The 114,692-nt window shown below is 43.3% G+C and overlaps 1 protein-coding gene across 2 annotated transcripts; it reads right to left on the bottom strand.

The window, feature by feature from the left end:
- Positions 1-7,030: 7,030 nt before the first annotated feature.
- On the bottom strand, positions 7,031-95,716 carry EGFLAM (EGF like, fibronectin type III and laminin G domains). 2 transcript variants are annotated; one of them, XM_080372115.1, is made up of 24 exons: positions 84,881-95,716; positions 66,591-66,700; positions 64,497-64,580; positions 62,727-62,753; positions 58,231-58,348; positions 57,831-57,966; positions 51,508-51,674; positions 42,972-43,087; positions 42,374-42,710; positions 39,804-39,904; positions 38,432-38,532; positions 37,247-37,391; positions 34,578-34,767; positions 31,097-31,222; positions 30,119-30,362; positions 25,488-25,599; positions 23,825-23,941; positions 20,388-20,568; positions 17,729-17,752; positions 15,475-15,553; positions 14,484-14,627; positions 9,721-9,804; positions 8,558-8,661; positions 7,031-8,003 (listed from the first exon to the last, which is right to left on the bottom strand). In XM_080372115.1, exons 1-24 carry the CDS (start codon positions 84,990-84,992, stop codon positions 7,849-7,851), a joined length of 3,114 nt encoding a protein of 1,037 aa, XP_080228241.1. In that variant the 5' UTR covers positions 84,993-95,716; the 3' UTR covers positions 7,031-7,848. The 2 variants fall into 2 exon arrangements, with proteins under 2 accessions (XP_080228241.1, XP_080228242.1); XM_080372116.1 differs by lacking the exon at positions 17,729-17,752 and having other exon boundaries at positions 84,881-86,996.
- Positions 95,717-114,692: the final 18,976 nt, after the last annotated feature.

The raw sequence follows: 114,692 nt of genomic DNA, 5'->3' as shown, positions 1-114,692 counted from the left end.
CAGAGCAAATGTGCAAGAGCAGCTGAGAGCTGTGGCCCTGGGAGGTCTGACCCCTCCATGGACACCACCATCCCCACCCTGGCAGAAGATGCTGAGCTGCGGTGTGCAGTGTGCCTTGCCCACAGGCAGGGTGTACCTGTGGGGTGCATGGGCATGTGGCCCCATGCCTGTCCTGATTCACCCCTGGCGCAAAGCAGGGGGGTTCTAGTCATGAAACCAGCACAGAAATCAGTTCCTGGTAATATCCTGCCGTGTCACATTTACAATGCATGACACAGGTGAAATACCCCAAACCGGCTGTGACCTGGAGCTTTTAATTTTGGGAGCAGTTATGAGGTACCTGGGGACTACAAATACAGGCACTTCTACAAAGAAATGAAAACCAGTCTGAGTTTCACATAGCATCGCAGCCATTCAAAGAGAATAATTTGTGCTACAGAATCAGCAACTGATTTCAAGGCTGGGTAAAGATGGAGTGCATCGACTGCCCCATTTTTCACCGTCAGGACAAGGGTGGGGAAAGGGACTTGAACCGTCTTTGTTTCCTGGCCCTGTTCCAGCACACATCCTTATCTTCTGCTTGACTCTCCCTGTGCTGTCAGCGCTGCCTGCTCCTAACATGCCACTGGCTGTAGCATTAGCCTCCAGTATTCCCCAAATTTGCAGCCGCAAAAAGTTACTCTCAACGTATAAATAAAGGTTAGAGTCCCCATGTACCAGACAATTGTTAGTTCTTAAAAAAAAAAAAATTAAAAATCTGTGTTTTGGTAAGCATCAGTTCAAATGAAAACTGCCTAAATATGATCTAAACCAGTGATGCCATTTTTCAATTCTGCTTTGCTGACACCAACCTTAAAAGGAAAAAAAAATGGAAGCAAGAGAAAATATAAATAACATATTAAATATTGCCCCTCCAGTGTCTTCAAAAGACAGGAAAATTGAGTTAAAATCCACCATGTTCACAAAATGCAACCAGAGGCACTGCTGCACTGTAGTGCAGAGACACTACAAAACATTTAAGGGTCTGCAAAATGAAAAAAAGGGTTGGAAAGCTGCTGGTTTTGAGCCTGAACATGGGGTGTCAGTGCTCAGCAGCTCCTTTTCTTCCATGGTGTCCCCATACATCACAGTAAAGTACAGTGCTGGCAAACACTGTAGGAGCTGTGAGGACAGGACCAGCACCATTGTTTTCCTAGAAAGGAAGGCTGAGGGAAACTTAAGAAAGAAATAGGGGCTGGAGAAGAACAATGTTGTCTTTGTCCTGTGCACAATAAACAAAGAAAAATGCTCTGACAGTGAGCGGATATTTGAAAGGAATAAGGGCAGTCGGTCGCAGCACTGCCAGGCAGTCTCCATTGCAGGGAGTCTGGGAAGAGGGCACTTGCAGGCGAGTCGGGTCCTGTCTGTAGGAGCGGAAAGCCAGGACCTCGCAGAGCTACACAAACTGCATCTGCCAGTGCCAGGCTGTTACTCATGTGTGAGATGCCCAAGCACAGGGAAAGGAACATTGCCAGATGAGGGGACTGGGAGTGCCCGTGGTGGCTCAAACCAATGGAAAAGTGGAGTGGGAGAGAGGGATGCACTTGCTAAAGCAGGCAGTGCCCCGACTTGGACATCAGGAGTAGCTTTGGAGAAGGGAAAACCAAACAATGCATGCACACACACACACAGAGAAATACAATGTCAATAAAAAGACTTATCTGGTTGATGGGATGTGGCTGCTGCTCTCCATGAGTAAGCCACAGCTGCATTTTATCTAGTCCTTTACAGTGAGGAGATCTGCCCCTTGAGGAGTGATGCTGCCATGGAGGGAGCTGCATATGCAGAGCTGGAATGATGCATATCCCACCTGGCTGATACTGCTTTATGAAAGGCATGAAATTCACCTTTTTAAAAGCAAATCCTGGCTGACAAAACAGTAACATTAACAGGCAACTGTGACAGGCTAATGCCTGTTGGTCATGGGCAGCTTTCAAACCCTGGCAGCCCCTTCTCTTCTTGGCCTCTGCTTGCTGGGCCAGGCTGGGAGAACTGGGATGGAAAAGAGCTCCTGGCCCCTCACCTTTGACCACCCAGGACACACCAGTGCAGCAAGAATTTGCCTACCATTAGGACCACTGCTAAGCCTCGTTTGGCTTTAGTTCCCCTTGACATCTCCTTTGCTTGCCTTATTTATTTTTTTCTCCTTCCTTATTTTGCTTTAGGATGGCCTGAGTAAACCTAAATTCTGATTCCCAAAAGGCTGATCCCCAGAGAGATGGAGAAGTGGTGAAGAGCAACAAGATGTGCTATACCTTAGGCAGGGCAAGGTGCAGGCAGGGAGCAGCTCTGCCCAACATGCAGTGCCCAGCGCAAAGCCTGACTCAGCCCACCCAAAGCTGGTACCAAGGCAGGTGTTGAGCCTTAGAAAGTGGAGGGGAATGTCTTTTGGGATTAATGTCAAATATTACAAAGAAAGCTAAGAACTGCAATTTTAGGAGGGGGATTTAACTGCAAAGAGGGACACAAACACCTGGGACTGCTGGTTTCATTGCTGGTTTGCACCGGTACCTGTGAGAAAAAGGACATGGCTTTGTCAAAGGACAAGAGCTCATCCTGTAGTAGCACAGTGTCACACTGAGCATCTGATATGGCCCAAGCAATAAATAACGTGATTAATAAACAGCCTTGGAGACAGTGAGCAGCTTATCCAGCCCAGTTCCTAGGAAAATGACTAAGCACTCTGCCATGCACTGTATACCTTTCTTCTCTCCTTCCCTGGCCCAGCATCAGAGGGTGAGGAGGTGGCTGACCCTCCACATCTGGTCAGATGTTCCTGAGTTTCTGGCCTCTATCTCCTGCTCAGCCCCTTGAGTGAAATCCCATGCCTTTCACCCAGCCTCAAGCTTCAGCAGAGAGACTGAAGACATGGATGTGGGATCCTTCCCTCTTCGGAAGTTTCTCAGACTATCTTTAAAAGGATGCAGAAAGGACCTTCTTTTTCTCTTTTCTTTAGAAGATTCAAGCCCCACAGCATCTTTGCTATTCCCCTTTGCCTGGCTGGCACCACACAGCTGTGCTGCTTGTGTTTAGTCTACACTGCAGCAGGGTGATGCCACCAGCTCCAAATTCCTGTGCGGTGATACACACAGTTGGAAACGGGCATCTGGGAAGCTGCCATTTGTTGCTCTTTTTTTCCACAACAATGAAGGTATTTCCTACCCGCTCTCCCCCTACCCTGCATTTCAAAAAGCAGCTTTTGTTCTGGAGAAGTGTTGCCTTCTACCAAAATGCCTGTTACTCTGCAGTAAATTATCTTAAAATAGAGACCTCTCCTGCCAGATGTTTGTCTTGGAATCACTCTCCAAACCCTGTGACAGAAATGAAAGGATGGGAAAGGCAAGGCACATGTAACAGCAGAGGATGATGCCATTTCTGGACCAGTGTTGTCCCCCATCACCAGCAGCACAGCACCCCCAGGACCAGGGGTACAGCCTGTCAGATCTCTGCACCAGGTCAGGACAGTTCACTACCATCTTGGAAGCCCCTGAAGCTCATTAAACATGAGTCTTCCCTCTCCAGCAGCCACCACCACAGGGCTGCTGCAGTGAGCCAGAGGTTTCAGTTCTTACTCCTTTTCAAACTCAGCGCAATTCCTCTCCACATCCCATGGCATCAAATTCCACTTGTTTTCATTCTAAAGCCACATCTTGATGATACATACTTTTATCTTGGGTTTTTTTTTTTGTTTGTTTCCCCAGTTGTGCACAGGTTTCTCTCTCCCCATGGGGCTCCCCAAGCCAAATGAAAGTTTTGCTTCTCCTGGGAGGACAGCACTGAGTGTCTCCAGCTTCACTGCAAGCTGTCCATGTCTTCTATGGTCAGTTTTTCTGAAGTGTGATTAGAACAGGGGGCAGAGCACAGGTGCACACTACATGCTGGCACCACCATGTATTTTTCTTTCTATTTCTAGCAAGTGTCTGTAGCTGGTTTTAACCACTGCTGCTATATCCACAAGGTGCACAAGATCTTTCACCTAAGTGACCAGGGTGTCCCTTTCAGCATGCACAAGAGGAGCTGGGGTCTCCTTGGCAGTTGCATGTGCCATTACCTTATGTTTTTCCACTCGAGCTTGCAGCTGCTCACAGTCAGCTGTAGGTGGGACAAGTCTCGGGAACATGTTTTAGCTCCCAAGGAGCCCGGAGTACTCCGGGCACAGTAAACATGCAGCAGAAACCTCCATCTCCATTGCTTTTGCCACATCAGGTTCTTTTAACTCACAGAATCACAGAATCATGGAATGGTTGGGGTTGGAAGGAACCCCATCTATCCTATCTCCTATCACTAGGAGATCATCTAGTCCACTTCCTGCTAAAGCAGGTTAACCTACAGTAAGTTGCACAGAAACATGTCTGGGCGGGTTTTGCATGTCTCTGGAGAAGGAGACTCCACACCCTTTCAGGGCAGCCTGCTCCAGGGCTCTGTCACCCTCAAGGTAAAGAAGTTCCTCCTCAGATTCAGATGGAACTTTTTGTGCTGCGGTTTGTGCTGTTGCCCCTTGTCCTGCTGCTGGGCACCACTGAAAAGAGCCTGGTCCCCTCCTCTTGACACTCGCCCTTAAGATAGTTGCATGCATTGATCAGATCCCCTCTCAGTCTTCTCCAGGCTACACAGGCCCAGCTCTCCCAGCCTTTCCTCAGAAGGGAGATGCTCCAGTCCTCTAATTGTCTTCATAGCCCTCCACTGGACCCTCTCCAGTAGTTCCCTGCCTCTCTTGACCGGGGGAGCCCAGACCTGGACACAACACTCCAGATGCGGCCTCACCAGGGCAGAGCAGAGGGGCAGGATCACCTCCCTCCACATGCTGTCCACACTCCTCCTAATGCCCCCCAGGATCCCGCTGGCCTTCTTGGCCACCAGGGCACACTGCTGGCCCATGGCAACTTGCTGCCTACCAGCAGTCCCAGGTCCCTTCCTGCAGAGCTGCCCCCCAGCAGGTCAGCCCCAGCCTGTGCTGGTGCGTGGGGTTGTTCCTCACCAGGGGCAGGACCCCACTCTTGCACCATTGAACTTCATGAGGTTCCTCTCCACCCAACTCTCCAGCCTGCCCAGGTCTCGCTGAACGGCAGCGCAGCCTTCGGGTGTGTCAGTCGCTCCTCCCAGTTCTGCAACATCTTGTTCAGCAAACTTGCTGAGGGTGCGCTCAGTCCTTCACCCAGGTGATTCATGAGTTGAACAGGACTGGACCCAGCACTGACCACTGGGGAACACTGTGAGCTACAGGCCTCCAGCTGGACTGTGCTGCTGATCACAGCCCTCTGAGCTCTGCCTTTCAGCCGGTTCTCACGCCCTGTCACCATCCACTCATCCAACCCACACTGCCTGAGCTTACCTATGAGGATGTTGTGGGAGACAGTGTCAAGAGCCTTGCTGAGGTCAAGGTAGACAACATCCACCACTCTCCCCTCATCTAATGAGCCACTCATTCCTTCACAGAAGGCTACTGGCTTGGTCAGGCATGATTTCCCCTTGATGAATCCCTGTTGACTACTCCTGGTAACCTTCTTTTCCTCCACATGCTTACAGATGACCTCTAGGATGAGCTGTTCCATCACCTTTCCAGGGATGGAGGGCAGGATGACCCGAGGCCTGTAGTTTCCTGGGTCCACCTTCTTGTCCTTTTTGGAGACTGGAGTGACACTGGCTTTCCTGCACCTCTCCTGTTCTCCATGGACGTTTCAGAGGAGACAGGGAGTGGCTTGGCAATAACAATTGCCAGCTCCCTCAGCACTCGGGGGTGCATCCCATAAAGGCCTATGGATTTGTGGGTGTCAGGTTTGCCTAAATGACCTCTAACCTGATGCTCCTCAACGAAGGGAAAGCTCTCCTTTCTCCAGACTTTCTTGCCTCCAGGGTCTGGGATTCCTGAGGGCTGGCCTTGGCAGTAAAGACTGAAGCAAAGAAGGCATTCAGTAATGTTGCCTTCTCCATGTGCTTTGTCACCAGGGCACCCACCTCATTCAGCAGGGGGCACACATTTTCCCTAGTCATCCTTTTCCTACTGATACACTAGAAAAAGCCAGTCTTGTTGTCCTTGACGTTCCTCACCAGATTTAATTCCAAATGAACCTTAGCCTTCCTCACTGCATCCCTGCATATTCTGACAGCATTCCTATATTCCTCCCAAGTGACCTGTCCATTTTTCCACATTTTGTAAACTTCTTTCTTCTGTTTGAGGTTTGCCAGAAGCTCCTTGCTCATCCATGCAGGTCTCCTGCCCCCTTTGTTTGATTTCTTACTCATAGGGATGCACTCACCTTGAGCTTGGAGAACATGATGCTTGAATATTAGCCAGCTGTCTTGGACCCCCTTACCTTCCAAAGCCCTAGCCCATGGGATTCCTCCAAGCAGGTCCTTGAAGAGGACAAAAGTTAGGTCTCCTGAAGTCCAGGGTTGCAATCCTACTTACTGCCCTTCTTCCATGCAGGATCCTGAATTCCACCATCTCATGGTCACAGGCATTCAGATGACCCTGCACCACTGGGGAGGTTTGTGCTTCTCCCACTGCCAGCACGGGGCAAGCCATGGGGCATCCTGCTGCATGGCAGGTTTGTCTTCTCCCCCCATGATGGCTCACTGATCTACTTCGAACGAAGAGTTAAGAAAAATCTCCGAACTATGACATTCTGGACTATTTCCTTAGTGTCTTGACAACACTCTTTGTCTGCTTAAATTACAGTTTGGCAATCAAGGTTGCATAAGTGTTGGTCCAGGGCCTAGAAAACATATTATTTTAAGATGACTGTGACCCACAAAGGTCTCTTGCACATCTCTTTTCTTGTTTTTCAGAAGAAAAAAAAAAGTGATTTATAATACCACAGTAGCAAGCATTTTATAGTTTTTTCCTTATCTTTTAATCTGTTTAAGCCAGGAAAGCTTCATAATGTACAATTTTAAACTGTCAAAATTTACAAAACAAGAAGATTTAAAATGAGTCGTAACTCACAAATATCCCCACCAAAACTGTAAAATACAGACATTAAGCCTCCTATGTAACAAATTTAAACCACAGTTTACTACAGGATTTAGGAAAGTGTGCAAAGAGCTAGTTGTGTAGTACACCTAAATGTTAAAAGTTATACCACATAAGCACGTCTGCTGCTGCTATAAAAAATATACAAGTATAAAATTACTTCTACAAAATTGGTTCACTGATTTTGTTGCTTGTAATAAAAAAGTAGACTTTAAGAACTTTCCTCCTCAACAAACAAAAATATCTTGAAACCAGTCACTGTAGCTGTTATTTACACAGGATGAAATACAATTCAGCTAAACCAGAGAGTGGTAAGGAGAATCGCTTGTTCTGGGACGTGTATCTGAATGCATAGATACACTGCCTGATGGTGTACTTGTTGAACAGCACAGTCATTGTACTACTGCAGGGTGGGATGAATGCATGTGTTTCAAGGCTTCTTTCTCTGATACTACAAAAGATAACCTAAGGATCAAAACACACTCATTGAGCTATTTGTAACATCACACATTTCTTTGCTGTTGCACCGATGCACAACCTTCAGAGTTTGCTAAACACTTAACAACTTAACAGGTAGAGGGGATAGTTCATACACAAAATATTTGGTTTGGTTTGTTCAGAAAAGGAGAAGAAAGGAGAGGGGAAAATGTTTTGGGTTTTTGTTTGGGGTTTTTTTTTTTGGGGGGGGGACGTGGGGGGGGGCGTGGGTCCCTTTGGCTCTGTCACCTTCCCAGATGGTGAATGTGGGCTGGCTGTAAAGGGCTCTGGCAGCCAGCTCACGTTCAGCCACACACACAAGCACACGATAGGTCCTCAGCACCAGGATTCCTCTCTTGTCACTTGGTCCCACACGTGTTGATGTTCTTCCCATCAGTGGCATCCTCCACCAGCGAGATGTGGTAATCAGTTGAAAGCGTGAGGTGGGAGATGCAGCCCACCAGGCCCCGCATGTACTGCCTGTTCGTGTGCAGGGCTATTTCCTTCATGCCACCTGGGGGAAAGGTAGTGATGAGAAACTCTTCACCGACATAGGTGTCTGCTCCTGCTTAGCAGACTGCACACCAAGCAATGCCATTAGCCTTCCTAGCAGACCTCAGAAGTTAATTTTCATTTACAGGTTGCTATGTGGATTTTTTAAGTACAGTTTTAAGCACTTGAAAGTACAGAAGAGATAAGCAGGAGCTAATAAACTAGGATGCTAATTATTTATTGCAGAAATTGTAGCATCAGTTGGGAGCTGAATAAGCTTGTGCCCGGATTCCCAATGAGGTGCAGGCTTTGCAGCTGTCACTCACTGATTCTCTATATATCTGCTGGAGGTACTGCACCCTATGGCGCTGGTCCCTTCTCATACCAGTCATACCAGTCCACCCGCTACAACCCAGAGAGGCCTCTCTACAAAAAACAGGCTGTGGGGGACCAGGGGCTGCTGTGTGAAGCCTTCACTTTGAGACGGATGAAGTGGGGATGCTCTGCCTTGCAGCCAACCAAACACAACAGACACAAAAATGCATCTGGGTCCTGGTGTGAACAGCAAACACTTACCTACATAGAGATCCCCATTGATATTTAACTGCCTCATCTTCCCAGGGGATTTACCAGTCCTGGCACCGTAATCATCCACGGTTACTTTGCCAGATTGTCCATCCCTGAAATGAACAACAAACTCTAATACATCCAGCCAAAAGCCAGGTGGAAGGAGGAGCAGCAGCATCTCCCTCTTGCCAGGTGACCTGGGCGACTAAGTGCTCATCAGGGCACTTCATGGTGAAGGCTTGGGACTGACGCTGGGGAGCCCCATGGACAGCAGTGTGCTACAGCAACCTAGACCCATTGGGGTGTTTCTTCTCCCCAGAGACTCAGATGTCAGAGAACTACAAAGGCTGTGGGACACATTTACAGGGCAGAAAAAACTGGGAAAGAAGTAAATTGCACAGCTGGGGGAGAAGTGAACATGGACAGAGTCGGACATGTCAAAAATAAGATGTAATATAAAAAGCAAACAGCAAAAGCTTCAACATTAGGGAAGGAATAGGCAAACTAAATATGAACAGTTTTGTTTCTCACTAAAGCTTTTACACTGCTTCCATTTTATAAACGGTCAATAACCATGCTGACAGAAGAGCCGTTTGATGGGTTCCTATTCTCACTGAATTTGGTAACAAGTTGTGCTAATGTCAGCCTGCAATTTCCAGGGAACCAACATCTCATGGAGAGATGTGTGCTTTCTATGCTGGGCACTCTTGCCTCCCATGAGGTAATGAGTTATAAATATGAGCTATATATATACTGCAAAATGTCTGCACCTCCTCCAAATCGAGAAAGTAGCCATACACTGTCCGTGCTCCAGTGCTTGTGCCAGCCAGCAAAAATGCTCACTAGGGAATTTAAAAATGCAGACACTAAAAAAAATACTCTTAACCCAAATGGTATGGGTTTAATAGAATGTCTGTCACAGCCCCAGAATAGCCCTGTGTGACTTTGGCAGCCTGCCTTGAGCTGCACTGAGTTGGCACTGTAACCTCTAACACAATAATCTTGTGTACATTGTCCTGGAACAGCCAAGTTGCTAACAGTTTAACTCCTAAGTGATGTGAGAGCGTGAAGCCACAGTGATTCACACCTGACCAGCATCCAGACACACCAGCTAGCACCTTTAACAGCAGGGCAGCTCCAAAATGCCTTCCAGATGAAGCATGGCCACTTACCGAACAGCCTTGACTCTGTGCCACCGGCCATCGCTGAAAGAGCCATTCACTGTGATGGATGCAATGCCGCTGCCCAAATTGTAGCTACAATTAAAAAAAAAATATTAAAATGTCACTACCTCCCTTGCAAAGGCTGGCTGGCTGCCAAATGGCTCAGACATCCATACTCTGTGCCCTAACTGCTCAGCTCCCAGAGCTCCCCTTACAGCTCCGGCTCTGGGGGGACCAGTGGAATCCTTTGGAAGCCCAGCAGCAACACACTTACTTTGCAAAGTCAGGGTCATGGGGCAATAGGTAAAACCCCTCCTGCCTACATCAGAGTAGGTACCACCACCACCACCATCCCATGGGAGCAAGTAGGGTGCCTCTGCATGGAAGTTTCTCCCCAAAACAGGAGGTTATGAAGGTCAGTGACCTACAGGCCTTTGGCCAAATGGGAGACAGCAGCGGGAGGCTGCAAACAGGGTTAATAAATAAATAATTACAAGACCAAAAAAGCACATGACCTATAACAGATCTGTAAATCATCTGAATTACAGGGAAGGTTGAGACCTGTAATGTTAGAAAGGATGAAGCCTAATAAATAAAAACAGAGATAATCATAGAGTTCCCTGCTTCAGTTGTAGAGGATTATTACTTTGTGTTTGCTGCTACTAAAATTACTCAGCAGACATAACATTCCCATCACGTTTACACTCCAGGCATCTTAATTTTTGGGTCCCAGCAATGTGGGCCAACCTTCCTGAAGGGGAAGTAGATGCTACAACACAGTGAGCTTCTGGCTGCTCAACTGCCTACATAAGCAGGATGAATTAGCCTGAGCCAGCCTGCTGTCAGCCTTCAGCCTGCACCACGCTAGAGAGATTAAAGCAAATGCCATCATCTATTACAAAAAAGCTGAACCTGGAATGAAGTTGATGGCCAGGATAAGGTACTTGAGAACAGCACATTAAGTCGTGAGCTGCCCAGAGCAAAATTTTTATCCTAAATATGACTCTTCCCCAGAGGTTCAGTGAGTCTCAAACAAGCACCTCCTTTTACCCAGGATGAAGATACCTGTCTAGAATCATGGAATCACTTAGGTTGGAAAAGACCTCTGAGATCATCAAGTCCAACCGCTAATCCAGCACTGACAAGTCCATCACTAAAACATGTCACTAAGTAACATATCTACACGTATTTTAAATACCTCTGGGGATGCCAATTCCACCACCTCCCTGGGCAGTCTGTCCCAATGCTTTAACAACCTTTCAGTGAAGAACTTTTTCCTAATATCCTAATATACAATCTAAACCTCCTCTGGCGCAGCTTCAGGTCATCTCCTCTTGCCCTGTCACTTGTCACCTGGGAGAAGAGACCGACCCCCCTGCCTACACCCTCCTGTCAGGCAGCTGCAGGGAGCCACAAGGTGCCCCCGAGCCTCCTCCTCTCCAGGCTGACCCCCCCAGTTCCCCCAGCCGCTCCCCACCAGCCTTGTGCCCCAGCCCCGGCACCAGCCCCCTGCCCGTCTCTGGACACGCTGCAGCCCCTCTGCGTCCCCCTGGCAGTGAGGGGCCCAACCTGAACACAGGAGTCGAGGGGCGGCCTCGCCAGTGCCCAGTGCAGGGGGACAGCACTGCCCTGGCCCTGCTGGCCACGCTGTTCCCGGCACCAGCCAGGGTGCTGCTGGCCTCCTTGGCCACCTGGGCACACGGGGGGCTCATGCCCAGCCGGCTGCCGACCAGCCCCCCCAGGCCCTTTCCCCCCAGGCAGTTCCCAGCCCCCTGCCCCCAGCCCGCAGCGCTGCGGGGGCTGGTGTGACCCACGGGCAGGACCCGGCACTGAGCCTGGTTGAACCTCACACAACTGGCCTGGGCCCATCGCTCCAGCCTGCCCAGACCCCCCTGCAGAGCCTCCTGCCCTCCCGCAGATCAACGCTCCCCACAGCTGGGGGTCACCTGTGAACTCACTGAGGGGACACTCCATCCCCTCTTCCAGATCTTGATAAAGATATTAAGGAGAACCAGCCCCAGTACTGAGCCCTGGGGAACACCACTGGTGACCAGTTGCCAGCTGGATGTAACTCCATTCCCCACCACGCTCTGGACTCAGCCGGCCCTTAACCCAGCACAGAGCACACCCACCCAAGCCACGAGCAGCCAGTGTCTCCAGGAGAATGCTGTGGGAGATGGCGTCAAAGGCTTTACTAACATCCAGGTAGACAACATCCACAGCCTTTCCCTCACCCACTTGGTGGGTCATCATCTTGTAGAAGGAGATCAGGCCCATCTGCCTTTCATAACCCCATGCTGGCTGGGCCTGATCCTCCGGTTGTCCTGCACGTGCCACGGGATGGCACCCAGGATGATCTGCTCCATAACCGTCCCTGGCACCGAGGTCAGGCTGGCAGGCCTGTAGCTGCCTGGATCCTCCTTCCTGCCCTTCTTGTACCTACAAGACTGGTGTCATGTTGGCTGACCTCCAGTCTTCTGAGACCTCCTCACTTAGCCAGGACTGTTGATATATGATGGAGAGTGGCTTGGCCCCACCAGCTCCCTCAGTGCCCTCGGGTGGATCCCATCCAGCCCCACAGACTGTGCGTGTCTCCGTGGAGCAGCAGGTCACTGACCGTTTCCCCCTGGACTGTGGGGACTTCATTCTGCTCCTCCTCACCCTGTCTTCCAGCTCAGGGGGCTCAGTACCCAGAGGGAAGCTGGGCTTGCTGTTAAGGACTGAGGCAAGAAAGCATTAAGCACCTCAGCCTTCTCCTCATCCTGTGTGGCAGTGCTCCCCCCCGCATCCAATGAAGGATGCAGATTATCCTTGGCCCTCCTTCTGTTTCTAACATGATAGTAAAAGCGTTTTTTGTCATCTTTTACAGCAGTGGCCAGCCTGAGTTCTAGCTGGGCTTTCTCCTCTCCACCTTCCCCCTGCGTAACCTCACGACACCGCTATAGCCCTCCAGGGTTGCCTGCCCCTTCTCCCAAAGGTGGAAAACTCTGCTTTCCCCCTGAGTTCCAGCCAGAGCTCTGCTCAGCCAGGCTGGTCTTCCCTGCCAGCCCGTCTTTTGGCACGGGGGGGACAGGCTGCTCCTGAGTCTTTAAGGTCAAGAGCTACAGAAAGGTTTGGGTGCTCAGGATTGTATCTAATTGTTAGACCTCTTCCTACAAATATGAGATCCATATCCTTAATGAATGGGGATCCCCTACAACAGTGATATAAGCTTCTACAGAAGCAGGGAACAACAGAAAGGATTTACAGCAGCATTTACACTGTACAGGGAATCTAATAGGAAAATGGGAGAAAAAAAGGTATGTTTCAAATTTCAAACTGGACCAGAACACAGATATCTAATTTTGGGCTGCAGGAAAATACTTCTGACCAATTCGAAGCCCTGACACTCTTCCGATGTCACCTCTCAAAAGGTGGGAAAGTCGCATGAGTATCACTCTTCCAGAAAAAAGAGGGTTTTTTTCCTGCATTTGCCCTTTCCCCATCTTGTTCAGTGCTGCCTTTCAGTATGCTAGGAGTTTTCATTTGGGATTGCAGTTTTTCACCTTCTAAATGCATTGGAAGGTGCAGCTATTTCAATAAAACTCAGCTGTTTTGATCTAAAACCGTGGTGTATCTTCATCTCTGGGGGATAGCAACAACCCTAATAAATATGCACTGTGCCTAGAAAATAGACAGAATAGATCAGCCACTTAGTACCATGCATCTTGGATAAGATAGGGCCTCCCAAAGTTATCTAAGAAATGCACCATTTCTGCAGAGTCAATTCCTTGTTTATAAAACAATGAGGCATCTAAGAGGTTTTGCAAAACCAACCGCAGAAAATGACATGGAAAAGAAGCTTAAAATAAATTAATTTTAATAGAAAAGTGCGATTTGTCTATGCATCCATGGTAGCAAACAACAACCAGGTAAGTAAAGTAAAAGGTAGCTTCAAATTAGCTTAAATGATGAACAAAATCTTTGTCATTTAATCAACAGTGTCTCACAACAATCCATAATAATGATGGCATTTGTAGTTGACGGTTTCTTGCCTTATACAGCCTAAAAGGGGATCATGAAGAAAACAGGGCTTTCAAAATGCAGGAGTCCCAGAAAAGCACCATGCAAAAAGCTGTACAGTCTAAGTGTCTGAAAGGGTGAAAGCGATTCTGGAGACAGAACATGAGTTCAGCCCAACATCTCCCAACACTCCCACTTTCAGCTTTTTGAGAGTAGTAATTGTTTCTTAAATAAGCGGTTCTGTGGTTGGAGGCAGGAACAAAGCCTGGCGACACCTGGGTTTGTGTCACAGGGTGGGATATTTGGGGGTTTGGCAAGGTGTGAGCCTTGCTGCCATGTGCACTCTGCAGCAAAGAGTGAGCCTGCAGTGAGCACAGGCATCAGCAGGGCTTTTCCTTGACCCCTGCTCTCTTTGCACACCCGACACCTGCTTTCCTTAACTGAGATGGCAAGTGCTTCAAGAGGCATTGGAGGAGTTTCTGACAGTACTCATACCCTCATAAGGTGACTTTTAGAAAATCACATTAAAAGTGGATGTTTTAAAAATTGGGAGGGAGGGAAGAAGGGAGTGGGAATGATGCAGACTTGCTCCACATCACCTCTTCAACTCACATCCTGTCCCAGACAAATGTGACCCATCGCTGAACAAAACCTTACGATGTAATTGTCTCACACTACACCAAAAGGACAAGCGCACTGGATGCATTGTGGCAATTTCTCTGACGCCTGAGTGTACCGCATGCAATGCAAATAAGGCAGAGAGAGTTTACCTGAATATTAATGCTCCTTCTTGCAGGCCCAGAGAAATAAAGTCACTGTTAGGTCGCATGGGACCATCTCCCCTCCACATCAAAAGACCTTCCTTCATTGTGGTTTTAAACCTCATGAACACGTTTGTTCTTGATCCTGATACCCTGTTTAATGTAGAAGGAAATAATAGTAAAATATTGAGCTGGGACAGTCTTCAAAAACATGTAACAGATGATGCTGTATTTCTTCTCTGCTGGTCTTGCAGGCTATTGTCTTGCAACTCGCCTACATGCCGATTTGTGAGACTCTGGTTCACATCTCCATTCCCAGCATTTCAGAGTGGGGGAATTTAACTTGTCCCTGCAGAATCCCAAACACTTGGTTACTCCACAAAAATAAATGTTTTCTCGCCAAGCTCTGTGTGAAATTGAGTTGAACAACACATTTTGAAAATGTCCAGGAGATCTGGTGCCCTCAGAAGGCAGTGGAAGAAGCGTAAGAAGGGCAAATCAGAAAGTCCTGGTAGGTGAGTGGTACTGAGCTGCAGGTGAGGACATCTGTGAAGCCTCATCTAGCTAGTGGCTGAAATACAGGCAGATGGAGGAATTCATTAAAATAACCCACAATTTACTGGAATTTGGGCATCTTCCAGGATATAGAGCAGCCAAAAAGAAGTCTGAAGATCTAAATTTTAGGCTACAGCAAGAGTTAAAATCCTTAGTCTCTTTACAGATACAGCCTCTGTATGCCTCTCTACTTTCAGAGAGCACATACCAGTCCTTCTCCATGCCAGATATATGCTGTGCATGCCAGTACTCTACAGGCTGCAGGATGTTCGGATATTATAACCAACTGAGCCATAAGCATAGAAAATGTATTATTTTCCCTGAAATTTAGAAATATGCCAAATACAGCTTAAAACACTTAAATATGCAACACCCTGCCACATGAGGCTCCTAGAATTATATTGGTTAACAAAGAGAATAGTTATGTTCACAGGAGATGCATTACCTTTTCAGGATATCTGGATTATCATATGTGAGGTAACTGCGACCAATAAATTGCGGGATTTCAATTGCTTCTGTAATGGCTGAAAAGTAAATAAAAAACTGAAGATGAATGCCAGCTGACACTGAAATGGAAGGCAAAAGAAGAGACAAGACTGGTTTACTCCTGCATTGGCAGGTACCTGCTGGTGGCACAGAACTGAGTTGAACCCACGCTGGTTTGCAAAAAGGCATAGCTAGTTCATACCTAAATGTAGCAGCAGTAGTTGAGGTAGTTTATAAACTGGTGACAGTCCCTATACCTACAGCCTTCATGTCATGGCCCTAATGTATTGCTCCACCATAAATGTTAGCACAGTAAAATATGAAGTACCAGGAAAACATTGAAAATTCTGTTTTTACCCCCACTTCCACATTCCTTGATTCTCTGTGTGGTTCAAGCCACCCTCCTGCCAAATCTTGTCCATTAACCACCTTCTGTTCTTAGTCTAAGAAACTCCTCCTCGGCTCGTTATGGAGCACCAGCTACAGAACACATGCTGGGACCGCTCACCCCTGCAAACTGAGGTCAGGAGACAGCACAGGTGACCTGTCAGCTGTCCATTTTCTCCTTTTGTGTATGTGACTTTGCACAGAGTGGCTGCTGCTTGCTGAGGGTTCAACCCTGGGGTGCAGTGCTGGGGGGAGGCTGTTTCCAGGGAGGACATACAGGATGACCCTAATCCCTTTAAGGTCTATTGAAAGCAACTGAGACTACACTAAAGGCTGTATGACAGAGGCTGCAAAGCCTCTTGGCGGATATATTTGATATGCTGCAGTGCTGCCTTGGAGGATGTTTTGCTCAGAGCTCACCAGTGTCTCACACGCAGCATCTCCCATTTCTCTAGGGACACCCCCTGATACTGCTGTGGTGTACAGCTGCTGGGACAGCAGCACACATTGCAACCAGACCTGGTGCTGGTGTATGGCTGCCCATGGAGAAAACTTTGGTAAAATAACTCTGACGTGTGATATAAATCACTGAGCATCCCTGATACACAGCCTTTGGTAGGCTATAAGCACTGGCCTGAACAGAGCTTTTGGGTGAACATCCGACAGCTTGCTGCTGATCGCTCACAACTGACTGCTGCATTAATATAAACCAATTTTATAAATTCCTTAAAAGAGCTGCCTTCATCCTATTTTCCTCCTGAGAACTAATCCCTTCAACCCACAGCTAATCCCATCTATAGAGATTTCAAGCTTTTCAGGGCATGGATGCTTGCTTTCGTTACGCAACGCAGAGGCCGACTGGGCTTTAAGAGCTCACTGTAATACAGATATGCAACAATTGGTGTAGTCTGGTAGCCAACAACAGCAATATGAAATTTAGCTCTAAGTGCCAAGACTGAGAATTTTAGATGGTGACAAACGCCTGTTTTATCCATAGCAAAATCAGGAAAGCTGTCTAATGTGTCTAAAGAAACAACCACAGGTGGCCCACAGCCTGCAGCCTGCCAGCATCGCTGGAAGATTGCAAAATATGTTACACTGGGCCAGACATTCCTCACCAGGTCTGATGCTTTCTGCACTGGACAGTCTCTGACCATGGCAGATGGCAGCAGAGCACGAAAGGAGCCCTTCCTCTGCCACGTCCCACACCAGCACTAGACCCCTGCTTCTCTTCCCTTCAGCAGTGGAAGGTGCCTGTGCCATGCAGCAGCCCTTGCCCTTGCTCTAGCACTCTGATTTTGTCTATGGAGTTTGACGGCCATTTATCTCAGCTTGCTCTTCTGTATGCTCTTCATTTGTTGCACTGAATTTGGCTGCAAAAAACCAAGTAAATTTTAGCAGTACCTTTGACGCATGCAGGATCTTTGCAACTGGAAGGGAACAGGCCAGTAAGGAGATCTAGGACCAAACACCTTCACTCTCTGCTCGTCACAATTCAGCAAAGAGGCACTCATGACAAGTGGGAGTGAGCTCTGAACTGCAGGGTAGCTTGAAGTAGCACCTACCCCTACAAAGCCCTCAGACAGCTGGCCCCACTGCTTTGCAGATGCATGGACCAGCTTCACAGACACTGGTCTGCTCTTAGCAGGTGTTCTGGATGCAATTTAAAATATCAGCAGGATGATGTTTAAGGAAGTACTATACAACCCCAGAAAGTATTCTGGCTTATTGACAGAAGCTTGCCAGGCTTAATGGAAATCCAGCGTGCTAGAGCAGATACAGATGCACAATGACTGAGCAGTTTTCACATCATTCGCAGTACTTACCATTTAGGCAGTAACTTCCACACTCTGCAGTGAGTCAGCACAAAACAAAACAAGAACATTTTCATTTTATTTTTCTATAGCATAAGAATCTCCCTTCATCCAATTTCACGCCCACCTTTCTGCAAATGTGTGATCCCTGCTTCCCATTTTCATAAGCAACTATAATCATCCATAAAGGTAGCACTTTTCTATTATTGTTTTGCTCCAAGTATTTATATTTGCCTGCTCAAAACACACAAAGGTGCAGACAGGTAGGACCAGCACCAAACTCGTCTGCTAGTCCTAGTTTTCAGATCCCAGTGACTCACCATGCTTTACCCAGGGATCAGCTCTAACCAGGGGAATGCAGTAATTCACTGTTCTACTCCATCTCACAATTAAGTATAAAAATACCTGTAATGCTTCCCACAACTTGGACAGAAGATACAAAACGCAGCAAGGCCAGCAGAAACTCTAATATTAGAGTCCTCAGCCAACCATCCATTATGATATGAATCAATATCTCATATACCTCATACCAGCATCATTTAAGCTGAGTTTTATAAGTGGCCTGTATAATTTTGAAGAATGAGTCACAGTCCTTCACAAGCACTTTTATTTTTCAGGGCAGTGTTACAGCTGCCTACCACCAAGCAGGATGGAGACTGCACCTGCAGCCATTCACATACCAGCTGAGTGCACTAACCAAAATCCCATCCTGAAACAGAAGTGGACACGCACATGCACCCTGCCTTAGCCATGTCTACATCCTACCGAAGAGACACAGGTAAGAATTATTTTGAGAAATCTGTTCCACTTCATCAAGGTTGCTGTGGACTGTGGTTCAGGAGGGACCTCCGTACTCTCTGCACATCTCTCAGCAAAAACTTGGATTTTCAGTGGCAGCTGAGGCTGCACGTGTGTGTGGGGGCGGGGGGAGAGGCACCTGAACAGCAGCAACAGGCAGCAGGAACTGGCTGAGCATCAGTCAGCAGGTGGTGAGCAACTTGGGGTTTTTTTCTCCCTTGGGTTTATTTCTTTCTCTCTCTCTCTTTATTACAATTATTATTGTTATTATTGTTGTTATTACTGGTTTTTATCTTTTAATTATTTTTATTTATTTATTTATTTCAGTTATTAACCTGTTCTTATCTCAGCTCATGGGTTTTACCTTTTTCCAATTCCTGCCCATCGCACCAGCGGTGGGGCGTGAGCAAGCAGCTCCGTGGTACTCAGCTGCTGGCTGGGGTTAAACCACAAAAACAGGTGACTCATGCTTTTGTACATTTTTGAAAATGATTGGATGCACATAGGAAGCAACCCCCAGGATCTAGCCTCAGCCAAAGGCACAAGGCCCGTCAGACTGACCGTGAAAGCCTGGACACCCACACATCTTACAAGAGGGAGGAGAGCAGTGGCATGCCAGCTGAGCAGCAGCACAGCAGTGCCACAAGGCAGGTGCAGTGGCAGGCAGCTCGGCACACTGCTTTTGGGGCTTAGCACAGGTTGGAAGCAGGCAAGTGGCGAGGGGCTGTGGCCCGAGCAATGCACAGGAGCTCACTGAACAGGCAGGCAGCCACACACACAAGCTGCAAAGCATTCACTTGCCTTGACTCCCCCTGGAGACCTCGCTGCTGCTGCAGATACTATCTTGAAGGCTGGAGCTTAGCACCCTGCATATACCTAGCAAGCCAATATCACAATTCTCCCTCCTCCCTACAAAGAAGCCAGGATAAATGACGTTGCTCCAGCTATTAGCTAGACCACAACAACGTAAGCAAAGGGGTTTCTTGCATTGTATTTTAGTAAATTGGTTTTGTTCTAAGATATTGTCTTTTTGCTCAATCTATTCATCATGATTTAACCAAAACCACTACTTTCAACTCTGAAGTTTGTGCCTGTGAGAAATGAAGGAGTGAGTGAGGACAATAATATCAGTCAGCTATTTTGAACTGAGCTCACTGTTACATTACAAAATCCTCCCTCAGAAATTTTTCAAGCTCAAGTCTCATACAAGGGAAACATCTCCATCTAGTGGAATAACCCAAAGGACATTTTTTTTTGACACCACACAGTCTGAGCACTTTCCTGAATCTAAGGTTTGTACTATTACAGTGGCTCTGGGGAAAGAAGAATAATGTGCATCTGGGCAGGTTTCCCTCCTTGGTGGTCTCCATTGCCGCACTACAGCAAGATCTGTGCAGATGGTGAAATTACCATCAGAGTAGTCAGTGTCTAAAAAAGGACTAGACCTTTCTGTATATGAGAACAGCATTTGTTGTGAGCCCTAGGGAAGATAAAATTACCAGGGTTATCGATGCTCATGCTTTATGATGTAACATAATCACTGGCTGGGGGATGTTGGCAGGAATTCCCCCTTTGTATAGCACTGCATAATTAGAAATGTGTATGAAGTGTTCAGTGTTGGCCACCACAAGCAACCAGATACCAGGCTGCTATCTATGGATCATAGCTCTGTGCTGGAATAACAGTTACCATGTTCCTAAGTAACAGAAGGAATTCATCCCTGGGTAAATGGAATGTGCACGGATGCAAAGGGAGCTCTGGCCTCCAGTGTTTCTATTTTAAGGGATGTGTAAAACCACAGCTGTAGGTGCTAAATCTCACTTATTTTTATGATCAACTCCAGATCTCTGGATTGAAATGCAGCCATCATTACCTTTTTGGCAATGTTGCCCATCAAAGCCCAGGGGACAGTCACATTCATAGCTGTCCTTCTTGGGAACGCAGGTGCCCCCATTTGCACATGGTGAGCTCACACAGGGGTGGGCAGCATTTGCTAGGTTGATTCCAAAAGTGAAATCCTGTTTCACATCGATTGTCCAGTCATTCAAGATAATCTATGTGTTAAAAAAAAACAGGGGGAGGGGAGGAAAACATATGCTAAAAACTTTCAAATTCCCAGTGTTGTACTGCTTGTCAGAAGACCCATCTAAAAGACTTCAGAGAAACAACCCTCAAAACTTGGCTAAAAAACTGTTTATTGTAATGTGTGTTTTCCAGTCTCAGAGGTCCAACTCATTCTGTTGCTCACCCTGACCCACTGGAGATTAATTTCTTTTGTGTTTTGTTAAACAGCCTTAGGCAACCCCCATGTGGGGTGAAGCTGTGTGGGATTCACCAGTTCTGTATCTGAATGCTGGTGCAATGCTTTGTAGCTGAGCTGTGAGCTAGAACAGTAAAATTAGATGAACACTGCTGAGAAAGAGTGTTCCTGAGATCAGGAAACCCCCCAGAAGACATGTTGGCAACAGAAATACTAAGTAGAACAGCTTGTTTTTCACATTGTCTATTGCTTTCTAGTACCTCATCTTGCCGGAAAGAAGCTACAGTTAAGATGGATGAAAAACATAATTAATTACCTCACAAAACCATGTGCATATAAACTGAAGAGATCTGTTAAACGTTGGGATTTTTCCAATGTGTCAGCAGCCTAAGTTCTCCAATATAACCTGACATTTTTATAACCTCAGCTGATAACTTGGCAGAGGGGTTACATGTGGGTACAGCTTCTGATGCCAGTGACCTTGAAACAAGAAGTCCATTTTCACAAACAGATTTTAGGGCCTGAAGTGAGAATGGTAATAGTTACTCTGGCTCCTACATAACTCAATTGATGCATCTTAGGGAGTCCTACTGGGGGAAGGGTGTGCATTGTGCATACTCTGTTTGAAACAGCTCTAAACAACAGCAGGAAAACATCCAGTCCTGTTATAAAAATGGGTCAGTGAAGCCTCCACTGCCTTTTCAGCTTCCTTCTAACTTCTGGCTAACCAGAGGTTAACAAGACGCTACTCTTAAACATATGTCTCATTCCTGGGATTAAACTTATATTCAGCTTCTCATTGTGCCCTTTTCTGCATCATTTCAGACTCAGGTACTCCAAGAAATCTCACCCTCACGTAGGAACTAGCAGACTACAGTAGTCACTTCTTACCCTTATCTGTGTAACTACACGGATTGAGGTCTTAGGTCTTTCTATACACAACATGTTTTCCAGTACCTGGTGATGTTTGTAGCTTTATTTCTATACAATTCTCCAAAATCCTACTATGTGTATACACAGCAGTCAATTAATAGCTTCCCAGTGCCCGAAAGGCAGGCAACACTCTTCCTTGACAGCCCAGTCAGGCCTCTGGGAAGGCAAATCCACCCTCCTTCCTTCCTAACTACAGCACAGAAGGGTGGGCCCACACCCAGCATTTCCCAGTCCTTACCAGTGCCTCTGTACTCTAGGGTACAGCTACTCACCTTGTAAGTGTGAGCTATGTCAATTGCTTCTAGGGTCCCTATCTTGCCCTCCCAAAATGAACTGTATTTAGTCAAGACCACCTTTCCGATGATGCCCGTGTGACTGACCTGTTCCCATCACTATTACAAACTCCCAGAATTATCTTGAACTTCGTGTTTTCTGCTAGACAGCTAACAAAGAGTGAAAAATGCTGGACCAAGTGATGAGACCACTTACACTGAACTGCAATTACCTTCCTGCCCTTGATCAATTGTTATGAGATGCACTGTTAGAGCTTTTTATTTAAGTAAATATGATGCAATAATTCTATAATTTAAAACTCTGAGGATTCAGGACCAACCTTGCAGTTTTATCCAAGTATGCCTAGGGATGTAAGTCCAGTTTGAACTTTTGATTAGTTTTTAGGACTTACTATGGATTTACAGATTTCTTACCCAGAAGAGAGCTGCATCCATGAACAGCTGACCGCACTGGAACATCATCCCTAATGTCTGCCAACAAAGGAAAAGACCTCCTCCATTCATGTGCCCCATGTAAAAACGTAAGAGGGGAAGGCAGTGAGGTGTGCAGCTGCTGTGTGGTACAAGAATACACTAGCTGAACTGGAATCCACTTTAACTTGTGAACCTCATGAAGTTCAACAAGGCCAAGTGCAACGTCCTGCACATGGGTCAGGGCAATCCCAAGCACAAATACAGGCTGGGCAGAGGACAGATTGAGAGCAGCCCACAGTAGAAGGACTTGGGGTTGTTGACGGATGAAAAGCTGGATATGAACCAGCAATGCCCACTCGCAGCCCAGAAAGCCGACCGTACCCTGGGCTGCACCAAAAGCAGCGTGGCCAGCAGGGCGAGGGAGGTGACTGTGCCCCTCTGCTCCGCGCTGGTGAGACCCCACCTGGAGCACTGCATTCAGCTCTGGGCCCCCAACATAAGAAGGACATGGACCTGTTGGAGCAGATCCAGAGGAGGGCCATGAAGTTCATCAACGTCTGGTTGGAGTACCTGTCCTATGAAGACAGGCTGAAAGAGTTGGGGTTGTTCAGCCTGGAGAAGAGAAGGCTCTGGGCAGACCTTATTGCAGCCTTCTGGTACCTAAAGGCGGCCCTACAGGAAAGATGGAGAGGGTCTTTTTGCAAGGGTATGTAGCAGTAGGACAAGGGAGAATGGCTTTAAACAGAAAGAGGGTAGGTTTAGATTAGATATTAGGAAGAAATGCTTTACCGTGAGGGTGGTGAGGCACTGGAACAGGTTGCCCAGAGAAGTTGTGGATGCCCCATCCCTGGCAGTGTCCAAGGCCAGGCTGGATGGAGGTTGGATGGGGCTTTGAGCAACCTGGTCTAGTAGAAGGTGTCCCTGCCCATGGAAGGGGGTTGGAACTATAGGATCTTTAAGGTACCTTCCAACCCAAACCATTCTGTGAGTCTAGGAATCTATGATTCTTTTTTGCTCATAACTGTATTTGTTAAATCAGACATTTAGCTGCCCCAGTCTGCATACATTTAAGTATTGAAGCATTTCTTCTGTTCATTTATTTATATACGATGCCACAGGGCACTCTGAGGACTCTAATCTTGCACCATCCTGAACTCAATCCCATATGGCTTCTGCTCACTTATTCGTACAGGAGGGAAATCAATAGGGAGACTGGCAGTAGTAATACTTACTGCCTATTAAAGTTAGAATGACTTCTCACTGTGAAATATGTGTTTAAGCCCTTTGTGGTGGGCTCCTGAGGTGAAATCTTGGGAGTATTTTGAATACTTCCATTGCAAGTGCTATAAGGGTATGTTTCCACCTAAAGTGTACTCTGGATGCCTCCCATGTGTTTCTCTGGGCAAATACCTTCTGGATGCTCCCACTGAAGGGTTTGAGGATCCCAGAGTTCTTCTTCACAGCATCATAACTAGGGACTCCGCCAATAAATATTTCCGAGCTGCACTTAATTTGTGTGAAAGCCCCCTGCAATAAACGTAAGAATAACATTTTATTAGAGTAGCTAGAACCATGCCTGTAACTTCAGATTAGCCAACATTAGATGCTACAGCTTACTTTAATGCCTCTTTACTTCCGTTAATTGCATTTCTTTGTACAATCCTCTTCAGAAAGCCACTCTAGGACACTTTCTAGTGACCATGCTTTATCGTAATCGAAATTAGCTGAAAAATCTGAAGTATTTCAAAACTGGAATACTGAAGGAAGAAAGGAGACTGACTCATTGTCATTTCTGACTGCATATCTAGCTCTATTTGCAATGACTTGAGGTATAATGAAGTAAATCTAGAACAAGAATTAGGTTCATAAAGTTAAAATCAGAGCAAAGTCCATGCAACAGAGACTCATTTAATGTTACCAACATGTAAAAAGATAATCCATAGCAAGTTACGGGGCTAAATGAAGGAAACATTAAGTTTGCATTAGTTACCAGAAGCAGTTGCTCAGGATACATGATGGGACTAGTCAGGGTCTTGGAGTGAACTGAAAGATGTTTAACAGCTAAGGACAGGATAACTGTAATTCCAGTCCTGTAGAAGCACCTGTGATTTCTTTGCTGGCAGCTCCTTCTGCAGCTGCACTGTAGCACTTAGAGAAAAAAAAAAAAGGAGTCTTCATCTTGACCCATCTATCTAAAATCTTGACTGCTGTGTTTGAATGTTTCCCTGCTCAATTTGTTCCTTGACAGACAACTGGAATTGCAATTTGTTTATATTTTTAAACGGAAGTCTAAGCTTTAAATAGTTTCCCAGTTTACAGAAAAAACTGCAGATTCATCTGCTAACAGGATCTGGAGTCTGGTTTTCTGGCCACATTCCCCACTAGTAAAGAGTAAGATATTTTCTAACCAGTTCTAGCCTCAGATTCTTGGGGTAAGAAAGTATCTCTGTGTATGCATTTGAGTGTTTAGAGTGAATACACTGCTCAGTACAAGCAAAATTTCACCTTATTACAAATTTGATTCACTATGACCTTTTGGTGAAGGAAGAAAAAAATGCAAGTCATCAACTGCCTGAGTATTCCAGCCCTTACTCTGTCCTGATAACAACTTTTGCAAGGAGAAGACAAAGAAACAATTGTCTTTTGGCTCACCTTTCCAGCACAATATTCAGAGAGAGGTAAAAACAGGACTTTGTGCACGTAATTTTCAGTATCCTCCTTCTCCAGATGATGCATTTCATAGTGCACACATTGTTCAACAGACCTAACCACAACGACTAAGTACCAAGAAAAGAACCGCAAGAGCATGTATGAACCAAACACAAAAAAGTGAGTCGTTACATGGCAAGAGCGGATAAGGCTGAGATTTCATCTGCCTTTACAAGGATCCCTGTCCTCAGAGGGAAGACTTCGTGTGCAAACTTCCAGTTTTGGGCTTAAGAAAATGTTGCCCTAACATGTATACTTTTTTGAGCCTATAAGAACTTTTTTTGCCAGAAGCCTGTGTAGTTTACTATGCAATCATTTTATAGTCCAACAACCGTATTCATGACAAGCCATGTCATATGCTCACCTCTGCCATCCCTTCCACTGGCTTTTGTTTGTCCACTTGCAGGATGCCATTCTTCGCTGTGCGAGACACTCGCAGTTCATGCCACTGACCCAGACTGACAGGTTCTTCACTCCTGTTTTAAGGGGAAGAAAACTTTCAAGTATTTTACACTTTTGCTTTTCTAGTATTTTCAAATATTAATGTCATGTTAAAAAGTGAGGTCCTCTGGGATGATTATTTAAATAAAAAATAAAAACAAATCACTGTGTTTCTTTCTTTATAAGGAAGCAACATAACTTCTGAGCCCTGTCAGCAAAGGAAAATAAGACCATGTTCCTACAGCAAATAACAAGCACTCTACTTTTATTTATAAGTGAAACATTCCTATAATCAGCATGCATTTAATACACCTATGAACTAATTATTCTGCTCAGTCATTTATAATGCATAAAGACAATTTTTTTTCTTAGCTGTATATGATGTAAGCCTGGAGATAAAGCTTCCCACTTAATGGTCAGTCTAGACCCACATTCTTCATCCTTTTTTAAAACAGAACTACCTTGTGTTGGCTTATCAGCTCTGTTTATGCAGCCTGTTACAGTGACTTCTACACACACGGACACAGGCGCACAGCCTGGCAGGTGTACGTTAAGGAGAAGTAACTAAAATATGATCCTAATGATATGATGAGATATTAGGTCGGAACAATAATCCTCAGTTACGCAAAGTATTCACCAGTCTCAAAGGAAGCATTTCAAAACTGTTCTTATAATCTTTATTAGTTCAGGACTAATATGAATAGCAGCCAGTATAAAGGTCAAAACCACATTCCCCTTTGCATGTTCTACAGAACTTTGTATCTTGTTTTCAAATTTACTACATTGTTTTTAGATCTAGATTTTACATCTAAATGTTATCTTGCAGTCTTTCCTCCAGGAGCAACAAAAACTTGTGTTTGATTCACTGGTCAAGCTGGAAAAATCAGAAACCATGTTATCTAGGACACTTGAAGATGTTCTGTCTTTCAATGAAAAAATACAAAGTAGTTTTGGGGGAAATAATGTTTTGTATTTTCAGGCTACTTACATTTAAAAATGCAAAAAAGAAACATTTCAGATTGAAAGAACTGAAAAAAATGTGATTTGAAATAGTGAGTCAATAGTGATTCAAATGTTAATTAAAAAAGGTATATCATCTTGAAGATGTGAAAATAACAATTTCTTTTTTTTTCTTTTTTTCTGAGCAATCAACCTGAGCTTTGAAATCTTTTTGTTGTATCTATTTTGCTCCTCCAAATTTTCTCAAAGCCCATTTTCATCTGTTTGGACAATGTTGGCAATACTACTTCAATCCTTTTTTCCAGAAAATTTCCATTAAAAATATCATCGAGTGACGCCATTCACTTGTCCTTTTTCATATGCAGTAGCATTTAGGGTTTAACTATCTTGGGTAAATCAACAGGCAACAGAATTTTATCACCTTAAGAAGTCAATATATACATATAACAGAACCAGATAGGCTTGGCTACCTAGTAAGTGGCAATGCATTCATTTTATCTCCTCTGCTGATTAGGTCATCATCATACTCTGCTAGATTTAATTACAGTTAGGGATGATTAAGCTTTGCAGTCATCACTCCAGAGTTGCAAACTACTTCTTGGATTCACAGGCTTTTTGAAACCAGCATGAGTTTGGTAACACTTTCTGCAGCCTCTTGAACACTTCTGGCCTTTCATGTGCTGTGACATTAAGGATTACCTCTCTGCATAAACTGAACCTTAAAAACTACACTAAATCATGATGATCTTGATCCTGCAAATGCCTGGTCAATGGAAATCCCAGTGGAAAACAAATTCTCCTCTGAGACAACTTGCTAAATAGCTCAGGTTCTGCATCAGTCCATTGGCTTGGCACCCCTGCTCCCTCCTGAGCCCCCTGCACACACCACACTGCTTCCACCCCAGGTCACTTCAGGCAAAACCCATGCTTCACCAGCGTCGGCTTTCCTACTGCTGCTGCTGCCATGCACAAATGAGCTTGCCTTATCCTTAGTTATAAAGACATTATAATTGTGTTCTGATAATATTATAATATTTAACAGCCTGTCCTATGGAAGAGATAGTCAGGATGACCAGAGTTATATCCCTTTTTAGGACAAAGGGTAGATGTGAAGCGGTATGGTGAAGATCAAGGCAGACTTTTCAGTGGATATTGCCCAAGCAGGCACAAAACCCTGGAAATTTATTTATCTGATTTAATCACTGACAGAGCTGATGACAGGGTGTGAGATGCCCAGATTATCTAGCAAAAGGGCCTGAACAGGACATCCTGACAACCTTCAGGGAAACCTGCCAGTGTCATGAGTCTCCCCTGTTACCCAGCTATCCCACCTCACTTTTTTTTTTCCCCACTGCACATGACCCAGGTGCTAGCTGGCGTCCTGCTCGCTATTCTGCTTTCCAGTTGAAAGGGGCAGTTTCCACTCCCAGCCACGTGCTTTTACATTTTACAAGCCTACATCTTGGTTAAACTTTAGTCCAAGGTGTTTTGAAAAGCTACAATATTCTTTGGGGGAAAAATTTTATGTCTACTTTCATACCTTACACTTGCCGGTAATAATAGGAATTAGATGGCTGTAAGCAGAAAAAGTCTGAAGGCTGTTGTAAGAAGGGCCATTTGGGGTTGGAGCAAAGGTCTCTGACATTAGCTATTTCTGCTGCTTTTCAGCAAGAGAAAAGAACAGGGCAAGTATGAAGTGATTCTTCCCTTGACATATCCTCCCAGCTTCTGGCAACCTGTCACTTAGCCATTTCCTGAGTCAGAGACTGCATCCGTACAACCGTGTTTGATCTCCTGCAGCAGAGCTTTCTTCAAATTTGTCTAATGGTTGTTGGGTATTTTTTAGCCTATTTATAGTTCTGGCATCTGTAACATGCTGTGACAATTAATTTCCACAACTTATTTATGTGCTGTCTGAAAAAAAAAGAAGTCTTATTTTCTTTGTTAGTTACTTTTTTTGGTTTACAGTTTAACTGGGATCCTTCTAATTTTAATTTTAATTTTAATTTTAATTCTAATTCTAATTCTAATTCTAATTCTAATTCATTCTAATTTTAATTAATTCTAATTCTAACTCTAACTCTAATTCTAATTCTAACGCATTCTGATTCTAATTCATTCTAATTCTAATTTTTTAATTGAAAAAATACAGAATAAAAATACCTTATTTATCTCCATGCTATTCACAATTTAATCACAATCATGGCTGCACCAAACTCTTTCTTTTCCAGGTTGAAGGGTCCTGCTGTATTTGTGGAAACTGTTTCTTTCCCTCCCCCGGATATCGACACCACTATTTTATATTTTTTTTTTTAATTTTGCTAATCTCTTTGGAAATGAAGTGACCAGAATGGCAGCAGTTTTTCAAGATGAAGTGCATTGCGGGTTTTTGCAGAGGCATTGTTGCTTATTCCACTCCTAATAATTCTCCACATTGTGTTTACATTTCTATATTTGTCTCTAAGCAGTTAGCTATTGCTTTCACAGAACCATCCATGGTGACTCCAGGATCTTTCTCTATCTGACAACAGTAACTGTATTGCCACAGCTGTGCATTGTTAGGATTGTGCATTATTTTGCATTTGCTCCCTTGAAATTTCATCTCTCACTTTGTCGTCTGAATGGATTTGTTTGCTTGAGTCCAAATTCAGTGGAAAATCAGTACATTTCTCCTAATCGCAGTAAAGCCAAAATCCCTCATGTCCATCCACAGGAAACATACAGTATACAAGACCTGCAGGCAGTGTGCACATTTTGCATAAGCTTTATAGAAATTATTTCTAAATACTAGGTCAGCCTGGTCAAACTGGCAGCCTCTTGGATGACATCCAAGTACTGAGTGCCTATCTTCGTCCCATCGCCTTTTCAGAAGAGTCCAGAGACTGGGCACTCAGTTACACTGAGAGAATGCGCATTTTTTAAGGCACTTTGTTGCTCCTATCCTAGACATTAATTTTAGGAAGTGATGAATAATTCTCAGAAGTCTGTCTTTGCCTGGAAGCCTGGCTGACTTCCATGTCATGATAAATAAACCATGTATTTATCTTTTAGACTGCTTAAGTTACATAAATTGGGTATGAGCCTCAGACGCCCCCCAGAACAGCACTATGTGGAAAGGGGGGAAGTGGAGGTGTATCTTCTTGTGACACCCGCAGCCCCATACTTCACTGCCTGGCACTGGAGACCAGGGAGGAGGATGCTCACAGAAGTGCCAATATTGTGCAACCCCGTGGCTAGAAAGTATATGCGTAAAGTATGTATAGATCCCTTAACTAGCTAGGGTACAATGTCATGGAGGCAAGAAGGGAATTTCTGCGATAACATACAGAAACAAAAGTAACACTGCAGCAAGATGGTGTCACAACATGGTAATGTTGATAATAAAGTTTTGAAACATATACTTATGTAGGAAGAAAATCCTGTCCCCTTGAACAGAGCTCTAGTGTTTCTGTGCTTCCTTAGAAGAAGTAGGCGCTAGAGGCTGACAGGCTGCCATACCTCATTATAGGCTATATATTACTCTTTCCAGCACATTCCTCCCCTGGATCAGTACTGCGGCACTGTTGGGAAAGAAACACCAGCAACGCCATTTACCTGATAACAGCCGTTCCTGAGCCACAGTCAAACCTGAACTCCACGTAACCAGCCACCAAGTTAATGGAGAGGAAATCCTTGCTGTCTGTGTCGTAGCTGTACAAAAGGACACCAGTCTCTAAATCTGGACGAAACGTCATCTCAAACTCCATGAAGGAAAGGTAATTCTGTGGTTCCAAGGGCCAGGGTGTGCTAGCAAATGACCTTAAGGACTCGTTGAACTGAGGTATGGCCAAGGTGAGTGCTGGAAATCCAGAATACACAAGCAGGTCATTTGAGGCTCAAAGGTAAGGGATTGACTCCTACCAACCAGTGTCAGTTCCCTTTGTAAAGTAGTCAGAGCTAATGCTAAGAAAAACAACCTAAAAATTTAATTTTCCAAATATTTTTTTTCCTAGCCAGCACTGTTTCACTCCTCAATCCCTTCCTTTTCCAGGGATGTACTTGTATTATAAAGCCTTGTGCTCCTTTTCTTCAGTGATTCAGCACAGTGTTTTCCAAAGTAGCAAGCACGCACACAGTGGGAGGTGGCATGAAAAGTTCTGCAGCACAGAATATGATGCTGCATGAATATGACTATTTGTTTGTATCTGCAATTTCAGCAAGAAATTGGTATTGAGTCCTTTACCTTTCAGAATATACAACTGACACTGGTTTTAGGAGAAAGTGGGGATTTTTTTAGAGTTAATGTGCACCTGTGGAGTGGTACATTATTTTAACTCCTGAAAAGTAAGCTTGAGATGCTTAATTATCGTTAGTTTTAATAAGCAAAGAGGCTTGAGAATCACTGGCTGTGTAGGAGCTGGATGTAGCCCCAAAGTGAATGGTGGGGGAGGGTTTCACTATGTAATTTTAAAAAAGATGAACTAACAAGTACTCTCTTCTGTCCATGTCATAGCATAAGACCTCACTGTGGAAAAGACATGGATCACTCAATAACACATACAAAGAAATATAAGCAGACCAGCATCCTCTCACCTTCTTCACAATGATGTCCTTTAAATCCAAGAGGGCAAAGGCAAATGTATGAATCTGCTTTGCTTGCAGTACAGGTACCACTGTTGATGCAGGATGCCTCATCACAGATGCCACTGCTACACTCACCTAAACAGAGAGCCAGAACACTGATTTAGCAGAGAAATTTGCCAAACAAGATTTATTTGGCTGTTGATCATTCCTACTAACCAATACAATTTGCTCTCCTGCCTAGATTCTTTCCCAGTTTGTTACATGGTGTGCAATTCAAACAAGGTAACTTGATTTTTAGCACTTGTTTTTAGCACCAGACCAGCAAGAGGCCTTAAAAATAGTAAAAATTAGCCCTTACTTACAAAGCATGACAGTTGTACCTCTCAATCACTCCCTTGATTACTGTTCTTCTGCTCTTGTTCGTATCTGTATTTTCCCATAAAACAGAAATATCTGTAGATTGTTTACAAGCACTGTGACTTACTCAATTTCAATTACCTTAAGTGCTTCTTTGTAAATACATGTCATAGTAAGCATGGAAAGTATTAATCACCTTCAACTAATCTTATTAACTAAAATGAGGTTGTCAGTCCTCTTGTCTACACTAAAAGGGATCTACATCATCTGCATATGGCCTTTTTAAGAAGCATTTCTACCACACTGGCACATCAACTAAAATAACAAGGAGATGATTTCTTCTTTTTTGAATTAAGCTGAAATTGTTTGAACAAATAATTTACTTACTTCGTTTTTAAAACTGCTATCTATATAGATGATTATGCAATGGTCATGTGTACATATACTGGAAGTTCCTGTTGATTCTGTTTAATTTCTCCTTTGTTTTGGTTTCTGATTAAATAATTCTCCCCTCGTTGATAGAAACAAACTGATCTTATACATTCAGAAAGGCCAAATTAAACATGTGTGCTATAGAAGTGCAAGCACATCCTTTGCAGGGGCTAAATGTTTATAATAAACAATTACACATTTATTTTGAGGCACATTGAAATACTCCCTCTGGGATGGCACAAGTCTTGTGAGGTAGCTCTGACAGTAAACACTGGAGTTTTGTTATCTGAGATAACTGAGAGAGGTCTTGCAGAACTACTGCAGGAAGGGAGTATGTCCTTCTTGTTTTGTTTATATACAGCACTTTGACTGAAAAGAAGGTTTCCAGACCAGGACTCTGCAAATCTTCAGTAAGGTACTTGTGTTAGTACAGCACCAGCTTTACAGTCTGAATTCCCATCCCATTGCCAGAAAGAAAAGCACAGAGAAGTATGCAGATGTAAATGCTTGATGTGCTGATTCACCCTGATCACTCTGCTGTCCACGGTGGAAAATAACCTTTCTCACTGACTCGAGACAAAAGCAGTACTCTTGGGTCACCTGGTACTCCCTGCCAGACCAGACTGGTTACATCTACAAATTTCCTACTAGGAGACTTCTACATCTACAATTTATCATTGTAGAGAGGGAAGGTCTGAGTACGGCAGCCACAACACACAGCTCCAGGGCTAACACAAGGAGCATAAACAAAATGTACAAGCCTCCTGGAAGGGAACAAATTCTCCTTCCACTTGGAAGCGGACAATTAGCCATCCAGACAGCTGCCCCATGCCCCACCATGGGAGCAGGGGTGCTCACAGTGCCCATTGAGCCACCTTTTCCCCTTCTGGGCTGCACTGTAATGGCCAGGCTGCTCTCACAGTGTCAGTGACTGCCTTTGGGCCAGCACAGGTGACTACACCAAAAAGGCAAACCACAGGCCTGACAGCTGCATCTGCTTGGCTGCAGTGGTAGATGAAGAAGGGTAGATGAAGACCAGCGGGAGTCCAAGGTCCTGTCATGACTGCTCCAAACCACGAGCACTGTCTCCCCTGTCAGCCCCTTATCTCACAGTTTGGTGAGCTAAGATATAGCCAGCAGAGATGGCGTAGGGGTGGGATGGAGCCCTCTCCTCCCCACCCTCAATTCTGTGGTCCATGTACCACAGCGCTCCTGATTTATACACTATGCCAATAGAAAAGAAACAGAAGACTGGCTAGCAAACACCAGCCCTAAGCCCTAGTAAAGTTCACTTGCAATTTATTTATTTTAAGCTTAACTTATACGGCATATTGTTTGCAAGTCTCCCCTTGCAGAGTTTCATATAAGTGTGTGCAGTCACGTAAGGACAGTAAGGCTCTATCAGTTGTGAGTCACACATAGCAGAACGCAGCCTTTATTTTCATTGATGTTGATTGCTAATGCAGTAGTATGTGGAGCATTCACGGATGGGAATGCAGGTAGCTGCAACCCAAAAGGCAATAGAGATTAGAACTCAAGAGAACTTCAGCAGGGCTTTCATCTGTCTATCTAAATTCCATAGATTCTCACTCTATCGTGAAATTACTTTCTGCTTCCAAAGTCTTTTTCTTTTCAACATCTGCTTCTTGGGCCACTCTGTTCTCCCCCTATATTGCACAGAAGTGTGGTCATGGTTTCTAGAGAATATAGAGCAATTGTTAAGACGTTTCTAATTAATCACTTCCTTCTTGGGTTGCCAAATGCACAGCTACAGAAGAGAAGAAAGATGACTTTGTGGCTGAAGCATGGCATGCAGAGTTCAGTGATATGAGATCTATTTCCTGCCCTTTACCACTTGCTTTGTGACTTGGGTTTACTCTTACTCTTAGACTGTTTAGACTTGGGGGGTCATTAAAGCAAGGATTTTGTTGCCCTGTCTATTTTTCCAAGTGCCCATTATGTGGGTGAAATATTGATGAATAAGTAAGACAGAATCAGTTTATTAACTTCCCTACTTCTCCATCTTTTAATCTGTGAAGGGGAGATAATATAATACCACTTCATAAAGCTATTGAAAGAATTTATTCCATGGTGTTTTTTAAAACATACTGTGACTCTGGAAATGAAAACGATGATGGTAACCAGGAAAGCCTATTTGCCTCAGCAGTAATGGGGTTTAATGGGGAGAAGTCCTTTGTAATGGCCACAGCACTGCTGTAGGTTTGAAATATCCCTGCATTGCTTTGGACAAGTGCAATGATGCCTTCAGGCAAAACTCGTTTTGTTGGGTTTTAAATACAAACACAGTGTACATACTATTGATTTCCTGACGATGTGACTGTCAGTCAGGAGCATGAAGAGGCATCCTGTGCTGGTAGAAATACTGGTGCAGATGTAACTAAATCTCCAATACTGAGTTTCCTGTTTGCCCATAGGTACTGATTTTACTATGCATTGTGCAGGATAACCATGTCCATAGGGGGTTTTGGTATACTAAACAGTGACGTCTACTTGCACACCTACTATAAACCCTCCTACTATAGACCCAGCAAAACCAATGTGCAAAGGCATAGAGAAATACCATGCCAAAAATAGAGACAGCACCCTCCACCGCTCAGACCTGGACTACTGCTCAATTTTTTTCAACAACCAGTAACCCCTGGTTTACCGCTGATTAAAGACCCCATACCATTACACTTACCGACATCAGCGCCGCTGAGAGCTTTCCCTAATGGCCAGGGCCTCATATCAATTATCTTCCCGTTGATGCTGAGTGACTGAACGCAGCCCTGAAAACCACGGTTGGTGCCTGTGGCTCTGACCAGCCAGTACACGCTGGGGGCACCACCAACGTAGAAAGGAGTCTGGAACGTGATTTTACTATACTGGCCCTGAAGGGAAAACAGAGCATGACATCATGTAGAACAGACATAACACAGGATAACTAACTAAGCCACACTGGGTACTTACCGATTTTTTTCTCTACAAAGAATTGTATCAGAGGATATGGAAGTTGTTCATTGGTAACTCCTTTCCATTACTCATTCCTTCAATCACTCTTTAAATGTTACTTTTTGCACCCGCATCCATCGCGATAATATAGACTATTAAAAGCACAATCAAAAACTTAAAAATCACTATGTCCCAAGAAGGGACTATGATCGATCTTTTGCTGCAATACTTTCATTTACTTTGTCAAAATTGTTTGTCTCCTAAACTCTAAGTGCTGAGGGACACAGACCAATGTGATAGTGCCCTCTGGACAGAACCCAGCAAGTGCTTAGTGTTAACAATAATGAAATGACAAAAAAACCCAACACAACCAAAAACCAGCAAAAACAAAGACAACGCAAAAATCCAATAAAATTACAACTTCAGTATGGTTCAGCTCACTTTTCCAGCACTAAATTTACTCCCCATCTTTTTTTTCTTTTTCTTTTTTTTTTTTTTGGTGTTAACCTGCCTATAGTATTATACACGTACAAGTTTACTAGCACTGCTACAGTGCACAGGCAGGATCGAGAAAAAAAACAAAACAGACCATTTTTGGACCACTGAATCAAACTTAATGCTATTGTGGGCAATGAAGTCATAATCCCTTCCATCGATCTATCAGAATATATGTCTTTTGCCTTGTGCTCAGAGGCTGTTTTAAAACATTGCTGCCCTTTAGAAGAAAACACTCAAAATTCCTACACTTTTTCATGGCCAGTTTTTACCAATGTGTCCTTCTGACAGCACTGACCTTTAGCCTAAAATCTTTCTGGATTTTTCACTCCTTCCCTGCCTCCATAGTGTTTATAATAATAAATTATATCCCTACAGCCTATATTTTGCCAGGCTAAATAAGCCAAGTTTATTGAGTCTACAGGTGTTTGCTGCACAGTGCACTGTAGAAACATGTCAAACAGATACCAAGTTCAGCTGGGAAAAATAATTCAGGTAGAGCCTGTAGCTAAAAAGAGTTCAGATTTCCACAGGGTTTCATGATGGGCACATGCCAGGGCTGTGGGCATACAGCTCTCCAGCCTGCCTCCAACCCGCTGCCATCTCCTGTCGCCTTTGATGCTCCTGCCCGGCTCTGTCTGTCAAGGTTCTCTTCTCTGTGTCAAGTCAAAATGAACGAGGTCAGAAAATACTGCCACTCTGCTGACAATAATTCAGGTCATTCTACCTTGGAACGGCTGGGTAGGACACTGGAGCAACAATACTAGAGAAGCAGCAAGTTCTGGTGGAGAGCACCACCTAGAGCAATTAACCTTTTTCTGCTGCAGCTACAGCTAGAAAAGCATGTGTCCACCATTAAACTCTTCTTGTAATAGACTCTGTGAACCATAACCCTCCTACTAGCCCTTTGTTGCACCTTTTCTTCTTCGACTTCATCTTTCTCGGCTCTGGGTGACCATAGCCCTGCATAGCCTGATGCCATCTTACCGAAGTGCTGTACAATGGCGTTAGTCTCTACTGGACATACCCTTCCTGATTCACATTTGCCCTTTTGCACACCCTTATAGCATTGGTAACATGTATCAACATCTGACAGATATTGAAACCCTTTCCTCTGTCATTTCCAGCTGAGGAGAACTCAATGCACAGCATTTTTTTCAGTGTGTCTGCAAATGAAAGTGTAAAGTAACAAGATGTTGAAGCCACTTTTTTTGCTGGGCTAGGGATAGCAGGCTAATAATGGCTATCAAAGGGAAAAGGAAAAACATCTGAAATAATTTCCAACTGCCTTCTTGTTTCAGTGACTTCACTTCTGTTTTCTGGCCTGGCAACTGATGACCAAGTCCAGACATCTTCCTCTGTTATATTTTTTCTTGGCGGCCTCATACAAAATTGTTGGTGTTAACATAAGTGAAGACACAATGTCTGTCTCCATTACTGTACTTAAATCTATGTCCATGGCATACATGTCATTACAATTCTGTATACAAACATTGTGTGGCTATATGCACATTACATTTAAACATATATACATGCATACCTAATTTTTCTGGCTGAGGAAGCAGAGCAGCTCTCTGAGGCTTGAAAAACAAAGCAATCAGGGACAGCAGCTGTAAAACCTGGCAAACTGTTAACAGCAGCCTGTACCTGAGACTAGTGAAGTGTAGCAGAAGGGCAGCACAGCAAGTATGGAGGACGACAGGGAAACTGATGGGATTCAGCGCTGGGATATTTATCTCTGTGATTTCTAGAATACATATGTGGAAGAGTAATCTGTACACTGATCTTGGTTCACTTAAATGTCCCAACACTGATAAATAAAAATGTACTTTTAAAATCTGATCAGACTTCTTCTGGCAAGAAACAATGTTATCATAACCTCGAGAGAGCCCAAGGTCGAGCTGCAGGTGCAGGATTACCTACCTGAGACCTTCCTGTCACTGGAGCATCGTTGTCCATCCTGAGCCAGCCATTCACCCCGTCTCTGAACAGTGTGATGCTGTGCCAGTTCCCCAGCTTGATTTTGTTTTCACTCGTTATGACTGCAACTCCAGTGCCACAGTTGAACCTGGGAGCATGAGACAGACAGGGCAAGGTGACAATCTTACATTAACCAAATAACTGAAAGTAATTTTTAGATTCAAAATACTCCCTTCACTCCTGGGAACCTCTCTGTTTCACATTGCATATTAGCAGACCACAGGAAAATTAGACAGCAGGTCCACATATGATCTGTTCTAAGTCTCAAACTTCATTATCTGTCTTTCTCCCATGGAGAAGATTTTGCATTCTCTGGCCATACCAAGTGCATTGCAAAGCTTGCCGACAGCTGAAACTGTTTCAGGATGGAGGGTATTACAATCTGAGTTCCTGCTATCACAGTAATTTCTCTTGGGAATTTCTCTAGCTCCCTGGTGAAAGGCAGCACTGTATCAATAACTCTGTGATTCTATATGAAGCTCAGTACTGATTAAGAAAGAGACCTCCAGGAGCACCTCTGTGGAGCTGGATGTGGAGCATTTTCTGACTGCTGTTCAGTGCAGGTGAACAGAAACACAACTAGGGCACAACACCCACTTTGTTAGTCCCCACTTTCAGAGGACTCACCCTCCCAAGTAAGGAGATCCTTGAGATACTCTTTCATATGCTTCATATCTATGGGACTGCAAGAAACTCCCTCCGTCTTCATTTAAAATACCTGCAAATCTTACGTAAGCAAGGGATACAGGATGAAGTTCCAGGCCCTTTGCTGGAATTAAAGTTATGATTTTGCTACATTATTTGCAGGCCCTTTTGCTGTGAAGAAAAAAAGCATTGACTATGTACAGCTCAATACAGCATAATCTTAACAAATACCGTGGCTCACTGGCGTTCCTGATAACATAGCAATGAACCCCAGACTAATGCCTTGAAGAAAACTGAATTCAGCAGGGCACATGTCCACACACTAAAGAAGGCTAAGAGAAAAAAATGTTGAAGAATACGCTCATTTTCGTGCACTGCATGGGGAAGGAGTCGAAGACACAGCAGATATTTATCAAATATAGCAGTCCCAGGAGGCAGCAATCGCCCCTTCTCTTTACACCTGGTGTAGGGTGGAGATTTTACCTGAACTGGAGGCTACGCCGGATGATTGCCAGAGATATAAAATCACCACGGCCGTGTTCATTTTCTCCACAGTATAGCAGCAAACCATCTTCTGATTCTGCCTGCAATCATTGCATCAACATAAAAAATCAAAGTCCAAGCCTCAGAGTAACAGATAAAAGCAAGCAGCATTGGGGGATTTTTCTCCAGAAAAGGGACAGCATTTTTCACATGGGGTTTTTAACTTGCAGGATCAGAAATTGCTGGTCAGTTTTGAATATTGCATTTGAAGAATCCAGAAAAACATTGCCTTAATGTTTAAGAGGTTTAAGAACATCTATTTACAGCATGATACTACCATACTTAAAAACAAGCCTGAAAGCATTACAGACTGTCAGATGTGTCCCATATGGGACCTCTGAGCACAAAGTCTAACAAGGATGTCCTAGGAAGCCTGTTTAGTGTAGACACATAACTTACTGCACATGAATACACACACCCTGCTTCACACCTTCAGTGATCCTGACACTTTTCAAGCCGAACAACCTGCGCAGGCAGGATTCCTCCATATGTGCATGGCAGCTGACACAGTGGCTTTTCGCAGCCATCCTGCATTTTACACTGACAAATCGCCAGAGAAGTGTTAGTTCACTGCGTGAGGCCACAGACTGCTGCTGCTCTGGTGACAGTCTCACTCCTAGGCTGTGAGGCTGGCAAGTCTGCCTCTCGTGGGAGCAGGGGTGCATCCGAGAGCTCGGCCACCCTCCCTATAGGCATCCCTACCAGTTCTGTCCATAATACACAGACTGCATTAACACAAGTCACTGTGGGATGCACCCCATAACTTCAGACGTATAGTTTAAGTAGTCCAGTATCTTGCATGTACTGGTAGCTAGTGCCCCAAACTTCAGGGGTGGAAAATAAATCTTGCAGGGTTGGAAAGTAACTCTGAATACAGGGCAGTACCTTAGTCAGTACAAGATCACAGTTCCTTATATGCAGAGATACTTCAAGCCACCTCCAAACTGTAATTCACAAAAAATTCCAGGTATACTTCAGCCTGTAGCTTATTCACAGAGCTCTAACTTTGCCAACATATGTTGTTACTGGTCTGCAACATCAGTACCGCTAGTTCCAGGGATCCTGTCATGCGTTGCCTACCAACAATGGGTGTAAATACTTAAGCTCAGTTTACCAACTTCATCTGCATTCACTGAAGGTGAAGCCAGATCTTTAGAGATGAAGATTATGCATAGGCTCAATTTATAAGTATAGCTTATAAATTGAATTATAAGCTATACTGAAGCTAAGTTTTTGTTCCACTGTACAAAGCATCAAAATAAGCAAATAAGATTTAAAGCTCCTATGTGAGCTTGGAATTGCTTAAACTTACCCTGAATTCAACGGTAATTTGAAATGTCTGATAGGAGTTTTTAAGTGGTTCAAATGTGATGTATGAGTAGCCAGAGAACTGAGGATACTGGATAATAATATCTGAAAAACAAAGACAGAAGCAAGTTTTCTTTCATATAAAAATGGATATACACATTTAGCACTAGATAACACCAGGCAGAGCTCCTCCAGAGACAACCATTAGGCAGCAGCAGCCAACAATCAGTTAACTATGTCCTCCCACCACCTTTCATAACTAATTCCTTTATTCCCAAGGACCTGGTGAACTTGGAAAGAAACAGGATACTTGGGGCCAAATACTGCTCAACAGTTTAATCACTGACTTCAGTGGAACCCTCTCCAGATTTTCGTCCTTGTTACAGAAGACAGAAACCATCAACTTTATATTTATCTTCTTCTGAGAATTCATTGAACACAAAGACAACTAAGTAATCTTCTGTTTTGTGGGACTATAAAAACATATGCTGGCAATGCAGCCAGACTCTACACCGCATTAGTCACGGCTGCTCCATAGCTGCTGCATCCAGCATCTGGAAAATCCTTGGATGGCTGATAAGAGCCCAGCTTCTTCCAACACTTCCCTCAGGCCAGCTCAAGGCAGAAGCTAAACGGACTGATGGGGAGAAAAGAGTCCCTGCAAAGCATCTCTCCATCACTGGCTGCAATGGTGGTCCTTCACATTGCTCTTGTCAGCCGGCATTATCAGTCCTCACCCCCTGTAGTCTTATGCACCCTGGCTTCAGCACAGGAAAAGAAAACCAGAGGGATGTCTTACTGCTACCTTTGCAGCTCATTTTCCTAAGAAGCTCTGAGGACAGACACAATTTCAGGCCTGAACTCTTATTTTTGCAGTGGATCTAAGTCTAATCAGGAAGGAAGGATTTTTGCTATTTAAATACTGACTAGGTTTTTCTTGCATATTTGGATCTGGATACAGATCTCAGCTTTTTTGTTTGCAAGACATACATTTTAGGCTGTGGTGAAGAGAACGGATGCTATAAACCTGAATGCAACCACAGCAGACGGCAGTTAACTCATGCCCTGATCACAAACAGAGCTGACTGGACCAGAGCTCCATGCAGCTGCTGATGGCAAAGAAAAGACTGTTTTCATTCAGATTAATATACTGTTTAATAATATTGGCTGCTGTGAAGAAATTCAGAACAAGGGAATATTGGTACATGATGCTACTGCTTACCAAGGAATAGCGCGCTGCCTTGTTAAAAATAGTGGGTTTGGCCTGATGTTTGCGAACCTGCTCTACAAGTTGTATACAGCTGTCAGTTCAAATAAATCTTTGACTCTTCACACTTGATCAAGGCCAAAAATCACATCTGCAGCTGTTCCATGTGACTGAGTCACAACAGACTGTTTTCAGAATGAGCTTTCTTTACTCCAGCACCCGGAGGGGAAGATCAAACACCCTTGGTGTCTGTATCCCCAGTGCACAACACTGCATCATGAGTGTCTAACACTAGCCTTCAGAAGAAATGTGTGTCCCTGATGCTCTGCTGTGCGGCAGGGCCTTGGCAGGTCAGATCAGCATGCAGAGTGACGGATCAGCTCGCTCTTAGCTGGTGGGACAGCACCACTACAAGCAATGGGACACCTTGTTTGCACAAGCTCTGGCAGTCACCTGAGCCCTTGGCCACCAAACCAGAAGAAAAATTGCTCCCGTGGTGGGGAAAGCAAGTTGACTGGCCCACCAGGTGATCAGCTCAGTGTCAGACCCAGTGCCAGGGCAAGGTTAGGTCTGCAGAGAGGACAGGAAAGTGGCAAGGGAGGGAGAAGCTGATGGCCTCCTTCAGCTCAGCAAGCTCTTTCTCTGGCTCAGGTACCCTGCCGGGAGGTGAGAACATAAGTGGCAAGTCCTGATGGCAAGTCCTGACGGAGACAACACCACCTCCTCACATTGACCCAAGCTTCAGGTCATACTTTCTGAACTGGGAAGGAGTATTGTTCCTCCCTTGCCCCAGGCTGCCTGACACAAGTGCTGGGGCTACAACTCCAGAACTTCTGTCCTGCAGACCATGGGGAAAAGCCTCCTCTGGAGATGGTTTTACTGTGAGGGCTCTGTCGCACATCCCTGCTGCAGGATCAGCATCAACCAATGGACCACACTGGGAACGCGGGTGATTCAGGGCTTCAGCTGCAGGCAAAAGGTAAGGGTCAAAGAGGGGTTGAATATCCTTGCTGGAGGATGTGGATGCTATGGCTGGACTCTGCCAGGCCTGGGTGCCTACCAACACACCTGTCTCCATCACCAACCCACTCCTAGGTGGCGGAAGGAGAATTAACCTCCCCTGTGCACTTTCACATGGGATCTGCATTCAGCTTTATTAAAGAATGACTCCTTCATGCCCAGCTGAGGAAAGAGAAGCAAAGGGGCTGATGCCTGAACTGGGATGTAGAATCTGTTGTGTTGCTGTCCTTAGGGGTCCATTAAGCCCAGCTGGCTATTCCCGAAGTGCACTTTGGTCAGTTCATTGCACAGCCACTCCTTGCCCCAGGCAAAGAGAAGCCAGCAGCAGTGGGCACACAGAAACCTACCTTCTGTACATGTCTCTCCTCCTTTTCCCAAGTTGCAGTGGCAGCGTGAGCCACCACGGTCATAGTCGTTGATGCAAAAGCTGTCTGCAGAACAGATGGTCTCATCGCAGGAAAGATCAAAGAAGCGTGCGGCAGAAGACACGCTGCCCCGCCTTGCTGCCCGAGCTGTAGTTGCCCTCGGTGTAGTTGAAGGTCGTGTGGTGGTGGGAGTGGAAGTAGTGGGCTCAGAAGTTGTTGTAAGGACCCGTGACAGGAGCCTGGAACTAGACCCTGGTGGGACCTTAGTTTCAACCAGAAATTTTCTGTTGCCTCCTTTAATAGCAGGAAGCGGTCTGAGCTGAAAGAAAATACAGAAACAAAAACCCGGTAAAACCTAAAGTGGAAATGTTAGGTAAAACCTAAAGCTATGGAAATGAAATGAATACCTTCTAAGATACAGATCCAAGGCAACGCATTCTCACCAAAGAAAAAGAGACAACCACATCATTACATCTAAGCACACAATATCAGATACTAAACTTCCTGACAAGAACAGACACTTTAAAATATCAAAACTATAAAGAAAAAAGAAATGCCAAAGTGAAATCTTGAAATTTACCTCCTCTATGTAAATGTCGTAGTCTGAGTCATCAATATCAAATCCATCATCATCACCAGTCACTGTGTCCGTGATATACTGATGCCCATAGCTTCCACTTCCTAACTCCTCAGAGCCTAAAAAGACACAACTGGCATATTCACTTCATTTATTTTTTTTCTTGCTACACACAGCAACTTAGGTCTTTACCACCCCCTGATTCACCACAATGAAATCTGAAGTGGTGTTAATGTTCATACTGTACAGACGATGCAAGTGTCAGCCTGGTGATGGGAGACGCTGTCCAAGTGATACACACGTAATTTAAAACAAAGTGAAGACCTTCATTTAGTCACTTATAAGTGACTAAACAAACCAAGCAGGCAAAGCTCAGCTCTCCCACTGCAAACTGACTTTTATCCATGATTCTTCCAGGACAACAGCTCTCAACTTTTTTGGTGTGGACAACATTTTAATAACTGAATTGGTTTTAGATCAAACTTTTCCCTTTTATAAATAATACAGTCCCATATTTGCCCTACTGGCCACCAAATATCTGGCAGAGCAGACAAAATGCATCCAGGTTGGGCTTTTCTAGCACACTCTGCTTATGACTGGCTGCAATGCTCCTGAAATTAGCATCCTAAGTGTATTTTTAGGCTTTCTTTTAAAATGCAATTTAGCACTTTAAAAAAAAAAAGACACATGCACAAACATAACTTTTTTTTCATGTGCAGAATCTGCTTCTGCCTCTCCCTGGAGCGCTGAACCGCGCGGTGAAGGACTCTGGGCTGGGAACAGACAGTTTAGATGGTAAGAGGCTCCTCGCAGAAAATATCTGTGTTTTCTCCAGGGTACATAGCAAATTCTTCTTGAACTATGGATTATGCTTTTTAGTTATTAAAATTTACCAGAAGTCATGAAGAAAGATAATACAGGTAACTGCATCACTATCATTACTTGTCACTTCAGCAAGGTTAAGAATAGACAGACATTAGATAATCATTAAAACAACTGACTTCTCCCATTTGCCTTTTCCATAAAATATTTTGTGATCACTTAAAAAAAGCGCAGGTAACCCTTACTTTACACAGCGTCTGTGTGAGCTGACCATATTTTGGCAGCCACAAGCTGCACGTATTTCCTAGTAAGTTATCAGGTCCTTCACACAGCAACATGGCAGAGATGCAAAGACTTGCTAGGCAGTGGCTGTCTGCAGAAAGGAGACCTGACAGCCCAGGAAATGCTGCTTGATGGTTGTGAGAGCTTCACTGCCACCACTGAACTACCCAACAGAGGCATCGAAAGCTAACGAGACTCAGCAGAGTTTCAGAGGGAGCAGTGTGGGCGCAGTGCTATCAGGCGTTTGAGCCAGTCTAACTGGGGTCAGGATCTCCCACCTCGGTGGAGAATAAAGGAAAAATGTCTCACTGATCTGATTCAGGCAGGAGAGCACTTGTCTAGATCTTTTTGTACTGTCTCCTCCTTTGCTGGGACTGCAATCCAGAAATCCTGGCAGACAGTTATGAAACCATGCATACGTGCATGCCTGGCTGGCTAACTGGCTACCCACCGTATGTTCTGTGGGAGTTGCCTATGAACAGGCTTTACATATGACATCAGCATACAGAAAAATAAGAGGTAAATGGTAGAGGTAATGAGGCGTACACAGCTGCAACAAAAACAGCATGCTAGACTGGGAGAGAATGTGTACAAGCCTTTCCCCTCTAACACGTATACTTAATGATCTGTAAATAATACAATTTAACTGTATATTAAACAGAAGTATTAAGCACGGAGTCCTACCAACTGAGCTAAGCAGAGCACCGATAGCTTTACAGCTGGTAATGAGATGACAACCAGACAAACTACATCCAGATTATTTCTGCTAGTTGTGATTACACAGGCAAAGGATTATTCTTGGAGAAACCAACTGCACATTTACGGACTGGTCCCAATCCTGCATTCATCAGAATAAATTCCATTACATGGAAAACAATAGGTATTAACAAAAGGTGGGCAAAACCTTTTACTCATAGTATTCACTTGTATAGTCACTCAGGTTAATCACCACAAAAGGATGAATTTACTCCAGGTAGAAAGGTAGGAAGAATAAAATAGAGTAGAATAGCATAGCATAGCATAGAATAGAACAGGATAGACTGGACTAGACTAGACTAGACTAGAATAGAATAGAATAGTTCAGTTGGAAGGGACCTAAAATGATCACCTAGTTCAGCTGCAAGGTTGACCTCTTACATCCATCACTGCAATAAAATCTTATTCTTTGACAACAGTGATTTTATAAGACATGCATTTCTACTAACGAATGTAACTGTGCAAAACTTCAAACATAAGCATTATACATATGACTTCCAGTTTTACAGAAATTAAGTGAACAAAGTAGAGCCCAGCACTAACTCAGCTTCCCAGGAGATGCAGCAACCTTCAGTTTACTGGAATACTGTTGCTTTTAAGTCAGGTTTGCAATATTATTTATTGCCTTTATATTGTGTGTCTGAAACTATTTCAGAACTAGTTCAGTTCTTCTAACGGATGAAACTGTAATTTACCTAAGAGTAACAGAAGCCATAAAGATAAATTGGGAAAAAGAAAGAAAAAATAGCAATCATGTGTCAGGGAAAACAATCTAATCTGTATACAAACAGCCTGTGATACACAAACTCCATCTTCTAATTTAGAAGTCACAAGCTAGAAAATAAGTGTCTGTTGTAGTTCAAATTCTACCGCACTTTTTCTCTTCTCAAGCAAACTTTCTATTGGCTTAATTTGGTTTAGGTTCAATAAGGATGACAGGAATTAAGCCATACAGAGAATGAAGTATCTTTATATTCACACATAGGAAATACTGGGTCTTGGATTCCCATTCAGATACATACACTTTCTTACATGTATAGACATGATTTTAATGCCATGCCAATTTTACAGAGGTGTAACTCCTGACTGGAGTAGAGTTATCACTAAACTACATCAATAACCACCAGCATGCAACGAGACTAGGAGAGAGGCAGTTCCCCAAGCAGAATATGTGCCTTTTTCATCTGGCAAACCAAAATGTTCCATGCTTTTGCAACAGAAGACCTTAGAGGAAGAAATGTACCTGCTATTTTAAACCAGGGAATATTTGGTTGTAGACCAATAAAGTATGGCTTATTGTGGCTGGTAGAAATGACTGCGCTGAGACCCTTCTTCAAAGACCTTCCCAGGAGAAGTGTAACTTCCTAATATCCAGAGGTCTCCAGCACGGCCACAGATCACCATTTTGTTCCTTCCTGGCTCCATCTGAGTTTCAGCCAGCACATGCTACATTACTCTACCTGCTGATCTGTGAGCAGTTTTGGTAACACATAATGCACCTGGTAGCAATGAAGTCATGGAGATGTACTCTCTGCTAACTACACCCGAATTTATACCAGTGAGTACACACACAAATGCACAAATGATGAGATCATCTAACAGCCTGCTGGCTTCTCAGTTGCCTTGCTCTTCCCTACATTTGGTGTTTGCTTACTGGATATGACATGATAGTCACATGCGACATGATGCAATAAAACTGCAAAACAAACAGAAAGTAGAGAAGATAACAGGACTTTTAAAGAAACCCACACACAAGCTCATTAAAAGCTGTTTTGTTTTGGTGTTGTTTTGGTGGAGAGCAACAAACAACACTGTGTGGTTTTGGTGTGCTGTTTTGGTGGAGAGCTCATCTCATAATGGGTGGCAAATCAGGGACAATAAAGCAAAGTGGTACTCTGCAAATACCAAAATAATGACTACAGAGATTATAAGCATGCTGTATTTCATTAAATCAGTATTTCAGTGTACACGGAGATGAAGCCTGTTTAAGACATTCTACCAGGTCCTATAATCCTGTCTTACAATTAGTCGGAAAACCTGTGGGGGGTCGCGAACTTTAGACAGCTTCTTTCCAAATGGTCAGGGATTTAGTTATACCAAAGAAATCTTTCTCAAAACAAACACAAAGCCACACAAACTTTTGCTTTGCTGATCAGGTGGCCCCCAGCATACTGATCAGGAGGCACAGGAGGGTGTAGGAAGTAGACCACCAGGCACTGCAGTGCAGGGAGATTGAATGGAAGTGTTAAAAGACTGATCACCTTCATTCAGAACCCCTCACAGGTCTACAACCAAAATACATCAGGGGCATTTAATCTAGTTTTATTCTTGCCAGTGACTCACAGTGAGGCACTGCATATCGCTTGGCCCATCTCTTGCTTTTTGTCCCCGTCCCTATAAATACAAACGCTGACTTTGTAAAGCCTTTGGAGATCTGTGGGAAACAGTTCTGTGGAAAGCCTCTATTTGCTGTCTCCAGGACACATCACCATCATTCACATCAAGGTTTGGGCCCGAGGGACTGCCCTTTTCCTGTGCCTGAGCCTCAGCTGACACACGCAAGCACCATGCAGAGTATTTAAGCACCTGCACCAATGCCTTGCTCAGTATGAGTCTGCTGGTGACAGCCAGGACCAGGGGAAGGGATCTACCCCGATTAAGCAGCCACTCTTGTCACATTTGCTGTGGAGACAAGCAGGAGGGTATTTTTAACAGGAGACGCTTCCTCTGTTGGTCTGGCAAAGCCCAAGGCTGGTGACCTTCCAGGCACAGTGCAAACCCCATCTGTTTCCCCAGGAGACAAAGGATATTTAAGCAATGCAGGTGATGACACTTTGTTTGTTTGATTTGTTGGGATAGTTTATTTTGTTGTTGCTAAACTGGATATGTACAATCTTTTGTTTTCAAGTAAATTGTCCATGACACACTGAAAGATTTGATAGAGCAAAAACCCAACAACCACGTAAGTGAAATATCCATAATCTGCATTTTTAATTAAGAAAGGCAACAAAAATTGATTTATTACATCATTTCCCTTTAGGAGAAAAAAAAAAAAGAAACCAAATAGATCAGAACCCTTGGGGAGACTTGCCTTCTCTTTCCTCCCTGAAAATGGAGCAATGTAACAAAAAACAAGCATGCATTTTTTACTAGTTAAGGGTGTAACTGCTTATAATCAAGGCCACATGTTCTATTCGCAAAGACCTTGGGAGGTCTGTCACATTAGGTGATACTGTCAGCCACCCTTCAGAAGAACATTTTAGCAAACAAAGACAACCGTTTCTTATGCTGACATGAAACAATGCAGTCAGGAGTACTGCAAAGCCAGCCACCTTTTAAAACCAAAATGAGACAATTACATGTGAGAATGAGATAAACCCAGCAGAAAACAACCCCAAGTAGCATGGACTGTGTCTGCAGGATTCATCTCTGTCTCAGCCTGCCTAGAAGGTCCACTGCATCAGACGTAACACTGGGAATTTGTTCTTCAGTTAAAACAAGCATCAGAAAAACATAATTTTAAAATAAGCATAAAATCCCAGGATATACAAGCATAAAGCTGCAAATTTTTAAAAGCCAAACACACTAGGGACCTTAGTGCCAGCACTATGTGGGCTAAATGTAAGGAGGCAGATACTGTATGAACTCTGCCAGCTTCCTAAGATATTTCAGGTATTTCTGAGGAATACACAGTCAGTCAGAAAATAGCATCAAATATCTGTGGCATGCTTCTGTTTACATGGGAGGAGGAACTGTGGTAATAATGAAGACAGTAATTCCTGTGATGTGCACCCTGAAGAGCAAAGATGCTTCAGTTTCATGCCAACTGTCATGAAACTCTTCCAGCAACAATAGGTGGGTAAAAGGTGTCTGCTGACACTTTGAAAGAGCTGGGCATCTGGTGCCACATGAGATGCATTACGGTACTTGAGACATCCCCAGAGGACTGTCAGGTGTCTGGGAGATGCCTGAGAAGTGCATGCCCTCCTGCCGTGACAGCTGAAAACCACAGGACCTAGAGGTCCTTAAATCCACCAAATATCTACACCTGAGCAACTGAAGTGAATGCTTAACTGGGCCAAAGAAGGTAACTCCTGGCTTTCTGGCTATTAGAAGGGGGGAGGCACCAGCAGATACATCATGTGAACTGGGAGTGAGTTTTACTTGAGCATAGCATGCATTTGTTCGTTACATGAATCTGGTCAATGATTTAAATCACTCTTCAGGGTTTTTTAGTGTTTTTGGGAAAAATAAATCTTCAGGCTACGCACAACTTCAATCAAGAACATTTTTTCACAACCGAAGTTTGGCTTTTAGTAGCACAATGTGCTTCTGTATTTGGTTAACCTCAAACCCAGTTTGTTAGACAGACATTGCAAGCAAAGCCAAGTGAGAGCTGCTATACTCAGTTACACTCTTGCTTCTAGAAAGCTGCAGAACTTACTTCTAAAGGCATGCATCCTCTGTCACCTTTGAACATCACTCATTGCTCTGCAAAAAGGCGATTGTGAAGACAGGTAGCTGCGGGATAACACAGGCTTCCATGCATAGTGGCTACTGCAGCCTTTAAGCCTATTTACAAAATCCATCCTGGAAACCAAGAGCAGACTGGCAAAGGAACCACATTTGCATTTGCCAGAGGGCCCAGAGCCTGCCCCAGTAGCACAAAGCTCAAGTGACTTGGTGCAGGGCTGGAGCACATCACAGGCGTGACGTGGCCCCAAGCTGGCGGAGCTCTGTCCACTCATGGAGGGTCTCCACCAAGCACTGCCAGCTCCTTGGTGCAGGGGGACCAAGCTCTCAGTCACAGCTGCACCCGTGTGCCTACCATGGACCAGCACAGGGGTTTTGAGCCTATTCAGAGAGCAGTGCAACAGGCATAATACGTTCACTATTCAGGCACAGAGAATCAAGCTCATGCCCCCTACGCATCTCTCCAGAAATCAGCATTTACCTACACTGGGTGTGAATTTGATTCCAAGCTCTACTGACAAAAACCCATGGTTCAGAGCCATCTCAACAGGTCTCTGCAGAACAGGCAGTTTCCAAAGATCAAGTGCCTTTCCTAGAGTACTGCAGCAATAAGTGCAGCATGAAGACTACTCCATCCTTATTAACAGCGGTAAACACTTCATCTTTTCTGACCAAAGAATGCAGCCACTCATATCCAAAGATAAACTGGACAGTGAGGAACACACAAGTATGCCTGAGGCAGCACGAGCTGAGTCTTGAGGATCCAGGGGCCAAGGAACCCCAGAGTATGTGGCACCTCAATGTTTTTCAAAAGCATTTGTTTCAGAAGTTAAAACTTACAGGTTCAGCAGTCATAACAAACTTCCTGGAAACTGTTCAAGGGATTTGTGACAAAAGGGAAACAAGAATGGAAACCACGACATAACAGTCAATGAAAACAAGGGATTCCAAGATAGGGAGGCAATTTAGAAATAACTCCCTAGCAGGTTAGATTGGTGGATCACTAAGGAGGTGGTCCGTGTTTCCACTGCTTGCAAATTCTTCTTGCAGAGTGCACAATCCTACCTGAATACCAGCTGCTCATTTTCTACCAGTTAATTAAAGATTATTTGCAGTGGAGCATGCAGATGAGAAAAGGAAATAAAACAAGTTTTTTGCTCTTTTTTACAGTTCATTAATCTGCTAAAATTATATCCAGGTATCTTCTCATGTGGTATTCTGTCCCCGATAAATGACTCCAGAACTGGAACTTAAAAGTACTGAAACCCTTTAAACACAGTAAAAAGTTTGGCACATTAAGGATATAGCTCAGTTAGTCCCCATACCCTGCCAGCCTTGGCTCTGCCTTCTGCGTCGACTCAGTGGCAACAGATGTGATTTGTACAATTTCACATGTGCTCTGTGTCGGCTTGGTTGGGATTCTCACATACAGCTATGACTCTGGGGGTGATGAGGAGCGATAGCACCTCCAAGTCAGCCCACAGAGACTCTAGCACTGACAGAGGATTATATCCCAAGGAAGGCCATCGGCAGATGTGCACAGGACCTGTCCCTTATTGCAGTGTGCATGGCCTACATTGCTGTACAAATGTACACTGTAATAGTTAACAAGCTGTGATTATTCAAGTATGTTTGAATGCATTTTCACATAAATTTTTTGCTATGCAGTTTTTTGATCAAAAAGATATTCTCACTTCTTCATATCATCATTTCTACGATTGTGCTTAATAGTTGTAAGAGCCTTACTCCTCAGAAAACAGTATAGAATTGCTTTGGTCTTCGCAAGTTGTTTAAATTATAAATGTAATACATAAGGTTTAGATTCAAAGAACAGAAAAAAAAAATATGAACAATAGACTCATCTCTCTCATTTCTCCCCATGATATTCACTTATCAGTTCTGCATGAAACTAGCACAAAAGTCAGTAAGTAGTGATCCAAAAATATCTGGCAATGACCTCCAGAGCAGAGAAATGGCATGAGAGCACTTCTCCCTAGTGCTTTTCAAATCTGTGATTGTGGCTTGACTTTCACAGGATGCTGCAAGCTCTATGGACAGGATGCAGGGATGTCAGACTGGGGGTGCCTGTGCTTGGAGAGTGACGCTTCCCACCAATAGCCCTCCATGGGCTACCGCAGATACACTTTATTTACAGATACATTTTATTTTTATACAGTTTTAACTACAAAAAGGTGGTTCTACTCACTGAACATTCGGATGACGTCACTTGGGGCACTGGCAGGGCTGGATCCATAGGAGTTTGTTGCTCGGACGGCAAACTGATACTTGGTGTTTGGGACAAGTCCTTTGAGAACCATGGACTCCATCTGGATCTGCTCTCTTATTACCGTCCAATTGCTGTCAAGGTCTGGCCTTCAAGATCAAACAAAGCCAAGATCATAAATAACTAAAGTTGGCTTTATAAATTAATTGCCTCTAAATTATCCTGGGAAATACCAAATTAAATGAGATATAAGCCTATTAAATCATCACTGAAATCATTCGCTTTTAAGAGGCCAGACTATGCAACCATTCGTTACTAAGCTGCAAAGCCTGTGATATCAAAATTATACAGTGATACAAAACCAATATTCAGATGTTGCTTATAAAGCCAAAGAGGTAGCTTAGAGGATGGTTTGAATAATCAAGTTCTGTTTATCTGTCTTCATGGATTTGGGGGTTGCAGTTCTCAAGTGGAGGTATATTACTTGCAGTTCTCAATCCCCTATTTGGCTCTATAAAGCAGTATTTCACACACCAAAAAAAACCCAACACCCTCCAAAAAAAAAAAAAAAATAAAACCCAAAACAGAACAATAATGCAGAGAACCTGGCCTACGTATGTGGATTTTGCCACAAAATTTCCATGTCTGCCTCTGGACAATGTGTGTGGTTAACTCCTGATTCATACTGGAAGCCAGCTGCCAATAAATGCTTGCTCTAAGGGCCATTATAATCCATCTTAAATCAGTACAAAAGTTTGGTCTCAAATGTTTAAGTTCATATGCAGAGGGACACTGGAAAAGGGAGGGCTATTTCAAATACTTTCAGAGAGTATTCTGATGCTTTCACACCATTTACACTCCCTCTAGAAGTGGTGTCTTCTTACTAAAGAGAGAACAGAATGAGAAAGTAAATAAACACAAACAAAATTAAAATGTAAATGTTAAGTCTAGGCCACCCAAAGTATTCAAATTGAAGCCTATGAAAGTAAAATAGGGACAGAAATTACTTTCAGAGAAAATTATTCCAGTGTCCTTTTCTGAGATGTCCTTGTGATATTTATTACAGGAAATAACCTCCAAGTGCTCCCTTGATCTACCAGTGTTTACATAGGACTAGCTGCAAATGTCTCCAGCAGTCTTCCAATGAAAATTATAGCACAAGGCAGGCATCTTGCATTTGTTTATTTACAGCTGGAAGGAAATGCCAAAGTTAATGTATGTTTTCTTTTACCAGCCAATACAAGATTTATCGATCACTGAGCTTTCATTGCTTTGTGCCAGCCGGGCAAGCGCAGTGACAAAGCAGCAGCTCCCAGCTGCCTGGCTCCCATGCACAACAGCACACAGGATGTGAACATTTCGTTGCCTTGCTAAAAATAAAAGTAAAATCAGACAAATGCACAAGATGTAAATGACAACTGAACAGACCATCTTAAGCCACCCTCCACCACCACTTCCTCATAGACAGGAGGGCATTTATTTTGGCTACTCTTTCATTGTTTCCCTTCTTCAAGGTTTGATGCCTGGGCCAAAATGAAAATATATAGTGTTTTCCAAATGAAAGCCGTTAACATCGCTTCCTTCCACATGCTTGCTTAGTAATGTTTTTAATTTTCCTGTACGCATCTCCTTCTGGCTCCAATTCCAGTCCAAGGAATTCCTGCTAGCTCAAGAGCTGCCTCACAGTCTCTTTGCGACAGACCCTGCCAATGTCTGCACTCAAATGGAAACACACACCTCTGACAGAGGGACGCCAAGGAGGTATTGCACTCTACACAGATGTAGAAGGTAACACAAACTGTAGACCAGCCTTCGCCTCTGCAGACTCCCTCTCGCAAGACTTCCTTCTGCAGAAGTAAATAATGAAGGAAATGTCTGCAAACCAGTTAACTATGTGCAGCTGAAGGAGAGGGACAGAGGAAGATATATCACTTGACCTTTGCTACTTCTCCAGAACATTCTCTGTGTGAACAAATAGGTACAAGATGAAAAAATGGCGAACAGATGGGGAGAGGAACACAACAACCTCAGCTGGTGACTGTGTCCAGGGCTAGCCAGCTCCTGTGTTTTCTAAACTGGGAATGTTGGCTTAAAACTCTCTCCATGGTCCTTTCCTGCATCAAATTTCAGCTTGTGTCAACTTTTACACCAGAAGGGCTCATTTGGATACCACTTTTCCTATCTTTCTGCAGCGCTGCATTCCCCAGCACAGGTCTCTGCCCTCGCAGGGCGGCTCCAGACATTGAATCTGTGCATGGGGGAACCAGACAACTTCCATGGGCATTTTCCGCTCTTGAAGTTACAGCTGTACATCTGCAACGTACAATGCCATGCAGTAATAATCTGCCCAGTGACAAAGTCCACATTTTTAAGATAATTAACATACGGGTAAAGTCAATAGGACTGGATGGATATAAACCAAAGGCAGAATTCTGCCCCAAACATACCCAAAACATGTGGATTATCGCTTTACATTGTAATCTGGGGACTGATTCAGCTTGAGAAAGGAAACCTTTCTGATGCAGAGGACAGCGATTTTATACTCACTTGAGCTTGCTCTTAAAATCATCTGGAAATTATTTAACAGAGTGAAGCACCTGCTAGCAATCCAATTTGGATAAAGTTTTTGATTGTTCTTTCCTGCTGTTTGTACTCAAGTGGCAAATTCATCTCTACAAATTTTTGTAAAAAATATTCCCACAAATAATAAATATGGTGACAAGTACAACACATTCTTATTCACTACGGAGAAGACTCACCGTAGAAAATAATGCACTATAGGATATTATTTTTAGTAATTATTATTATTAGCCTTATTGTGACATTTTGTGTGATTATTTCTATGAACTATATCAATCAACATGCCAGGTCAACTCTAAGAAAATGAAAAGTAGATAATTTTCTAATCTCATTCTTTTGCTAAATATTCCCCTGATGCTGTCTAACATTGTTAAGCACACTTCCTCTTTAATTTATACATCTTCCACTCCTCTTCCTTCATTAATTACCTTTTCAAGGATTTAATGCTCACAAACAGTGAGGAAAATGTTAAGGCAGATAAATCTGTTTCATGCATTAATCAGGAAAACAGTACTAAAAGTTTTTTTGCTGGACATCAGAGGGTGTCTCCCCGGTCAGATCTGTTGTTTCAGGTTTTTTACAAACAAAAGCAAATACGATTGCCTAGTTCAGTGTAGTGCCAGGGACAAATAATTCAACACAGAACGTATTTAGGGATATATCTTTTTGGGGGGCAAGGCTTCAAACTAATCAAGAAACCTGGCCACAACACTATGCTGAACCTGTTCCACCCTAACATCGGCATACTGATAATTCTCCCCAGTTTTATCAGCAGAACCTGCCCAGTTCATTGTAGTTGACGCTACATTCACGCTACTACCAAAACACTGAAAAACTTTCCCTTTGTGTCAGTATTAATATTGAAAGTTGTTGACTTCATGTATGTATCTAGGAGATGAAGAGGAAGTGACCTCATCTTTTTAGGGCACACACTGCTGGAACACATCTGTAGATGCTAGCTGACTACAAAAATTTGGAGAGGTTAGTTTCCAAGTTTAGAAGATTGGGTAGGCATCCAACAGATTAAAGATTTGAGTATTTGGAGTATTTGGGTGAAAATATCCAAGACATTTTTGAGAACTAATTTTTCACAGTACCTTTAGGAAAAACACCCAAACTAGTATGTTTAAGTCCACGGTCTCACTTTGGAGGCTTTCATAAGAATGTTGTTTGTCATAAAATATTTCCCAGCATAAACCAACAGACTATTTACACTGATCCTGCAAGCTTCCACACACACCATCAGCTGTTCTGGATGTAACACGTTCTTTTACACATTCCCTATGAACTGTGCAGTGAACAGTGAGACCTACATTTGCCCTCCTGATTTTTAGCATTTAGACAAGTTGGGATTATGGTTTCCTAAGCATCTCCTTATAGTCAACAGCAGATCTCAGCCTGAGTTAGCCCAGCTCACCCTATATCTGAAAGGGCCTGCATCCTTCCACTGCCTATAGTGAACCAAAAGGTCCCAAGGGAAACCCAAGCAAGTGCCTAAATAAGGCCCAAACTTAGACCCCGAGCAGAAGCAGAGTGAAGGTTAGCTCTGATTCTGATTAGATTCTAGTACTGGCAAACAATTAATGTATTGAATTTTTATGAGGTTTTAGACCTCCGTATCACAGTTGAGCAAATGCAAAGAGTGGTTTTTCCTAATCTCAGTCCTTACCATGGGTTTTCTAGGGTTAAAGTCAAGAAGTTAGCACTAAGGGGATGGAAATTATTTAAACAATGTCATAGTTTTTAGACATTTGTGCTGCACCCAAGAGAAATTACACATTTGAATAAGAAAGTAATTAATGTTGCAAAAGCACACGATAATATTGTATTTCTTTGACATTCTAAATTTTACTTGCACTGTTTTGTTCCGGTTTTACATTGGTTTAATGTAACAGCTTTAACTCATGTCAATACGTTTTACAGTAGTTAAAACTATATGCAGCAAAGACAATGAAGCTTAAACTTAAATCTTCACCTCTAACTGCCATTAGGGCTCATGGCTCACTGAACTTTCTGCAAACATATAATCAAAATTCCAAGTCTAAGAGACTATAATCCCAAAATTAACAAAAAACCTTTCAGTTTAGCTTTAAACTGCAAACTAAACAATGTAATCAAAACACTGTGCTGTTAGCAAGTTCTTTCCCAAAGTCTAAAACCCATGAAACACTGAAATTTCTATTAATCACATCTTTTGACTTAAACAGTGAAGGCAGCTTTCCACTCCCTGGCTGAACAAAAACATTCAAGGGTGCATTTTCAATGCATCAGATGGAGACAATGGTACCCACCTTTTCCATTAGCAAGCCCCTCATGCTATGAGGGGTTGTACATAAACCTGCAGGCTCCACTTTCCAGCAAAAGGACAAAGGTGACAGTAGTGTTTTTGCCAGAAAATCCCTTCCCCACTGACCAAGCAAATGAGCAAGAAGAGATGGGGAGAAGAGGGAAAGGCTCAGATAATGATTGTGTTTAAAAAATAGAGAAGTTTCACGGTAATGCTACAGTAGAGTTTACATGATGGCCATAACGTATCTTCAGCCCTCATGTCCTGCCTCCCGGTGCAATGAACGTTGGATGGCTTCCCACCAAGTATGAGACATGCTGATTCAAAGTGCAGGGTGAATTCACAAGGAGGCTTTCAGCCAGGGGATTCTTTTCTTCCATGTAACTGAGATTCTTTTCTACATCGATATCTTTTACATTGAAACCACACTTTGAGCACCGAAAACCAATTGTTCCTTCTGTCTGTTTCAACAACAACAGTTCCTTTTAAAAAAATCAATGTGTTTTTCTGAAGAATGATTTTTTGACCTTTACAGCTCAGAGTAGTGAAAGAAGCAATTCTCTCTTCTTATCCAGGAACCTGAACTAAGACCTGTCATCAAGTGTCAACCCAAAGGATTAAACTTCCAAAGGTTGAATTTTGCATTCACTGTAATGGTAAATACAGGCACAAGCAAATGAAAATAAATAGATTTCTAAGCACATACTAGCTTATACAAGCATACGAACAGTCAGGTATGAATACTTGTTTGTGCATGCAGATATAATCACCTCCTCCTGACCCTTCATATGCTTTTTATAAAAGCAACCTGATGGGCAATTTTTCACAGTTCAGTTTTATTACTGCAAATTTCAGAGAGTCCAACATAAGAAAAGAAAAAAAAGCCCCACCAACACCCCATCTACCCTAGAAAAATCTAAACTGAAAGGCCAGAATTTCCTGTAAACTTGATTAGCATTAGAATAACAAAGCAAGTCCGAGTCCTGCAAGCTCAAGACCCAAAAGTCTTTCGTCAGGTAACACTGCCCAGCATACTGGATTTGCAGTTCTCAGATTATTTCCTATATCAGACCAGGGTACTCCTGCTCAAGGGAAATACTCTGCCACACACGCTTTTCTCAACAGCATCTGATGACAGGAGAAACTTCAAACTTCATTCACCCAGGCCTTTATCAGAGGGAACAGATCAAATGAGACCTTATTTTCTTCAATCAGAAGGTACAACCTATTGATGATTTTATAAATCAGGTTATTTCTGGTTTTGTCTTTAAGTTTTTATGACAATTCAACACACATTGAGAGAAAAATTAAGTGTACTATACACAGTAAATAAACAAACCATGAGAAGAATCCATATGCAGTTTAATAGTACAGTTTAAGTAAAAAAAAAACCAAAACCCAAAAATAAACTAGTGCACAGACTCCACTGCAAACTTGCCTGATAAACTCCACTGTGTAGTACTGGATGGGAGAACTTCCTTCACTCACTCCGGGCTTCCAGGACAAAGCAACTTCTGAATCAGAAACTACCACGACCTGGGGCTGATAGGGTGGTGCAGGGGGCATGCACTTATCTAAGCCAGAAGAAACGCAAAGGAACAGCATTACAGAAGCAGACGAGCTAATACACACAATAACCTAGCACCCACAGACTTGGGAACCAAACTCATAAGCTTCTCCCCTCAGCTGATGCCCCTCTAAAATCCCATACTTGTGGAAAAATAACAGTGAAATATTACCATACTGCATGCGACAGAGATGTAGGCGCAAGCGATGTGCTGTGTTACAGGTGTGTGCCCTGTCAGTTTTGCCACAGAAAGACATATACTGGGTGTTACCTTGGGATAAGGTTGTCACATCTCTGGGCATGCTGGGTCGTCCTTTCCCTGCCCAGCCATATGCTCCAACACTAACACGGTGTGGAACGCCTGGCTTCAGATCACCGATAACAACTTCCTACCAGAGTCAAGAGGAGACAAGACAAGAACATTGTGAAAGCTCTTCCATGCAACTAAGAACATTGCTGTGAGCTGGGATTTGGGAATCTTACACGGCATTTTCCATGTAACCTCCTAGGAGGACTGTCCCCAGCCCAGCCCAGCGCAGAAGCAACAAACACAAACAGCACCATGTGTTTCCTCTCAAGCTGCAGCTTCACCCCGGGGGAATCCGCAGGGATGACCTGGACCTATTTCTCAGCATAACTCACAAGGTTGCAGATTGTTTGCATTCGCTGTCCGGCTTTTTTCCTGGTGAAGTCAAAGTCACATACTATTCCCTCCCTTGAGCCACTTGCTGGCACTCCATATCAGTCTGGTGCATTTGCTTTTTTTTGTTGTTTTTTTGTCTTTTTGTTGTTGTTGTTATTGTTGTTGTTTGTTTCTTTGCTTTTGTTTTTCTTTTAAATCCAGAGACCACAGAAGCTCCTGAGAACGAAGCAAGCTGATGCAGTGTGAACTGATGATCTTTAATTTCTCACAGAGCGGAGACCATTCCCATCACCTCTCACAACTTTCCTAGCCCAGCTATTAGCCCTGACCTGAACCCAGCATTTCCCGTATTTGTCCTTCAGCCATAAATACAGAAAGATTAACCCACAGACAACTACTGTAAGGGTGACGATGCTAACCTACACAAGAAGAGCTTGTGCTGCTGAATACTGTTTAGAGGAGCCTGCTCAAATCTCCAAGAAATTAGCAAATGTCACCAAAAAATTACATTCTATCATGGGCTACTGCACATAGCATGAATCTGCTTCAGACATTTATATCCAGTCTTTAATGGAGCATGTGCATGTGTGTATAGAAATTCAGAATTCTTTACCTGCAGTCCATCTGTAGAGAGATGTAAATCCAGACTTACGAATTTTGACAGCATATACAAGTAAACAGAAACACCAGGTTCTACAATACAGACCATTTTGGTGTGAAAAAAGGCACTTACAAAAAAATGTTTTACATGGATTTGTCTTCTATTTTTCATTCTCTGATATTAAAAACATTATTCACAGTGCATGTGAAAATGCAGAGATCACCTTTCTCTTCACACTGGAACAGACTTTAAATTTGCATTTCCAGTTGCAGAAAAACAGTAAACTATCCTTAAATTTTATTAACTGCTAAATTTCCTTACGGCAGTATTTTGGACAAAGTCTCCCCCTCTATTCTTCAGGGAACTTATGTTATTACTACAACATTTTTGGCAACACCCTGCCATCTGTCAATTCTCTAGCTGTGGTTTTGGAGCTCCATCATTTCCTATTAACATGCACCACCTGATCATTACCCTGTTTTTCCATCATTCACCCCTGATCTGCTTGAATGATCTGAATTCATCTGAGAGAGACGATAACAACGCTGGAAAAGTAACTGCCCAGACAGAGACAGCAAGGACACTCACACTGAAAGATTTATCTGAGTCTTTCAGTCTTGTAGCTGAAGTGACAGATCTTTCAAAATGTGATCTGAAAAGCCAGTTCTGAAAACCCAGCACCTCCTCCCTGTGACAATACTAATGACTCTGCTCCTGCCATTCCATCCTCCATGCCACACATACTGTCCATCTGTATTTCAGCTGTGTGCATTTCTTCCTGCCTGCATCCCCCTCAATTACATTTATTCTTACGAGAAAAAAGTTCTTCATAATGTGTTCTATTGCTTTCACACTATTCAGGAACCTGGCCTCTGCAGAGAGTGTGATATTGATGCACATATGCCTCATATTACTACCTCCAGAATCAAGTCGAGAGTAAACTAAACAGAATGAATCTCATTGACTGCAAGAACCAAGCTCAAAGTCCTAACATCTACTTAGTTATTTAAGTTCAACACGGGTACCCCCAAAACCTCAGCAAAGTGCTCCCTTGCTCGGCTACCTGCCTCCTTCTCCTGGCAATGTCCTCGCCGTGAACACAGCTGTTGGACATACAATGGGTATCTTTGATATCAAATATTTTCTGATCTTCTAGGATCAAGGCATTAGTGAATATGTAAAGATATAGGACATCACCAAGCTGCCCTGACCCGTGCAATCTCAGGAATACCCACCTCACAACAGAACACTTTCAAATGAGATTCTGGAGAACAAACACATTTCCTTGTACGCCCCTGTCCAGGAGCCTGGGAGTACCTATTTAATATTTTTTTTTTTTTTTTTTTTTTTGCTTCCATTTTGAAGAAGGGTCTTTAAACCCAAGTTTTACTCATCCCAGAAGAGACACTGTGGACTCAAAGATAAAGAATTTAGGTAGTATGTGGAAGAGTTAAGCCTCCATCACTTTTTTAGTCTTTCTCTCGACTCAGATTGGCTCTACATTTTGAAGCGTGACACCCCAAATCAGACATCACATTGCTGGTGGGGCTTTACCAGGCACCAACCTCCCTTTTCTGTCTTACACAACACTCTTGCTGAAACCTTGCAAAGTGACATTTGGTATTTTCATCACAACCCCACATTCTTGAACAGGGTGAAGCAACACAATGCCTTCTCTGTGGCAGAGGAGCCAGATGTACCCAGAAACTGCATATCCCCCCCTGCCCTGCCACACAGATTGCCCTCCCTCCACGTGTGTTGAAACTGTAAGGCTGTGCAGTAAGCCACCTCAAAGAAACGAGGATTACAAAATATTTTCCAAGGAGTATCTGTTTTCTGTTTTGTTTTTGTTTTAATCCAAAAAAACACCAAACCCTGGATTACAGCACAGCTGCAGAAACCGAGCTGGGTTTAGTGGCACTTGATCCCCTGACAGCTCCTTCCCTGCACTACTGGTGTCAGCTGCTCGCTCCTGGTTTTGTACTGGTGTGTTTGGTGATTTGATAGGGAACGCTATTACTCTCCATGGCTGTATCCCTGACCCAAAACTTCCCACCTTTAAAGTCTACTAATTTTTCTTGCTGTTTTTCTTTTATTATTTGCGCACAACTTCCTGAACATTATGCCCAGTAGAACAAATGCCTTATTAAATTGTACAGCACCTGCACTTCTCCTGGCCGCTCTCACATGTTCTCTATTATAAGATGATATAATACAGCTATGATACATTATCCCCTTTGCAAATGCACAGGCACATGCACATGCAGAAACAGGCAACGCAGTTCTGCTCTTGCTATGACAGTCTTGCACAGTCCCCGGAGAACGCAGCGGCTTTGTACCTGGCATCAGGAGAGGAGGCTTAGTGACAGAAACATGACCTATGCAGACTTAACCACAAAACTATTGCAGATTTCTGTTGAGTTTGGTATGAATATAACAGAAAGCATTTCAGAGAAAACACCACTTCCTGAGGATTAATGACAGCTGGGAGCTGATTAATTGCAGTCAGTCGTACTTCTCCCCAAGTACCCCTCAGAAGTGTTATTTTTACCAAGCAAAAAAAAAAAGGCCCAGCATGGAACCTCAACTCTGAAATGCCATAATCCAGACTCAGCTCAGCTGGGACTGAACCAGATAGTCCTGGTTCAAGCACATCCTGAGGTCTCATCTGGGCATCAGCCTCCTACAGTCCAACCAAACTTCTGCATGAGATCCACCAACTTTGTGGGATTTCTCCATTCCTAAAACAGCACTCAGAATGAAAGAAACCAAGGTTTTCAAGAGGCTGATGATGTTGGGAACTTCTGTTAAACACAGAAATCGCTGTGCTTACCCTACCCGAACCCCAGCACCTCCTCCTTGCTCCCCCCTCACAACAAACCCCATCCTTTGCTGACGACAGGAAGCAGACTGGACTGAGTGCAGGACTGGAAATAATTACTCTGAATAATTTACCATCTGCAAAGCCATTACGAGAGCTGGGAGTTTTTTTCAAACCTGTTTTATGCTAGTTGTTAGTCTCCCACTCCTTCCTCCTGGGCAGTGCGTGGCTGGCCTCTTCCATCGTTCCTCCTCCTCCTCCTCCGCTCTCACTGGACTGACTTAGGTTTTTCCTCTTCATCCCCTCTTCAGCTGGCAGGCTTTGTGTGTGCCACTGTGTGTCTGCCTGCCCAGCTGCCCCTGTCCCTCTTTAGTCCTCACTGCCTGGATACAGCTCATTTTTTTAGACAAATTTACCCCAGCAAAACAAGACATCTATAGTTTTGATGACTGAGAGAAAAGCTTATCCATTGCTAAAAAGAGAGCTGCTGCAACTACGTGTCCACCTTCGCCTCCAGATTTTGAGCTTTAGCTGCTATTTGCCACATTTTGACTACAAAAGATCCTCTATACGTGCTAATTAGAATCAACATTTGAGATCAACTTCTGTGTGTGAATCTGTGGAAAGACCAGGTCAGGCACATTCGATTTCATTCATTTGAAATCACAGCTGTGACCAAGTTTCATGTGAAGCAATACTTACAAAAATTGCTTGTCCTTCAAGTTGACCCTGGGAAAAAGTGAAACAGGACTTGTTAACGAAATAACACACTAAAAAGTGATGGCAAAAACATATAAATAATGGGTCAGTGAATTAAAACAAGGCTAATACTGCAGCATATAGTAGTCTATGTGGTTATCACTCATTTGTGCCAGTACTGTTCTCCCAGTGAGTCAGAATTACTGCTATCAGGATAAAGATAAAATCCAATGTCCTAAAATCCAATGTCCTGTTTGATCTTTGTGGGCACTACTAGCAAGAATGGGTGTGTTTTTAAAAAACAAACAAACAAACAAACAAAACAAAACAAGGAATATGATGGTAAAGATCAAAGGAAGAAAATAATGGATAAATAAGGAAATAATATATCATGGTAACAATATTCTTTCATTCTCTGTGATACCACCAACCTGCAAGAATCAGAACTGACAACCAGAGTCACAGAAAACTGCAGGAACTCTGAGTATCCCCCTCACACTTCTCCTGGGGAAGGTTTCTGAGCACTGCCCAGCGGGGATCAGGAAATATCAGTGAACTCAGTTTGTTGAGCATCACATGGGGAGGCTGAAGGAAGAGGGGTGAGGCAACAAAGGAGAATGAAGATGAGTAGAAGAGAAAGGTGGGAAAAACTGAACTGTGAAGAAGGATCACCAAAGAAAGACTGGAAAGACTGCAATGTCCCTCTGTGCACACACATAAGCCTTGGATTCCTGTGCTGGTAACGTTCCTGTCTCGTGGACAGACAGCCCTTTGCAGGGTGTGCTATGAAACTGATCCCCTCACAGCACCCAACCTTCAACGCTCCTTCACTTTCTGTCCAAGCGGAGGCTGCAAAATCTCTGTTCCTGCCTTGCAGAACTCAAAAGACAGCTTCTCTGCAGTAGGGAAGCATCAGCATGTTTTGAGAAAACCCTTTAAAAGCAGACAGTTATTAAAACTACCCAGAAGCACAGAGGAATTCTTCCATCATGGCACTAACTTCTCAGCTGTGCAGAAGAGGATGGGGTAGTGTTCATTCACAAGTGGAAAAGGAAGGGGAAATTGGACAGCAAAAGGGAAGGAGGAAAGAGAAAGGGAGAATGAAATAAAGCAAAGTAAGAAAGCAAAGGAGAGATAAAAGGAGAAACAGAACTAAAGGAAAGGGGTGAGATAGGAGGTGAGGAGGAAAAGTAGTGCTTTCAAGAACACAAAAAACCCAGAAGTTGAGGAAGTCTTCCAGGGGATGAACCTGGACAAGCTGCACCAGTGTACAACTAAAGCAGCACTATTAAACATTAAGTTCTGTATTTCAGGAGGCCACAGTCTCACACAGAGACAAAAATACACTGGAAACCCTGTGTTTCCTTTAACTCGCAAACTTACCCGTGTCAGACACTACAATACACATACACTGATCCTGCATCTCTGTGCATAGTCACGTAATTCCCCTTCCATGCGTGGAAGTGCACAGAAAATGCATATTCAAAATCAAAATTTCTATTTTAGTAGATGCCAAAGGACAGTATTAGGAAGATGCAAGCAAGTCCCAATGGTTTTACATGATAAATTAATCAGACAATGAGGGTCAAAAGTGTATCACACCGACTGAATTACAGAAAAACATTGTGATTTCCCTTTGCCCAAGACCCAGAACAGATCTGGGACTTGGATCCTCACCATAATTTGCAAACCAGCAACAAGTAGACAGTTGCAAGTTCCCACTTGAATGCTCCGCTCCAGCGCTTCTGACTGTTGATGAAAAGAAATACTCACCATGTTAAGCATATCCAAACTCAGGGGAACATCATGTGAGAGCTGTTTAACTGCTTTGTTATCTTCAACCTCTGAGTAAAAGACCTTGGGAAGAAGATAGAGTCAAGTCAGTTAAAGCAGTAACTCAATGCTTCTATGACTTAAAAGCAAATGCATTGTTATCACATCGTGGACAGCATTTGAGCCTTTGATTCCCTTCTTCTTCAAATGCGTGAAAAGCTAACACCCTTTACCATTCCCTTCACATTTGCAAGAAGTTGTCAGTAAGGCCAAAGGACACCATCTTACAGTCTATACGTGGAACAGAAGTGAAACACAGCCTAGATTTTAGGGCAGACTTGAACCAACAGCTTTAATTATGCATCATTTGGCCATGGTCGGCATGAACAGCTAAAGATTTGTGGGATTGGTCTGCACAAGTTAGGCATTTTACTTTATATGAGGAAGATACTGACAGTACATGATTACGTCATTATAAAAATTGCTGTATCATAAACATCCCTCCATGTCTGTTGCCATGTGCTGGAACGAACAAGCGAGGGAGAGTCTGCTTTCCTGTGCACAGAGACCCTGCAATGCCACAGCATCAAAAGTTAACGTGAAGTGCAGATGGTTTGAGTAGAGCACTATCCACGCTGTTTGCCATTGATTTTATTATTATGACATACATGAGATCAAGGCTTAAAAACAAACTGGGGCTTGGAAGCTTCATCCACTGCATGAAAAGTGAAAACTATTCATGATTTCTGACTATGAAGTATTGCAACTGTTTGAAAAATATCATCACCTGTAGAAACGCCATTTACTGCATCTCTATTTTCACACAAAGAACATGGACCCAACTACAGACAGAGCCTGGCTGCAGCAGGTTCTGGCCACAGCAAGTACTTCTTGGTGTCCTAGACCACAAGCACTTTCATAAAAATAAAAATAAAAAAACTCTGTAACTGGGCTGCATCACTGTCATTCAGAAGCCCATGGGATGAAAGGGCATGTGTACCAGAAATACCTAATGGAAGGAATTCTGTAACTCTTTCAGCATACATTAATAATGAAGGTAGGTAGGAATTTTCTGCATCCCATGTTTTTATGTAAAACTAGATTTTTTTTCTGTAAATTTCAAAGTTTTCCACAGAAAATCCTAACAAAAACAATTGCTGTTTGTTTTTTGTTGAAGAGGGAAAACAATGAATTCGATTCAATAGCCCGCAGCTTTTGGTGCTCATTCTGCACTAACTTCCATTTTGGGACTGAGTTTCACTGCCATAAAATACCTGTTAAAACAATACCTAATAAAAATGAGTGGCAGATTAGTGCTCATGGTTGTTCTGCTCGCTCACTAAACCACAGTACCCAGTTTAGTTTAGCCATTCTGGTTTGCCCAGCAGGCAGAAGGTAACGTGTCTGAAGCTTGGACAGGATCAGAGCCTCCCCTATAAAACTGCTGGGTAAAACCGGAAAATTGCTTGACTTTAAGGAAAATTCACCACTGAGGTAGGGGGGAATAAAACAAAGGACTTCTTGATATTTAAGGCTGTGGCTGGGCTCCCAGGGATGTTATGAAGTACAGTATTTATCAGAGGAAGAGACACCATGAAATTCTCTTTCCCCTGTACCTGCTGCCAGTCTGGGAAGGTTTAGAGGTGCAGTTTGGAAAAGCCATTCCTGCTAAAGCAATCCTCAGGCTGGAAGTACAAGTCAAAGGATCTGAATGGCCCTGACATCACCGTGCATCTCCCTTCACTTGCACAGTGCAACATCAACCTGCTCCGCTCTACTGTTTTATCAGCTGCAGAGAGTGCTAAGATCCTTACATGAAAACAACAGGAAAAAAAATCTATATCCACTGCAAGCCCTTGGCATCCAACCCAAATTCCCATCATAGTTTGCTTCTAAAACATGAACTGCTTGTTTCTTAAGCTTACAGCTCAATCCATTCAAGCTCACTGTCCCCTGCCTGCTTCTGGGCAATGGCACTATTTGTTACGAGAGTGGGCCCTCCTGTTTGCTTCACCATGTGGCATGTGTAGTCTGAGGCTGTGTAGGCTACCGAGGCTGCTCAGTCCTCTACCAGCAGTGCAGGGGATCGCTTACCGTATATCCTGTGATGGTGCTTGCATGCTGCTTTGGCATCCTCCATTGCACACTGAACGCTGTGCAGTTCAGTGAATCCAGCAGTATATCAAGAGGAGGTCCCAGTCTGTCTGCTCAAAACAAAATGACATTGTGTAAGAAGCCACAGGACTTAAAACCTCTCCTTTGCCTAAGAACAGACATGTGCTGCCCTCATTCCAAACTGTCTAACGTAGCCCACTACTCAGATTTGACTGGGTGCACCTTTTCCCTCTCCACCTCTGCCTTCCGAGGCAGCAGTGGAATACCAGGAGAGAGGGCCAAAGGGGGACATCCTCTCTCTCAGTGGCAAGGATCTGTTGATCAGCTCAGGACACCTCATGGACTCCTTCAGCTTCCCCATCACCCTACACCCACCCCAGGCTTCATATCCACAGCAACACCCCGGTGTGAGGAAAACCAAACCAAAATCAAAACATCTTTGGCCATTTGCTGCTTTGGTACAGGCCAAGAGACCCCACTCTCCCACCACTGAGCGCTCTCCCCATCACTGCCACCTTCTGCAACCTCAACTCCTTCATGACAGCTACAGGTGGGAAGGGCAATGATTTAAGTAAGAACCAAGTTTAGCCTGATGAGAAGAGGACAAAGGGCCCTTCAGTTCCCGTCTGCCCCTCTCCAGACGCAGGTTACAGCGATGAGATCCCTTGCTGTTACACTTCCAGTGCTGGCACAATCAACCCCATCTCCCACCAGCTGCAGCAGGAGGAGGGTATTTTTATATGGCTATACTGCTCTCACAGCACCTACGCATCTCCCTCTCTTCCCATGGTCCAGGCTGGCATTTCAGTACAATGGCTGATTCATCTACTGCAAAAAAAGGCTGTAGAAGAAGAAAACCCTGAGCTCCACCTCTCCAGCGACATGTCAGTAACTGCACTTACCATCTGAGAAAGGGCACGCAGAAGAGCATGTCTGCTCTGTAACCCAAGCAAGATTTTTAACGCAACTTCTCCAAACCACCATCATCCGTGCTTTTGAAACCAAACCCACCTAACAAGCAACTGTAATAGAGGACTGATTGTGACACTTTAACATTTTCAAGGTGACAGTTTTACTATACTTATTTTTTTGCACGCCCTTACCTATGAAAATCTTAAGTAAAGGCTAAGGAAACTTTTTATTTTCCCCTTTTTTTCCCCACTAACTCTGACCAAATATCAAGGGAAAACAAGCTACTGTAAAGGTCGTTTTTAGACATCGAGCAAGCCTACATCAGATTTACACTTGTCACTTCCACCAACATATTTGATTTGAAGCTAAATACAAAACTTAACTGCTTTACAAACTCCACACAGTATTGATCAGCATCAATATTTGAGTAGTTAAAACAAGAGCAGAACTGATAATCTGGTCCTTTTCAAACTGACCCTGCATTTTCCCACTGCTAGGAAACTTTCTGCTTTACGTTACTTAATTGGAGTGAGCAAGTGTGGCCAGTCAGGGTCCACACCCCTCAGTTAACACCAATGATTCTGTTTTCCTGGCCCTTTCATCTATTTATTTCTCTTCAGTGCTAAAAGAAATCCTGGACGGTGGTAGGTGCAATCATAAAAGGATAAATATATAAATGAGGTTTAAGAGACCCCCACTTCTCTCACCATCTGGTCTCTATACCTGAAGCTTCAGCCATTCTTACCTAAAAAAAAATTCCCAGCAGATTGTCTCCTGGGCAAGACTGCACAAGGGCTGCATGCAGTGGGCTCCTCACCAAGAATTTTTTAGGTTTTTGTCCTTTTATTGTTGAAACAACACAACAGGGGATAAAAATATATCTATATACCTTCAGAAAAATCGACTCCCCATTGTATGCTAGAGGTTTGTGTTTTCTACACATCCCAAGGATCTAACTGATCAGTTCAACTTGAAATAAGTTCTGAAGACCAACGCACTGTTACAACATCCCCAAGAAGTTTGTGTAGCCATAACAGGACAGCACTGCACTTAGACATTAAGGAGGGAAAACGTATTTAGGGCTCTACCTGTATGAAATGTTCTCTTTACCTGCAGTGATGCAACCTGATTTGATGGGAGCATGCAAAAGAATTAGTCTGCCCTAACAGGCTCCTACCCCGTAAACATACGCCACCAGCCAGATACCCAGTTTCCCTGTTGCATTTCCCAGACGGTATGACAGGGAGCTGCAATCCCCTCCCAGCACCTTTCCAGGGACACCACCAGCACCTCCTTTCCCCTAGCTCCCAGGGAAGGGGCACTGAGAAGCTGAGCATATCCTAAATGGATCGATCTTCAAGTAAACAGATAACCACATAGTGCTTCAAGCAATGCTTCTGAGCAACCCGCAGGTTTTTAAACACGTTCCTGAGATGCCGGAAACTACCCTGGACCCAAAGACAGGGACACCTCCATACCCATATTGCCTGTACAGTCCATGGCACAGGTTCAGCCTCCTAGGAATGGTCTGGAGGATAGAACAGCTCACAAATGGTGTCTGTAAGTCAGTACAGACACCTTTTGGGAAGGAAAGTAGTTCAGCCATACGGATGAGAAGAAAACCATGCCAAGCTACTTGCTGTCTGGGCCCTCACGCATTTTCTTTATTAGCACAGACTTAGCCTCATGGATCCTTGCTTGGTTCAGGGCCATGAGCACAGAGGAGTAACACTTTTGCTCGCCTCCTGCCCTGCACCCAGCAGTAGCTGGACCATACACTACCATGCATCACCTCCTATCGAAAGGAGAGGTAGGGAAGAGCAGTCAGGGCTGGGGTATCACTGTCTACTTAAGCAGCATTTCACATTCAGAACACACCTTTCCAATCTTCACGACACCCAGTGAGGCAGACTAGTATTAGAGCTGCATCAGTAGTAAAGGAAAAAGAATACCCCCTAAACATTCACACTTAGTACATTTGTGCCATCCTTTTATCACTTTCTGGGAAGGCTTCTATGAGACCAGTTTGCTGGGAGGAACAGTTGCTGAAATAACAGGTTTTAACCAGCAATGACAAATACTCCTATAAGGCAAGCTTCAAATTCATGTTGTGAATGCACTATAAGCCAATAAAATTATTTACAGAAAGTATTTGGTGAATAATTTGGAACAACAAATAGATTTGAAAAGAATGCAATCCATGTACAGACTATCTGCCAACAGAGAGGCAACATCTGTTTAATAAGGGGCCACACCATGAATTACTCATGCAGACCTATCAAAAAATAGTATCTCCAGTCTGCAGATGATGAAAAAGACACAGAGAGCCCAATACTGACCTCAGTTACACTGGCCTATAAACTGTCACTGGAGGAGTAAACAGAAACTTAAGCCAGGGAAAATGAGAGCAAGGAGCTGGAAAGGTCTGTATGTCCATCCTCCTTGCTGAATTCTCCTCAGAAGTCAGGGAATTCCCCTAATGCAACAGAGATGGTGGCAGGAGGCATGCCTGGGAAATAGGTGTCAGCACCATGGGCACCTAGCACTGCCTTTGCGAGCAGCCTCAGATGATGCTCACTGGTCAAACAATGGTTTAATGAGTGTGCAGGACCTGCTCACTGCGCCGCTGTGTCCTGCCCTCCCTGTGACAGAACGGTGCAACAAGTAGGAACACCACACTACCACACTCACCCTGCCGTGGACCGTGCTGCCTCCCGGTTAAACTGGGAGCCGAGAGGAAAAAGAAAACCTGGGCCAGCCCTGCCCCATGCACAGAGCTATTTCTTGGGGAGGACAGAAGGCAAGGCAGAGAGGAGCATCTCCTGCTGTGTGGTAGTCCCCACAGTCCTCTGCAGCCACCACTCCCTGACCGTGCAGCTTATTGATGTGCATGTAGGGATTCAGAGTCACTTGTGAACACCAGAGTCCAAATTTCACACAACACGGCAGAAAGTATAAAATGTCCATTTTTGGACAGGACTTTCCCTTTGCAACCATGACAAAGTGGCTGCACTACATGACACAGAAAAGTTTATGCCATGGAGAAGCTGATGTCAGGGCAATGAAACAGTCATGCTGCAACACTACATCAAAGCAGTTTGTCAGCTGATCACAACTGTTGCAATACATACCGCTGTCTTACTAACAAATTATTTTGAGATAAATGTGCACTTGAGGTATTCTGCAAGATTTTACAGATCATGTATTAGGCACACTAAGAATGGATACTAAAACTGGTCTAAACATTTACATCTTTGTGTCAGAGGTCATGTTTAGACTATAAAAAATAAAAACAGTTTTCAAGGGTAAAACTCTTTTGGTATTGGTAGTTCCTCCTACAATTCAGGTCAGAAATGCCTTTCTTCTCAAAATTCAGCAAGAAATCTCTGTCAGTCTGGTTGTACCACGCACAGTGCAAATTCCTAACAGAGCCTATTCCCTTCTGCAGCCTGCTGGATGGGAAGCAGCACACAAGAGATGTGCAATGTATCTACTACTCGTACATACGCTGACGATCTGTCTCAGTGATGATCCCACCTGCAAGCATCCTCTGCTATTGGATCTGGTCAATACCTAAGAAGGCACGGAGATTAGCTCTGATCATAAAGAACAAGGAACCAATTTATATTTTTTAAAAAGTTAAATGCATTTTGTACAAACACAGTCATTCTCCCTTCTGGCCTGTTAGGCACAAAAAGTATGATATTGGCCAAAATGCTTTAATGAAACTGATAAGGGAAGCAATGACTTTGGTCCCATGCAAAGAAACGATTAATCAAGGGGGAGCACTCTTGCACATATTATGACTAGACATTGTATAAAGTGTATCACATACAAGAAGTTAATGAGGATTCAACATAAACAATGTTGAGCTGACAACATTGTATTTACTTTTATGTTTACAGCTATTTTGTTCCTTGTTTATAGATCTCTTTGGTTCTGTACTTCTAAAAATATGCAAAAACTGAACCAGAGAAGAAGTCACCAAACAAGAAGTGAGCTGAAGAATATGTGAGCCCTCCCCCCAAGATGAAGTTAATTTTACCATTCTACAATAACTACCATTATTTAAATTTTTGCTTCACAAAAGCAGCTCAAATTAAAAATGGTGAAAAAATTTATCCCATCAATACAAGCGTCGTTCCGGTTGTGGCTCCCACTGCCACATACAACAGCCTCTGCTCATGAATTACACACCCACAGGCTACCATCAGGGTGGCCACAGGCAAACTGCCTTCAGGGAACAGTTCCCAGCCTAGGCCAGTCAACGACACACCAGTGCCTCGACATACCAGTGCCTTGTGGTGTTCCTTGGCATCACTGAGTTCAACAGCAGATACGTCACTTCCATGTCTACCCTTGCATTTCTAAGCAGAGTTGGCTTGGGTACTTCATAGGAACACTTCAAAATAATCTACCCACTGCCCCCAGCCAGCTTAACTATGCTGGCCTCATGCACAGCTCAGAAGCAACCACTTTGGCTGGATGCTTTCCTCCAGCTTCTGCAAGAAAACTGCTCAGGCAGACACAGGCAAGTTCCTCCTTCCTTCTAGTTATGAAGTGACCCCAAAAATCTTTCTACAGCGATGAATAATTGGGGCAGGGGGGGGCGGGGGGGCGGTGTGGTGTGGGGAATAGAACCACCACTACCACCCCCACTCAAAACAAATACATTTCTTGTGTTCACAAGTTTCATATCCGAAGTGTTTTGGATGAGTTGGATAAAGCTCATCACAGCTGATACTACTATTTTAGGGGAAATTTCGAAAAGTATTTACATTTTAAAATTGATTAAAATAGTACTGAAAACAGAGTATCTTAAAATATTCATTAATGGAATATCTGAAAGGGTTGGGGCTGGACAATGTTCTTTTAGAATTTTAATTATATTTTCTATATTATCTTCTCTTTCCTTTTTAGAAGTATATGCTGTTTCAGGGCATGTAGGTAGCTACAGGTACTCTCAAGTCCTGAAATAATATATAAATAATTCACTGATATAATCCACATGCAATAATATGGTAGTTCATTTAGGGGAAAACAGATTCTTCATCTCATCTTTACTAATTCGTGGCTTGAAAAATTAAAATTTTTATACTACGTATTCTGTACTACTATCAATGATAGGGCATAAGCCAATGAAATGAGATAACCATTTCATTATTTTACTTTTTAATCTCTGTAGGTAACAGCTAAGTGGTACCAACTGAGTGACTCCTTATTTTCAAGGCTGATGTGTCTCCTGTTTGTGTCCCATGAAACAACAGAAGTTTATTGATGAAATGCTGGTTGTCACTACTAACATGTCACAATATAAGGAAACAGGAATAAAAAACCTCATGGAAGACAATTCAAACTAATTCTAAATGCAAGTTTTCAGAAAACAAACTAACAAACAAACAAAAAAAAAAAAAACCAACAAACGAACAGTTTCCAGAAAGAGAAATTCCTTTGAATTTCTTTTGTTTCAAACTTTATGCAACTTTATTATGTATTCAACTTTATTTCAAGAAGAAAGTCTATCTATTCCTAGAGGTGAAACAAAGTATATTATGGCCCATTCACTCTTTCGCTCAAAAAATGGTGAAATTCTCATTTGTAAAACAATAAACAGCGATAGAGCCTCTTCTTGTTTCTTTTTGTTCTTCTTGTTACAGACTGAACGAGGTTATGCAAACACTGCAGTGGAATGAAGACAGCATGACAAACCGGAAAAGGTCAGGAAATCCTAAATGAAAAAAATGTGCCATCTTTTAATCTCTTTGAAGTATTTTCCAGCTCCCACTGCCCAGCGGTGGTATGTAAGACAGCAAGAATCTCCCAGCCACCACAACTATGACGATGACCTGACACTGGAAAATCTCAGCCAGTCTCTCCTTGTCCTGCACCCTAAGTAGCAACAACAACATGGAAAACATCAAAATGGAGAAATCTTGATAGTCATTGCTCTGAACGAGTCATCTACCACTGCCACACAGGGGAAATCCACTGGATCACCTGTGCACTGCCACAATGAGCGCTGGTGCACAGACCACAAGTAATATTATTGGCCATGAAGAGGTGTCACAGGTTTTGACCTAGATCGTGGTGCACAAACCTTTGGAGAGACGAACTCAACCTCAGTTAGTCCTTTAAAAATACTGTAATAAAAACGATTAACGAAACCATTCAACACTATAATAATAGCAGGCTTGGAGCCACGTGATGTTGTTCTGCTGCAGTATATAGCATCTGTTATCTTCCCCAGGTACATCTGAGGTGACCGTCATTGGGGTATTTATAACCCAAGGAAGAGGAATGAAGGAGGCAAAGCTCAGAACTTAAGCTACAGTGCAACACCATGAATCCCATTAGAAACGAAGAGGCACAATGTCAGTGGCAACTCTGTCACGGCTTTTCCTGCTTTGCCTTGGCTCTGCAGATCACGGAAGAGAAGGGCAGAGGCCAGAAGCCACGCTCCCCTCCCCGTGCTCCTGCCTGGAGCAAGGCTCTGCTCCCAGGAAGGCTCCAACTGCGGGCAAAGGGAGAGGAGGGCAGTTCTGTGCAATGCACAGTGACTTCCAGGTGTGTGAAGGAAAAGCAGACACTGATTTTTTAAATAATTTTTTTTAAAGCTACATATAGAAAAAAAAAAATTCTGGCTGTGGATGGCTACACACCGGAACCGCTTTGGGGGAATTCCTGGTGCTGAAGGTTATTAAAAGCAGGAGACACCATTATCTCTGAGCAAAGGCCTAGTTTATACCTGTCCTGCCTCTGTCAAGAGGAACAGAGAGGGAAATCTCTGGATAACCCTTACAGTCTTGTGTTTTAATAATTACTGGTCGATCAGGGGCCAGTCTGTCTAACACAGGTGCATAACTGCATCTGAGATAACTTGGTGAAAAATTTCTACTAATGGGAGAGCTTTCCACTTCCAATATAAATGCAGTATAGATGCCTGTAATAAGCCCCACCATGGCGCTCCACCTGCACCACCTCATGTGCATTCCTGGATGCCTAAGCCAAAATCTAGCTCTCACGCCTCTAAAACCGGGCTTGTGCTGCAGCTGTCCAAGCCCCAGCACTGGGGCATGGCTGCCCCGACTCCTGACATCGCCACAGCACCTTGGTCTGGCAGAGGGAGGTGACAGCCAGGTCCCTATTCCCAGCGAAGGGCAGCCCTGAGGGTCATCTCTCCCTGCTTCAGCCTACAGGCTGCTTGAATGCAAAGCTCAACATTTTTCCTGGCTTGCGATTTTGGGGGCTTAGAGCTGCCTTGTCCTTGCAGATGTGTCCAGCAGCTGGCAAGCTGCAGCTAGTCCTGCCTGCTGCCAGGGCCCTGCCTGCCCTGACACTGCCTGACCTCTTATCAGCTGCTTTATCAGTTTTCAAATAATTTTTTTTTAAAAGTAGCTCGGAGCTTTAAGTTGAGTCTTAGAAAGTAGCTGAAATCAAGCAACAGCATGATAGCATGTCTGTTCCACAGACTTTAACAATCAGTAGGACAGGCTGGGTAAGAACCAGCATGCTGATAGCATCCTTTGGCATTACATTCAGACCCTGTCTCCTTCCACAGTTTTCTATACTGGGATGACACTGGGAACAGCAATTGGTCAAAAAGCCACACAGCTGATGGGCAGCAGCAGCCCGCAGCTGTGGCTTTCCAGCTGGGCACCCCAGTGGGTTTGCACCTGCTGCCCAGGTGAGACAGACCCTGTTAGCCACAGGGGAAATGCTGCACACAAGGAAAGCTGTGTCATCCAGAGGGGCAGTTTCCTCATACCGCTGAGAAAAAGGGGCAGCTCACTGGCAGTGGCAAGGGCAAGGTCTCACACCTTCTCCTGCCCTGCCACCTCCCCACTCCTCCATCCCTCTCCCTTCAGGCATTTCCCTCCACCTTCCTACCTCAGGGCTGCTCCATCCCCTCATGCACCAGTCTAAGAGAATTTAACCCACCTTCACCAAAATAAAAAAGACTGTTCTCTTTTCATTCATGGGTTACACATCTAAGGCTCTATGAAGCATGAACCTTGGAGGAGCTGCAAAAACGTGGCACTCCAAACAGTATCAGAAGCAGAAACAGAAAAGCCTTAACAAAGCTGACCACACAGTGCTTCAAGTTCGTAACTGGGTCTTAAGCATTGCTGGTGAAAATAAACTCTGCTAAGCAGGCTATTACTGTTCTGAAATGAAATTATAAAAATAAGGATAAAAGCCTGGTATATTTTCTGAGCATTTACAACATGGTTAAAATACATAAGAGAACCACATATGAAAGACTTCGTGTTTATTATCAAAAAATACCACTTCATTATATAGATAAAATAGATATATAAATAAAAAGGCCACTTAAACTGTTACAATACCCAATAAATAACTTGAAAATTTCTTTTCACATCAGTCAACACGAGTATAATTTCCATGTGTTCGCTATCCAAAGCTTATCATCTTCAATGGGAACCATGGCAAAATCGTTCACGGTATTTGAAAAATGTTGTCCTTGATGTCTCTTAATCTCCTTGCTTTATCTACTACAAATTTCTGTTTCACTAACGTACAATACAAAACAGCTCTTGAAGAAACAGTTTACTTGGTACAAGAAACAAAATTCAAGGGGATCTTCGGGAAAAGCGGTGAGACAGAAAAACCCAACAATCACACATGTATTGTGGGGACACACACACACAAAAAGATTACAGTATAAAGAGGACAAAGCTGATCATGTGACAAGCAACAAACGTGCAGAGTGAGGATGGGACGCACAGCATCTTAGGTTCTCACAATCCCTACAAGTCCTAAGTAATTGCTTTGGAACTCATTATTGGTGGACACAAACGATCTGGTCAAGCCTCAGTAGGACAAAAATAATCACGTGGGTTGCTTATCTCCAAGGCTTCAGCACAGGCCTCATATAGCTACACCACGTCAAATGGCAGCGACCGCCTGTCGAACATCTTTGCATTGATCATGGCTAAAGCAAACACACGCTTCTCTGTAGCCAGCAGAGCAGTTGGTCCCGTTGCTGCTTTGTCCAGTCCATGACAGGATGGAGGAGAGCTAAAAGCAAGCTAAATGCAAAAGGTTGCTCAGTCACCCTCACAGCAAAAAAGTTTTTTCTTACATTTAAATGGTATTTCCTGCTTCCAGTTTGAAACCATTGCCTCCAGTTCTGTCACATTGCACCACTGAGAAGAGCCTGGTTCCATCTTCATGACTCGACCTACCAGATAGTTATTGATACATTGGTAAGATCCCCCTGACTCTTTTACTCTCCAGGCTGAACTGTTCCTCTCAGCCTCTCCCCATACCAGAGATGCTCCAGTCCTTCAATCACCCTTGTGACCCTTTGCTGGACTCATTTCAGTATGTCCATGTCTCTTCTTGTACTGGGCAGCCCAGAAGTGGGCCCAATACAGTAGATCTGTCTCATCAGCGCTCAGGAGAGAGGAAGAATCACCTCCCTCCACCTGCTGGCAACACTCCTGCTGCTGCATCCCAGGACATTGCTGGCCTTTCCTCTGCAAGGGCACGTCCACCAGCACCCCACCAGCACCGTCCACCAGCACCCCACCAGCACTGCAGCAGTGCAGCCATCCCAAGCTGACTGGAGAAACCAGTTCCACTGCAACTGTGATACTATTAAGGGCTGCTGAAGGCCGTGTCAGGGAGGATGTCTGGCACCTTCTCAAGGAGCAGGAAATTCTCCTCTGATTCAGTTCCTTCCATAAGAAATGGGATAATTTCACTACCTTCTGCAGTCAGCAAGTCTCTCCATTCACCAGCAGTATCAGTAAAAAAAACACAGAGGAAATTCTTTGTCTCTACTAAGTGACTGAAATAGACCCGTTTTTTTAAACCTGAATCCTTGCACGGATTTAGTGCGGGAAATGGCTGTGTATCCAAAGCGCCAGTAACCAGCAGTGGGATGTGAAAGCTAGGAGAACGACTGGGAGGGACGAAAACTTTCTTTGCTGCAAGAAACAATGAGACACGGAAATATATCTCGGCATAAAGACTAAATACACAAGGGAACAAACAGTGAATGACCCAGACACAGCTATGATGTCCACAAAGCTAGTATCTAACACTCCCTAACCCTCTCAGAGCATTCCCTGCTCCGCCAGCACAGTGGCTTCTGCAGCCCACAGAGTCCGACCCTTTGGCCCCAGCCCCTACCAGGGCTGCCTCACCGTGCAAGCCACATCCTTCTCTTGGCATCAGACTGTTCACATGGCTCATTCTTACCCCTTTCTGCCCATTTTAGGTGCTGTCTAGTCCTTTGTCCAGAAATGACTGGAAGAACCCCTTATGTTCTGCAGGTTTCTTCTACCAGCCTCTCTACGATTACTTCATCTTATGACTCCACAGAGGTAAATGGCTTGAACACTCTCATCTCTGCCTTCTAAGTCCTTTAGCACATATATGGAGGCAGCTGTAAGTCTTGACTGCATAGTTCACCATACCACAGCGCTGCCATTATGGCTGTTCAATTGCCATGAGAACAGCAGCAACCTGCACACATCAGGTTCATGTAGGAATGTGACTGTCATGAAATGGGAAGGAGAACTAAAAATGCCAGCAGAACTTTGGTCCCTGTTCATGGCTGGAGTACCAGCTGCAATGTGACTATCTCTGTAAACACTCATCATAAAAAGCCTGCTTATTTTTAGAAACATGTTGCATTCTCCTGTGACTATCCAGAAAGCAGAATATGAAACAGAGCTCACATTTCTGCTCCAAGTAACAAGTTCTAGCTTCTGCTGTTTCTAACTAAACCACAAAAGTTTTGGTCCTAGACATTTATGTTCCATCATTTGCAGCTTAAGGGGTTTTGTTAATGTTTTTTTTCCTAAAATTATCTTCTAGTTGAAATGTCTTGTGCATGAAAGGCTTTAACTTGAGAAAAGTTCTCTATAATCTTTGCCCTTAGGATTTTGTTCAGATTTTTGAGCTCAGCAACACAAGCCAGTCTTGGTTTAAAACTTTGTATGTGCAGTAATGCTTCTGACACATCAAAAGAATTGGAATGATTTCTGTATTTGAAAGCACCATGCTCACAAATCATAAGATGCTCATTTCCCCTCATTTTAGAAAGACGATTCAACTTGCAAGTTCCAAATGTACACAGGTGTTGATATTTGACTGCACCACCATTTTCACAGGTGCCAGCAAGTTTAAATTACTTTAAAAATCGAGAGAGATGTGAATAATAATCTGGTTCGGGATTCCTCTAGCCTACGATACCTTTCTGTTGAGCTACACCAGTCGGACTATCCTCTGAGGACACGGGGATACTCAGAACTGCTCATGGTCCACTTCTCGGAAGAGCTGCTCTTAAGGGACTGCTATCTGCACTGTTTTAGAAAAAGCGTTTATTAACTATAAGGTTAATATACGTAAATGGAGATACCCTATCACCACTTGGTGACACACCCAGAAAGCCAGGTGCAGAATGTGTTAGCACTTGCACATGGCTAATCTCTTCTAGCTCTAAAAATCATCCTGGATAACTTTTGGCAATGCCTGAATGAAAGATCTTTTTAAGAAAACAAAGCCAGTGCATTCTGACTATCCAACAACATGGCCAGCAAGGCACTAATGGAAGAAAGAGTTTCTCCCGTGGCCCCATAGCTATCCTCTTGCTTTTGAATAAAAGGCTCCCTGGACCAATATTGCATGGATTTCTCTTTCATTGGAGGCCAATATCCTGAGAAGCTTTCCTCATGAGTAGTTCTTACTCCTGGATGTAGTTACGCTGCATATCCTTGGTAGAAGAACTGGTGAATGTCACACTATACACCGCTCACCTGTAGAGTTTTATGGATCACCACACAGTGTATCATCACCTAGGTTTGAGTTAGTTACCTGGTTGTAATGGAGCTTCCCCCTAAGCCTCCCATTTTCGGTGGCTTATGTCCTCCTGAAGCAGTTACTTTCAAAGCTGAATTTCGCTGTGTTTGTCCTCAGCTCAGCAACACTGAAAAGTCTGAAAGAGTAAAGTTCACCTTTTGCTGTGGTTTGGATGTTCACGTTACATGAAGCAACTAATTTGGTTATCATGTGTAAGCATCTTCACTAAAACTAAAACATAAAAGGAAATCAAATCTTGCCTCTTCTTACCCAAAAGTATTTTGTTTCGGTTGGAATTATGAAAAACAGGTTTGGGGTTTGGTTTGTGGGATTTTTTAGATAGACTATTTGTTTGCACAGAGATATTGGAAATTTTATGTAAGATCACATAGCTAACACAGTCTCCTGTGTGTCTGTGGTTTAGAAAATTTATATTAGCATGATCACAGACCACTGTTGCACATTCACTGATAAATATGGCACCAAACAGTACATTCCTTAATACATGAAATAATAAAGTCTGCAGAGACCTCTTCATGGTAATTTACTCAGATTACAGGCATCTTTGATATATTTTAGTACCTTTTTAATAGGAGAAAACCTTTCTATAACCATTATTTTGGTGTTTCACTTCCTTGTGGCGGAAAAGCTGTGGAACGTTCCTATCAGTCTTGTTTTGAGCCTCCATCACAAAGTAACAATGTTAGTCACCTTTTCTTTCTTTTTATTTTATTTTTTAATTTTATTTTCAGACCACATTAAAGGGATATAAACAGAATCAGGTATAGGGTTGAGTCCCAATATAACCATGACCTGAGGAACAGGAAACTCCTACGAACACTCTCAGCTAATGAGTTTATAGGGCACTGAAGAGAAGTTACGCACAGATACCTTCCATTTTAAGACACCAGGTTACTCTCCTGCACCTCAGGACGTCTTTTGGGTGACCGACACTCAGAATCCCTACCACTAAGTTTAAGAAGGTAAATCTGATCATCAGATGTGCTCACTCCTAAGGACCTGTACACTCTGCACAGTGCTGTAGCTTAGTCCAGTGTCACTGTGTGTCCGCTGTAGCCTAGTCCAGCGCCGCTGTGTATCTGCCAGAGAAAGAGAGGGTGTTTTCTTCTGCAAGGCATGCTGGAAGATATGGAAGCATCCTCACCTATGTATTACTACTAAGGTAATGCCTAGCAGCCTTGACTGAGCACCCTACAGAAGTCCTTTTGTTGTCTAATGTGGCCTCGTTGGAAAAGGATAAAAGCACAAAAGCACTCTAACCCCATTCCAAAAACTGAAAATCTGGCCTGGGAATGACTGACAAACCCTCACAACAAGTCTGTGACAGCCTCAGGATAGAGAGGTTTCCCAAGGCTCACTCTACTTCCCTAACTCCAAAACAACCCCTCTTCTCCAAAGCATCACTGGGAACCCCAGTATCTGGTATAGGTATAATTCCACCACTTCTTAAAAATGTCTTGTCTAATTTTACCTTTCTGAACACTGGTGGAAGTCTACAGTAGTTTTAGAGGTGGCACTGGCAAAATGGTGCCCAAGAGAAATATACATCAAAAGTTTTCTTTTACAGAGGAAGATAGGATGGAAAGGACCCAACATGTTTTGCTGTGAGTAAGACTAATTAAAATCATAAAATATACTTCAAAATGAGTGATTAACAGTGACATGCTAAGTGAAAAACCTCAGTGTGTTCCCACCGCTGCCCTGGAGGGTACTGGGGGAATGCTCATACCTGTGCAAGGTGGCAATGGGATTCGTCATCACTAGCAGATTTACCCGAGTAGAGACCCCAGAGGTATGACAGCAAGTCAAATAAAAACGAAAATGTCACACAACATTGTGACACAGCTTCTTCCCAAATGCGATAAACAACAACAAATATGTATATAATTAGTGCTTGGTTGGTTTTATTCGTGTAGAAGGCATCAAACACTGTCGTCTGATAGCCTGCCTTTTGGCCTATGTCACAAACAACAAAAGGATGATATTAATATTTCCCCAAATAAATTATTCACATCTTCTTTATTAGTTTTAGCTCACAGACATGCACCACTGCCAGCTCTGCAGCCCTTACATTAGGAATCATTCGGCTTTAAACTCATTCCTTTGCCCAGACAGTTCATGTTCAGCAGCAGATCAACCTCACCCTTGCATGCTTTACATGTGGGATTTATTACAACAGTGAATTACAATTCACTCTATTTTTTAAAAAAAAATCTGTAATACTTAAAAACTCAAATAAGCACCTTCTTTACCAAAGACTGCTATATTTTCCATATCTGCAGACCTGACTTTCAAGGTAGTTTGCCCTATGTTGATACCTAAACAGGGCTAGAGTTTCAAGTGTTCCATATCCAGCAGCTCTTATTATAGCCAGATTTTATGAAGAATTGAAGCATTGTAGTGCCAAGTTCTTTGGAAAAAAAAGTCATTTACTGTAGTTCTGACCAGGGATCTGGGCTCTTTCGAAAATCTGGCCCCAACACTGAGTGCTACACTCTTGTAAAGTCTTCAGACACTAACTGGTCTGATTTCTCCAGCATTTACACACAAAGCCAGTGATGTCTAGTTATGGACATCTGGGAAATAGATACAATACAAGCCCAATTCTTTGTTTATATTAGTTGGCAAGCATAATATACTCAAAAAAAAAAAAAAAAAAAAAAAAAGGATTCATGGGAAATCAGCTAAATGGTTGGTTCTTTCGTCTGTAATTCTCTAAAATCATAGAACGATTAAAATTCAGTATCATTGTGATTATATTAGCAACACTATTACACACTGGGGGCTAGGTTTAGGCTCTCCAGCTTTCAACTGGTTGACCAAAAATTGAAACAGAAGCAGTGAAAACCTGAGTGTTTGCAGAAGGCTTTGCAAAAAAACAATGTGAAACCCGCAGCACACCCCAGTCTAATCGGCTCCCAGCTACACTATTCACCACACGGTGTCTAAGGATTTGTTTTAAGCCCTTCCCAAAGCGTCTGTCATCCCGTTTCCTTGTCTCTAGTAAATGTATCATATAACTGTAAATAAATGTTCAAATGAGTTTAGCAGTCATCAGGATGTTTCAAATTTGAGCATGACAGCTTTTTTTTCCCCTGAAGATTAATTTAAGTTGCATTTGTGGCCATTTTACTATATATTTTTAATGTCACAAACAAATTTCTCACTCTGCTGCTTTCTTGGGATGACAAAACTGATCTTTGTCAGCTGAGCCCTGTATGAAAAACTTGGAAAAATGGAGATGCATTTGAGTATCTTTTTTCTTTTGACCCACAGGACCTCCCAGTTATTGAAGATGAACTGGTTTTATTATTTCTCTCTCAATATAACCTCTTGCTATCACCTCAGTTACAATTCCTGTACAAGTCTCATTTCTATTGCTAATAAAAGGGCAAAGTGAAAGAAAAAACAAATATTAACTTTTTACTATCTTATCTCTTCTTCACCCACTACTTTTGGATGTGTGAGTAAATGATAGTTCCTTTCTACTTTTAGCTTCCCAGCCATGTGACACACTGCAGAACAAGGTAGAGACTTGAGCTACCTGGAACTATACCTGCTCTCAGCGTCTTAACATTTCACAGTGGGTACCCAGCCATGGGATTTTTGGAAGCCCTCAATTCCAATAGCCCTTGGCAGAATGCAGATGGGATTAAAATCATATACTGCTGCACACAAACTATCTGGGGGATCTACCTCTTCAAATCTCGCTACAAGTGCATTTTCAAATGTTCACACAGACTTTGAAAAAATTGCTCCCACATAGAACGGGCGAAGAAGTAGAAAAAGAATGATTGAATCAGTCACTGAACCTGAAATAAGTTATAAAATAATGAACGTAAAATGTGTAGCTAACAAAAGTAAGATAAATACAATGCTAGTGTGTTAATTAATCTTCTCCACAATACTACAAACAATTTGTTTCTGAGCTGTAAACTGTTCTAACCTAATGTGCACAGAAATACATTCCCCCAGGTCTGTCATCCTGCCACAATTAGGGGAAACAAGTGCTCCAGTAGAGCGGAGGAATCTTTAAAAATATTCACACCAACTTCACACACCTAGTATTTTAATGCAAGCTACTAATCATCTCATTCACAACTACTGTCTGCCTTATTTCCTGAAGTACTTCATGGCAGCTATTATGCCAAGGATCATGGGACTAGATCCCTAAGAGACAAGGTCAGACCAGTAAAATTAGCCATCTGTCCAGTAAGGGCTTTAAGCTCAGGCTGTATTTAAGTATTAAGTTTCCAACTGCACAGGCGTTTGTGGTTTGTGTTGTGTTTTTTTCTTCTCACAAGAGCAAGAGAACACACAATACTGAGTGTAAAAAGCAACAGTACAAATCCTGTAACGCTGCGGGATATATGCAAAAAAAGGGTCTGAAGCTGGAAACGTTTTGCGAGCTGAGGCAGAACTTACTAAACCTGTTATCTTCTCCATTGAACTCATCCCGGTGAACTCTGTGATAAAAATCGGTGGTGGCCTCAGAGCCTCCAGGATCGTCGCAGCCTTTAAGATGGTCTCAGGCATCAGCATCTTCTCTTAACGCCGCATTTTTTAAGTGTGCAGAACGTCAAACTTCACCACGCGCTGTCCCATCTCGCCGTTTACATTTTACCTGACTGTTTCATGCACTGCAGACCGCAAGGGCTGTAAAAGCAGCCCAGAGCCCCGGTTTCTAACTTTGAGCCACTGAGGACCACACAACCAGCACCCTGATCACCGTGCGCATCTCCCCGCCCGCCGTGGGACGGACACACACACACACACAACCCCGCAGGCTGCAGGTGACGCTGAGCCTGAGGCAGGACCTTGCAGCACCCCACAGCATGCTTGAGACAGCACAACGACTTTCTTTGATGGAATGATTGCTTCCCTAGCCATTTTTCTGTCACATTTACTACTCGGTGCTTACGTTACGCGGTACGGCACACACAACTGCCACCACCACGGCACCGCCTTGCCGGCAGCAGACCCCCTGACGGCACCGGGGCTGCTCACGCCGCACCACCGGCCCCGGCTCCAGGGAAAAACGGCAAACAGTTGTGCCTTTCGGCGGCAGCAGCTGCCGGGTCCCGGTCTGTAACTTGGGCGAACCCACCGGCACCGGGTGTCAAACGCCAGAGAAAACGGATCGCAGACGGGTTCTGCCACCCCCGCGCCCCCCGGGCGTCTCCCCGCCGCCGCCGAGGCAGCCTCTCCCCGCCGCGGGCGGGCGGGCGGCGCAGGGGCCTGCAGGAGGGGCGGGCACCCCCACCGCCCCCGCCGCTCCCGGACGGGTTCACTTCACACGGGAGCGCCCGGACCCCCGCGACGACCGGCAGCCGCTCCCGGTGTCGGGCACTGCCCCGCCGGCGTGTGCCCCCGTCCCGCGGCAACGCCGGTTCCAAAGGGGCGCGGAACTTCGCCGGGCGCGGGCGGGCGCCGAGCGGGCACCCCCGACCGGGCCGGCCAGCGGCACCCCCAGGACCCCCGACCGGGCCCGCCGCTCACCCTACCTTGCCGGCGGGGGATGCTCCTCCGCGGCGGCGCCGCCGCGCACCCGATGCACGAAGCCAGGAGCAGCAGCGAGGCGAGGCAGCGGCGGCGGCAGTGCCCCGGCACCTCCATGTGCGCCGCGTTCCCCCGCCGCCGCCCGAACCAGGAAGCGGGGGCCGGTGGCCGGTGGCCACGGGCGAGGGTCGCCGCCGCGCGTTCCCCCTGAGCGGCAGCCGGGCGGGGAGCGGGGCTGGGGGGCCGGCGCGGAGCGGAGCGGCGGGGCGCGCACCCGCGGCGGCCAGGGAGGGACGGGAGGGGAGGGAAGGGGGGAGGAGGCTGGCTCCGGCCCTTGATGGGATTACCGCCGCCCGTGGGGCGGCCGCCGCGGCGCGGGGCACGGCTCGGCACCTCCCCCCGGGGCGCCGCCGCGCAGCTCCCGGCCCCGGCGCTGCCCCTGGGGGGGGGTCGGGGCGGCCCGTGCCGTCGGTGCCCGCTCGGCCGGCCGGCCCTGCCCGCGGGGTGGGCGCCCGGGACCACCAGGGCACCGCGGGGCGGTGTGACACCCCTTCCTTAGGGGGGACCCTCCCTGCTCTCCCCCCTCGCGAGAGGATGTCCTCGGCCCCCTCCCGCCCGGCGGGACCGCAGCCGGCGGCCCCCCTCCCCAGGGCGCAACGGCACTGACACTTGGGGTCATGATTCCTTCCTTTTTCCCTGGTTTCCTTGGGAGGGACGGGGCTGAAGCGGCAGCGTAGTGCCGGGGCGAAGGTGACGCTAGGGAGAGGATTCAGCGAGGAAGTTGTTGCAGAGTTAAGAGGATAAACTTAAATTTAATCCACCCAGATGGAGGCTGAGACCTATCCAGCCACTCCGACTAATATAGAAACCCCTGCGGAGATTAGAGGGAAGGGGGAGGGGTGGGGGAGGAAGGCGTGGGGGAGACGTGGAGTTTGAGGATCCCATGAAAAAACAGGAAGAGATAAGCAAGAAGAAGTCCAAAGCATCCCTTCTGAGCGATGTAGCATGGGTGGGACAAAAGAGCAAATCTGTTTGGTCAGGTATCCCACCTTGGAAATTTAACAGGTAGAGAGGAAGGTGCATGAAAATGCGTATTAGGCAGATATGGGATTATCTGCCCTCTGCTTTAGGTTTTATCCTAATCTCGGCCAGTTGGAGATCGCTTTAAACCCTGAAACACCAGAGCTGTTACGTCTTGAGGGTTTTTGTGGGCTTCGGTTTGGAAATGAGCTTCATTTGTTTGTTTTGCTGTTCACCTCAATAACTTTGAGTGGGCTTGACGTCCATATAAATTACGTATATTTATACAGTCCCTTTTTGAATTTTATTAAATTTCTAACACTGATACTCTGTTCAATGAGTTCCAGGCTGTAATTTTGTAACGTGGGGAAAAAACAGGAGATCAGAAGAAAATCTGTCTCTCTGAGGGAACAATGCTGGGACAGGAAAATAAGGAAAGCTGTACCCTTTTGGGGTATGAGAGGAGACAAGGAAATGGTGACTAAGTCCTTTTGGACAGAAGATCAGAGGAAGGGAGCTGGAGCCCATATGCTGCAAAAGCACCTCAGGAAGAAGTTGGACGGGGAAATCAAAGTCTTCACAGGAGACGATGAAGAGGACAGCCCTTGCGTCCTTCAGGGACACAGCAAGGAGCCAGAAACCTGGTCCCCTTAGAAAGGACAGCATGAGAGTTTCAGAGTGATCCCCAATAGGAGAGCATGCTCAAGGGTGTGGGAATTAGAGATGACGAGTAGCGTACTTGAGATGCCAGTGGTGTCTCTCTCACACCCTTACCAGCCTGCCTTTGCAGAGCCGGAGGAATCGCAGCACGTGTGGGAGAAGTGCGGGGCCCATGGCAGGAATTCCCGGCAGGGTCAGGGACTGCAGCGCATTGTTAAACTGCAGTTCACAAGACAGAGAATGAACTCTGGACTTCACATTTGCCCACAAGTCACATGGGACTGCTCACTCATCAGTAAAAGCAGAAAGATCATGGCCAGGGGTGGTTAAAAGCTACATCTCTCCTTTACATATCGTCCAAGCTATTGTTATTTGTACAGTATGCTGTCATCTAACACATTACTACTTCTGCTTTTCTTCTTCCTTGATCTCCTTCCTTCCTTCCTTCCTTCCTTCCTTCCTTCCTTCCTTCTTTCACTCCTCTATGTCTTCTTTCCTCTGACTTTCTTTTCTGGCAGCACTCATACTGGCCACTGTAGTCTGTCTTCTCTTTCACGTATTCCTATCTACCAAAAGTGATCTGTGATGAAGTAGTAGTTGGACAAACTGAGGCCAGATTGATTGGATCACAAAAGTTCATACCGCTGAGTTTCAGGCAGCTGTAAGTTTCAGACAGATTTTTCAGTTTTAGGTAAAGTGTTCAAAAATTATCTCTGCAGCCATGCAAGCTGGAAACTTGCCTCCTGATAGGATGCATGGGATATTGAGTGGGTGTATGGACAGGTGCTCTTCCTGAAAATCCTACCAACACAGGTAATCCACTGCAAGCCCATTGAATTCCCTCCTAATAACAGAATGAATCCTGGTGGCTTTCTCACTGGTAAGGTTTTTACACTCTCCTTGTTGGCATAGTCCTCAGCTGTCTTCCAGTAGCATACTGATTAACATAAATAATGCTTGGCACACATTTGTTATTGTTATTTTAGTGGAATTAAATTAAAAACCAGAATTAAAATTTAGAACTAGAATTAGAACTAATTAGAAAATTACAACTGTGTTTATTAAAAGATAAACACACGCCTTTGCTGTTCATTAATCTGGGAGAAGGCAGGGTGAGTGAAATGTACCATGTTACTTCTGACAGTCTGAGTTTTGGCAGGGATTCATTTGCCAGTCTCAGACCAGCTTCTGAGATACATCATTCTCTTACAGATGAAAAAATTACCTTTTTCTTGGAGGACTCTACTGTGTCAGAGGGGCACTGTTATTACTAATGACACACCATGGCTCCATATTCATCTATTTGCTCTTCCTTGTCCTCACCTGAAATTCCTTTGTCTGGATTTGGCTTTAATCAATGGTCTGTGATTGGATCCAACCTCGGAGCCATCTCTATGCCAGTGATGAGATTTTTTTGCCATCGAAAGTACATCAATCTGTAAACTATCTACCATGTGCCTGGTTCACCAGTGGTTGTATATAGCTATTGATAAGGACTGAGACACTTTGGATGACTGATCTTTTGGAAGTCCTTAAGCCCAGGAGTCTTAGTGATAGTGGAGACAGTTTCCCATCATTATCTACTGAACATACTCCACTGGAGAAGACACTAACTAAGCCAGCACATGCATTTGGATGTACTAGACCTGTGTTCAACTCAAGTATTTTGTCCTTTCTCCCAGACTATAGATACAAGAGGGAATTGGGCTCTAGTCCACATAGTTTCTTACTCTGGGAAGCAAAGGAATACAACACAGAGCAGAGTTTTCCGCTCATATCTCTTCTCTAAGAGGCAACACATGTGCATGCTGGAACAGGAATGCAAGGAATGATGTCCTGGGCAGACAGGAGAAACACTCTCTCACATTTTGGTGTACCCAGACCCTTCTGAAAGATCTACATCCAGAAGAGTTGACTCAATTCAGCTTGCAACTGCATTACACTGGTGTGTCACATGGGATTTGTAAGTGCTGAAATCAAGAACCATCACTTTTCTTTGAAAAGATAAAAATAGATACAAACGTAAAGCACCAAATGTTCAAACATGGCCATAGCTTCCCTTTCAGGTTTTGGAGGTCCAGTGTAACAGGACTGGATTTTGGGGGTAAATTTCATAGTTGGCACATCAAGTGTCATGATGAAACAAAGTGTTTTTAGCAGGTCTGTAGACCGTGTTCATTCTTAGTGAAAAATAGATCCCTAGGATTATTTTAAACACCTGGTTTTAGAATAAATCACTGAGGAAGCAGTTTGCTGTGGAATGAGCTAAAGCAGGATGTTTACCCCAAACTATTTAGTAGAAGTGAAAAAGCCTTTCTCTATGGGCATTTAAGTGAGCAGATGGAGAGACTGGAGTTTGTGGAAGTCTGGCCAGTGGGGTTTGCAGGCTTTTCCACTGTGATTCATGGCAGGGGGGAAAGCCATGTCTTTGCCTTGGGGCTTGTCTTCACTTGGGAGATATTTGGGTTAAAAGGAACATGTAAAATTATAGCATTTTCCAGAGTAGCTCCATATGTGGACACATTTAGTCCAGAATAAGATCAGAAGAAAAACAGTGAAGTCTTCTGAGGTGGAAGTATAAAAACAGAGTAATCTATGATGAAATGGGTTATTTCACACCTTTATAGTTCTTTTTATGATGACAGTGTAGGGCTCAGTTTAGGAAATTAGGAATGTATATATTTTCATAATAATGAAGAATGGATTTTTCTCTCTTTAACTAAAGCCTCAAAAAAATTTTTTTTCTCTCTTTTTATCTCAATAATCTGCAACTTTGTAAAAGATGATTTCTGGATATGTGGCATTGTGTCAATTCATCCATAATCCACTATAGATTTTTATCAGGAATTTTTCATAGGTTCTGCTTGAAGGAAGTGCATAAACTCTTGACCTTTAATATCCTCTTAGTATGCCAAGGTCATTATACCTATATTACCATGCTGGTATTAATTCCAACATGAGGTACCGACTATGAGTTATACCAATCTGTATTTGTGATACATAGGATTATATAGAAGTAAGGATCTTTTTATTGACTTCAGTAACTTTATAAATTTATGGGAAACAGAGTAACAATTACTTACTGGTTTTCAAACACAAACCTCATAAATGTAAATGTCACTTAAAACCAGCAAACATTATTTTAGCAGGTCATATTTGGTTTTATAGCAATAAAAAATGAATCACAGTAATTTGTATCTTATTATAATTTAATTAGAAAACAGTAATGTTTCATGAATGTATATTTTTTTGCTTCCACTAATCATTATAATAAATATCTAACTGGTAAAAACCCAAATAATTAATTACCTTGCAATATAATGGCTGTTCACATTTATTATTTCATTCATCATTTACAAAATGTCATAGATGTGCTTGGAGTGCATATTACAATATGCCATCTAAAGTCATAACTCCTCTGCATATACTGATTCCCTCTGGCTTAATGAGGGTGTCTTGGGTAGACCTGTTTCTGACCGATACAAGAAGGTAGTAACTGAAAGTGTTTAAGAGTGTTTTAGTGCCTAGGGCACCAAAGAAGTCTACAACACATACTTAGGGCAGCTTTACCCACAGGCAAATGTGGCCCTACAGCCAGCATACATCTGAGCAGGTCAGTAAGGAAGTTCAGGCTGCTCAACCATCTCAGGGAGCAAGGGTAATGGGAACTCTAATTTCCCTGTAGAGTTGGTAGGGTTTCTGCTTTAGGGTATTATTAGGAAACACATAAAGATTAATGTAAATTTAAACTACCTTGAAATGGTGAAGGGATGAGTTTATCTTATTAGGCTCTTAGCTGCTGGCACCATCTACTTATATTAGATCTGGGTCTGAATTGAGCCTTCAAGGCTCTTGTCTTCTCTCTCTTTTCCATAGACAGTCTATGGAGCCTAGATTTAACTCATTTGGGGCAAAAAACCAAAACAAACTATGCCTGCATTTACTCACAGTTCAATATAGAAACAACCATACATCAAAGACATACTACACATTTACACGTATTAAGTGCTGAAAATACAAAACCAAACAAAGCAGCATCAGTTTTCTGCCTTGGTCACATCAATAAATATTTGCCACATATTTATTTGCCCAACTGACAGTTTAAGCCCATTACACTTCCCAAGGACTCGGAGTCTTTCTCTCCTCCATTGTCTCTCATACGGATTGGCTGTGGCATAGCCAGAACGTCAATACACATGAGCAGCCCATGCACCTGCAAGCAATAACTGTGCTCCAAAGAAGGGCCTCTGCTGACCACATCTGCATCGGATGAGAGTCCTTACAGTCTTCTTTCTTTAGACTGTCCACTCTGTCCCCATCTCCCTGCTTCTTACTTTCAGGCGGGTTTTATTAATTACATTTCACTGGTTACTTGTACTGTACAAAGACTTATAAACCCCAGTCAAGACCAGTAGTTCCACACACAGAGACAAATAGATAACATAGAAGTCCTTGTTGTGCCCAAAACTTTTGAGCAGGCAACAAGAAAATGCTGAGAACAAAAGGGAGGAATGGGAGGATGATGAGCAACCAGATTAATAATAGTCATAGCAGTCACCTGGCTGGTATAAACTATTGTGTTCCTTATTGTCTCACTCTTTTGCCCTCACTCATTTTCATTTTTTTATGCCACTTAGCAGGTTATAAAGTGCTCTTTCCTACTATGCTACACATTTTTATTAGTCACAGGATGACACTTTGTTAAGTATCAGCAGTACATTTATAATTAGGAATTAGTATGCATTGCACTGTTAAAACAATAAGATTACACTGGATAAATATTTAATGTTCCTTTCTTCTGCTTGTGGGCCAACTTCATTACTTTGTTTAAGATTTAAAATAAGTGTGATTAGTGGTGAACACAGTAATTAATTTGTGGCAACATTCCAAAATAGATGTTGTAGTCTTACATGTTCACAACCTATTTTATTCTGCAAGCTTCTTTTTGTAAACAGTACTGTTTCTTACTTATATAGCAAATAATTTTACAGTGCTTTGGTTATGGATTAGGATGCCAGTATGCTACAAATGCCTAAGTAAGCCTCAAAGATAACTCAGAGCAAATTCAACCTCAAGATGGACAGATTCATAAGCACAAGGAGCCACTGGGAAATAGGGCTAGCAACATAAGTGGTAGCTTGTAAAAGCCAAACCTTACGCTTGTGGTTTATGACAAAGTTGTTGAATTATCCTTTTTATCAGAGTTATTTGTGTATTTATAGGTTCCAGTTTTAATAACTTTGTTTTCCTTTTATCTTCTTTGGTTTTGGTAATGTTGCAGAAAGCATTGTTTTGAGCTCAGAAAGTTCTTTATATTGTCCCTTATTCAGCTCACAAAGAAACAGCAGCAGTGCGAAGACCCAAATTCCAGAATATGCTCCCAAAGAATGTAAGTATATTGTTATGCATCTCTCTCACCTCTCACCATCTCATCTCAGATAGGTCAGTATTTGCCAGTTGTATTCCGGGTGATTAAATGGAACACGTTCTCTTGTTAACAAGTTAATTCTTGCTAGACTTCAGACACACAGTAAATGTAATGAAAAGCAGCAGAAGGAAGAAATGAACTGTTTTACAAACTTGCTTTAGACACTCACAGAACCTGATTGCACCAAACATTTGCAAGTATGGGAGGTACTGGGGAAATTATGTATTGCCTAATATAGGCTTATTTTTTCTTTTCAGTTTATGATCATGATATAAAGAAAAATGTATGGTCCGTAGAGCTTTGAGGAGTTCTGGGCGCCATCTTCATATTAATTTTCCCATTTCAGTCTTTCTGCTACTCTCAAAAAGAATATGACTTCAAGTATTGACTTTCATTGGTTTTCTATTTTATGTAATATGCGTGCTTTTCCCATCCTCTCATCCGTCAACCTCACAGACCAGTATGTAGCTCCTGCTTATGGTATAATTCCCTGGGGTATTTCCTCTACTTTCCTGATCAGGATTTCACAATGAGGAAAGAAGAGATGTATCACAAAGAAACATGCAGATTTTACAGTAAACTCCATGCACCTTTGGACTTGCGTAGTTTATTTACAGTGAATAAGGGGGAGAAGGGATGAATTCTGCAAAATAACAGATGAAAAGTCCCGTGTTTCATGGCTCTTTCAAATCTGCTGTTAATTCCCATTCTGTTGGAAGGAGTACCTGTGCACTACAGGCAAGCGCACTATTGCCTGCTTCTGCTCTGTGTGCAGAAGGAATGTGATTCTCATCAATCTCTGCTATGGAAAAGTGAAGTCTGAAGGGGAGAATCATGCTCCAGTTTTATCACTTCACCCTTAAATTGAAGACACTTCTGTGAAGCAAGTGACAGGGAGAAGGATGAACATATGCAGCCTCATTTCCTTTACGCACTGATACCTATTCATTGTGCCCCCATGAATTACCTGATTCTCCATGAATCTCACCACTCTCCTTACTTACAGAAAGGAGCAGTTAAGGATGGATTTGCAGAAGAAATGACACTTCTGGAAAGGCCATTGCAGGAGAAGTGGAACATCACAGGATCTGCTAGTTCACTCAGTCTCTTCTGCTCCTTCCATAGGGAATTGTAAGCACTGGAGGAAACAGCAAAAGTTTTAAGTTGAATATTTCTGAAGTCAGAGTATCGAGGAGAAAGCTGCAGAGTGGACACTACATACCTTGTAGGAGTCCAGTCATGTTTCTGAAGTTTCTGTTTTTTAATGAACCACCCTGGATGCAACACACTCCCTCAAATACCAGTTAATCTCTGGGACTTGACATTAAAAAACCACTGTGGGCATCACATGGTGTCCCAATTTGGATGAATGTAAAAGGTAAAAGGTCTCCAACTAATTTTGTGCACTGATTCATCTAAGATGCTCCTCCTCTGTCTCTTTCCAAAGACCACTGGGAACTTCACTTGCCACAGATTAATTCACTGTCTCAGAAACACAGAGAGAATACTGTAGAGTTAATTCCAGCTGTCTTGGAGCTTGGTAAGCCTCTAAGAAGCTTTTGAAAAGTCATAAAACTTTTTAAAGATCTTTAGAAGCAGTTTTTCATGTTTGCCTTAACAGAGTAATACTACTTCTTTAAAAATAGAAGGTAGCAAGATTCAATCAATAGACCATTAAGATATTGCACCACTAAGATAAGATTACCTGGTGAAGCAACTGTGAAACCTTTAAATTTTTAATTTTTGGCCAAGAAAATTGATATATAACAAGAAAGTTGTGTTATTTATTTCGTAAGCCTAACTTGAAATAATCTTACCTCTTTCTTACCATCAGAAAAGCCCCCTGCTTGCCTAAATATGAAACCAATGGGTTAGTGAGATGCTCATTCTGTCATAAAACCATGATTCTTATTCTTTGGGCTGAAAGGTATTTTACACAATATAGCAATTTCCCTTTGCTTCACCTGCATAGGGTAATACCAAGGTTCTACCAAATTCTCGAGGGACAAATTCATCTGTGGTTATTAGGCATGACTGTTTGGAGGCAACAGCTGGCACATGAACTGCCCAGATTTTTAATGTGTGGCACATGGGAGACTTTTTTTCCTAGAGAGCACAAGACCAAATGAACTTTTGAGTAGTCATAGAGCAGCAGATTTATGGACTAGGAAAAGTCATAATCCAGCCTCACTTTTATTCATCAAGACTATGTAGTAGATTAATATTTCAGGTCTCAGCTGTTCTGGCAGGTTGCAAAACACTATAAAGAAAATGGTGCTGGTCTGTAATGCAGTTTCAGAAGCTGTGGGTACCTTTCTGTTAATGTAATCATAACTCCGAAAGTGGGTAATGGTTTCTGTGCAGGGAAGCTGTGCACACACATCACATGTTATATCCATGCTAGTGCATTTAACGCTACCTCAACTATTGCCCTCTGGCCTGTCTGTGCATTTCAGTTTCCTTTGACTTTGAAATTCAAGGCCAGATATTTTCCAGCACAGTTGCCTAATGCCAAGGATCAGGTTTGATGCATGCATTTCCACTCAACGTTCCCGTCATGCTGTAGGGTGTGTGGGGTATAGGACCGTGTGCAGCTGCCCCTCTATCCATCTTGAGTTCGTTTTCCCAAAATTAACACCCCGGGTTCAGCGCTCACCGTCTTGCCCTCACTTCTCTGCTACCCACTGCAGAGGTGAAGTCACTGTGAGGGATTGGGTTTGGACTCCAAGTTACATATGAAATTCCTGGAGAAGGCCATGCAGTCTCCTCCCAGTATCAGCTTGTTGCCCATCTCCGTCCTGCAGAGCAGTGTGTGACACCACCGAGCACAGCTTAAGACCTCCTTACCTAGCGAGGATATGAAGAGGGACATGATGAGCCAGCTGTCCCCTTGACATGAACCTATTGATTTATTTTCTGACAAAGAAAGTAAAAAGAAAGATATGTTCTGCTTGTAATTTGAAGGTGAGTTCTTCCCTTATCTGACTTAGCATTTGTTGTTACCGATCCGATATGAATGAGACACATTGTTTGTAACTTGAAACATCTAGTTCTGCAGACCTTATTAATGCAATTGCCTTACTGGGGTTGATCCAAAGGTGGTAAAGCCAAGAGAAAGACTTTTAGTGACTTTAGTGGACTTTGCATTTGCCAGGTCAATGTTGAGGGGCTTAGGCATAATTTATAGCACCTCTCTGCCGGGGGCTGCATGAAGCTGCAGCCACTCTGTTACTACTGCTGTTAAACTCCAGGCAGAAAAGGCAGCTGCTATAGCTGGGAAACTTCCCTTCCTATATTCCAACCTATGCACATACGCAGGGCTTGCTGTTCAGCTACTGAACAGTGTGAAGGTCTCTGAGCTCCACAAGTCTCAACACAGCACCTAGCAAAACTCGGTGTAGTGAGTCCAGAAATCTCAAGCGAACGCTGGGAAAAAATCCATCAAATTTACTTTCTAATAAAAAGTTAGGCAGCAACAAATTATGCTTTGGCTTATCAAGACAAGAGAGAGAGGAAGCTGTTCACCCAAGCCCCCTAAAGACTGCTCTCTTTAGTTCTTCAGATGCGTATGCTATAGAGTTATAGGATTTCCCACATAGTATCTGCACAGATACGGTGTAACAAGGATGGTAAAGTTAAGGCTGAACTAAATAAGCTGCGATATTGAAAATAAAGAGCTAAGGGGCAAGATGCAAGAAGAGGTTTGGGTGTTTTTTTTTAAGATTCTGTATCATAAGAATTGAGAACTTCACATTTTTGAGGGACTTTGTTACAAAGTTGTTTTGGATTACAGTACTCTGTAATATTATAATTTTGTTAGTACTGCTGTGGTTTTGCACAGCTTTTCCTTTCAGAAACACATCTACGTGTGTAATGCTTGCTCTGCTTGTATAAAGAGCATGTGTACTAGATGGGATGTGGATACTTAATCAGCATCATCAGACCTGCTGCTATATTAAGGCTGGTACCCAGAAATTATAGAAAATGTGCAAAAGTTCTTAAATTCTGCCCAGATAAAATTTCCAGACAGAACAAGGAATCCCAGACAAATTGTTGCTCTAACCATATGGAATATCAGCCTACTTCACATTTTTGTTCTCGTAAATGATGAATTCTATCAAAACTTAGATAAATTACCCTCTTTGGAGAAGGAAGTAAATACTGACCTTTACACAGCCAGAAAAACGAAGATACAACAGCTTATACTCTGAGTAATCTATCTATCTTTACTTATATCAGTGGAGCTATCCTGGATTTATACTACCATCTTTCAATTCAGAATCAGGATCAAGACAGAGCGGTGATAAAGAGCATATAAATAACTATAGATTAAATGGAATGAGCTAGGCTACTTTTCAGTAATCTAGTTACTAGCAGTATTATATATTTATTTTTTCACAAAAGGACCCTCTACATAAAAGAGTCAAATTTCATACCCGCTGGGTACAGGAAGTCCAAGGATGTTATGAAGAGGAGATACTGAGTCATTTTTTTCTATGTGACACTAAACTCATGGCTTCATCTAGATGTGCCACAGCAACAAATGCCACCAATGTCTTTGTTTTGCAGTCACCTTTTCTGATGTCAGCGTTGCTGCTGCCAAACAGACAGATAGCCAATAAGGATATAAATGCATGTACGCTTTACATCAACTGTATTATATTATCTTTTGTAATATATTAGGTCAGATCCTCTGTGGGTTTAAATCAGGACAGCTCCCTGGAGACTGCATCAGCTTCAGGAAAACACAACCTCCTATAGCGAGCAAGGGTCTGGCTCCAGCATGTTACCCTACCACAGCATGGGGAGTAGAGATGAACAGACTATGTGTGAAATAAGATTCCAGTGTTGATGTTGCTTATGTTTTCCAAACCCTTCCTCAAAATCTTCACGGCTTCTTTTTTTCTCACCTCATCCAGGTGAAAGACAATGATGACCAATTCTTCCTATTAATTAAAAATATTCTGACATGATATTTAGTGTTATGAACTATTTTGATTTTTTATTTTACACAGGCAAGATATACGTGTGTTTGTCCGCCCTTTGGCCACCTTCAGAAAAAAAAATATTTTCAAAAGAAAGAAGTACAGAACAAACTTAATCCCATAAAAAATTTGTCAGATCTTTACGGGCATTCAGATGCACTTTGTTAAGAGAAATAATAGCAGCTTGCATTCAAGGTATCGTATCTGTAAGACATCATGCTGCTTCTTGGATTAAGCCAATTTAAAATTTATTGAACCCTGTTTTGCTGGTGTCATATTTGGGTGTCTTTCCTCAGAATACTGTTCTGTAGCTTTCTGGAAATAATTTTTCTTTGATTTATTTCTATTCTTGTACCAATCCCAGAAGTAAGCCATGCTATTTTCTGTTAAGAAAGACACTTAGATCCATATAATGCTGTTTTCTCACATGCAATAGAACGTCAGTTAGTCCAGGCTCACTCTTGTAACTCCTTGCCCAATAAACTGCATGTTTCCCTCTTCCATAGCCTGTCAGTTCATCAGGATCTTCATTAACAAAATCTATTGCATGACACCTATGCGGCACATAATTAAGGGCCTAAAATGGTTTCATCTTCATTTTCAGAGGTATTACATCAATATTTACTGCTGAAAACAAATACTGTGGACTTCCCTCTCACTAATAAACCGATACTGAGTTGACACAGCCTTTAATTCTTAAATAAATAACTATTTTCTCTGGGCAGCACAGCCAAAAAGCCACAGAAGAAAGAGGGTGTTGGCACTGCCCTGCCTCCTCTGATCTCCCCAGGATGCTCTGGTTTTCAGGCTGTGGCTCACAGCTGCACTGCAGCACCGTGTGGTGCCAGAGCCCCAAACCCACACCACAAAACCCACAGCTTGCACGCAAACACACCCGCATGGTAGTAGGCTGTTCCGCAGCCAGGGTCCTAACTTGGAAGCAGTTGCGATAACACAGAGATATGAACCCCATCAACACATCTGTCACCTCTGAGTGCAAAAGACTTGGTGTCACTGTGGCCGTGACAATCCTTCCAGACATGCTCAGCTGCTGGTTATAATCACACACTGTAACCACTTCTCTTTGTAAACTCATTGTTCGTGAACTCTAGAAAAACAAAAAGCAAAATTGTTCTAGGGAGTGAAAAAATTGTCTAATTGTCTTCTTATGAGTAAGAAGGATTTCAAACAAAAATGGGACTCAGACATGCAACCATGCACTGGAGGCTTGGGCTCAGGGACTTTATTTCCGGTAAAATACTTATGAACACCGAGCCATGTTATAAGCATTTAAAATCCCTGCCCATGTTGTAGGTACACAAGATAGTTTGTATGTCATGCAGAGCTCTTAGAAGCAAAATGTAAACAGACCTTTTCAATTAGCTGCAGCAGGAGCCTCAGAAATCAAATGCTAAAGTGCAGGGCTGTGAAAGCTGTAGGGGATCATCAGAGTTTATTTATTTATTTGCTGGTGTGACATGCTGCCTGAGAACTAAATTGACGCAGCTGTAACTTAGCGGGCAAAGGAAATAAAAAGGCTTTCATTCTCTCCATACCACAAGAAGGAAAGCGGTGCCTGCCCCACGTAAGGACGTGGGAAGCAGTAGAGTGGGGAAGAATGAGTTCCTCCAGTTTCTGCAGAATGCAGCCACTGGCAGGGGCTGATCACAAACAGGGGCGGGGGGGGGGGCTGTCTCTGTGTGTGTGTGCGTGTGTGTGTTGGCTAGAGATACAAGCTTTTCCAGAACAGAGGAAGGAGGTAAGGCTGAAGTCTACACTTTGTTCTCCACCTGAGGTGATGCTGCTCCTCCCATCCAGCTCAGCTTAGATTGGAGATTCACAGTCCAGCCCTAAGGGACTGCTCTCTTTTCTTAGATTCGATGGGTCAGTTAGACTCTACTTTTGAAAATGCTGGAGAAGATTAAAAGGCTGGAAAACTCTGAGAAAATAACCCCCAGAAAATGACTAGCACAGAAAGGGAAAATGCACATAGATAAACAGCAAAACTGAAACACAGCTGCAGGCAACAGGGCCATTTGCCTTTTCAAAAGCATTTCTCATCAACAAAAGGACTGACACCTTCTGCTCACTCGTATCTGCCTAAATAAACTAAAAGGGAGGATATAGTTCTCCCCTCCCTCACAGTCTGGCACTGCCTGGTAGGCATAGCTGATGCCGTCCTTCCTGACCTCCACCCTGGAGCACTGCAGCCCAGTCTGAGATACAAAACTACTTGCTGTGATGGTTGCTGCTCCTCCCATGCAACCGGGCAGGGAAAGGATGGGCAGAGACAGGATACCACAACTAAACTGTTTGCCTTTCAACTGAAGGAAGCGCTAAGGAGAAAGGCCTCTGTAACCAGCAGTGGCTGTATTGTTCTTCCCTTTCTCCCCAGAACAAGGGAGAGCCATGACTTAGACTAGACACACACTCTTCCAAATTTTGCCGTGCTTGTAGGGTATTAGGTCTATGGCATGTCCTTGACCTCACTCAGATGGCCCAGCTCTCCATTTCTTCCCTTGCAAGCCTGTGTAGCTCAGCAAGTACCACTTTGGTAAAAATGGACGTATTTCCAGTTGGTTGAGATGTGAAATGTTCAATGATTACATTGAAGATCAATGACGTGATCTTCAGTGAATGAGTTAATCTATTAAATAGTGAAAGCCATCATCTCAAAACAAGATTAATATTGTGCACTTTGCCAAAATGGTGTATGCAAATATTACTTAATTAACCTAACTTAATTAACCATGTGCATGGTCAATGCATTATCAAGGGAATCACATATCCATCATGAATCACTAGGAGGAAAGAACAAAAAGAAAACACCAGTGAAAGCTGCATGCAAGGAAGTGGCACTAGCATTCACAACATAATAATAGGCTTTATCATCCAGAGAGTCAGGAAATGTAGAGAAAACTTGGTCAGAGACAAGTGCAAGCACTTAGCACAACCTTACCTACAAACAGAGAAACTGTACAAATACAGAGGATAAAAGAAAAGGAACTAACAAAGAAAATAAAATCCATTTTGTTTCTAAGGCAAAGATGAAAGCACATGGACAGAGTCCATAAGTGGGTTTATTTTTCACAGGAAGATTTGTGAGGCACATTCCAAAAGAGGATGCATCTTGATAGGCAGAGGAAGTGAGTGCCAGATGGAGCAGGACCAGAGAGGAGCAAATTCCAGGGGGAAAACCTAGAGCCAGGGCTGTAAGCGTGCAGGGTATGTAACATCAGAGGGCATGGAACAAGACAAAGTGCTAAAAATAGGAAGTCAAAGACAAAGGTAAACGAAACAGCTCAGAACCACAGTTCTCTTGAAAAACTATAGGAACTCTGGATCCCCCAATTTTTAAAGGAAAAATTTGGGGTGACCATAAAACCTGAATACATATTTCAGCAAAGAAAAGTAATACGATACTGTGCAGTGAATTAATATTTCCCTCGCTCTCCATGAAAGATTTTGTCTGAAGTGGATTTTTTTCTGCTTGCTTCTGGTTGACTTGAGATCAATCTGCACGGGAAGAGAGCGGCATGTTTGGGACAGGAGGGTGGGCATTACCCACCTAAGAGAGGGCCACTTTGGTACAGGGAAAGGCTCAGCGCCCATCTACACTGTAATACTCAGGTAGACAGGCAGTAGAGCCTTTGTGGGAGTCTTTTCTAATATTCCTCTTTCTTTGACCTAATAGCAGCATTCTTAACACACCATTATCTAGGCTACTCTTTCACTACCCCTCTCTCCTGGCTAGGAACCACGAGACAGCCATGCTGCTCCAGAAACAAACTGGAGACCAACTCTACCTAAGGCTGAGTCCCAGCTCTGCTGCTGCCTGGCCTGGAGAGGAGGGAAGGGATTTTCCATCTTTTTGATGAAGTACACCTTGCGTGTTTGTCAGATTGCCCAGCTTGTTCATGTGCATTGTAAGGCTTCAGCTCCTGAAGTTATGTGATCATGTGAAGAATTAAAGATTTAATTTTAAAACACATCTACTGTACTTTTAAATTGCAGGAGAAAGAAGTGTTCTGCTCAAATCCTAAGGAATCCAACAGCAAAAGGCGCTCAGTAGGAAGCAAATTGATTCTTCTGGGTATTTTTTACACTATTTTGAAGCCAACAATATTATTTCTGAAGATTCACAGTCCCCCTGCCTCCCCAGTCCCACTTTGAGGACAGCAGTTTAGGGGAGTCAGAAGAAACCTTTCCAGTCCTGTTTACATCCCCTCACAGCCCAGCAATGTCTGTGGCAGTCTTGCTTGATGTTATAAAGTGGTGTTTGACACTGTAACTATAAAATATGTAGTTTAAAGGAATTCGCCTAGCAAAAATAATAGACTCATAGAATGGTTTATGTTGGAAGGGACCTTTAAAGGCCATCTAGTCCAACCCTTGTGCAATGACCAGGGTCACCTTCAACTAGATCAGGTTGCCCAAAGCCCCCTACAACCTGGCCTTGAAGGTTTCCAGGGCTGAGACATCCACCCCTTGCCGTATCACTACAGGCTCTACTAAAAAAAACACTCTTCAAACAGAACGTCCATGCACAGACTTGTACTCCTGAGATTACCCCACTTTTTCAGTGTGAGAAGAGGGATTACCACAAGAGAACCCACAAGCACACACCTTCTGAGCCTGGGAGGGAAGTGAGGGGTTGTACAGGTGTTGGGTTCTCCCTTATTCAATACAACTTAATGCTTACCAGCAAGTCAAGAGGCCTTATGGCTTCACAAGGAAGTGTTCATGCTATCACAAAATCACTGAAAGAAAATGAGCGATTAAGAAAGTGGATGTCCAAGTTCAAGGGAGCCCTGCGAGCTGGAGTGCTCTGTCTGGCACCTGTACAGCTGAACGTGGCTGCACTCACCCTGCTTTTGCTCACAGGGCAAGGTGGCATCAAAGTCCTGAAAAATGAAACTTCTTCCATTCCCTGAGAAAACGAGAAGCTAACTTGGGTTATCTGCAGCAACTGTCAGTTCTGTTTGCTTTTTACTGTTTTCCAAGATAACAGGTTTATTTTCTACTTGGCTACCAGCATCAACCAGCTACTAATAAAAACCAAAAATTAAATCCAGGCCATCAAAATGTGAATTCATCAGTGAAAAACAACTAATGTTGTGACTGAACTTAAGTCTCCAGGAATCTTGTGTATTTTCATATTAGGAATTAATCAGAAGAGCAAACCTAGGAATATGATCTATTTCTGTATTTTATTACAGCATTTATGTCTTGTTCTCCGTTTCTCTGTTTTATCTCCCCCTCCCCAGAAAAGATCCCTTTTCTTTTTTGCTCTGAGGTACTCATGCCATATAAATCGCATCTTTCTCATACCATCAATTGTCATTTCTTTTGTTATTGCACTGTATTTTATATACTAGATTCTCCAATTCCCACACACAGTAGATGAGACAGAGACAAAAGAGTGAATCCTATCCACAGAGAAACTTTTTCATTTAGTGCAAAGGGCCACGAAGCTGTGGGTGGTGTAATTGTATAAATAATTTCAAAAGCAAAGAAAATATATGTGGAATGCAATTGCTGGACATATACTTTCTGTCACAGATGGTTAATATTTTTCTTCAAGGGAACAAAGTTAGTTTTATTCTACCCTCAAGCTGTTAAAAATACACACACAGACACACACAACAGCGTGTGATAGCAATAAAGGATGAAAGCACTTTCTGCTTTAGCAGGACTAGCTCCAGCTGACTCACTCAGTGTCTTTGTCAGTGCATCATTGTTATATTCTCTGAATTTCTAGTCATTTAAGTACACTAAGCTAACAGGTGATGTTACTACTGGAAAATGTATGTGAAAAGCAGCTTCAATACTTGGGGAAATATCTGCTTTCTCTCTCTCCTCTCACTGCTGCTCTCCAAAAGATACAGAGAATGAGCCTGGGGCTGCATTCCTGTGCTGCAGGAGAAGGGTCCTGCCCTCCTGTACAGAGATGCTAGGAGGCTGCGTTTGTTGCTATGTGCAGCTGTGATGATAAGCAACAAAGAAAAACCTGCATGTAAAGCCCAGCATATGGAAATGGAAGTGTCTTTCACAGACTGGGAGTCCCAGTGGGGTTGTGGACACACAGGAGATGTGGCACTCTCCTCTTCTGCCTGGAGGAGCCCAGCTGTTACAGCTGAACAATAATACTGCACGGCCACACTGTACCGGGACTCCCAAGAGGGGTCCCTTGCTGCCTGGACTTGTCCACACACAGACCCTCTTCATCCGAGCTCAAGCAAATTTCTCTGTGGACACTTGTATTTCAGTCTATGATAGGACTGTTCCACACCAGCAGTCAAAGCAGTCCCCGTTTACTGGGACAGTAGACACAGCTGGTTTAAAGCAGAGCAGTCCCAAGCACATTTCACTGCACCAGTTTAAGATCACACTGTGAAGAAGGCTTGTCTGCCCAGGAGGGTCGCTGCCTGTTGAGGGAGTTGCATTATCTTGATTATCTCACATTAATTCCCCTGTGGGCGATTACCTCATTTACTCCCTGTGGAGGAGACAGAACACATTGATGAGTTATCACCTCATCACCACAATGCAACCTCGCAGGGCAGAGTACCCACCCATGGCACCCAGCTGGATGTGCTGCCATCATCATCAGACAACATCTCGCAATCACTCTGCACACCACCTCCCACCTTGGGCCTGTTAGATAATGGTTGTAACTTTGGGAGAAACATGAGGACCATGGGATGTACTAGACTGGTTCTCACGTGGAAGGTGACTCAACAAATTGTAACAGGAATTTAGGAGCATTTGTATGAAGGATGGTGCCTCTGAGGTCTTCAGTCTCAGACTTCTGCCCAGACTTAGAGAAAAAACAAAAGACTCCCAAGTACATCTCCTTTCTCACACACTTTCTGTAGCATTGAGGTAGAGACAAGAGAGATTTCTGTGGGGTATCGTTGTTAAGTATTGTTATTATATTACACACCTGCACATCCCATGGATTGATTGCCTTTGCTGAGAAAGGCACTTCTGAGCAGCTCTATAACCTTCCATCACTCCAGGGCGGCTGTTTTCTCAGAAACCACTGCTCAAGCATTACTCGGTGATCCTTTGTCCTATGGCACAGGGCCTCCCTACTATAGGATAGAAAGCTGTTATATCCAATTTACCATGTGGTAAATAGGACAAATACATATTCTTTCTGTGTCAGAACACTTCCTGCAGTGCATTTTCAGGGAGACTGCTCTTACTGAGCGGGTCTTTGCATGACAAATTTAGCTGCTATGAGATTTGGACTCTGTATCTAAGAATTCAGTTTTGTTCTCAGTCTGACTTTCCATGCCCCGCTCCCCTTTCCGCTGTCGCCTATAGTTGGTAAAGTGCGTAGTGTGTTCTGTTAAACAGCTCCTGCACACAGTCTGACTTTGTATCCTGCATATCCATAGGCATCGCCTGATGAGAGGGGGCATTGTGCTGCCAAGAGCTGCTGATTGGAAAAATACTTCTGACCATGTATAGTGCTATTGTTGTCCGATATCACTGCTTGCTCGGCAAAGCTGTATCCTAACTTCTGCTGCGACAGTCAAGGGAAACACGTATGTCAGCGAGGGAACCTGGCAATAAATCTCCAGTGGCTTAAGGGCTGGTGAGTGGCAGAATCCTACAGGACATGCAAAGTTCACCCCCTTCAAAGCAGAAGATGCACAGGAAGATATAGAGAAATTGAGTTTTAATTTCCTATTCTGTGAACGTCACGTCAAGTGCTGAGAAGGCACTTGCCTGGTGCAGTTCAGTACTGATTCAGCCTGTTGAAGTCACTCTCTTGCAAGAGGTCAGGAAAACGACAGTAGCTGACTAGTGCAATGATCTGGGGAAGGTACTGGGAGGTCAGAAGAGCAGCAGAGAAAAAAGGCGGAGAAGCCATGAGGCAAGATTTAAGCTTTGATTTTTTTTCAGAGTTGGGGTGCAACTTTTAAAGTTAGTAATTGTGGTCAACACGAAGGAACCTTTGGAAGAGCGGTTAAGCTTACCAAGGAATAATCACAGGTGGAGGATCCATACTAGTAAAAACAGAACTCAGTGAAATTTCTTGCCCCCAAATTAACTGCAAATTCATCTGACCTTCAAGAGTATCTGGTACAACCCATACTACAAACGTTGCAATCCCACACCAAGGGCCCCATGCACCAGAGTCATGAGATCTTTCAGCATTGCAGCTCCCATTGCAAATAAGCAAGTTCCCAGCCTTCGAGGTAGGAAGGAAAGCTTATAAACGTGGCTGAAGGTAGCTGATACAAATAGCTGGTAATGGCAGCAACAAAGTATATGAGCTACCCTTGTATTTCAGTGACAGCCTTTACTTCAGCCCTTCGGGTGTCGCAGAAAAAAACATGGTGGTGGGTTGAAGGGCAAAGAGGGTTCAGTAGGGCCCCCAGGACAGACCTCCACAGGACTGTGAGAGGTCTCCTGTATTGTTCTTCCTGGGTGCTACAGGCAACCATGGAGGAAAGCTTCAGTGTGATAACACCAACCTTCCTTGGCTACCATAGGGGACTGGCTACCAACAGTTCAGCTCTGCCTTGCCAGCATCACAGATGATAAACACAAAGTCAATTTTTTGAAAGAAAAGGAATTGTTATACATGTTACATTGTGTTTAGAAGAACCTTTATACTTGCTGCCACTTGGCTGTAGAAGAAAACTCCCTCAGATCAGTTTCAACATTAAGCTGTTGGTGAATGACTTTTGATTGTTTCCAGAGAGCTGTTTCAGGTGCAGCGTCTACCCACAACGTCACTAGAATGTGGTGGACATACCCTCATGCTGCATTAGTGCTGACAAACCAGCTCTTAGATCACCATCAGTGGAGCTGAAAGCGTTTTACTAGGAAGGGGTTACACCCACATAGCTGATGAGAAAATTGAGCTATGGAGGTGTCACCTTCTGATGGCCACTCAGCCGTGCAGGGTTAGAACTAGTCAGTAGAGTTCAGAGCTCTCTGGTCTTCAAGGTCTGGGTGGTGCCTCTGCCCCACCTGTGCCACAGCAGTGGTTACAGGCATCTCAAAGGCCACCTCCGAATCTTTCTTAACTTGAAGTAGGTTCCCAACCCTTAGCATAGATGAACTCAAGGCAGAACAGGAGCCGGAAAGTGTGAACACGAGCATTTCCATTAATACAAGCAATTGGCTGTAGCTTAGTGGAAGGGTTCTACTGCCTGAAAAGGTGCCACAGCAGTGCTCCAGTTCATTATCCTGATCTACGCCTCTTCCTTCTTCTGTCTTGTTGCTTTGTCTTGTACTTTAAAACTGTGCAACTATTTTCATAATATCCCCTGAAATCTGCTTTCCAGCAATGGCAGCAAAGTCTAGATAAGACCGCACCTGTTAAAAAACCACCAGCTGAAATTATCCTTGGGTCATTTTGCTAGCAAGAATGGAGGAAATGAGCCATGCAAAAGAACGATGGATTGGAAAGGAAGTGTGCTGCAGAATGATACCTCATTTTACTAACATCCAGATAGCCATCTGAGTGCTAGCAAGACACTCAATTTGAATTCTTAAGGCTTGTGTGGTACATACGTCCAGTGTCTGTGGTAGGAGTTAGCAAGAGGCTGTTCTAACACTTGTGTGTCACCTGCGAAGAAGTCACATCAAGTCTTGTTGTCAAAGCCAGTTAAGTTGGATACCTAAATCAATGGTCTGGCTATCCAAAACCTTTTCCTTAGACGCCTAAATACAATTTAATTTCACCCACCTCCACTGGAATGTGTAACTCATCATACATGTCCATAGTGGGATCTCTGGGTAAAAATAAACTCAAAAACAAAAAGAAAAGCCTTATCACCAGAAGCACAGTTCCTCAGTTTTGTTTTTTGGGTTTTTTTGTTTTGGTTTTTTTGTTTGTTTGTTTGTTTGTTTGTTTTGCTTTTGGTTTTTTGGTTTTTTTTTTTTTTTAATGCAGCAATACAAGTATCTTATTTACTTTGTAGTAGATTATGGATGTGCAACTGCTAGCTACACAATGCAATGAAAATTAAATATTTGCCCGGTGGGCTTAGATGGAACCTGCAGGAAGCAACATAAATAAAATGTATTATTCATTTCTTCCTTGCGTATTTGCTGTTAAGGATATGAGAGTTTGCTGTTGAAGTGGCTTATGATTTTGGAGAGCAATAAAAATGAAATCAATGGCCAATATGTCCAACATTTAAAAACAGTTCTTTGTGCTATAAAACTTTATATCCTATGGTGTCTTTCATACCAACTATATCCCAACAGGTTATGCATGCTGAAGGAATACAACCACAGAGATAAATAATAAATAGGAAAGGGAGAGTGCAATTAAAGCGATACTGGCAAGGGGAAAAACAACTAATGTACTATAGAGCAAATGTTTCTCTACTTAGCTTTGTAAAAGGATATTGATACGCAATGATTAACTCGGTTGGATCCTGGTAGAAGTGGTAAAAGCCCCGGCATGCTCCATTTTCAAAGGCCACAATCAGCAGCAATTTGTCAACTGCTGCACTGGAGGATATGCTAATGTTCAAAGGGCATCAAATCAGGCCCATAAAAGCTAATGGAAGTCTTTTGCTTTTACTGTGTATTGGATCAGGCTTGAGTGTATTTATGAAACCAGTAATATACAGCTGTTTTTTTTCATCTAGATGTCTACATCACAAGAACAAAACCCCAAAAGGCCTTTTTCAACAATTACAACAAACCCCTAAAGGGAGAGAAAAACTCTGCAAACTTGATGCCTTTCTAGCACTTTTTACTCAGGTGTCTTTTCATGATATAGCTGGAAGAAAATGTGTTTCCAAACTGTAAAATAACCTCAGTGGGGAAAAAAAAGGAAACTATTACCTCCCACTAAAATGCAAAATGCTGTAACTGGGTAGCTGACTAATTGACATATTACTTCCATTAGGCAATTTTAATTTTTTTTCTGATATAGGAGTTCAAATCCTCCACATACAATGGGAAAAGGACAATCTGTTAAAAAATACTTGCATAGAGAGAGACCAGAGCACAACACAGAATAAAAACAAGTGGTAAAAATACTATCCTTTTAATTAACATATCTCAGTTTCAAAGTCTAGTTTACAAAGGCTTGGGATAGACTCTTTTCTATCTGAGAAAACAGGTATGTTTACACATACTTAAAAGAAAATTACAATAATATAGCCTCATTTCTTTTTAAATGTGTTATGTTGGTTTTACAGATAATCAACAACGGTTTTCAAACATTTGTGAATATACTAGATTTAAATAGAAAATGTTTAAAGGAAGAGGCATTTTCTATTTAAAAAAAAAGACTATTTTACAGGAGTGAACTAAAGAGTTTAAGAAAATGATGGCTGAGAGAATGATTTCTGTCTATGATTATATTCTGGTGGTAAAAATGAGAGAAAGAAAGAAGTTTATTTTAAATAAAGGACAGGGCTGGCATAACATATGGTTGCAAAAAGCATCAGAGGAAATTTCAGCTGAACATCAGAACATTAGCAATCAGCAAAGGAGTAAATATCTGAGCAAGTCCTCCGATGGGACTGGTCATAAGGCAAAAATATGGTCGTTTCCGGACTACCAGCTGGACTGGGTCTAGATAAGATGGTGTCTCACTGGAGGTCAGACCTACTGCCCAGGAAAGCCTCTTCCCACCATTGTCGCACCTTCCTGCAATGCTGCTGAACTAACCAGATCACTTGGGTCTATTCAAAATCTTCCCAACTCCAAGAGAATCTTCTCTCCATTCCTGTCTCAACCATCTTTCACAAGCTCTTTTCTTCCTTCAGTTTTCTGAATTTCCTTCTGCTGTCCCAGATTTTGCTCCTTCCTAATTTGAAGGTCAGTATCTAAACTACTTCCTCAACTGCTTTCTTATCACTACTTGGCAACCCACCCCGGTATGCACAGTGCAGCCAAAGTCTCCAGTACCTCTTTCCTCTTTCAGCCCGGGCCTGCTAGAAAGTCTCCCCTGAGACATGGTGCAAGTAGAAGCATAAAGTCCAGATTTTGGCAGCAGCTGCTGAGAATGTGCTGAAAATATGAAAGCATTTCATTCTCCAGAGGGAAGACAACCTTGTGATATGCTTGCAGAAAAAAAGGAGCACTAAAAATCTTACCAGCAAAGAAGACAAGCTTTGTTAGTCTATTTATTTTAACACTGCAATAGCCATGAAAGTTCTTGGGCAGTTGTTTTGGATTGTCTGGATTTATCCAGTTATTTGGGTTTACACAGCTGCCGTACCCCAAAAAGAGACTGATTTCAGAGAAACATTAACTAAAGAAGGCAACCCTCACTCTTCATTTGAACTTTACCAAAGGCTCTGCCAGGCAGGGCTATGAAAACACAGAGGATTCCCCTCCCACTAAAACACGCTACTCTAAATTTTTATATAGTTTCTCATGCTCTTACTGAACAGATACTTGGAGGGAGAAGCACTCCAAAAGATACAATAGTCAAGGCTCTCAAAAGTAAGCTTCTTCCTAGTAATCTAAATCTGGTTCCCGCAGTCTCTTTTCTACATCTCTTTATAAACTTGTGCCATGTACCTACCATGACTGGTCTTTAAAAGTGTATCACCATGTAAAGCAAATACAGTAACCTTGTTCCTAGGCCTTGATATTGGCTCCGGCAGTCTTTAGCCCAACATGCAAGGGCACGATCAAGTCCAGTCTCTAAGTAAAGCTGGACAAATTCAGTGTGGAGAAACCCACACATTTTAAAAAACAACAGCAATTAGTTATCTGAACAGCACACCTAGCATGATAATAGATTTTCAGTCTTGCACTGAAGGCTGGGTATCTTTCTAGAAACTATGCTACTTGGTGCAAATACTCCACTCAACCGCTCTAGAGACCTTTCTGAATACGTGCATTAGCAACTGTATGGCCTGTATTTCTGGTCCGTACTGTAAAGGATGTCAGTAAAATGTTTTTATCATCCTTTGCGTTTGTAAGGGGAAAAAATGAAAAAGGAATTCTTAAGCCATTTCTTGAGCAATATTCCTAATGCAAGAATAACAAAATTCACCTTTTCAATGTAAATGTGGTTTATCAACATTCAAAGCAGGGGGTCCCAAACCTAGCTGCCTAGAAACCTCAGAAAGGGATTTCTGGGCTAGTTGTAGAATCAGTAATTGCAACCGTTTTCAGCTCATGCATCCAGCACCATCACGTCTCCTGGAGCAGGAGCAGCCACTGTTGGCTATGGGTGGAGCAACAAAAGGATACCGACAATCAGGCAACTAAACCTCCATATCCTCGGTGGAAGAGTTAATAATCAGACTTTTCTACTCTAAGCAGAGTAACTTGTATGTATGTGGGGATCTCTGTATTAGATAAGGCCATTCCCCAAAAGAAACACCACCACCCCCCCAACGTCATTAATAACAATAATAACAAGATGTGACCAGCTTTGAAATGAACCCTTGTGTTGTGAGCTGTGCAGAATCACATTACAGCCCAAGAAGCACCAGCTCCTAAGCTGGTTTGTTCATTCATGTTCCCTGTGGTACATTTAGACATTTACAACCTGCTTGACGTCCGGCTTGTAACAATAAATTCCTACTGAAACATAGATTAATAAATATTATGAATTATTATTATATTTATTAATAATCAATTAATAATAATTCCAAAACTAACTAATAATCTTATTAAATATTATTAATTCGTTTTGGAATACTAACCTTACCATGAAGCACTATCTCAAGCATCAGCATAGAGATGGATAAAGCATTTATATTTAGGAAACCCCTTTATTTTAAAGATGATAAACTTTTGGAGCGGAAAGAAGTGCCACTTGAGCAGGATGACTGCAATCACTGGCTTCGTGAGACATCTAGTGGGAAAGAAAGGCTATCGTCATGAATATGCAGTTACTCAGACCCCCAGTAATACAAGGAGATAGATACTCCTGCAAACACAACATTAAACAGAATTGTTGTGAGAAACACAGGGGTACTTGCACCTCAAGTGACTGGGAGAAAAGTCACCTGCTGCTTTGAGTGCATTTCCCAGAGTGCAAACCCTTTGTGCTCTTCCATTGCGGTCTGGCAGCATGGGCAGATGCAGTAGAAGAGGCATTCTCTCTGCTAGCTGTGATCTTGTGTGTTGTGACATGGTTAAAACAGAAGGTAGAGGAGCCCAGGTATCAGCACGGGCTGATGACTTCAGCATGTTACCAGCGTCTTGTACAGTCTGTTCGCTGTGCTTGCCTCTTCCTTTTCTTTCTTCCCATTGCTACTTCTCCTGGCTGTAAGGGTGTGAGTAAGCTATAATGGGCCACACTACAGATGCACCCAGTTCAGCATTCCCCTCCAGAAAGAGCCCCTGCAGAGTTACATGCTTTCCCAGAGTACCTTCCCAGCCTTCAGCAGTTTTTGCTCAGAAACTCCTCTGCCAGAAATGTTACTTTTATGTCAAACAGCATTTTCTTCCATTCAGGTAGTGAATTGTAATTTTTAATCCATGCTAACTTCTGGCATTCAGAAAGCTATGCCAATGTTTTCCATACTTCAGTGCCTATGATAAAATCCTCCTTTTGACTTCAAGTCTGGCTCTACCTTGTTTCGATGTCTCCCAGTTCTGGTATTAATATGAAAAAGAATGGAAAAGAGTGAATCTTCTTTCTATATACCCTCTCTCTATCACTCACAGTTTTATAGCAATCTCTTCTCTTCCCCTCTCTAATGTATGGGTTTTGGAGGCAGCAGATCCTTTGCCTGTTTAGCTGATCCTTGAACAGATGTTGTTGTAAATCTTGGCTCACCTTCCCCACCCTTCAAAATGTCTTTGTTTTTTTTCAGGTCTGCTACATCCTTTCAGCGTCAGTGCTTCTGAACTGGAAACAGTGGTCAGGATACACTGACACCACAAATTTCTGTAGCAGCATAATGGTGTTCCCTTTTTTGCTTACTTTTTCTTTCCTAGTAACTCTTACTATTCTGTGCTTAACTGTCACTGCAAAGTGAGCCGACATTTTCACAGAAGTATGTTATGGATTTCCTTATTGGGGGATTAGAAATAGTGCTGAATCCATAATTGTGACTTTTTTTTCTTCAAGTGCATTGTTTCATGTTTGGCAACACTGGATTTCACTAGGTATTGTATCCTACAGCCTACCAACGGTATGAGACCTTTCTGCAAGGCAAGTAATCCTTCGTAGCTGTTCCTTGGGTTTACAGCCCTGAGTAATTTATTATCACAGGCAAAATCTGTCATCCCCTTCTCACTCCCTTCATCTACATCATTTATGAGTATGTCAAACTGTACGGATCCCAGGACAGATCCCCAGAGGACTGAAAAAAACAACTTCTATTATTACTCTTTATTTCTACCTGTAACCAGTTATTAATCCATGAAGGACCCTTAATCTCATTCTGTCATGTTCTTCATCATGGGTTTTTTTGACACTTTGAAAAATCTTTTCAAAAGCCTTCTGGAGATGAGCACATGCTCACATAACCAAGACCTTCTTCAAAGAGTTCCAACACATTCCGCAGGTGCTATTTTCTTCCAGTAAAGTCACACCCAACTTTCTCCAACATGGCATGTAAATCTATATCTCTACTAGATCTAATTTTTCAACCCAGCTTCTACCAATGTTTCGATAAGACTTACCCAGACTCACTGATCGGTTCCTGTGCTGTGCTGCTAACACGCTTCCCTAATGCCAGATGATGTATCCCATGAAGTGTTAATTACCCACCTCCCAAGCACAAGCAAGTGTAAGCTTCATGTCCATTTTGCTAAAATGAGTTTGACATGGACATGAGAGACATAATGAAAATGAAAATGTTCTGCGATTAAGGCATCATTCTGGTGAAGAAGAAATAACATGAAGGCCATTTTGCAGTGGTGCCACAGAGCTCAGGCTGACCTCCCCTCCTTCTGTCACACTTTCACATCATCCTTTACCCCAGTGGCTGCCCCAGGAAGAGCAAGCCCACCCTTGGGGGACAAAACAATCCAAGAAGGCCAACAACAACCAGCTTCTGCAGCTCTGAGACCAGGCTGCATGAAAGACGAGTATTCTTCTTTGAATGCTTATTTGATACCTCTGGTTCTTTTAAGGCCCCCATTCCTTCTCTCTTAGAAATAACTTAACATTAAATCAATGAGCACTGGGAACTATCCCAGCTCAGGACAGAAGCCTTCTCCCTGATTTCAGTGAGCTCATAAAACATGTATCAGGTTAAACAGAGGTAAATGAGAGCAAGGTAAAATGCGAGAGACCTGCTTCTGTTCTTGACCTTGCACAATTCTCCTTTCAGTATTGTACATTCGAGTTCTCTTCTCCCAGTTCTCCTTCCCCTAAATCTTTCTTCAAACACAATTCTTTAGAATTGCTCAAATGTATTTTGCAAAATTTCTTGAGTCCCCCAGGGTAACATATGTGTCGGGGGGTGCTCATCTGTCTTCATGAAACAACTAATAATTGGGGATAGAGCCCTTAATTTTGTGTATATTGTTAAGTCAGGTAAATGCAGGGAAGTAATTTATTTCTTTCTTATTTTAATGGAATGTCCTGCAAAGACCTTTCTTTCCCTCTTAAAAATACAATACGTGAAACAGGAGGGTTTACTCACTCTCAATTACCACTACAGTACCAAGGTTCACTCACAAACACTGATGTGTCAAGATTAAGCAAGAGCACAGCCTGAAAGATCAGCTTTGTATCATGCTTTGAAGGTTAACAACATCTGGCTTTGACGGACTGCCAGAGAAATTCTGGTATGGTTAGCAGAGGCTGCCCTGCCTCCAGTTGCGGAAAAATACTCATTTACAGGCAGCTAGCAGCAGAAGAGGAGAATAAAGCATGTTACATCTGCTTTCTTGCCACCAGTCACAAAAAAATCAAATAAATATGGCTGAGAGATGTATTCAAGTAGTTAACAGAGCACTGCTTGTAATGAGACATAAGAGGTTTTTTTAATGCTAGAAGTCAGCCCCACTACTACTAGCGAAGGGGAATTCAGAACATGCCCTCATACATCAAATCTCTGCTATGTTGTTTATGAGCAGCAATTTGAGCTCAGGATTGGATTTGCAGAGGTATGTGAATTGTAAACAGTTTGCAGAAATGGCAACCCAGATTCCAGCATGCTTACTGTAGGCCTGGAGAGGTTTGCGGGGCATTATTGTTCTTTAAACTTAATTACCAGCTACAGTTAAATCCTAGGCCAGATTTTTATCTTACATCATGCAAGGACGGCTGAATTTGATCTTTTGAAGGCATGTCAGTCAGTTGCTGGGAATATCATATGCATGGTCAGCATCAGATACGTTCAGTTATGCTATTTCAACACTGCTAAAGGAATCTCTCTAATATTTTATGCTCAACCTTCAGATGAATTGAAATATCTGCAGCAAGGTCTTTGCCTCGAGCCGTGTGCAGAGGACACTTCTCTTGAATAAAGCTTCAGCTGGAACAGAAAATAAGTGCTCTCTTATACTGCTTTGGAAGCAACTGGAATAGTTTTGTGCTCTACTATGGTGTCAAAAACTTGCAAATGCACAAGGTGTATGATTTGGAGAAGGAACAATACCATCTGTACGATAACCATCACTTCAGCCCCAGCAAGTCCAGGAGTCCAGGCTGGCAGTTGGTCAAAAACCCGCTGAGCAAGCAGGCCTGCTGCCAGCGGGTTTCAGTTGCGAGCGAGAGCTTCCACCCGTCAGAAAGGGCTGAAACCCCCCAGGTTAACAGAGAAACTGGCTCAAGAGCAAACGCTCAGGTCAGGGGCAACGTTT

This window comes from Falco punctatus (assembly GCF_963210335.1).
Source record: "Falco punctatus genome assembly, chromosome: Z".
NCBI lineage: Eukaryota > Metazoa > Chordata > Aves > Falconiformes > Falconidae > Falco > Falco punctatus.
Note: the sequence above shows the minus strand (reverse complement) of the source record. Positions and strands in the feature narration are given on the sequence as shown.

Excerpts from the sequence above, each read along its gene's own strand:
- EGFLAM (XM_080372115.1), bottom strand. The coding sequence starts at position 84,992 with ATGGAGGTGCCGGGGCACTGCCGCCGCCGCTGCCTCGCCTCGCTGCTG. Across the intron at positions 42,711-42,971 it reads ACGACATTTACATAGAGGAG|CTCAGACCGCTTCCTGCTAT; the intron begins GTAAATTTCAAG and ends ATTTTCTTTCAG. Across the intron at positions 17,753-20,387 it reads TGGGCAACATTGCCAAAAAG|AGTGTGGAAGTTACTGCCTA; the intron begins GTAATGATGGCT and ends GACTCACTGCAG.